Source organism: Pongo pygmaeus, chromosome 22 (assembly GCF_028885625.2).
Source record: "Pongo pygmaeus isolate AG05252 chromosome 22, NHGRI_mPonPyg2-v2.0_pri, whole genome shotgun sequence".
NCBI lineage: Eukaryota > Metazoa > Chordata > Mammalia > Primates > Hominidae > Pongo > Pongo pygmaeus.
The window spans coordinates 56,066,275-56,208,266 of record NC_072395.2 but is presented as its reverse complement, the minus strand read 5'-3'; the positions used below and the strand labels follow the sequence as shown (position 1 = coordinate 56,208,266).

General features: G+C 50.7%; 2 protein-coding genes and 1 pseudogene across 4 annotated transcripts; 2 read left to right on the top strand and 1 right to left on the bottom strand.

The window, feature by feature from the left end:
- Positions 1-63,767: 63,767 nt before the first annotated feature.
- On the bottom strand, positions 63,768-125,967 carry CRYAA (crystallin alpha A). Of its 2 annotated transcripts, XM_054468618.2 has the most exons (5): positions 125,398-125,967; positions 123,977-124,151; positions 67,292-68,192; positions 65,922-66,044; positions 63,768-64,503 (listed from the first exon to the last, which is right to left on the bottom strand). In XM_054468618.2, the coding sequence occupies exons 3-5, from the start codon at positions 67,478-67,480 to the stop codon at positions 64,294-64,296; spliced, it is 522 nt and encodes a 173-aa protein (XP_054324593.1). In that variant the 5' UTR covers positions 67,481-68,192; positions 123,977-124,151; positions 125,398-125,967; the 3' UTR covers positions 63,768-64,293. The 2 variants fall into 2 exon arrangements, with proteins under 2 accessions (XP_054324593.1, XP_054324594.1); XM_054468619.1 differs by lacking the exons at positions 67,292-68,192; positions 123,977-124,151; positions 125,398-125,967 and adding an exon at positions 66,152-66,325.
- LOC129022453 (large ribosomal subunit protein mL51-like) lies at positions 118,396-118,763 on the top strand (annotated as a pseudogene).
- On the top strand, positions 125,773-140,627 carry U2AF1 (U2 small nuclear RNA auxiliary factor 1). Of its 2 annotated transcripts, none has more exons than XM_054468615.1 (8): positions 125,773-126,041; positions 129,175-129,262; positions 133,062-133,128; positions 137,839-137,888; positions 138,046-138,144; positions 138,792-138,925; positions 139,017-139,109; positions 140,334-140,627. In XM_054468615.1, exons 1-8 carry the CDS (start codon positions 125,998-126,000, stop codon positions 140,479-140,481), a joined length of 723 nt encoding a protein of 240 aa, XP_054324590.1. In that variant the 5' UTR covers positions 125,773-125,997; the 3' UTR covers positions 140,482-140,627. The 2 variants fall into 2 exon arrangements, with proteins under 2 accessions (XP_054324590.1, XP_054324591.1); XM_054468616.1 differs by lacking the exon at positions 133,062-133,128 and adding an exon at positions 132,150-132,216 and having other exon boundaries at positions 125,883-126,041.
- The last annotated feature ends 1,365 nt before the right edge of the window (positions 140,628-141,992 follow it).

Sequence of the window (141,992 nt, the reverse complement as noted above, 5' to 3'; positions counted from 1 at the left end):
TCAGGGGGCTCCTGGGAACACGGGCAGACAGGCGGGCACCCCACATCGGCTCCCACTGGGTGAAGCCTCATCCTGCTGCTGGCTGGACCTCATAGGGACGGGGGCAGACTCTTCAGGTCCCCACAGAGCAGGCTGGCTGTGACATTGGGCTGGATGGTGGCCCCTCGGGGAGCTGAGCAGACCACCAGGACCACACGAGATGATCCAGTGGGGAGGGACAGGAAACACCCTGGCCAGCTCACCTGGGCGGGATCACAGAGGCTTGAGTTCTAAGCTAAGGACTTTGGGCTACTTGGTGGGCCCTGAGAAGACAAAGGCGAGACCCAGGGCCTGCCGGGGAGTGGCCGGGGCTTGTACAAGAGCTGGGCTCACCTTCACCCAGGACCGAAGGCGCACACAGCCTCTGGGTGCCACCGACTGGAGAAAGACAAGAGGCCCCTGATGCCTTTCAACTTGGCCCATTAGCCACATGAACCACAAAGTCACATTTGTAATAAATCCTATAATTCTGTTTTGAATAGCACAATTAGGCCGCTTTGTATTTTTATGAGCTAAACTTTAATTCGTTAACTATAAACATTGCATTCCACCATTTCCGAAACACTGTTTTGGATTTTTTTTTTTTTTTTTTACGGTACTAAAAAAAAAATGGGATGGGTCACCTCCAAGAAGCCCAGCTAGACCTAATCCCACAGGGCTTGTTTTCATCACAAAGGACGGCAGGGCCCCGGGAGGGTGGGGAGGACACAGCCTGAGCTGGTGAGGCAGCTGGTTTTTCACAGCAGGGGCAGGAGAGCGCCCCACCACCTTGGCTGCAGCACTCCTCCCACTACAGGGAATGGGACGGGGCAGGAACTGGCAGTTCCACAGTGAAATATCCCCAGAGCCAGGTAGAGAAATCCATGCTCTGCCCAGGCACCGGGTGCGTGATCGTGTGCGGAGGGCCCAGCTGTGACACGAGGACCCCAGCGGTGCCCGCGCCACTGGGCTTCCCCAGACAGGCCTGCCCCATGAGCCATCTGGCAGTTCCCTTGCTGGCCGAGGTGTCTCCTTTGGGGCCGTCTCTACCTGGCATGAATTCCGCCCTGAACTCACTCTTCCCAAAGCTTCACTGCTTCCTTCTTGACAAATGTCATGCCTGTGATTTGGAGGGGACTTTCAGGAACCTGCCCTCATCTGGGCAGGATGACAGGCCAGGCACAAACCCAGTAGACACATTCCTCTCCAAACAGCCCCACCGTCTCCCACCTGCTCTTGGGAATACATGGACTGTGAATGAAAGTTGACCAGGGAGGTCAGAAATTAAGTCAACTCAGAGAAATCACCTCCGCAAATTCGGCCACACCGGTGCAGAGCCCCTAACCTACCAAAGAGTATTTCCTGGCAAGGGCACCCATCAGCATTTGTGTGGAGACACCTCCTCACCTGCCGTCTCTGTGGTGGAGACACCTCCTCATTTGCCATCTCTGTGCTGGGGACACACCCTCACCTGGTGTCTGTGGTGGGGACACCCCTCACCTGCTGTCTCTCTGGTGGGGATACCCCCTCACCTGCTGTCACTGTGCTGGGGATACCCCCTCACCTGCTGTCACTGTGCTGGGGACACCCCCTCACCTGATGTCTCTGTGCTGGGGACACCCCCTCACCTGATGTCTCTGTGCTGGGGACACTCCCTCACCTGGTGTCTGTGGTGGGGACACCCCCTCACCTGCTGTCACTGTGCTGGGGACACTCCCTCACCTGGTGTCTCTGTGCTGGGGACACCCCCTCACCTGATGTCTCTCTGGTGGGGACACCTGGTCACCTGATGTCTGTGGTGGGGACACCTCCTCCCTTGGGCATGTGTACATGGTCAGGACACCTCCTCCCCTGGCCTGTCTGTGTGTGAGTCCCCGAGGGAAGGGAAGCCACTTGCTTGCTAGCCAGGAGATCATGTGCATGCTTCCCCTTCACACTTTGGGCCTTTATGAACTGCTTCCATATGCAGCAAAAACACCGAGCTCCCAGCTGCTCTGGCAAGCGCTCCAGGCTCCCATAGGCACCCCCACAAAGTCAGGTTTGTTTCCTTTGGCACATGAGGCATGGAGAATTGTAGGAAAGGAGGCTCCACCAAGCAGAGCAGATGGAGGGAGGAGGGCAGCTTCCTGCTTCCCAGGCGATGGGACCCTACAATCGTCTGACCCACTGCCATAGCTTCCTGGACATTACTGAAGGGCTCAGCTCGGGGTGGGGAGATGAGCACCTCTGCTGTGCCTACCTCGAGTGTGGAACTGGCAGGACTGTGTGGAAGGGCTGCCTTTCCTGCCTTGCCCATCTCTTGGTGCCTGGATGTCCCGGGCACATCCTGCTGTCCAGAGCTTCCCCCCGCCCACTTTGCTCCTGGAGCTCCAGCATCACCCCTCCCTTTGCTGGTGCCTGAAACCATCACTGCTGTAGGTCCCGGGTGAGGAATCAGCCTGCTCATGGAGCTCCTGGCCTGGCTGCTTCCTACTCTTCCTGCACATGCACCTATCAGCCCAGGCAGGGAGTGGGGGGAGAGGGGACCCCCTTGGAAGTGTACCTCACCTTCTCATCATGCCGCTTCCCCGCCTAGGAGGGAGAGTCTCAAAAAGACCCTTGCTTTGTCAAGGAAGAAGCTGGCCAGTGTCCCGTTGCCCCCACAAGGCTGCCCATCTAACCCTCTTCTCATGCAGGATGGAGGGAGGGCAGTCCCAAAGGCTCACTGGGCCCTGGGCCCTGCAGTGGATGGATGTGTGGGACTGGAGCCCTGAGGAACCAGGAGCTGAGAGTGTCCCAGCATCAGCAGCCCAGGCTCTTCAGGAAACTCCGCAAGCAGCGGCTCATCCCAGCCAGCTGCTAAACTCCAGCCACATGCAGAAACTCTCAGAGTGGACTTTTGCCCCCAGCCCTGCCTGGGCAGTCCCCCAGACCAGAGTCCAACTTACACAGGCCACACTGGCCAGGCCACGGTTCGCTGTGCTCTCTGGCACAGACCACGGTCCTTGGGGTCTGTGGTGCATTGAGCTATCACGGGCTTGCAATTCCCCAAACTGGAGGAAACCCTGGAGAGACCAGAGGCACACAAAGGAAACCCACTCCCCTTGTCTCTCATTTCCTTCTCCTTCCATTTCCAGTCTGGGGAGGGGAGGAGAGCCCGGGAGGATGTGCAAAGGGGAAGGACAGGGCGAGACCTGGCTTTCCAGCATCTACCACAAAACGCTGCATGCAGGGCAGGTCAGCAGGTCCTGACCCCTTCCACCCGGCTTTCCAGCATCTACCATGAAACACCGTGCACAGAGCAGGTCAGCAGGTCCCATCCCCTTTGACCCAGCTTTCCAGTATCTACCACAAAACTCCACGGGCAGGGCAGGTCAGCAGGTCCCGACCCCTTCCACCCGGCTTTCCAGCATCTACCACGAAATGTTGTGTGCAGGGTGGGTCAGCAGGTCCCATCCCCTTCGAGGCGTGTCCCACCAGGGCTTTCTTCTCATCTAAGGAGAGGGGAGGCGTCTGCCGGCGTTGGGTTTTACTCTGGGTGAAAGACAGCTGTAAATAAAACAGCGCTAGGCAAGCATGCCGAGGTGAGAGGGGCCAGAAACCAGGGAGGAAGCTCTCCAGATAACAGAGCTGAGCCTCATTGTGGCATCTCCAGGGTCTGTTCCTGCCACACAGGCACTCCAGGCCCACGTGGGAGAATGACAGCTCCTCCAGAGCCGGCCCTCAGGAAGTTCTCCAATACCCTGAGCTACTGTGAACCCTCGGAGCATGGTCGGTAGAGGTTGCTTTTCGAGGCTGTCAGGGTGAGCGTGAGCCCCCAGGCCCTGGTGGCATTTGTCATGGGTGGCATTGGTCTCTGTCCCTAAAGCCAGCCTCCTGGGGCCACCACCACCTTCCTGCTCCCTCCAGCCTGGCTACTTAGGGGCTACTGGTACCCAGGAGATCAGGGAAGCCTAGGCTGCCAGTGGCCGGGGTGGGGGCTGTGGCACCTGCCGGGCGCTATGGTCTGAGTGTTGGTGCCCCCAGAAACTCATCTGTTGAAATCCTCACCACATCACGATGGCATTGGGAGGCCACGGGGCCTTGAGGAGGTGGGGAGATCCTCAGGGTGGAGCTGTGTTCGTGGGATTCGCGCCCTGATAAAGGCCCCACAGAGCTCCCTCAGTCCTTCCACACGCGGGGACACAGACGAAGGATGTTGTCTGTAACCCAGCTGCAGGCCCTCACGGGAATCCGACCCTGCCCATGCCCTGAGCTCAGCCTTGCAGCCTACAAGGCTGTGAAAAATAAATGTCCATGCTTAGAAGCCACCAGTCTACGGTACATCATTACAGCATCCGGAACGGACTGAGACATGTGGTGATCTCGCTTCTGGGGACAGCGGTCTCTGTCCCCAGCTCTCAGCCCCATCATCAACCCTGACAGAGTTCACAGTGAACATCCAGGGAGCAGGGCCAGCTCCCAGGCCCCTGTTCCTGGGGTATGGCTGCTTGTGGCTCACAGCAACGCCCCCCACACCTTATAGAAAAGGGGGCGGGACTCATGAAGACTCCTGGGTCTTGGCTTCCAGCCTTGCCTGCTCAGAACCCAGCTGGGTTACCCCATGGCTGCCATCCCGCACCCAGTCCCGAGTCATCATTGTCCACTTGGCACCCCCAGCCCTCCCTGGCTCCCCTCAGTGTCCATCCCTTCCTGCCAGGTCCTGGCTGGGATTCTCTCTGCACGTGGGACTCCCCCATTTCCGGGGGGATCAACCCCAGTGCTGATGAAGGCAAACCCAACAGCAGTCACACCTGGGAGTCCCAGTGTCAGGGTCTGGGACCAAGAGGGAGCAGCAGGGCCAGGCGGCTTGCTGGGCCCTCTGGGATAATATGACAGATCCCGCCCACACACGAGGATGGCCAGTGGGGACGTTTGAGGTTCTCCCAGGCTTGATCACTCCCAGGCCAGGGCACACCCCACACCCCAGCTTCCACCCTGGGAGAAGTGGTGTCCCTGGCTACAGCGTCAATGAACACTCCCGGGTCTCCGTCCTGGCCCTGCCTCCCTCTGGGCTCACTGCAACCTTCACCTCCCGGGTTCAAGTGATTTTCCTGCCTCAGGCTCCCGAGTAGCTGCGACTACAGGTGTGCATCACCACGCCCAGCTACTCTTTGTATTTTAAGTAGAGACAGGGTTTCATCATGTTCACCAGGCTGGTCTTGAACTCCTGACCCCAGGTGACCTGCCTGTGTTGGCCTCCCTAAGTGCTGGGATTCCAGGCATGAACCACGGCACCCGGCCAAGAATTTGTTTCTTTATAAAAAGTCATGGCTAGAAGGTTTGGCTTTTTTTCTTACTACAAAAGCAATGAATGTTTATATAATATTGGACTTGTAATAAAATATATCCCAAGTCTGCAGGGAATCCCCATTTGGGTGTCAATGGGCACCTCAACTTAGTGGCCAGCTCTTAATTCACGGGTCCACCCCCTGCACCTCTTCCCCCTTGGTTGCCTCAACTTCAGTCAGGAGGACTGGAGCCCACCCGGCCACTCAGGCCACAAGCCTGGGATCTCCACGGAGTTGGGGGTCCCCTCCCACCTGCATCCAACCCATCAGCTAGCTCTGTTGACTGTGCCTTCAAAACACATCCCACATTGGGCCTTTCCTCACTGCTCGAGGCGTGTCCCTGTGGAAGGCCCTCAACTTCCCCATCAGCATCTGCAGCCAGCTGGGGGCCCAACCTGGGCAGATCCAGCCAGAAACTGGGAAGTGGCCACAATGGCGGGGCCATCTTGGCGGACGTGGGGAGAATTGGAATGGCAGGAGATGAGTGAGATGCGGAGATGGATGTGTCTCTGCACTTGCGCCAGGCTCCAAGTTTGGAAGCATCGCTGATGGCCAAATTCCAACGAGCCTGGAGTCCTGCTGTTGACTTTCTGATCCAACCCGGTGAGTGCGGGGTGGCCTGGCCCTCCCTGTGAAACCAGACTTGTCTGGGGTGGAGTTTGACTTTTCTCAGTGAGCTCCGAGGCCCACCATTCTCAGATCATCTGGGGGGTTTGTCAAAATGCAGATTCGTGGCTCCACTTCTGACCTATAGAATCAAAGCTGTGGGGATGGGGCCCGGGAGCCTGCATTTCAAACAGATCCTAGGTGGTCCTGGTGGAGGTTAAGAACTTCTGGCCTGGGGGTTGGGAGTGTGGACTCTGCAGCGGCTCATCTCAGGCTGGAGTCCTAGCTGGAGTTTGTAAGTTACACAACTGGCCACCCTCCACATCCTCCTCCACAAGACAGGCTCCTGCCGTGAGTGAGACGATGTCCAGCTCAGCTCGGCGCCTGGCACACTGGGGACTGCCCTCAGCTCTGCCACTCTTGTCATTGTGGTTATTGCTGTTGCCATTGTGATGCTCTGCCTTCCCTGTTGTTGAGCCTGCTGGCTGGTTGCACGTGACTTTGGACACCCATTTCCAGATGCCCGGCCCTGCACGCGTTCATGGGGTTGCCATGGAAACTGCACTGTGAGGATGGCAGAAGCTGCAGGGTGAACAGAGTCTGAGTTTCACAGGCACCGCGGCGGGCGCCAGCTGATTATCTGCAGTGGGCATCTCTGTGTTGCTCTGCGATGGTCTGGGGTCTCTGTTAAGCATCTTCACTGACACAGCACCGATACTCCCCCTTGTCCAAGGCCATCCCCGATGCCACCCTAAGGCAGCTTTTACTTTGGAAATCTTTATTATGACTTTATTTCCTATTTAATTTATTAGACTCCTTTGATGAGAAATAACACCTAAGTTTCTCCTACTCTCCTTTAAAACAAATTCCCCTCCATGGTTTCTGTGTCTCCTCCTTCGCTGTCTGAGTTTCTTGGCTTCTCTGTTTGAATCAGTGCCCAGCTCTGTGGAGGGTCTGCGGCTGCTGCCTCTGCCAGTGCTGGTTCCACCCCGTCGCAGAAAACACGTTCATGAGAAGGCGTGGGGCGGACGGAAGATGCCCCATCCTGGACTCCCTGCCCGGCCTGGGGGCAGTGGGGCCCTGAGGTGTTCTGGCTCTTGTTGAGAAAAGTATTAGTATTGGGCTGGAACCCCGAGAACGAACCAGAAATTTCAAGGGGCATTGCCCTTATCTAATTTTGTATCCTTTCTGTTTTTTAAACGTTAGAGACCTTTGGTCCGCCATGTTTGCTTTCACCTTTTAGCATTTTTGGCCCCAGGCTTAGTTTCATCAAATCCACTTTCTGCTCAGCAAGAGCCCGTTGTGAGCTCATCCTCCACTGGCACTTCCATTTCATGGGCATCTCTGCATATCGGAAGTAGCTTCCTGCGGTCTGGTGCATTGTGCCCGTTCCAAGAGCAAGAAGAGCAGAAAGAAGAAAAAGCACTCAGCCGCTCCAGGCCAAATCACATCTCAGTTTTGGAAGACTCCTGTTACCTTGGTGTTTTCTCTCCTGGTTTCATTGGCCTTCTGATCGCTGGGAGCAAAGGTTAAATATTTCAAGGGAGCAATCGAAATCCTTCTGTTCAGCCCCAGCCCTTGCCAGGGACTTGGGAGTTGCCTGGTCTAGGCACCAGCAGCTCAGCAAACACCCATCGCCTCTGGCCACCAATTTGCAATGTCAGTTTGTGCAGACAGGAGGCCCCCCTCCCTCTGCAGGAAGCAGGTGCTGGCCTCTCCTCAGCCTCCAGCCGTGCGGAGCCCCTCACCTGGGGCCCGTCGCTTCCACTCAAGGAGGCAGATGGAGGAAGGAAGCCCCGGAGGCTCCTGAGGACGCCTCCACCAGGGGGCACGGTCTCTGGAAGGGCCGAGTCTTGCACGGTGGGTCTGCACTGGAGGGCATGCCCCCTTGCAGCACTCTTTGGGCCAAAGGGACTTGGAAGGTGACCAGAGGGTTTAAAAAGCCATGTGCCCTTCTTTGCAAGCATGAGCTTTTCCCTTCATGGTTTCCTCTGGGGGGCTGGTAACGATGTGTGGACAGTAAGGGAAGTGCCAGCTTTAATGAGTCTAGCCCCTCAAGGCCCCTGTGAAAGGCAGCTTCGGGGACAATGATGGAAGAGGGGACAGGCTCCCAAAGACCCCAGAGGCCCAGGAGGCATCATGGTCAATGCAGCTGACCTGGAGCTGCCAGCAGACCCCTGGAACCCATCCTCGGGAAGTGTGGACAAAAGGCTGAAAGCTCTGATGGGTGGAGCATCCAAGCCAGAAATGAATGAATGAATGAATGAATGAAACCCCAGGCCGCTCCAACAGCCACCCAGGGACTCGCTGTCCTGACCACAGCCCCCCACCAGAGGCGTGCTGGGGGATCCCAGGGATGCACTTCACCAGCAGAGAGCACTGTGGCCCATCCGTGGCCAACGCCACGGCGGGTGTGTGCCCCCCTCACCTGGAGAGATGGGGCAGCCCGTGGCCACATCGGGCTTCTGAGGTCAGGAACGGTTACTCCAAGGGGCTGAGGGTGATGCCTGGGCAGGATGGAGGTGGATGGGGGTCAGTTGGCTCCTTGGCTCACCAGTGGGGGACCTGCCTGGTAGCTCCAAGCAGCAGCAGAGCCTCATGTCAGGCTGCCTGGAGCTGCCCCCCTCTTCCCTCTCCCCAACCCGGAGGGAAGCTCTGGCGTCTCAGCTGGAAATGGGAGGGCAGGATTGCTTATGCTGGGTGATGTCAAAAAGGCCCCCTGCCCCCATCTTCAAGATGTAGAGAGAAAGGAGGGCAGAAGCCTGGGGTGCCCCCTCCCTCCAGCAGCTCCCTGGTGATGTGTGTTGCTCTAGCCTGGAGAGTGTGTGTGTGTGTGTGTGTGTGTGCGTGCCTGTCACCCTCTGTCTCTCTTCTTCACTATTGGCAAGCATCCATTCGGTGCCTTCTGCACATCAGGACTGCCAGTGGGGTGGCCCCAGGGAGGAAGGGAGCTGCTCTCAGCTGGTTCAGGAGTTTCTGTTACTTTTGCTCATCAATGTCCTCTTCATATTTTGAAGCAGCAGATAGGAAGGAGCAGGAATGAATGTGAGAAGTCGTCCTGCCATGAGCTGGTGGAAGAAGGCCCCTCTTTGTTGGGACAGGAGCTGTGTGCCGCACCTTGCACCCTGCTTCCCTTCCCCACCAGCCAGGGTGAGGGTGGAGGCTGGTCCCCATGGTATCAGTGCTGTCGGGCTAAAGGACACATGTGGGTGCTGGCTGTTAAGGGGGCCATCACAGCCCATGCTATGTGGCTCTGGCTTCCTCAGGACCACCAAGGGAGAAGGGGCCCCTGTAGCAAAGAAACATGGTGTTCTAACTGACCCTGGAAGCCTGTTGGCTGGGGAGTGGACAATCTCAGTTAGACTGTTCTCCCAGATGCCCATCCCATTGCTTCCTCTGAGGCCCCTCAGGGAGCAGGGCCGCACTCAGTCCCCCAGCAAGCCCTTAGAGCCCAGAGCCAGGCCATGAGCAAAGCCCGCAGTGCCAGGCAGCTGGCGTGTGGTCCTTGGGACAGCTCCGGGAACCTCAAGTCCTCTGCAGGTACAGCTGCTAATGACAGATAATGACAGACCACAGCCTGGAAGTGGGGCCCACGGCATCTGACTGGCAGCAGCTGAAAAGAACTTAATGACGGTCTCCAAAAAGGCCCAGCGGAACCCCCACCTGGCACGTGGCAGGAACTCATGCTTTCCTTTTACTTAGGAGTTGAAGGATCAATTTAGAAAATTGAAGCCAACTACATCTCACCATCAAATCCCTAAAAGCTGCCTTCCCTCTGAGAAGCTTCCAGCCCCCAGGACCCAGTGCCGCCACCCCCAGCCCACAGCCTCCTGACACGGAAACTTGGCTGTGGCCAATGGAATTGTCTGCAGGTAGCAGGCTGGCCTTTTCAGCAGAGGAGCCTCCCATGTGGAAGGGAATAAAGCCTGTGGAAGCTTGGGGAAGGGAAGAAATACTGTTTCCTTCTCGTTTGCAGGACTGCAGGGCTTCTTGGAGGTGGGCGGCTGTGACTTTGGGAGCCCAGGGTGACCTTGAATGTCCCCAAGCTGCCGAAGATTTCTGAAATTGAGCAGCTTGGAGAGCAGGCCCCGTTTCAACGAGCAGAGCCTGGAAGGGGTGCCCTGAAACAGCACTGAGGGACACTGAGAAGCAAGGCCTGATGTCCCGGGGCCAGCAGGAGGCCAGGGCTGCAGCTGGGGATCCCAGGTGGCCCTGTTCAGAGAGCACCAGCCCATGTGCCCACCCCTGCAGGGAACTTCAGGGGGTTTCTGAAGGACCTGAGGCCGAGAGGAGGAGCTGAGCAGGGAGAGAGCTGGAAAGAAGAAAGACAGCCCTGCCTTGCCATTCACAGCTGCTGGCCTGTGTGCTCGCCAAAACTTGAACAAACCATTAAAAAACCTGAGAGCTGGGTACAGTGGCTCAGGCCTGTAATCCCAGCACTTTGGGAGGCCAAGGTGGGCAGATCACCTGAGGTCAGGAGTTCGAGACCAGCCTGGCCAACATGGGGAAACCCCATCTTTACTAATAGTACAAAAAGTTAGCCGGTCATGGTGGTGGGTGCCTGTAATCCCAGCTACTTGGAAGGCTGAGGCAGGAGAATCGCTTGAACCTGGGAGGAGGTTGCAGTGAGCTGAGATCACGCCATTGCACTCCAACCTGGGCAACAAGAGTGAAACTCCGTCTCAAAAAAAAAACAAAAAAAAACACAAAAAAACAAAAACAAAAAACAAGAAATGGGATCTGGGCTGGGCTTATGAGCACGAGAATAAGAAGGAGTATTTTTTTCATTGTGATCACAGTTTGCAAAGACTTTTCTTGCACAATTGGGGTACAAAGTAGGAGAAAGGTTGTGGACTGAGGTTCTAGGTTTGGATCCTGCTCCTCAGCCTTTCTTTCCTCATTGTAAAGTGGGTTTCAGTGGCTGCCTGGTAGGGCTGTTGAGAGAGCACCCAGAGCCCTGGCATCTCACATATAACAGGCACCCAGCAACTGGATCTTAGGGACTGTTTTGGGAAGGCAGCTGTAGTGGGTTGAATGGTGGCCCCCCAGGAAAGTAAATCCACATCCTAACCCCCAGAACTTGTGCATGTGACTTATTTGGAAAGGGCTTTTGCAGATGTTATTAAATTAAGGATCTGGAGATGAGGTCACCCTGGATTATCTGGATGGACCCTAAATCCAAGAGCAAGTGTTCTTATAAGAGAAAAGCAGACCAGGTGCGGTGGCTCACGCCTGTAATCCCAGCACTTTGGGAGGCCGAGGCAGGTGGATCACCTGAGGTCAGGAGTTCGAGACCAGCCTGGCCAACATGGTGAAACCCTGTCTCTACTGAAAATGCAAAAATTAACCGGGCTTGGTGGTGGGCACTTGTAGTCCCAGCTACTCGGGAGGCTGAGGCAGGAGAACCACTTGAACCCAGGAGGCAGAGGTTGCAGTGAGTGAGATCGTGCCATTGCACTCCAGCCTGGGTGACAGAGTGAGACTCTGTCCCCCTAAAAAAAGAAAAAAGCAGAAGAGGACCTGAGACAAACAGAAGAGAAGACACAGAGGCGCAGTCAGAGGAGAAAGCCACTGCAGACGGAGTGAGAGGAGGCTGGAGTGATGTGGTCCCAAGCCAAGGAACGACTGTAGCCCCCTGAAGCTGGAGGAGACAAGGAAGGACCCTCTTCTGGAATTTTCAGAGGGGCAGGGCCCCTCACACCTTGACTTTGTGCTTCTGGCCTTGAGAACATGAGAGTTAATTTCAGTTGCCCTCAGTTTCCAAGTCCCTGGTAATTAGTGTAGCAGCCCCAGGGCACTCACAAGGCCACAGCCAAAACTCCCAGGGATGACCATGTACCCATCCTCCACTTTAGCCCCTCAAATGCCCAACTAAAAGCCCTACATCCCCAGCCTCCTTTGCATCTAGGAGTGCACGTGACCGTGCAGAGAGAAGCACTGGGTTTGGGTTGAGGGGGCGTGGAGAAAGCTGCTTCAAAAGAAACGGACTCCGCTGGGACATGCCTTTCCCTTTGCCCTTTGCTGCCTGGAGAAAGGACTAAAGGCTGGGACAGAGCAGCCATCTTGCAACCGTGAAGCAGCCAAGCACCTCCACTAAAACCCCACTAGGAGTGGCTGGAAAAATAGACAGGTCCTGGGTCGCTGGTGGCGTGTGGAGCCTTGTATTCATGTTTTCTCTTTTCTTTTTTTTTTTTTTCTTTTGACGGAGTCTCACTCTGTCGCCCAGACCAGAGTGCAGTGGCGTGATCTCCGCTTACTGCAACCTCTGCCTCCCAGGTTCAAGCGAGTCTCCTTCCTCAGCCTCCCAAATAACTGAGATTACAGGCACCCGCCACCACACGTGGCTAATTTTTGTATCTTTAGTGGAGACAGGGTTTCACCATGTTGGCCAGGCTGGTCTCAAACTCCTCACCTTTAGTGATCTGCCTGCTTCAGCCTCCCAAAGTGCTGGGATTACAGGCATGAGCCACCATGCCCTGCCTGTTTTTTTATTTTCTATATCTTATGATGTCTGACATTTTTTTTTTTTTTTGATGGAATCTCACTCAGTTGCCAGCCTGAAGTGCAGTGGCGTGATCTTGGCTTACTGCAATCTCGGCCTCCCGGGTTCAAGCGATTCTCCGGCCTCAGCCTCCCAAGTAGCTGGGATGTTCAACTTCTTAAAAGTCTTGCTGGCCAGGGAGAGACTGGCCTTCCCAGGGCTACCCAACTCTGAGAGATACTGAAGGGCAGTCCTGGGCTTCTCATTTGCAAACCAACCAATCCCGAGTCTATGCACACAACCACCTCTGTTTAACTCTCATACACCAGGCCACTATTGCCGCTGCCCTAAATCATCCCAGGGCCAGGTGCCAGGCAACTAGAGACCTCCCCTAGAGCCCAAAGCCTGCAGGAATTATTCAGATTAGCAGATCCTGAGCTGTTCCCCTGCTCTGCCTTTCCCAAGGAAACCCCAATAAATACTCGGGCCTGTGCCCTCTCCTTGCCCATTTCTGCCTTCTGTCCAAACCTGCTGCTCCCCTTATGGCCCTGCGTGGCATGGCATGCCCCCATCTCAGGACCTGTGAGTAACAAATTCTTCTTTCAATGGGATTGGCTTCTCTGAGTTCTCATTTAGTTACCTCCATAAATTACAATCCCAAGGACACAAATGAGACAAGCCTCGACCTCCAGACTCGTCGGGTGAGAAAAATACTAGAGTGAGCCATTGATGCCAATGCCACCTGCAAACAAACGCAGTCTCCAAACCAGCCTATGTTGGCATGGCTTGGCCTGCATGGGGCTCTGCTCAGAGGGTGCAGCTTGAATTCCCACTAAAGGCTCAGCTTTCGTCCCTTGTCCTTGAAGGAAGTTCCTGGGCCAGTCCTCTCCCAGTGTGTCTTCCTTCCCCTCCTCAGGGGAAGGGGAGGGCTCTAGTCAACTGAGGGCTCCATGGATGTGGGCATGGAGACTGGCACATACATTTCTCTCAACCCACCACCAGAGGCCTCAGGGACCACACCTTCCTCTCTGATGGTACCCTGGCTGTGAAAACACCAGATGCCGTGTACCTGTGGGGGTAGCCTGGCCCAGCTGGCCAGGGCCCAAGTGCTCATCAGCATGAGGTCTCCACTCTCCAAGATCATAGCATCCCATGAGGGAGGCGACAACGGTGATAACAATGATGGCCATGGTGTGGCCACCTACTGCAGGATCCTCCTCTCTCTTTTACAGGTGTGACCATTGTCCCTTTGATCCTCACCACAGCCCTTGAGTAAGGATTGCAACTCTCATCCCATTTTACAGATGCAGAAGCTGAGATGCTAGAGATGTGATTGTGTCAGTTTCGGAAGACACGGGGGTGAAGGCACAGCTGGGATGAGAGCGTGAAGCACTGGAGAGGCAAGCCCGCTCACCTTCTGCTACATCTCCAAGTCACAGCAACATGAAGTGGGCCACGAATACCACCAGATTGTGTATTGCTGGGGTAGTAAAGAAGACAAGAGGGGCCCAGGGGGCGCCCCTGTGACAGCCTTGGCCGATGCTTTGCAATGGAACCTCCTGGCTGTGCAGGTTTGGCTCTAGGCCGAAGAGTCACAGCAGCAGTTTCCATCAACTGAGGTGCTTCAGTGTCCGATCAGGCACCCTGCAAACACACTCTGTTCCACTGCCCCCAGGCAGGTGCCAGTGTCCCCATTAGCCCATGGTGAAGCTGGGTCTCAGAGAGGTCAAGTAACCTTTCTAAGGTCAGACAGCTAATAATGGACAGAACCTAAATTTGACCTGCAGCGGAGCCCAAGTTCTTAACTTCTAGGCTAACCTGACTCATAAAAGGTACACTATTCTCTCTTTCTCTCTCTCTTTCCTTTTTCTTGCTGATTTTATGCAAAGGGCTGGCATTCTGATTGTTCTTTTTTCAGGTTTAATCCTTATTTTAATAAAGTTTTCAAGCATAAAAAAAAAATTTACACTAAAGGTTCACCTAGGGACTAGTTTCACCCAGGGTCATCACTCAGTTCAGCAGTGAGTGCTGAATGCATTTGCCCCAGCTCCCTCGATCCATCTCAGTTTGGCTTCTCACCATTCCCACCCCATCACCAATACTACCACCAATACAACCGTCACTATTCCCATCACCACCACCACCACCCTCACGATCACCACCATCACTACCATCACTACAACCACTACCATTACCATCACCACCATCACCATCACCATCCTCAACATCACCACAAACACCAGCACCACCACCACCATCATCGCCCTCATCATCACCACCAAAACTACCATCACTACAACCACCACCATCACCACTATCACCGTCACCACTATCACCACTACCATCACCACCATCACCATCACCATCCTCAACATCACCACAAACACCAGCACCACCACCACCATCATCGCCCTCATCATCACCACCAAAACTACCATCACTACAACCACCACCATCACCACTATCACCGTCACCACTATCACCACTACCATCACCACCATCACCATCACCATCCTCAACATCACCACAAACACCACCACCACCACCACCACTACCTTCACTCCCACCACCACCATCACCACCACCACCATCACCACCATCACCACTGTCCCCACCACCGCCACCACCACCATCACTGCAACCACCACTGTTACTATCACCACCCTCACCATCACAACTATCACTACCATCACTACCACCACCACCACCACCACCACCTCCACCACCACCATCACCACCACCTCCACCACCACCATCACCACCACCTCCACCACCACCATCACCATCACCACCACCACCACCATCACCACCACCACCACCATCACCATCACCACCACCACCACCATCACCACCACCACCATCACCACCACCACCACCTCCACCACCATCACCACTATCACCGTCACCACTATCACCACTACCATCACTACCATCACCATCACCATCCTCAACATCACCACAAACACCACCACCACCACCACCACTACCTTCACTCCCACCACCACCATCACCACCACCTCCACCACCACCATCACCACCACCACCACTATCATCACCACCACCACCATCACCACTGTCCCCACCACCGCCACCACCACCATCACTGCAACCACCACTGTTACTATCACCACCCTCACCATCACAACTATCACTACCATCACCACCACCACCACCACCACCACTATCATCACCACCACCACCACTACCTTCACTCCCACCACCACCACCACCACTGTCCCCACCACCACCATCACCACCACCACCACCACCACCATCACCACCACCAACACCATCACCACCACCACCACCATCACCACCATCACCACCACCACCACCATCACCATCACCACCACCACCATCATCACCACCACCACCATCACCACTATCATCACCATCCTCACCATCACCACTGTCCCCACCACCACCACCACCACCACCACCATCACCACCACCACCATCACCATCACCACCACCATCCTCACCATCACCACCACCACCATCACCACCACCACCACCACCACCATCACCACCACCACCACCATCCTCACCATCACCACCACCACCATCACCACCACCACCACCATCCTCACCATCACCACTGTCCCCACCACTGCCACCACCACCATTACTGCAACCACCACTGTTACTATCACCACCCTCACCATCACAACTATCACTACCATCACTACCACCACCGCCATCACCACCACCACTGCCATCACCACCCTCACCATTACCACCCTCACTATCATCACCATCACCGCCACCACCATCACCACCACAAAAACTACTGTTTTCATGATCACCACTATCACAATGAATATCAGATCCATTATCGCACCAGTGCCACCACCAACAACCCCTTGATACAGTTTTCCAGGAGTTTTTGAGAGACTTATTATGGCATCTCTGTTGGAGATCTCAACAGCTGAAAAGCAGAAACTAACATTTGCCAGCACCTCTCTGCCAGCCACCCTGCTGGGCACCGTCCCTCTTATTAGTTACTTCAATCCTCTGAACAACTCTGCAGTTTGGTCATTGCAGGTCCCATCAGAAGCTGGGGATGAGGGAGTAATTTTCTCAAGGCCACACAACTAGAGGTTGGGAGGAGTCGGGATTGAAGCCCAGGTGTGGTCCCTGCACACAGCCCTTCTTACTTCTGGAAGCCTAACAGCATGGGATGAGTGTGTCTGTGGTGAGAGGGGTTTAACTCCAGGGCCTAAAGCTTCAGGTGAGAGAGGGGCTTCCCTCAGCTCCCTGCAGTAACTGTCCCAAGCCAGATCAGGGCAAGGATGAGCAGCAGAACCAAGGAGAGGAGGCTACTCTAGCCTTGGCTAACACAGGCCACACGACAGAGCTGTGCTGTGGGCTTGGCTGCCCCCCGGGTAGACCAGCACATCCTCTCTGGACGAGGGCTCCACCAGCAGCCCAGGGCAGCACCAGCCCCTCCCCAGCTCCCCAAGGCCAGCTGACATTGGCAGGCTGCCCCTGGCACCAAGGTAGGAGGAGGGTGGCTGAAGGCAGCCCCGTCCGGGAGACCCGGCAGCCAGTCGGCTAAGGAGTGCCCCTCCCACAGCACTTAGGGGACTGGCCTTGCCTGCAGGGGCTTCTCTCCCCCTGAAATGCCCTTCTCTCCCGCGACTCCTCCCTCCCTCCTCTCCTCTCTCTCTCGCCTCTCTCCTTCCCTCCCTCTCTTTCTTCCTTCCTTTCTTTTTCCCTATGAAAAACAAATGAACAAAAAACACAAAAAGCCATGCAAACTGCCTGCCGCCAAGGGCTGCTCCGCAGGCTCCAGCACCCACTGGGAACTCCTGGCAGGTGACGCACGGCCGCCACCCTGCTCACGCCCTCCTCTTGCACATCCCAGGGAAGGTCACAAGTGGAGCTGGACAGAGGCCAGCGGCAGTGACCTCTGAACGCTGCACAGTGGCGGGTGGGGCTGTATTCTAAAGAGCTGGGCAGAAATGCTGTGCCTGCTCTTGGGAGCTCCACTCCACCTGGTGGCAGGAACATCCCATTCTAAGACCAAGGCAAGAAGGCTTGGAGGCCACATGTGACTTATCCAAGGTCACAGGGAGCCACACCTGCCACACCTCTACTCCTCCACTCCACCCAGCTGCCACACTCTGTGCTCCTGGAGCTGGATGAGGTGTGAGCTCTCGCCGGGTAGCGGCCAGTGGGAGACAGGCAGCACAGGCCATGAGACTGGGCCCTGGGCACTGCAAGCAAAGCCAAACCCTGCTTCCTGGAGTGAACGGAGGAAACCCACTGGGCAGTGGGCCACAATTTCACCATTAGAAATGCATTTCTTTTTAGTTACCACGCTGTTCTGTTGCACAAGTCACCAACACGTACGTTTCCTGGGAGGCCCACACCCCAGGCACAGCATCCCTGCCAACTCTCCAAGGTCAGAACAGCCTGGAGATGGGTGAATGCCTGGGCCCTCCAGTTCCATGGCCACAGAAAGCAGACCAGCCCAGACCCACCCTAGGTGTGTGACAACCCACAGCTCTCTTGGCTCGGGGAACAGGCTGGCATGGGGCAGGCTCCGAGATGGAAGAGTTCTCTCTCCCAGACCTGGCCAGGGGCAGGGCCAGAACTCAGAGGCCTTTGCCAAACCTTGATTCCAAGCAATGAATATCAAAAACAGTGAACAACGAATTAGCACCAGTTGTCCATATAGTAAAACCTCCTGTCTCCCCACAGCACCCCTCCTGTGACACCTGGGGAGGGCCCCTCCTATCCTGGGCCAGCTCTCTGCATGCACTGACCTGGTCCAGCCTGCCTTGCTCCTGTTCCTCAGGCCACCGCTGGCTTTCCATTTGTCCTGGGGCTGACACCTTGGGGACTGGGTGGGTGACTCAGATTTGCCTTGTGTGTGCCAAGACCAGGGAGCAAGGTCACTGGCTAGCCCCCCAGCACCAAGCAGCTCCGGACTCCCCAGGGGGAAGCAGCTCCGGACTCCCCAGGGGGAAGCAGCTCTGGACTCCCCAGGGGGAAGAGGTTCTGACAACGTTGTTCCCTTTGGCAGCCGCACAGGATGGCATCTTAAAGTAGGAGCCCGTGACGATAGAGGCTCGTATGCAGCCAGCTTTACCCAGGCACCCTCAATGATGGTACCGGGAGGCAGGCAGGCTGCGCGGGGCCGCGGCACAGGCTCTGGACTCAGACAGGCCACTGTGTCAATTTGGATGAGTGACTCAACCTCGTAGTGCTTCTGTCTCCTCCTCTGGAAGATGGAGCAGGACTGAGTCACTGGCCTGATACTAGGACGAAAAGCAATCCCAACAGAGAAGTTCTAGGTCAGTGTGTGCTCCACAGGAGGCGCAAACACTTCCCGGACGAAGTGCACTCCTTATCCCACTGACAGATTCAGATCTGCAGCCCAGACAGCCAGGTGCTGGCCCAGGGGCAGGAGCACGTGAGGCCAGAGCTGAGCCACAGCTGGGTCCCATGCCCACCGCCCTGACACCAGCCACGCTGCTGAGAGGGACAATCAGGCCTTTCCCATCTTCCTACAAAGGCGTGTGTTGTGCCACTGCTCCATGGGATGCAGCAGCAGCCCGGAACAAGCAGGCGAGGACACTCCCAGACACAGGGTATGACTCCAGGCCCCCTGGCAGGGGATTGAGAACTGAGACAGGGAAGTGGGGCCCCCAGCCGCCCTGTGTGGCCAAGCGGGCTGCCACAACGGGCACAGGGCCAATCCCTGCCAGGCAACACTGTTCCACACTGCAGCTACCCCACCGGCCGGAGGGCAACCACAGACGCTGAGCACTTTCCAGACGCTGGGACAAAATGACTTGGAGGCTGGCCGCGGTGGCCTGGCACAGAGGGAAGGTCCGAGGGGACATGGTGGGGGATGCTAACAGCCCCTGCCATTGTCCCTGTGGACAGTCTTAATGGATTTCTTCAGAAACACTGGGGAAGCTAGGAGACAGTTAGCCCCCATCTCTGGCTATGAATCAAGATCAATTTTTAAATATCAGATTCAGAGTGTTCCAGAGAAAATAAAATAAAATAAAATAAGCCTGTGGTCTGTGGTCCTGCCCCTTGCCAGCGTGCTAGGATGGGACGGGCCCCAGACTGGAGTTTGGAGCCCTGGGCCCTTGTCCTTGTTCTCCACCACCTGGATGCAGAGGTCTCTCCTTTCCCATCGGTTTCACAATCCTTGAAATGGGTCCAGTAATGTTTACCCAAAGACATCACAGGATTCGACTCTAAACATGGGACAAAATGTCGTTCAGGATGCTGGCTCGGGAACCTCTTGCACCTGGTCACAAGTGGAGCTGGACAGAGGCTGGTGGAAGTGGCCTCCCAACGCTACACAGTGGGATGCAGGGCTGCGATCAAAGAGCCACTGAGGAACACTGTGTCTGCGCTCAAGAGCTTCATCCCAGGTCTGGGGCAGAAAACGTCAACTCTGTCTCCCATGTTAACAGAAGATCACCAACAACACAAAAAGTCATTTCAAAACACCCCAGAGATTCACACGTCCCACACCCCCCAGACCTGGGGGCAGGTAGCTCTGCTGCTTTCCCTGCCCAGAGTCACCAGGCAGGCTGGGATGCCTGTCTCCTGGAGGGGAAATTGAGCTGTAGATGGGGAGGCCGCATGAAGCTGAGTCCACATAGCAAACAGCGGGGCCAGGATGGCCCCGGGTCATCTGAGACCTTGCCTGTGGGCCTCCCACTGTCCGCACTTCCTGCCGTCCGTCCAGGTGACGCATTTACTCCTAAGTTGCAGTCACAGCAGGGCCTACCCTTACTTCTCACCCCGTCTCTGTGTGACACTCAGGTCTGACTTTATGACACCAGACGGGTCAACATCCAAAGCCGTGGGCATGAGTGACAGTTCTCCAAGGGGTGACCCCCAGGTCCTGAAGGAGCAGCTCAGCTTCGATGGGAATCTTGTTTGTCGTTGGATGTCAAGGATAGAAGAGCAGAAAGTTTGAGACCCAGATGCTTATGGCAAGATGATAATTCTTGACTCTCTGGTTGAGAAAACAAGACACCTGTTTCTCAGAAGAGGTTTTCACCCATCTGGCAGGTGAAACATTCTTGGGACAAGAATCTCAAAGATTCTTAAATGTCATGAACCAGACCTCTCCTCCCCATCTTTCCCACCCACTGCATATCCCTGATCCAGGTCACTCAATTGCCCGCCACCCCAGCCCCTTCTCTGACCCCAGGCAGCCCCCCACACACATCCTCCATCCGGCGGGGCCAGTTTTCCTTTCCACTGCTGAGCTGGCACCCCCCTGGTCCTCCCAGGCAGAGGGAACCCCGAGCTTCTTTCCACTGCTGAACTGGGACCCCCTGGTCCTCCCAGGCAGAGGGAACCCCGAGCTTCTTTCCACTGCTGAACTGGGACCCCCTGGTCCTCCCAGGCAGAGGGAACCCCGAGCTTCTTTCCACTGCTGAGCTGGGACCCCCTGATCCTCCCAGGCAGAGGGAACCCCGAGCTTCTTTCCATTGCTGAGCTGGGACCCCCTGGTCCTCCCAGGCAGAGGGAACCCTGAGCTTTGAGCTGGGAGCACTCAGCAACAGGAGTCCTCCTGCTTCTCCCTGGACAGACACCATCAGGACCGTCTCTCCAGCACCCGCTCCCACTGCCCTCAAGCCCCACGGACTTGTCTCATCTGAACAGATTTGCTGGTCATGTCTCCGGGAAATGAATGACACCCAGAGCAGGGCCAGTGTTTCCAGAATCTTCCAACATCAGCCTTGAAAATAGCTTTGAAGCTTCAATCCTAGGGCTGCAGAGAGGTGTCTCCCTCATCTAATTAGACCATAAAATCAGTTTTGGCAATAGGGGAAGGGGAACATTTGGCCAAAAGAGTGGAAAAGCAGCTTCTGGAAGGACCCCAAATCCCGGCCACAGACCCAGCCCTTCTTGTTCATGGATCCACGTGGGAGCACGGGTCAGAGAGGAACCATTTAAGAGAAGGGGGTGGCCGAGCGCTGTGGCTCATGCCTGTAATCCCAGCACTTTGGGAGGCTGAGGCAGGTGGATCATGAGGTCAGGAGATCAAGACCATCCTGGCCAACATGGTGAAACCCTGTCTCTACTAAAAATACAAAAAATTAGCCGAGTGTGGTGGTGCGCATCTGTAGTCCCAGCTACTCGGGAGGCTGAGGCAGGAGAATTGCTCGAACCTGGGAGGTGGAGGTTGCAGTGAGTCGAGATTGCGCCACTGCACTCCAGCCTGGCAACAGAGCAAGACTCCGTCTCAGAAAAAAAAAAAGAGAGAGAGAGAGAGAGAAGGGGGTGACTGCTACTGCAGAAAAGAACAATAAACATATGATTAGCAGCGCTGCCTGGGCACCTGCTTGGCCAGAGGCTGCAGTGCCTGGCCTGGGTCATCCCGGCGGCTCACTGGGCAGGTGGCACCTTCCCGCTGAAAGGTGAGGGAAGAAGGGACTGGCCGTGTCCCACTAACTGGCTTAAAAAGCAGAAAAGAGAAACACAACACACCTTCGGAACTGCTCAGCTGCTTCCCTCCCCTCTCTTCACCTCCATCAATGCTCCCAGTGGCTGCGTCCACGTGTCTCCCCATCCCGATTTCACACCACGGGGGTCTGAGTGCCAATTCTGCTGCAGACCCTCCAAAGGCTTGATCGGCTTCTCCCCCACCTACCCCCGCCCTCGGCTAATAATAAAGACTGTCCTGTGATGCAACGGAGACGAAAGACACTTGACCTCCCCCAGCGAGCTCCGCTAGGTCGGCTTGTAGGAGAGGAAACGAAAACATCTGCGCCATGACAAACCTGTTGGCGAGAGTGACAGAGGCGCTGGAGAGCCGCGCCAGTAGAACAGAGAGCTCCAGCACCTGCAAGAGCAGCCACCAGCCCAAAATGGACGTGCCACTTACTCTGGCTTCCAGGCAGGGCTCCGGTCCCAGCAGGGCACCACCCTTTGTCTGCCCCATGGAAGGTGGGCACCAAAGTCCAAGGCTCAAGAAGGAGGAGGTGTAAAGGCCCTTAGCTCGGTCGCCTAAACTAGTCACCTGAGTGTCCACCCACAATCCACTTGAGCCGACCCAGTCTGCCTTGGGGGAGTCCCCTCAAACACCACAGAGGGGCATGTGTGGTCATTGCCTGTTGTCCACCCAATGGCCCTTCCTGCAGGCTGGATGATATGGTTTGGCTTTGTGTCCCCACCCAAATCTGATCTCGAGCTGTAATCCCTGTGTATCGAAGGAGGGACCTGGTGGAAGGGGATTGGATCACGTGAGCAGTTTCTCCATGCTCTTCTCAGGACAGTGAGGGAGTTCTCACAAGATCTGATGGTTTAAAAGTGATTGGCATTTCCCCCCTTGCTCTCTCTCTCTTCTGCCGCCATGTAAGACGTTACTTGCTTCCCCTTCGCCTTCCACCATGATTGAAAGTTTCCTGAGGCCTCCCCAGCCATGTGGAACTGGGAGTCAATTAAACCTCTTCTCTTTATAAATTACCCAGCCTCAGGCAGTTCTGTTTGTTTGTTTGCTTCTTTGTTTGTTTGAGACAGAGTCTCACTCTGTTGCCCAGGCTGGAGTGCAGTGCCGGGATCTCGGCTCACTGCAACCTCTGCCTCCCAGGTTCATGCCATTCTCCTGCCTCAGCCTCTTGAGTAGCTGGGATTACAGGCACCTGCTACCACGCCCAGCTAATGTTTATATTTTCAGTAGAGATGGGGTTTCACCATGTTGGCCAGGATGGTCTCGATCTCTTGACCTCATGATCCGCCCTCCTTGGCCTCCCAAAGTGCTGGGATTACAGGTGTGAGCCACTGCACCTGGCCTCAGGCAGTTCTTTATAGCAGTGTGAAAACGGGCTAACACACGGGGAGCCCACCTGGATCATGCACATGTGAAGTTTACATTGCCCAGAACCGGATGGTGGATGCAGAAGCCTATGCACGGTTGGATTCTGGGGGTAGCCCAGGAGGGCACAAATGGGTTCTGTCCCCAACAACAGGGTTCCTCCCCACCAGCAGCCCAGCTGGAGCCTGGAACTCCAGCATTAGAACTTTGATTTCTTTTGACTAAGATCTGGAAAGTTCTCATAGATAGCGTGTTGATGTGGCCTCTGGCATTGACCACTCAGTGGGAACAATTCTACCTGCGATTTTCCAGAGAGCTGGTGTGTAGGGGCTGGGGAGAGAGATGATGGCTGTGGGTCCCTGAAGGCCTGGCCTCCTCCACCATCTGCTTCAGCCACTTCCTTTGGGGGTCAGATCAGAGGCCGACAGAAAAGTCTGCAAGTTCCAGGGTAAGGAGGCCGTCTGAGAAAAGCAAAGCAAATTTAACTAAAATTAGGGGCCAGCACCCCACACAGAGAACTTGTAGGAAAATTTAGAAAACCCAAAGACAATTGGCTTTTTTTTATGTTTTACATTTTGTAAGATTGGGTTTTTATACATGTTTTAGACAACTGGCCATTTATATATATGAATCCAAGAGAAAAGCTTTCTCTTTATCGAGACAGAAAATTCAACTCACCTCTCAAAGCCTGGGAAGGCCACTGTCATCTCCCTGTCTAAATAGAGATTCTTCTACAAAAATACTTAGGTAAATTTTAAAATTGCTCTTCTTCAATCGAATCACTCATTTATAAAAGCCACTTCAGACTCTATAGTGTCCCCAGCCCTGGGCAGCCCTGCACTTGCTCTGTGGGGGGAGACACTGAGAAGGGGTGGGTGAGGGGGTGCCCACCACAGCCCTCCTTATGCCGCCCTCGTCACCCACTGGCAGGTCCTGATCAAACGTCTTCCACATCACCGCTGATTCGATTTCATATAAGCAAGGAAAGATTTTCCCCACTGTAAGGTGTCTTGAGTACAACTGACATTACCCTGTAGTGTAATATACCTATTTTGTAGTGATAATTGTTTTTCTTATAATTCATGGATACCAGGACCATGCTGAATGAATAATGAATTTTCTTCCTTCTAATTGCACATGGATCTTATGAACAAAGGGGCAGGCACTGTGCCCAAATAGATCCACGAATCAGGGTCCCAAGAAATGAGTGCCCTTTACTGAAATATTAACAGCAAAGGGGTTTGCATTGACGGGGAAGTCACTGGAGGCTGCATGGCATTTGATTTTCTCTGAGTGGATATTGACTTTCATTTTCGGCCTCTGCCTCTCACTGAGATGGCTCTTCTGTCAATACGTTAGTTCTTCAGATCTTTTTCCCCTTTCAGACACAAGCTGTTTCCCGGCCTGGTTGAGTCACAGGTGCAGACGGTTAAGACTCCCTCATTCATGACCATTCCTGTCCCACCCCTGCCTAAGGGTGATTCACTTCGTGGTGGGACTGAGGAGCTAGCACCGCAAAGGCGGGGCTGTCTGAGAGACCAAGCCTTCTAACGCTAATGATATAAACATGTGCCAAGCCCCAGAGACACCAGAACCCTGGAGCCCTGGAGAACCCTGGGTCTTCTTCCTGGCCACACGCACAGGAGCATGAGATGCAACCCGGGGCATTTCCAGCGGAGGACAGGAGATCCTACAGTGTGGCTCAGCATGGGAGACTTGCAGTAGGAATACCCAGGCCACCTAATCCCAGACACGGAGTTGGGAAGCCACAGAAGAAAAAGCCCAGGACTGGGAAAGCCCTGGAGCTGGAGTGGCCTGAACAGGGAGAAACTGAGCCTCACGGAGGAGTCAGGGTTTTATCCTGAGGTCCACTGAGAGCCCTCACATGCTCTTGAACAAGGGCTTGACCTCCTCACAATGCAAAGCATAGGCTGGCCAGGCACCCAGCTGCAGGCAGGCAGAGGAGGGCGATGCTCATTTAGACAAGAGGTAGTGGGACCCTATGTGAAAGCTGCACTGTTAGGGGTTGAGGGGAGAGGCCTGCTGTAAGAATATAAGCCAGGAGCCCCACTCCGAGCGTGAGGGACAACACGGCAGAACTGCTGGCCAAGTTCATGCTGGAGCCACCCCACGCCAACTCCTATCGACGGTGAATCTTTTTATGTTTAACAAGGCAGAGCTGAGCTCAAAAGCAAGTTAATGGAGCCTGAAAAAGAACAGAAACTCTCAACAGGAATCTGAAGTTGAAGTCATAGACTCAGGACTTCAGAAGGCAGAAGTAGCAGGAGATACTCTCTCCGCTGGCCTGGTCAATGGGCACTGATGGCTCTGCCTCTAGACTCAGGCTGAGGCCAAGCTTGCTGCATGGGCCAGGGAGCTGGCAGTGGCTAGGACTGGGCTGTGTAAGCCTTCTCTGCCTGTAACTGGGGGCCTAAAAGAAGCTGTTACCTTCAGGGGACAGAGATAGCCATACAACCAGCACCTGATCAGGTCAGCCACAGAGCTTCAGGTCCCCCGGGGAGGAAACCCCAGTCTGCTGAGGTAGGACTTGGCTCTAAGTTGTGAACCCATTGGTGGCTGCTAAAACTCACACACAGAGGGGCAAGCAGCGAGGAAGAGGCAAAAGCAAAATAAAAAAGGAAACACCTAATTAAGGTGAATTTACAAACTAAACTTTCAGAACACATGAGAAAAACCAATGTCAGGAAACCCAGCAGATAAACACAACAAATGGGAGAAATTAAAACAATAAATCAACCAAAAGAGTCACAACATTATATATGTTTAAAATCTTCAGAGAGTTGCGAACAAACCAAAAAGGATATCAGTAAAGGATAGAAGAATAGAGGCCAGGTGCAGTGGCTCACACCTGTAATCCCAGCACTTTGGGAGGCCAAGGCAGGAGGATCACTTCAGCCCAGGAGTTCAAGATCAGTCTGGGAAACATAGCAAGATCCTGTCTCTATTAAAAATTTTGAAAATTGGCTGGGCGTGGTGGCTCATGCCTGTAATCCCAGCGCTTTGGGAGGCCGAGGTGGGCGGATCACGAGGTCACGAGATCGAGACCATCCTGGCTAACATGGTGAAACCCCATCTCTACTTAAAATACAAAAAATTAGCCAGGCGCGGTGGTTGGCGCCTGTAGTCCCAGCTACTCAGCAGGCTGAGGCAGGAGAATGGCGTGAACCCGGGAGGCAGAGCTTGCAGTGAGCCGAGACAGCGCCACTGCAGTCCAGCCTGGGTGAAAGAGTGAGACTCCATCTCAAAAAAAAAAAAAAAAAATTTTTGAAAATTAGCTGGGCATGGTGGCATGTGCCTGCAGTCCCAGCTACTTAGGAGACTGAAGCAGCAGGATTGTTTGAGCACAGGAGTTCAAAGCTGCAGTGAGCTATAATTGCACCACAGCACTCCAACCTCCAATCTAAGCAACAGAGTGAGGCTGTGTCTCAAAAAAAATTAAAATAATAAAAAAAATCTTAAAGGACAGAAGAATATAGGAAAGAACCAATTTTAAAATGTTAGAAAAGAAAAATATGGTCATGAAATTATTTTAAATCTCAATGGGTGGGATAAATACTACACAAAGAAGAGGGAATTGGTAAATTGGAAGTTTTTAGCAAGAAACTGATGGAGACAATAATATAGAGATGTCAAGAGAAGAAAAATATGAGAGAAAAGTTAAAAGATGAAGCCAGATAGAGAAGATTTAACATTAGCTTATTAGGAATTTCAATTTTAGAAAATACAGGAAATATCAGTGTGGTACTGTAAGAAGAGGTTATGGCTAAGAATTTTTCAGAACTGAAGACATGAGTACTCAGGGCACACCAAATGCCAAACAGAATAAATAAAAACAAACATCCATGATAATAAAAAAAACAAAATTATTAAAAGCTACTAGGAGAAAGACAGATTTCCTAAAAAGGAGAAAAAACCTGCCAATGGACTCATTAAGAACAATATTCCAAGTCTTTCCAAAAGACTTGTAAGTGATGTAATAACATGCTGAAGAAAAATTACTACCAACCTGGAATTTTTATACCCAGCTAAACTGTTCTTCAGCAAGGAGGAACAAAAGTCATTTCAAAAAAACAAAGACAAGATGTGTTTGCCTTTCACAGACACTCAGTTTCTACTTCAGGAAATACTTCAGAATCCCAGAATGGCTCAGGATTCGATATATTGGGTATTATGGAAGATGGGGTGAAGGAGAGAGTTGAAAGTTGAAACAGGGGATTTGGTTGAAAATGGGGAGGTCTCCTTTGACAAAGACACCCTCCTTGACCAAACTTTAGTCTCCTTTGAGCCCCCTTCTGAACTAGGCCTCAACCTTAGCCCTCCACACCCTTGGGCTGATGAGCCCAGTTTTAGCAAGAAATGAGTTAGGTCAGCTTAGTGAGAATCCCTCCATCTTTGGTATCTGGTCAAATCCCTCATCCCCAGCCTTTGATATCTAGGTCTTTGCCCTGCCTTTAGCAAGAACCTTCCTACCCTTGATGTCTGTTATGGCTGAATTGTGTCTCCTCAAAATTTACATGTTAAATTCCTAACCTGTAGTACCTCAGAATGTGACTATATCTAAAGATAGATTCTTTAAATTATTTATTAAGGGCTGGGCATGGTGGCTCACAACTGTAACCTCAGCACATTGGGAGGCTGAGGTGGGTGGATTGCTTGAGCCCAGAAGACAGAGACCAGCCTGGGTAACACAGTAAAACCTCATCTCTACAAAAAAGTACAAAAATTAGCCAGGCATGGTGGCATGTGCCTGTAGTTCCTGAGGTGGGAGAATCACCTGAGCCCAGGGAGCCTGGTGAGCTATAATCACACCACTGCACTCTAGCCTGGGCAGCAGAGTGAGACCCTGTTTCAAAAATCAATAAATAAAAAACTAAAAAATAAAATAATTTATTAAAGTATAATGTGATATGAATGAGACCTAATCCAATATGACTGGTGTCTTTATAAGAAGAGGAAATTAGGAGACACAGACATGTGCACACACAAAGGGAAGATCATGTGAGGACATAGGGAGAAGACAGTTAAGGAGAGAGGGCTCAGAAGAAACCAAACCTGATGACACCTTGATCTTGGACTTCCAGCCTCCAAAACTGTGAGAAAATAAATTTCTGTTATTTAATGTCCATCCAGCCTGTGGATTTTATTTTGGTGACCCTAGCAAACTAATACAACATGGAATTAAGTTCCTGTTAGTACTTTTCCATCCACTGACCCCTTTGCTTTGCTCTTTGGCTATGAATTCCCAGCTGTCTTTGCTGTATTTAGAGCTGAGCTTAGTTCTGCGCTGAGGTTTCCCCCCTACTGCAACAGCTCCAAGATCTTATGATCACAAAGAATTACTATGACTTACAGTAAGTGTGACCATGGAATTGTGATCACTTGAGAAAATATCCAGTTTTTTACAGAGGCAAACTATAATATGTAGCAGTAAAATTGTATAATATTGGGGATCTGCTTCAAAATTTTTCAGCATAGAGAAAAAAACAACTGAATTGGTGGAGCAAATATCCTATATTCTTGATAATTGTGAAATTTGAGTGGTGGTATATGGATGGGTTTCTTTGAACTACTCTTTCAATTTTGAGTACATTTGCAAATTTCATAAAATATTAACATTATACCTATTTTACATTTAATTTTCTGAAGACATACTTATAAGGCATGTCTTATGCCTTATAAGAATTTTTTCAGCACCTCAATTCATTTTTTTGAACACTAATTATCACTGTTCCTTAAAGTAGATAGATGGGTAAATGGTATAGCTCTTAGCTTCTGAAATACTGTGGAAGTTTAATTCCCTGTGGTCAGAGAATATATTCTGCCTGATTTAAATCTTTTTAACTTTGAGAATTGTTTGATTGTCAAAATATTATCTACTTTGGTAAATTCTATATGCACCTGCAAACAATACGTATTTTGCTTTTGTTAGTTGGAATTCTACATAAATGTCAATTAGATCAAGTTGGTTGATAGCATGTTCAAGTCTTCCATATTCTTATGAATTTTCTGTCCACTATTAATAATTGAGAGAGAAGTTTTGAAATCTCTAAGTATAGATTTCTATTCTCTTTTCAGTTCTATTATTATTTTCTTTGTGTATTTTGAAGGTTTATTACTGGGAGTATACAAATTGAGGGTTGTTATTTCTTCTTGGTGAATTAATTTGCTTTTTCATCATCATGAAATGTCCCTCTTTATCTCTGGTAATATTATTCCTTTCCTAAAGTCTACTTTGTTAGTCACTCCAGCTCTCTTGTGATTACTGTTTGCATGGTGTATCATTTTCCTCCTTCCACTTTTATTTCTCTGTCTTTGTATTTAAAGCTAATTTCCTGTAGTTAGCATATAATTGGGTCTTGCTTTTTTAATCTAGCCTGACAGTTTCTGCATTTGAATTAGAATGTTTAAACCATTTACATTTGATATAATTATTAACATAGTTGGGTTCAAGTCTACCAACTTGATATTTGTTTTCTATTTGATTCATCTTCTTTGTTCTTTTATTTTTCCTTTCCTGGCTTATTTCAGATTGGGTTTTTCAGGATTCCATTTTATCCTTAAAATAAGTTCTTTTTATATTTATTGATGAATAGGCACACTAGTAAAAAAATTAATTTTTTGGGTGTATCTGAAAAAGTATTTTGCCCTCATTTTGGAAAGATATGTTTGCTAAATATAAAATTTTTGGTTATTAGATTATTTTTCTCTGAGTATTTTAAAGATGTCATTCCACTGCCTTCTAGCTTGCATTTTTCTAAAGAGAAGTTTGCAGTCATCTTATTGTTGTTCCCCTAAATGTAAGGATTCTCCTCCTCTAGACACTCTTAAAATTTTCTTTTTATCATAGGTTTTCAGCAACTTGATTATGATATGCCTTGATATACTTTTATTAGTGTTTACGCTGTTTGAGATTTGTTTTACTTCTTGGACCTGTGGGTTTACACTTTTTATCAAATTTGACAACTTTGGGGGCCATTATTTTTCGTAATGCATTTTCTCTGCTACTGTCTCTCACCCTTCTTTTATTCTTGAATTCCAATTACAAGCATGTTAGACAACATTCCCTGAGGCTCTGTTCATTTTTTCCAGTCTTTTTTCCTCTATATACTTCTGTTTTGACAGGTTTTATTGCCCTGTCTTCAAGCTTACTGATATTTTTTTCTGCAGTTTTTAATCTGCTGTTGATCCCCTCTAGTGAACTTTTCAGTTGCAAAATTATTTTTCATTTCTAGACATCCCATTTGTTTTTCAATGCCTTCCTTTTCTCTTCAGTTTGCATTCATGTTTTCTTTTACATGCTTGAGCATATTTATAATATTTATAATAGTCATTTAAAATTCTTTTATCTACTAATTCTATCATTCCTGTCATTTCTGGGCCTGATTTTATGGACTGATATCTCTCCTAGTTACGGATCACAATCTCTACTTCACATATCTCACCATATTTTATTGGGTGACAGGCATTTTGAATATAACATTGATAAACGTATAGATTTTTTTTTCCTTTATAAAGAGTGTTGACATTTGTTCTGGCAAGTAATAAAGTTACTTGCAGATGAGGTTGATCTTTTTGAGGCTTGCTTTTACATTTTCTTGGGGTATCTAGAGTCGCCTATACTCTAGAGTTAATTTATTCCTACTACTAAAGCTTGATCCTTTGTATTGTCTATTTTTTTTTTTTTTTTTTTGAGATGGAGTTTCACTCTTGTTGCCCAGGCTGGAGTGCAGTGGCACGATCTCACCTCACTGCAACCTCCGCTTCCCAGGTTCAAGTGATTCTCCTGCCTCAGTCTCCCGAGGAGCTGGGATTACAGGCATGCGCCACTACGCCCAGCTAATTTTTTGTATCTTTAGTAGAGACGGTGTTTCTCCATGTTGGTCAGGCTGGTATCGAACTCCTGACATCAGGTGATCCGCCCATCTCAGCCTCCCAAAGTGCTGGGATTACAGGTGTGAGCCGTATATTGTCTATTGATTGCCCCAAGTGCTCTATGAGGTCTCCAACTGAATAGATGGAGTTCAAATTTCTTGCAGCCTGGTGTGAGTTCTAGGAATTGTTCAGCTTAACACCTCACTGTTCTTTATTCACTTCCTGGAATTCCACCTACGCATGTACAGATTGGTATTAAGTGAAGGCTCAAAGGGACCTTATGCAGGTATTTGAGTTTCTTTATTTGAGTATCTTCCTCCTCTCTGCTACCCTGTCTCACCTCTGCCTCCCCACAGCCCACTCTCTTCTCAATTCAGCTAGATCGCCATGTTCTGCTTGGATTCCCCCTCCCTGCCTGACAGTATGAAAACTGCCTCCAGCCAGAAAACAGAGTTGATTGTACAACTCACTTCATTTTTTTCCTATCTCTTAGGGATGCCAGCCCTGCACAGCCTTTTGTCCTGATGTCCAAATCCAGTTGTTTTGTCTGCTTTGTCCTGCTTTCTAGTTCTTTTGGCAAAAAACAAAAACAGAAACAGATAGCATAAGTTCCATACTAGCTACTCTTTCATAGCTGGCTGCAGAAATTCTGAAAACCGTTTTCTGTGTTTTTAAAATCACTTTACTTCCTTGAGACTCCTTAGAATTGTAACTTGAGGAGGTTCAAACAGACAATTAAACCACCTGTGACAGATACGTGCTAAGTGCCTGCCAGTGCCGGATCCTGGGAGACTGACTGGGATATACAAGAGCCCCTGGGCCTGACGAAGAGGGAACAAATCTGGGTGTGGCCATCCAGGAATAGAGGCCAAGTCAGGTTGCAGAGCAGAACAATAAGGGATTCATGCAAAGCCCTTCTAACAATCATTGTTTTGTTACTTTATGTGACTGTATTTGCTCCTTCTTTCAAAAATACAAAAAGTAAAATGCAGAATGTACAAATGTGTGGCTCTCCCTGAAGTGGGATGAACTTGGGATTTCCCATGGATACAACTCCTGGAAAAGCCACAGTTGAGTAGAGTAACCTGGGTCTGTCCATCGCAGGGCTTCACAGTTCTGGGAGTAAAGCGCTTTCTTCTGAATTAGCAGATCTTTGTGAAGTCAAATTTCAGGAACATTTGATTAGACCTAAAGACAGCTGTAGGCCGTGCACCATGGCTCACGCCTGTAATCCCAGCACTTTGGGAAGCTGAAGCAGGAGGATCGCTTGAGTCCAGGAGTTTGAGACCAGCCTGCGCAATACGGCAAAACTCCATCTGTACCATAAATACAAATACTAGCCAGGCGTGGTAGCACACACCGGTAATCCCTGCTACTCGGGAGGCTGAGGTGGGAGAATCGCTTCAACCCAGGAGGCAGAGGTTGCAGTGAGCCAAGATAGCACCACTGCACTCCAGCCTTGGCGACAAAGCAAGACTCTGTCTCAAAAAAAAAAAAAAAAAAGAAAGAAGAAGAAAAAGATAATTGTGTTAGATATTTGCCTGTGCCCACAGCCCTCCCTAGAGAAAGATGCCCACAAACCCTGCCAAGTAGGCAGGCCTTCAGCTACCATGTTTTGTACTCCTCGACCCTAGCCCTTCTCCTCCAGTTCACTGGAGTGGACGCCTGACTCCAACAGTGAATCCACATGCCTGCTGGTGACTTGTAGAGCATCCAGCGAGGGAAAAATTCCTTTGCTTAAAAGGAAATGAACTAGTAAACACCAAATGAACAAAGACATTTCACAGTGACAACTGAAACTCAAAAGACACTTAAAGAGATAGCCAAGAGCTAGGAAGGGGCTTCCGTCCCACAGCCAACCCCTCTGTGAAAAGGAGGGCCTCAGGTCAGACCTTCTCTCCTCACAGCCCCTTCCCGCCCCTTCCTTTCCCACCTCCCACCGCACACTCTTTCTCCCTCTGTTCACTCTTCCCCAACCCTCAGGCACTCCCCGCTCTGAAGGTGGGCGTGCCCTCCCTGGTGCAACGGGCCGCACACTTTCTCGCAATATCCTTTCTAATACATTCCCCCGTGACTTACGTCCAGATTTGTTTTCTATTTGACACTGTCAAGGGCTTCTCCTGTCCCCAGGACCCCTATCCAAGGGGCTGTAGAACAACATCTGGCCATTTCCTGCCCTGCTAGGCCCCCTCCTCCCTGAAACGCTGCTCAGACCCCAGTCCAGACACCCACCTCCCCGGCCTTCCCCGCACACCTCCCGTCTGCCCTGACACAAGGGAACCTCCCCGCTGCCCCTTCGGAGATAACAGAGATTTGACAGCACGACTACAGTATTCCTGAGCTTCCAGTTAAAGTCAAGTCCGTTGTCGCCACTGCCCCCACGTCCGCAGCTGTTCCACCTGCTTTCCTTCCTTCATGCATGAAGGTGAAACCCAGGCTTGTCCCTGCGTGAACCCAGCAGAGAGGATTCCAGAGCTGTCTTCCCAGAGCCCTCCCCAACAGAGATCCTGACTCACCCCAGGACAGGAGGGCTGAGGCCAAGAGCTCCGCTTCCAGATGCTTCCTCCGCATTCAGCTTCCAATGTCCGTCCTGCCAAGGCACCCTTCGGGAGCAAGCAGGAGCCCATCCTGGGGGGACACGTCCCCGGCTCTCTGCTGAAACCACAGGGCTGCTGCTGTGAGGACGGAATGGAACACCACTAAGACACAGCAGCCACGAGCTGGGGATCAGACACAGAGGGAAAGCCACCTACAAATAGTCACCGGAGCCAAACCCTGGTCTCAGCCACGAGCAGTGCCCCACATGCGAATACACCCATGGGTGGAGAGTGTGATGAGCCCCCTCCGCAGAAAGCACCCGAGCAGCAGCTAAAACAGGCTGATCCCAGGCCCCAGACCTCAGACTCCAGCCTTCACCTGCGACCTGGCCCTCGGTTTGGCCTGACCCTGCCTCTGTTTGCAAAGGGCCGGTTGGGGCCCCTGGACGGGTTTCCATTCTCCTTTCATCCTCTCTGTGCTCCCCTGAAATTTCCCCACAGGCCATCAGCCTCAGGCTCTGAGACCAGAATGTCACCTTCCCGTCACATGCAATGTGACAATGTCTCTAGTTATTTCCCTCCCCACAGCGCAAAGGGTGGAGGGGGCCTGAGAAATGAGGAGGGGGTAGGTACATCGGGGTGCAGCAGAGTCACTCTCGCCTCCGGGGTCCGGCTGCCTGCGTGGAGGTCAAGTCCGCAAGAACGTCCTCTTTCCCCACTGCAGCAGGCAGGCCAGCATCACAGAACCATTCTGGGAAACAGCAGTTCCCGTCCCCTCCTCCTTGTTTCTAAATGCACGGGGCACACATCAGTCCCCCGACTCCTTCAAGTAGCCCAGGTGATCAAATTGGCCAGTTCCAGAGAAGGCTCAACTTTGACAGCCCTGGGTAGGTGACCCAGATGCCCTTTGACGGGTGTCAAATGAAACAAATCAGCACATAGGCGAGCGGGCTTTATCGGAAAGAACATTGAGAGGCAGGATGCTCCATCCGAGAGGCCCACAAGCCTCCGGAAGGCCAGGCGGGGACGGCTCCTCTCATGGGAGGGGGAAGGAGGGAGCAGGCTTGGCAGGGTTGTTGGCGGGGATGGATGGGCCCAGGCAACAGCAGTGTCCGGAGGTTCCTGGGGCTGAATCATTCTGAGGTTTGCTACCGGGAGGGAGGGAAGCTGATTCGATTCTGAGACATCTGGGGAAACCCAGAGGTCCCACGATCCACACCGGGAAGCAGCCAGAGGGGTGCAGAGCAGGGCCCAGAGGCCACAGCTGCAGGGCAGGTGGCTGTGTCACCAGAACCCTGCTGGCAGCCCTTCCTCCCCGGGGAGCTGTGTCTGGAGAGGGGGCTGTGGAGAAGCGCTAGGGTAAGACCCAATCATGCAGTGGTCCTGAGCCCACGGGGTGGGTGCCCTCCTAAGGTGAGGAAGGGACAGCAGAGCCAGCCCCCGCTCTGAGGACCCTGTGGGAGCCAGGAGGGGCCTCGCCAGGCCCAAGCCCCTGCCCCGGCTGTGGGATGCCCAGCCCCAGAGCAATGAGGAATCCAAGTTGCTGCTGAAGGCCTGGGCCATGGTGCTGAGTTCTGGCCGCCCCAGCTCACCAGCAGCGTGGTGGTGGTGGCCAGGAGGATGGAGCTCAGACACCTGGCCCCACACACTGCCACACAGCCCAGCCTCAGGAGGCCACCATCCTACAGGCAGGCCCCCAGACAGAGGGGCACGGGCACAGGCATAGGCCCCAGGTCCCCTGGCCATGGAGAAGGCATCAGGTGAGTGTGTGTGTGTTATGAGGTGTGTGCAGTGTGTGTGGTGTCTGTGTGATGTGTGCAGTGCGTGTGATGCACACAGTGTGTGTGATGTGTGCAGTGTGTATGTGTCTCTGGGTGTGTGATGTGTGCAGTGTGTGTGTGTGTGTGTGATGTGTGCAGTGCATGTGTGTCTGGGTGTGTCTGGGTGTGTGATGTGTGCAGTGTGTGTGATGTTTGCAGAGTGTGTGTGTGTCTGGGTGTGTGTGATGTGTCCTCTGTGTGTGTGTGTGTGCGCGCGTGCATGTGTGCATAGCCTCAGGCCCTGGTTTGTCTCCTCTTGCCCTCTGGAAAGTAAGCACAGCACAGCCTGGCCTTCCCCTCAGGGTCGCACCTGGAACGAATGCCGCCCACAGAGCAGATCCCCCCTTTCTGGAGACTGAGCTGCAAGCTGTGGGTTGGTGGAAGCTCGTGGTTGGTGGAAGCTCGTGGTTGGTGGAAGCTCTGGGTTGGTGGAAGCTTTGGGTTGGTAGAAGCTCTGGGTTGGTGCAAGCTCTGGGTTGGTGGAAGCTCTGGGTTGGTGCAAGCTCTGGGTTGGTGGAAGCTCTGGGCTGGTGGAAACTGAGTTGGCAGCAGCTCTGTGTTGGTGCAAGCTCTGGGTTGATGGAAGCTCTGGGTTGGTGGAAGCTCTAGGTTGGCAGAAGCTATAGGTTGGTGCAAGCTCTGGGTTGGTGGAAGCTCTGGGCTGGCAGAAGCTCTGGGCAGAAGCCCTGGGTTGGCAAAAGCTCTGGGTTGGTGGAAGCTCTGGTTTGACGGAAGCTCTGGGCAGAAGCTCTGAGTTGGCAGAAGCTCTAGATTGGCAGAAGCCCTGGGTTGGTGGAAGCTCTGGGTTGGCAGAAGCTCTGGGTTGGTGCACGCTCTGGGTTGGCAGAAGCTTGGGGCTGGTGGAAACTCTGGGTTGGCAGAAGCTCTGGGCTAGCAGAAGATCTGGATTGGTGGAAGCTCTGGGTTGGCAGAAGCTCTGGGTTGGCGGAAGCTCTGGGTTGGCGGAAGCTCTGGGCTGGCAGAGATCGGATTGGTGGAAGCTCTGGGTTGGTGGAAGCTCTGGGTTGGCGGAAGCCCTGGATTGGTGGAAGCTCTGGGTTGATGGAAACTCTGGGTTGGCAGAAACTCTGGGTTGGCAGAAGCTCTGGACTGGCGGAAGCTCTGGGTTGGCGGAAGCTCTGGGTTGGCAGAAGCTCTGGATGGAAGCTCTGGATTGGTGGAAGCTCTGGGTTGACGGAGGCTCTGGGTTGGTGGAAGCTCTGGGTTGGCGGAAGCTCTGGGTTGGTGCAAGTTCTGGGTTGATGGAAGCTCTGGCTTGGTGGAAGCTCTGGGTTGGTGGAAGCCCTGGGTTGGTGGAAGCTCTGGGTTGATGGAAACTCTGGGTTGGCGGAAACTCTGGATTGGCGGAAGCTCTGGGTTGGCGGAAGCTCTGGGTTGGCAGAAGCTCTGGATGGAAGCTCTGGATTGGTGGAAGCTCTGGATTGACGGAAGCTCTGGATTGATGGAAGCTCTGGGTTGGTGGAAGCTCTGGGTTGGTGGAAGCTCTGGGTTGGTGGAAGCTCCGGGTTTGCGGAAGCTCTGGATTGATGGAAGCTCTGGGTTGGTGGAAGCTCTGGGTTGGCGGAAGCTCCGGGTTGGCGGAAGCTCCAGATTAATGGAAGCTCTGGGTTGGCGGAAGCTCTAGATTGTTGCAAGTTCTAGCTTGGTGGAAGCCCTGGCTTGGTGTAAACGCTGGCTTAGTGGAAATTCTGGGTTGGTGCAAGCTCTGGGTTAATGGAGCTGCTGGAGTCCACTTAGGTCCAAAGCTCCTATACTGGTACACCTGAGTGTCTGGTGAGAGAAGTCTCCAGCAGGAGGACTCACTCCAGAAACAAAAGAGGAGGCTCAGAGTGAGCCTGTCTTGTTTGACTCATTTGTACCAAATCGCACTGGATGGCAGTTTTATCCCGTACAAAAATGAGCACATGCCACATTAGCACTAATTGTTGTGGGGAGGAAACAAATAGCTAATGACTAAAGGTGCGGGGAAAAATGCTCGAGGCACTGCTGCCATTTCACACCCGTACAGCGCACCGTGCCCTGGCCAGCTGCCTTTGCTGCTAATTATGGGATCGAGCCCAGGAGGTAGGGGGTCTCCTCTAATGGAAATGGGTCGCCTCCCTCCAGGCACTGGCAGTCGTCTCCTTCCTCTCCCCGTGCTGGCCACCCCCCCCTCCCTCCCACCTGACACCGTGTTCCTTCTGCCCCTGTCCCCTTCACACGTCACACCTCTCCTTGGAGTTGAAATCGTTGTTCCTGCCATGTATTCTCTCTCTCATCCTTCAGTGGCCCTGAGCAGTCCACTGTAAGCAAAATGACATCAGAAAACCCATGTGTTAAAGAAAAATCCTTCCATTTACCAGAAGGTCTGATGAGGATGCTGCTAAGTGCTGAGTCCCATGTCTTATTTCCAATAGGTTTGGATTGACAGGAATGGGTTGGGGCTGTGGCTTTCCAGGTGGCATCTCTAAATCAAGGCTTTGTGCACCCTGCCCTGGGGTCTGCGTAGCGACAGGAGTGCTGCTGTGTGTTTTCTGGGGCACCCACTATGTGCATGTGAGGGGTGTGTGTGCCAGCACAGTCAAAACTCACAGCCCCTCGGGAGTGGCCTTGGCAGCCCACAGGTGTGCCAGCATTCCCAGGAAGCCAACGTGACCTTTAGTCCAAGATGCTGCCAGTCCTCTTCCAGGAGGTGGGCACAGTGGGTCGAGGTGGCAGCAGCACTGGCTCCTGGTAGTGTGGCCTAGGTGGGCACTCACTGTCTTGAGGAAGGGAGGGAAAACGCTGCAGCTCCTAGACCCAAGCAGGCTGAGCTGTTGCAGGGTAGGGGGATGATACCAACAGTGGCAGTGACCCCAGAAACAAGCAATGAACCCCAGCCCCACCTTCTGCAGTTGTGGCTAAGAGCCCAGTGCACTTCCTGTATCAGGAAGGGACAAGGAGGAGGGTTCAGACTGTGGATGCCCAGGGTTAACAGCACAACGTGGACGTCCACAGGGAAGGGCTGGGGCTCACATGGCATCCGCACCTAGGGGACAATTGCTGGGCATGTGAGTGTTCACAGGGGCTGCAGCCTGAGAGCCCCGCCAGCAGGGGCTGGGAGGCAAAGTCATCCCAGCAGAGAACCATCGATATAAAAAATGCCTGCAAATTAAACAAAAAAAGCCAAAATATGAAAGTCACGGGCAAAAGACTTCATAAAAGAAGAAATACAAAAAGATACTAACCCATGAAAAGATGATCAGGTGTAGTGGTTCATGCCTGTAATCCCAGCACTTTGGAAGACCAAGCCAGGAGGATCAGTTGAAGCAAGGAGTTCAAGACTAGCCTGGGCAACAAGCAAGATTCCAACTCTACAAAAGAGAAAAAAGAAAAGATGTGTAGACTTATCAATAATCAGGCAAATGCAAATTAGTAGACAGTAACTCAGGCGGACTGCAATCGGAGCTCCTGTGGGAAAATCATTTGCCATGATCTGGTAGAGCTGAGCACAGGTACACCCCATGACACAGCGATTCCACCACTAGGACCCAGAGAGACTTGTGTAATAACACTTGCAGCAGCATTTTCTGTAATAGCCAAAAATCAGAAGCAACCCTGATGTTCACCAGCAACAGAATGGATAAACCGATAAACAATGGAATACTATATAGAGGCATGAAAACAAATGGCCCATGGAGAGAAGCAATCCCATCCGGGTCCACGCAGTATCATCTTGTTTACTTCAGGTTCCAAAACCACAAAATGAAGCATGATGTTTAGGGATGCATGCCTGCCCACATGGAAACCCTAAGACAAAGCAAAGGAATGAACATCACAAAAAGTCAAAATGTCTCTTACCTGCATGGTAAGATGCAGAGCCACACAGCCAGGGGTTTTGATCTGTTTTGTCTGTGGCTATATCCCAAATGCTTAGCACAAAGCCTAGCACATAGCAGGGACTCAATAAAGACTTGCTGCATACATGAACGAATGAATGAATGAATGAATGAATGAATGAGATGCGATCCCAGAGGGTGCACAGGCCACTTCTAAGGTTCTGGGTAAGGTTCTATTTCTTAATCTGGGAAGAAGTTCCCCATTCTTTTTTTTTTTTTTGAGATAGATAGGGTCTTGCTTTGTCGCCCAGGCTGGAGTACAATGGGACGATCATAGCTCACAGCTTCTGCCTCCTGGGCTCAAGCAATCCTTCCACCTCAGCCTCCCAAATAGTTAGGACCACAGGCATGCACCACCATGCCTGGCTAATTTTTGTATTTTTTGTAGAGACAGGGTTTTGCCATGTTGCCCAGGCTGGTCTCGAACTCCTGAGTTCAAGTGATCCTCCTGCCTCAGCCTCCCGAAGTGCTGGGATTATGGGCGTGAGCCACTGCACTCAGCAGGCTAACCATTCTTTAAAATGTGTATCTGTATTGTATGTACTCTACTGTATGTAGCATATATTTTACAATAAAAATAAAATTGTTCTAAATCACAAAAGTGTTTGAAAAAACAGTCTGGGGACAACTCGTATTTATACACGAAAGACGTCAAATAACGAAAGCCCTGTGATTTTAGAGCAAAAAATAGATAAGTAGAAGAAAATAATGAGTACAGAAAGTTCAGGGAAAGGATGTGGAGCCATTATTTTTTCTTTCCTGTATCCCCGAAGAGCCCAGCAAACTGATTTGGGTTTTGTTCCATTTCTTGGCAAATGCAGAGAAACACCACGAGCTTGCCAAGGGAGGTTGGCATGGGCACTCCGTAAAATGCAAGATCCTCCCAGACCCGGTGGGGGCCAGGAGGGAGCTCTGCCACGCCAAAGAGCTCCCGGCCGAGCCAAGCTTCCCACAGCGACGCAGAAGCAAGGCTGCCAACTGGTACAATTACCAAAGGGGCCGGCATAGCATCGGGCTAATGTTTCTGCACAGAGAAAAGAGAGAAGAGGAGTTAAGAAGGGGGGTTGTGGAGGGGGGGAAGAGGAAGAGAAGAGACGTTCTCAGCCCTCAAGTAGACGAATTAGAAAATCATATCAAATAAAAAAGGAACCAGGAGAGACCACATCTCAAACATCAGGAAATGAAAGTGACGTTCCTCACACCCGTAATCCCAGCACTTTGGGAGGCTGAGGCGGGCAGATCACCTGAGGTCAGGAGTTCGAGACCAGCCTGACCAATATGGCGAAACCCCATCTCTATTAAAAATACAAAAAGTTAGCTGGGCATGGTGGCAGGCCCCTGTAGTCCCAGCTACTCGGGGGACTGAGACAGGAGAATAGATTGAACCCGGAAGGTGGAGGTTGCAGTGAGCCGAGATCACGCTGCTGCTCTCCAGTCTGGGTGACAGAGTGAGACTCTGTCTCAAACAAAAAGAAAGTAACCTTCCTATGTGTTGGGTTTCCCACCTCAAGTTGTGGCGAGAGCCACCCCACATCCCACTGCTTAGGTCTGAGGGTGACGAGGAGCGAGGGTGACCAGCCAGCCACCCCATCGGGGGATGTCCTGGCTCTGTGTTTTCCAGACTCAATGACCAAGGGCTGCAGTAGGAAATAGATTTTCCACCATGATCCAGTGTGTATCGTATGTGTGTACCTGTGTGTGTAGCACTGAAGTAAAGGTTGTGAACCAATGTATACTTCCACTCCACTCTACTCTATTGCTTCTTTAAAAATGCTGGTGGAGACCCACTGAATTAATTTCACGGGCCACCCATGGGATGTGACCACAGCTGGGAAAAGATCTAAAGGTTTTGATCCTGGGATCTATGCATGAGCTGGCCCCAGCCCACACACTCCCTGAGTGTATGTGAATGTGCCTATGTGTACACGTGTGTGTGCATTGCATGTGTGCACATGTATGCATGTATGTGCATTAATGTATGTATCCATGTGTGCACATGTGCATGCATGTGTCATGTGTGCGTGTCTGTTGTGTGCATGTGTCTATTGCTCATGAATGTGTGCTCGTGTGTGCATTGTATGTGCATGTTGTTATGTGCATGTGTGTATGTGTTCGTGTGTGTACTCGTGTATGCACTGTGTGTGCATGTTTGTGTTGTGTGCATGTGTGTATTGCTCGTGCATGTGTGCTCACATGTGTGCACTGTGTGTGCGTGTGTATGTGTTCGTGTGTGTGCTCGTGTGTGCACTGTGTGTGCATGTGTATGTGTTCGTGTGTGTACTCGTGTATGCACTGTGTGTGCATGTTTGTGTTGTGTGCATGTGTGTATTGCTCGTGCATGTGTGCTCACATGTGTGCACTGTGTGTGCGTGTGTATGTGTTCGTGTGTGTGCTCGTGTGTGCACTGTGTGTGCATGTGTATGTATTCGTGTGTGTGCTCATGTGTGCATGTTTGTGTTGTGTGCATGTGTGTATTGCTCGTGCATGTGTGCTCACATGTGTACACTGTGTGTGCATGTGTATGTGTTCATGTATGTATGCCCATAGGCGTGCATGTGTGCATTGTGTATGCATGCTTGTGTTGTATGTATGTTCATGTGTGTGTGCCTAGAAATGAGTCCATGTCTTCTGATCATATTTTCAGAGGTGTCCTTGATCCTCCAAACCCACCCCAGTCCGTTATGTCACAGAAGAAGAAACCGAGGCCCAGGGAGGCCTCAGTGAGTCAGGGGCTAAGCAGAGGCAGAAATCCCACCTCTTGACTCCTGCTCCGAGCCGAGCACATGAGCCTGTGACTCAGGGCCCAGTCCCTGCTGAGGAGCTCCAGCTGCCGCCTCAGGCCTGTCTGGCCTCCCCAGGAGACCTGCACTGTATCTGCACACTGTCTTGCAGTAAAGGTTCCCAGGCACTGACCGCATCGGCACTGCCAGGAATCCTGGGCAGCAGCCCCAGCAGACCCCAGGGCTGGCCTGAGTGTCCTGTGGAGCCAAGCCCTGGGCCCAACGCCATCCATGGGGCTTCAGCTGCTCAGCTAGCTATGGTGCACGTGGCACAAGACCCATAACAGCAGGACCCACGGCAGCCGTCAGAGCGATGGCCAGGGGATGGGCGGGCAGGAAAATGGAGCCACGGATGGATGAGGCCAAGGACCAACCCAGTCAGTAAAACCAGAGACCTGCACAGAGCCAGCACCAGCTGCACCGGAGGCCACATGAAAAGAGTCCCCAGCACGGGGAGAATTCATGGAGCTCATGAATATTTTAACAGGGCTTCACAGAAAACAGCCCTGGGTACCTGATCCCCAGGTGTCTGATTGCTGGAGTGGCTGCGTAATGACCAGCAGGGTACAGAGGCCTGGGGCACACCCAGTCTTGAAAGAACGGTTGGCTCCTGCTTTGGAAACAGAAGCCTCTGCTGAATTCCACCCTGCCACTGGCCCAGGGGCCTCAGCCCCTGGAGCCCGTCTCCTGAGTGTGGAAGGGTGACAGTGACACCTGCCTCCTGCTGCTCCACACCTGGCCCCTGGGCCGCATTCAGGATCAGTAAGGGTCGGGCCCAGTCCCCTCTCCTCTTGCTCCACCTCCTCCTCATGGGACACCAATGAGTGGGGCCACAGGACCCTGCGGGGGATAGCGGAGGGTTCGGATGCTGAGCAGGGAATCACCTGCCACATGGCTGATCCAATGCAATCATTCTATCAGAATCACTGGGCTACACATGGCCAGGCCCTCAGCCAACCTGAGGGTAAGCCATCACAAGCACCTGCTGTTGGGTGACCTGCAACCGGTTATGTCACTCCAGTCCCACCAGGACCAAGTGAGACACATTCAGCTGTGGGTAACAGAAAGACCAACCCCAACTGGCTTTTGCAAAACCAGAAAAATCCAGAGATGGTTGGACGTGGTTCCCTTTCTCAGGGGTTTCCCCAGCTCTGCCCTCTTCCCTGCATAGGCTTTGCCTGGAGGCTGCCACAGCCCAGGTCTGTGCATGACCATGTCAGACCAGGAGGAAGAAAGGTCACCTTGCCCACGCTCTCCGCGAGGGGAAGCCTCTTCCCAGAGCTGCACTCACTGTTCCTGCAGCTCGGCGGTCTGGACGGATCGCCCAACCTGAGTCGGCCTCCATCTAGGGAAACACCAGGTGCTGACTGCGAGGAGCACCCATCCCTGAACCCACAGTCAGAACAGACTCAATCCCAAAGCAGTGCGGCTACCCCACAGTGGGCGAGATGCTGGAGACAGGAGGTCGGGGACATGATCACGAAGCCCACGTTGGAACAGCATGGACCAAACGATGGTTTCGGCCACATCCCAGTTCCCAGATGTTCCAGACAACCCTCGCATGCGAGACCATCTTGCCTTTGGTGTTCAGATCTCACACATCTGGGTCTGTGCATTTACAGATGCCCTCCCTGGCCCTTAGGAAAGGCTGGCTCAGCCCACAGCGTGCCCCTGGGGTGGTGGCCCCTCCATCCACCTGGCTTGGGCACTGCTGTCCTCTTTTGCAGGTGGCATCTCAGCCTCTCAAGGTCAGCCTCCTTCTCCTTGCCTTGCCTCTCTGCCCCATCCCAGGGCATGGAGCCCTCCCTCAGATCACTCCCAGGGATGTAACAGGCACCAGGCCTCCCTGAAAGTTTGGGGCCCTGGAAGGGAACTTGATGTGAGCAACCCCTGCTTTCCATGGGGGCTCAGCCTCCTCCTGCCCTAGGAGTGATCTCACCCACGGCAGTGAGAGAGTCCTGAGCATGGCTCTCCCACTCCAAGTCCAGGCTTCAACCACTCAAGAGACAGCCAACATCTGCCTCTAAGTCTTCATTCCCTGCCCAAAATATACCTCCTTGGAGCACGATTGGTTGGGCAAATATTCAAAGACATTTGCAAAACACTCTCATCCACAGCCAGGTGGGCTTTCCCTTTGACCCCCATTAAGAACACAGAATTATCCAGGCATGGTAGCACATGCCTGTAATCCCAGCTACTCGGGAGGCTGAGGCAGGAGAGTTGCTTGAACCTGAGAGGCAGAAGAGCTGAGATCACACCACTGCACTCCAGCTTGGGCGATAGAGCAAGACTCCATCTCAAAAACACAAACAAACAAAAAAAAAGAACACAGAACAAGAAAGGCCAGCATTCAGCATTCACACATTCCCCAAGGTCTGTCCCCTTTCTATGCCTTTATTCTCCTCTCCTATGTCGCTTTGCATTGATTAAAAGTTTTGTAAAATTCCTTTATTCCATCTATTTTGAAAAGTATCTTTTTAAATTTTAGCAGGCATTGCTAACTTAAAGTCTAAATATCTCTCCAGAATAGCACAAAATCCTGGTAATCTTTAAATCCCACCTGACCAATGTTTTAGATCATTTTAAAAGCCATCAAATAGAAGTCCTTTGGTATGTATCTTTTGTATGCTGTTGGTGAACTTCTGGTTTTTGTGTATCTGAAACATCTTTATTTTGCTATCATTCTGGAGTGATAGTTTAGCTGGGTATGTAGGGGACTGATTGTTCTCTCAGCAGTTTGAATATAGTATCCTTCTGTCTTCTGACTATATAATTAACAATGACTTTACTTCAGCACATAGAAAAACTCACTCTATCCCAGGGTTTCTGACGAAAAGCTCAAGGTGCTTGTCACTTCCCTCCTCTAACTTGGTGGGACATAAACTCCAAACTTGGTCTTTCTGGGACTAGCCAGATGCTGAAATGTCTGCCCAGCTCTCAGCCTTCAGCTGTTCCTGCTTTCTGGGCTTTCTGGAGTCTTGGCTTGCACATGCAAACTTTAGATATCAGCCAAGGGTTTCAGGGAAATTTGTGCTAGATTTAGGAGCTCCCCTCTCTGTGGCTCCCCTTTTTTTTTTTTTTTTTTTTTTTTTTTTTTGGCAGCCTTGAACTCTGGTCTCTGACCTCTCAGCCTAACAAAACTACTGTTCCACTTCAGCTCCATTCCATACGGGGCAGTCTGAAGAAGGACCTCAGAACAAAACCCAGATAAGCATGGCTCCCTTTTTTGCAAGGGTCATACCTCTTTAGCTTGGGCTTTTTGGGGTTTTTTTCATGCTTTATGTCACTTTCCAATGCCTTCAAATAATGGTTGTTTCTATTTTGTCCAGAGTTTATAATCAGCAGGAAGGTTAGCAAAACTAGCATTTTCCAAGAAACTGGAAGTCCTTGGTCAAGCTGGTTTAACCCGAAGTGGTAGCACATAGGGGGTTATAAATTCATCGGAGGGGAGACGGTACCCGCCATGGCACAGCTTCGAGACCAATGGCAGCTTCCCTCCATGTGTTCTCTCCCAGCCTTTTGTTGCTTCCTTCTCATTAACCCATGCTTGGAAAGAATGGGTACCTCTTCCAGGTAGTGAGGAAATAAACATCTGATGTAAAGAAAACATAACCCACGGAGACACAGATCTGCTAAAACCCATCCACAGTTTACACTACTAAAGGCTTCCAGCCGGGTGCAGTGGCTCACACCTGTAATCCCAGCACTTTGGGAGGCCGAGGCAGGTGGATCACCTGAGGTCAAGAGTTCGAAACCAGCCTGACCAATATGGTGAAACCCTGTCTCTAATAAAAACACAAAAAATTAGCCAGGCATGGTGGCGTGTGCCTGTAGTCCCAGCTACTCAAAAGTCTGAGACAAGAGAATCGCTTGAATCTGGGAGGTGCAGGTTGCAGTGAGCTGAGATTGCACCACTGTACTCCAGCCTGGGTGACAGAGTGAGACTCTGTCTGAAAAAAAATTCAAAAAAAAAATAAAACAATATAAATCTTCCAGGTCTTCCAAGAACAGAAACATGTCCCCCGGCTACACATGTGCAGAACCATGGAGGTCCCAGAGTGAGCAGACAGTCATCCCCAAATGCAAACATGAATCTGTTCTGTGCAGAAGCTGCCTCCAGCTTTGAAGTAGTGGTTTCTTGTGTCTCCTCATCAAGGATTTGCAGTGACTTGGGCTCCAGTCTCCCCCAGGTTCCCATATTTCCTGAGTTGTCTGTTTCAGCTGTGCTGATGACACATCGACCTCTCCAACCATGGCAGTGGCCTTGGAGGACAATTCAAAACCATCAGGCCCTTAAGGACAGGATGCAGATCTCAGCAGGCCCTGTATCATTTGTCATCGCTGTTGCCGTTGTTGTTTCAACCTCTATTTATGTGCTGCAGCATAGTAGACTTGGAAAACGACAGAGATTGTTTCATGTATTCTTGTTAATTAGCTACACTGATTTTTATGTGACTTTTTTTCCACTTTCAAATTCCATCCGCGGGGGAAAAAAGTTTCTTGGATCCAGTCCAGCCCTCCTCTGGTGAGATGGTTAACATCTCCACCCCCACAGCCGTGCTCGTGACAGGTGCACACAGGCACAGCCCAGCCCAGGAGTTCACTATCTGATGATACCTTCCCAAAGGTGCACACCTGTGGGGACTCGGAGACGAGCAGCTTGTTGGCATCTCTGGAAACAAGCGTGAACCATGGAGCTGAGTTCGGTTCTGAAATCAAAGGGCAAACAGATAATGACGTTGTCCCAGGGAGACCGGCCATGCTTCAGCCAGGCCTCCATGCACCAGGGGTACCTTCCTGCCACCCAGTCGTTCAGAGATAGCTTCCAATGACCCACCCAGGGACCCACCTGCACGGAATCAGGCGAGCTCATCCCTCCAGATGATGCTGTGTGCAAACAGCGACCTTGAGAGAAAGGGCAGAAGGGGAAGTCAAAACACAAGACAGCGGAAGACAAAATCCTCGCGGCTGATGGAGTGAAGAAGGATGCACCAAAAACTATGAGAATCGGCAACACGAGGGCCACATCCATGCGGTGAATGAAGTGCCCCGGGCGTGCAGAGGAAGGTGTGAGACTATAGAGGCCGCGGTGGTATGGGTTGGCTCCTGACCCACTGCAAATGACAAGCGCCGCGTCCACTGCTCCCACTGGGTACCCTAGACATGCCTTTGTCTCGGTCATCGCACTCAGCCTGGCCTCATGTGACCACTGGGTCTTCTCTGCTGGCTCATCCCTATGGTGTGGTCACTCACAATTGGTAACAACTGCAGCCCGTCCAGGTGGAACTTGTGCGTTTAAGACATCACCACGCACGCGCCATACACAAATGGAGGCCAACGATTGCTTCTTCAGCATGCATGACCCGGTTCAGGGCCTGACCACTCACCTCCAGCAGGTTTAGCTAAATCAACCCTCCCTCCCAGCTCAAAACATTTTTGGTTACTATATTCCAGTCTATGTTCATCAAAGACTGACCGAGGAGCGTCTGTGGACTCAGCACGAAAAAGCTGTCTGACTTTCACCTATTCGGCAGAGAAACCAGCAGGGAAGTATCTTCTCGTTTCTTTTTTAGGCAGCCTCAGAAAACTAGAAAACGTAGCTGAAATAATTCCCCCTTTAAAACCCGCCCTGGTGGCGAGCCCACTGTCTTAATTTGACTGCCTCAATAATTAGTCAAACGATATGGGTGCTCCCCCTCGCCGGCGAGCCTCATCTCCACCCGCTTGCATGCTAATTTGCCAAAAAGCTCCAACTACATTTGCATATTTTTACATCTAATTTAGCCTGATCACAATTTAGAGCAGGTGCAGCTCCAGCAGGCAGCTTGAGCAATCAGCCAGGCCCCGGTGGGCTGCGCGGGAACTCATTTAAAGGGCCCCTGCCTGTTGGGGCTGGCACAAACCATGCTGCAAGCCCATTCCACACACAGAGAGGCGAGCTCATGGCCTGTGTTGGTTGTCCCCATCAACATTGCCACTTAATGGGCACTACGCACTCAGGATCCCTGAAGAACTGCAAGGGTGCCAGGGAATGCCCTCTGCCCTTCATGAGCTCAGGCCTGGGACACCTGAGTGGCCACAAGGCCAGGGTACCCCTGTGCTGAGCCGTCTGGGGGCCCTGGGGCTACTGCCCAGCTGTGACCAGCAGCAGAGCCTTGATAGCAGCTGCCAGCCCACCCACATCCCCTCGGCGGCAGCCTGCACCTAGCAGGGCCCAAGGAGGCCCTGGAGTCAGCACAGGAGGAGAACCGGGTAAGTTGGAAGTTCAGCAAATGCCTCGAGGCCAGACGGAGACACAGTCGCACTCAGCACTGGCATCTGTGAGCCGCCTGTGTTCACATGTGTCTTGCATTTAGCCCTCACGGGCATCACCCAGCTGCCAGAAGAGCCTGCCTGCCGTGCCCCCACCCAGAACCCAGGCTGCCCACTGCTCTGCTCACCTGCGAAAGAAGACGGCCCCTGAGACCCCCTTCCCTGAGGGTATTCTGGACAGAACCCCTCACCCTGGCCACTGCGCACGTCCAGACCTGGGCTAACACGGGAGTGGATGCATATCAGGAGTCACAGCATGGAGTGGCAGCAGCTCCAGCAGACGCAAGGCCACCCCTGGGATGCCTCTGATGAGGACGGGGACCCGCCATGGGCAGCTCCAAAATACAAAGTCTCCTATCCAGCTCCAACCACGGCCTGCCCTGGCTGACACTGGACATTTGCCACCAGGGGCCCACAAACGTGGGTAAGTGCCCTGCAAAAACCAAGTACCTGGGCTCAGCCCACTCACAGGGACACACACACACACACACTCTCACACACACAGCCATTCACAGGGACATCACACTCATACACACACACATCTACACACAACCACTCACAGGGACACCACACTCATACACACACACCCCTACACACAAGCACTCACAGGGACACCCACACTCACACACTCACAGGGACAGCCACACTCCCACACACACACATAACCCCCTCACAGGGTCACACACACACCCCCACACACAAAACCACTCACAGAGACACCCGCAGTCACACACAACCACTCACAAGGACACACACACACACCCACTCACACACACCCATACACAAACACAGAGACCCCACACACACACACACAACCACTCATGAGGACACCCACACTCACACACTCACAGGGACAGCCACACTTACACACACACATACACAGGGACGGACACACACACAAACCACTCATGAGGACACCCACACTCACACCCAATCATACACTCTAACAGGGATACCCACACTCACATACAGGGACAGCCACACTTACACACATACACAGGGACAGACACACACACAACCACTCAGGGACACTCACACTCATACCCACTCTCACACGCTCACAGGGACACCCATACTCGTAATACACTCACACATGCACACATACACATTCACTCACACACAGGGACACACACACACATGCTCTTACACATAGGGACTCACACACACACATTCATTTACACAGGGACACACACATGCTTATACACATGCACAGGGACTCACACACACCCATTCACACAGGGACACACACATGCCTATACACATGCACAGGGACTCACACACACATGCTCACATACACCCATTCACAGGGGACTCACTCGGACACACTCACATATGTACGTGGACCCTCATACACACACACTCATACACTCACCCCCACTCACAGGGACACCCACAGTCACACATTCTCACACATACACGCCCACGGGGACACACATACGCAATGAATATCAAAAACAGTCCCACCAACCTCAGAGGCTTCCTGAGAGGAACGTGTACAATGGCGTATGTGAAGCGTCCCCAAATGCAAGGACACGGGAACTCAGGGATGTCATCCATACTTGTCATGGGTGGAACAGTGTCCCCCAAAACATGCATCTAAGTTCCAAACCCCAGAACCTGGGCATGTGAGCTTATTTGGAAACAGAATCTTTGCAGACGTAATTCAGTGAAGCATCAAGGTGAGATCGTTCTGGATGAGAGCGGGCCCTAAACCCAATGGCTGATGTCCTTTAAGGGGAAAGGACACAGACGGGAGGGGAAGGCAGAGGCAGAGACTGGAGCTCAGAGGCTTCCACCAACCGGGAATGCTGGAGGAGGTAAGGAAGATTCACCCCGGAGCCTCCAGAGGGAACACGGCCCTGCAGATACCTTGATTTTGGACTTCATGCCTCAGAGTGAATTTCTGTTGTTTTAAGCTGACCAGCTTGTGGTCATTTGTCACAGCAGCCGTGGGAAATTCCCCACAGCACTGCTGGATTCCAGCTGGTTCATTGCAGAAACACCCTTTCCGACAGCCGCAGGCAGGGGCAGGCAGGAAGAGTGAGCGAGGGGGCTCAGGGGGAGAGCCGGGGCTCCCCGCCTGGCTCCTGGCACAGGCCACACGGCTGCAGGCCACTTACTTAATTGGGTTTCCCATCACCGAGCAGGTAAGAGCACTGCGGCTGCCAGCAGGACCCCTGAGCCAGCTCCTGTGTGGAGTGCAGCCCGGCCCCGCACAATCAAAGGCCCAGCACTTGGCCATTACCGGCCATCAGAAATAAGTCAGCCGCCAGCTCCTCCAAGGGCAGCCGCTGCCTTTTATCACCATCAGAGAGCCACTGCCAGAGTCATCGTGGGGTCTCAGTGTTCCTGCGAACGGCAGATGGGATTTGGGGTGTCCTGCCCTCCCACCCCAGTCCTCTAGGTCTGACGTGTCTTCCCCAGGGGGCGCCCTGTCCCCTCAACAGCCAGCCATCTGCAGTTCTGCATCAGGGCTTTCGGGAGCCCTGCCTGGAGACCCACACTGCTCTGGAAAGCAAGGTTTTCCAGCCAGGATGCTTTTGAAATTGATTTCTCTCACTCCTGGCCAAGGTAAAGGCACAGCGCTCACAGGCTCCCGGGGCAGACAGCTCCGCAGAATAATGAGCCACCCCCTCTCTTCACTGCTCCTCCCTCCCGGTGCCCCTGGGGCGTCCTTGAGCTGCCGCACGGCCCCTCCCTCATACCCGTCCCTCCTTCATGCCGTCTCTGACGTCTCTACAGGTGGCACGAGGAATGCCAGGGCCCGGGGAAGCTCGATGTCAAAGAGGCTGCCGAGCAGCACACAGGAGGGGGCTCCCCTAAGCTGGAGGGTGGAAAGGGGTCTCTCATGGTCAAGTACAAATCAGACACAGAGGGCAGCTGCGCAATGAAGTAACAGCCCAGAGCTTGACCATGGCCGTGATAGTGGTGTGTGCATCTTCCTGTGGGCTGTGTGAGTGTATGTTTGTGTAGGTGTGCATGGGGGCATTTGTGCACGCGTAGGTTTATGTGCTTCTGTGTGTCCGTATGTGTCCACATGTATTGTGTGATGTGTGTACATGCGTGTTTGTATGTTGCATGTGTGTTTGTGTTGTGCATTTGTGTGCACATGTGTGAGGTGTGTGAGCATGTGTTTTGTGTGTTGTGCATGAGTGTGCATGTGTGTTGTGCATAGGTGCACACTATGCAAACATTGTGCTTCTATGTGCATGTGTGTTCTGTGCATATGGGCACACTGTGTGTGTGTGCATGGATGCAATGTGTATCTTTCCTTCTGTTCTGTTCTAATGGCAGCAGCCTGCACAGCAGGTTTGAGGCCCGCCCACCTTTCCTGCCCCTGCAAACTCAGTCCTTAGCCCAGGGTCTCAGAGGAAATCCCACAGAGCAGGGCCTTCTGGCCTCCCCAGCAGCCCGGGAGCTGACGCTGACGGAGCCTTCACCCAGCCCCTGCCACGGGTCCCTCCCCTGAAGGGAGACTCCTTTCCCAGCTCCCATCCTGGAGTCCAAGGGCAGAACGGGAGGCAGGCGCCTGCCCTGTAGAGAGAAAGCCGCCCTGCCCCCAGCAAGCAGCTCCTTGTCCCTCAACCCCTCGGCTCTCCTGTTGCCTCCCCCTTCCAAGCTGGCACTGTCTGGCACCTGTGCCTGCATCTCTGTCTCAGCCCCCTCTCAGACAGCCACACGCTGCCTTGGCTGGAAGGACCTCTGACCCCGTGACCCCAACACCGCGTCAGCTGGGGCTGCCTGCCAGGGACATTTCCCGCCCTGCGCCACTCACAGGCCTCTGCGGATGTGGGCGGGACGGGGTCTGCTCTTCACAAGAGGCTTCCTAGGAAGAACTGACCTGGGCCGGAAGCCGGAGACTGACGTCATTCTGCACGGAGGAGACCCCCCCAGAGCCCCCGGGGACCCCAGCACAGCCCTGGCCTTCCAGACAGTGACGTCTCCTTTTTCAAGTGATTTTACACGCAAGCAAATGAAACCCCAAAACTGCTTATGGTAAAGAAACACAGCCGGCTTCCAGCGCGGCTTTTGTGTCTTCCCATCTCAGTCTCCCCTGCTGGGCACTAGCTCCCCGGGGGTCAGGGTGGATCTCCCACAGCTTGGCAACACACAGCCCAGAAGCTCCCGGAGCCAGGCCCTTTGCGGATGTTTGCTGCGGCCGCTTCCCGCTGTCTGGAAGAGTGAAGGTGACCTTTAAGGCTGAGGTTCGGCAAGTCTCCTGCGGCCAAGGTCTCGGCGGCCAGGCAAGTCCTCTGCTGCCACCTGGTGGTAAGTGTGAGGCACGCTGGTGATGACTGAAAGGAACTGGGGGCTGGAGGCTCCCTGTGGGCACTCGGTCTCCCTGCTTCTGCCGACTGGCAAAGACGGACATCGAATACTCAGAGGGGTTGATAGATCTGCCCAAAGTCACCCAGCATATCACCAGAAGAAAGGGACCAGTGCCTCAGGCTTCCTCAGCGCCTCCCAGTTTTCACATTATGTGTGACACCGCCCAGCGGTGCTGAGTCCTGGCTTTGGGGTCAAACAGACAGGGCGCACGTTGCCCAAGCCTTCACCAGCTGGGGACACCAGGCAGGTGACTCCATTTCTAAGCCTGGGTGTCCTCAGCTAACAATAGAAACAGGCTACAGTCTGCTGTGCAGGCTGCGTGAGAATTGCCGTTACCAGCGCAGCCGGCACAAGGCCTGGCATACAGCAGGTGCTCCATTAATGCTTTTCCTGCTGCTGCTCATAATGATGATGACAATGATACTGATGACAATGATGCCCAAGGTGAAAATGGGAGCAGAGGAGAGCATGGGCCATTTTCACTCCACAGTCCAGCGTCCGGAGCAGTGGAATGAGGGAGAGCCTCCCTGGAGATCGAGAAGCTGAGCCCCCAAGACTGGAGAGGCAGCTTCCAGTGACACTTCTCTCCCCCACTGCCCCAACCTGAGGAGGCGCCGCTGTCCCGCAGCATCTCCCACTTGCACCTGATCTTAGGGCTCACCTGGAGGCACCAAAGCCCAGCTCCCTGGACTCTGCCCCTCCAGACTCTAAGTCAGTGGGTGTGAGTGGGGCCCAGGAGTCTGTATTTGCAATGCACTGCAGGTGGTTCTCCCTGCCTAGCAGGCTTGGGAAGTACTGGCCAATCCCATCTTTCCACGATGGCCGTGTGCCCTGGAGTGAATGGGGCTGGACACTGGCACGCAGAGCTCTCTGAATTCAACCTGAATGCATACCAGGGAGCAGCGGGGCAGTCAGACCACAGGGGCCTTGGACGCCAGGCCACACAATGGGAAGCGGGGGAGAGGTGATCAGAGCCTCGGCCCTCAGAAGGCCAAGCGAGGGGCAGGGAGGCCCAGAGGGCGGAGAGCTGGCAGCAGCACCCATGGAGAAGGCTGGTGTGAGTCCCAGGCCTAGCACTGGGTGGGCAGAGGCAAGCTTGGAAAGGAGGCAAGGGGAGCAGGCATCCTCCCGGCTTCAGAAGCTCTCCAACAGCAGCCCATGGGACCTGTGTGGGTAGGAGCAGCCACCAGGGAGCCTTGGCAGCTGCTCAGACTCCAGGAAAGTGGCTGGGCACCATGGCCAGAGCTGCGCCCTGCATTAAAGCTCACATCCATGTGGCCTCCTGCCCTGGGGGGGCGGGCGTGGTGGGGGTGGAATCTGGCGACTCACCTGTGACTCTGAAGGGGTCTTGGGTGCAAAGCAACCCCAGCCCCCAGCACAGGCAGCTCCTGAGCCTGGGCCCGTTGAGATGACTTCAGGGTGCGAGCCTAGGTCTCCAGGCCTTGCCATTGGCTGGCTGGGTCCTTGCACAAGTCCCCGCTGAGCCTCTGTCTCATCTGGACAAGGTGGTGATGAGGCTGCTGTCAGATGACCGTGAGCTAGGTGCCTGCGGGGAGTCCGTGTGACCTTGACCTCACAGTAGCCATGGTGACAGTGAAATCACCAAAATCACCTGGGCGGCCCTTGCAAGGAGGGCTGTTCCAGAATAGGCCCCAAGATGGGAGGAGAGGAGATAGGGGCTGCGGCCAGCCTGGGATGGAGCCAGGCTCTGGGCCCTGTATGGACAATCTCTCAGGCGTACCTAGCCTACCCCAGGCCAGAGGTGAAGCAGCCCCAGGCCCCTGAGTTTAAGAACCGCCCGGGTGGGATGTGATTGGAGAGCCGAGGAAGGATGGCATCAGGAGGCCCCAGGAGGGGAGATGGGAGGGGTCACGCTGCATGTCTTGGAGGCCAGATGAGATGAGAGCCCCTCCCCCCACCCCCTCCAAGTCCTTCCTGAGCCTGTGCTGCTGGAAGACCCAACTGGGGGAGCAGAGGAGATCAGACAGCCCACCAGCCAGGGGACGTTCTGCCTGGGCTGGCCCTGGTGCTCCGTGCAACTCTCCAAGGAGCCTGATCGAGGATCTGGTGAACCACCCACGGGTCTTGCAGACCCTGCCAAGGCCTAGCCAAAGGCTATGTCTTTGGGCCTGAATGCGTCGGTTCCTGCAGCTGCAACACCACAGCTGCCGCTCCAATGGCAGACATCGTTTCTGCTGCGTCCTGGAGGCCAGGAGTCCAGGGTCAAGGGGCGGGAGGGCCGGTTCCTCTGGGGCCTCTCTCCTTGGCTTGCAGACAGCGTCTCCTCCCTGTGCCCTCACGGGGTTGTCCCTCTGTATGTCTGTGTCCTCATCTCCTCTTCTTACAAGGACGCCGGCCAGATTGGGCCAGGGCCCACCCCAGTGATATCACTTCAATTTAATCAAAGCCCCCACCTCCAAAGACAGTCCCATTCTGAGGCTCTGCGGGTAGGACCCCATATAATTTTCAGGGAGTCACCTTCCAGCCCCTAACAAGGTCCAGGCAGGACCTGCAGTCAAGCAAGACTGCAGGTGTGAGTGACAGCTCCATTCACTGTGCAGCCGGTAGGATGGGACCCTGAGCTACCAGATGTTGGAGTGGGCCCACCTCCCTGCAATGGCTGCCAGGCTGTGCAGAGCTCAGCTGGTCCGGAACAGACCCAGGAGGAGCAGGGAGCCCCAGACACCCCGATTTTCAAAAACACCCAGCCCCAGCCCCAGCCCCAAAGCACAGTAGGTCATTGTTGTTGCCAACCACAGGGCACCCCCTTCTGTACAAATGGGGACTCAATGGCACAACAGCCGGGCAGGTGCTGCTGGAGGGAGGAGGAGCAGGGAGTCTAGGGGAGCCACTCCCGGGACTCAGAACCCTTCACACCACAGCCTGGCCAGACGAACACAAAGAGAGACAAAGGGCATGGCGTGTTGAGGGGTGTGTGTGTGTCTGTGGTGTGTGTGTTGTGTGTGGTGTGTGGAGTGTGTTGTGTATGTGGTGTGTGTGGAGTGTGTGGTATGTGTGGTGTGTGTGGAGTGTGTGGTGTGTGGTGTGTGTGTTGTGTGTTGAGTGTGTTGTGTGTGGAGTGTGTGGTGTGTGGAGTGTGTGGTGTGTGTGGATTGTGTGGAGTGTGTGGTGTGTGTGGATTGTATGGAGTGTGTGGAGTGTGTGGTGTGTGTGGAGTGTGGTGTGTGTGGAGTGTGTGGTGTGTGGAGTGTTGTGTGTGTGTGGTGTGTGTGGACTGTGTGGTGTGTGGAGTGTGTGTTGTGTGTGGAGTCTGTGGTGTGTGGAGTGTGTTGTGTGTGTGGAGTGTGTGGTGTGTGTGGTGTGTGTGGAGTGTGGGGTGTGTGGTGTGTGCAGAGTGTATGGTGTGTGGAGTGTGTGTTGTGTGTGGAGTGTGTGGTGTATGTGGTGTGTGTGTTGTGTGTGGAGTGTGTGGAGTGTGGGGTTTGTGTAGAGTGTGGGGTTTGTGTGGTGTGTGGTTTGTGTGGTGGGTGTGGTGGGTGTGGTTTGTGTGGTGTGTGTGGAGTGTGTGGTATGTGGTGTGTGTTGTGTGTGGAGTGTGTGGTGTGTGTGGAGTGTGTGGTATGGTGTGTGCGGAGTGTGTGGTGTGTGTGGAGTATGCGGCGTGTGTGCGTGTGGTATGTGAAGTGTGGGCTGTGTGGTGTGTGGAGTGTGTGGCATGTGTGAAGTGTATGGAGTGTGCTGTGTGAAGTGTGGAGCGTGTGGTGTGTGGGAATGTGTGGTGTGTCTGTGTGGAGTGCGTGGAATCTGTGGTGTGTGGTGTGTGTGTGGAGTGTGGAGCGTGTGGTGTGTGTGTGTGTGGAGTGTGTGGACTGTGTGGTGTGTGGAGTGTGTTGTATGTGTGGAATGTGTGAAGTGTGGAATGTGTGATGTGTGGAATGTGGAATGTGTGGAGTGCGTGGTGTGTGGTGTGTGTGGAGTGTGTGGAGTGTATGGTGTGTATGGAGTGTGTGATTGGTGTGTGTGGAGTTGTGGACTGCATCGAGTCTGTGGTGTGTGTGTGTGGTGTGTGGTGTTTGTGGAGTTGTGGATTGGGTGGAGTCTGTGGTGTGTGGTGTGTGTGTGGAGTGTGTGGTGTATGTGGATTGTGTGGAGTGTGTGGTGTGTGGTGAGTGTGTGGAGTGTGTGGTGTGTGTGGATTATGTGGAGTGTGGTGTGTGGTTGTGTGGGGTGTGTGGTGTGTGTGTGGAGTGTGTGGTGTGTGTGGAGTATGTGGTGTGTGTGGAGTGTGTGGAGTGTGTGGTGTGTGGTGTGTGTGTGGAGTGTGTGGTGTATGTGGATTGTGTGGAGTGTGTGGTGTGTGTGGATTGTGTGGAGTGTGTGGTGTGTGGTTGTGTGGGGTGTGTGGTGTGTGTGTGAAGTGTGTGGTGTGTGTGGAGTATGTGGTGTGTGTGGAGTGTGTGGTGTGTGGTGTGTGTGTGGAGTGTGTGGTGTGTGTGGAGTGTGGTGTGTGGTGTGTGTGTGGAGTGTGTGGTGTGTGTGGTGTGTGTGGAGTGTGGTGTGTGGTGTGTGTGTGGAGTGTGTGGTGTGTGTGGAGTGTGTGGTGTGTGTGGTGTGTATGGATTGTGTGGAGTGTGTGGTGTGTGTGGAGTGTGTGAAGTGTGTGGTGTGTGTGGATTGTGTGGAGTGTGTGGTGTGTGGTGAGTGTGTGGTATGTGGAGTGTGTGGAGTGTGTGGAGTGTGTGGTGTGTGTGGATTGTGTGGAGTGTGTGGTGTGTGGTGTGTGTGGAGTGTGTGGTGTGTGGTGTGTGTGGAGTGTGTGGTGTGTGTGGATTGTGTGGAGTGTGTGGTGTGTGGTGAGTGTGTGGTGTGTGTGGAGTGTGTGGAGTGTGTGGTGTGTGTGGAATGTGTGGAGTGTGTGGAGTGTGTGGTGTGTGGAGTATGTGGAGTGTGTGGTGTGTGGAGTATGTGGTGTATGTGGAGTGTGTGGTGTGTGGTTGTGTGGGGTGTGTGGTGTGTGTGGAGTGTGTGGTGTGTGTGGAGTGTGTGGAGTGTGTGGTGTGTGTGGAATGTGTGGAGTGTGTGGAGTGTGTGGTGTGTGGAATGTGTGGAGTGTGTGGAGTGTGTGGTGTGTGGAGTGTGTGGTATGTGTGGAGTGTGTGGTGTGTGTGTGCAGTGTGTGGGGTGTGTGGGGTGTGTGGGGTGTGTGGGGTGTGTGGAGTGTGTGGTGTGTGTGGAGTGTGTGGAGTGTGTGGTGTGTGGTGTGTGTGGAGTGTGTGGTGTGTGGAGTGTGTGGTGTGTGTGGAGTGTGTGGTGTGTGGTTGTGTGGGGTGTGTGGTGTGTGTGGGGTGTGTGGTGTATGTGGAGTATGCAGTGTGTGTGGAGTGTGTGGAGTGTGTGGAGTGGTGTGTGTGTGTGGTGTGTGCGGAGTGTGTGGTGTGTGGTGTGTGTGGGGTGTGTGGGGTGTGTGGGGAGTGTGGGGTGTGTGGGGTGTGTGGCGTGTGTGTGGTGTGTGTGGAGTGTGTGGAGTGTGTGGTGTGTGGTGTGTGTGGAGTGTGTGGTGTGTGGAGTGTGTGGTGTCTGTGGAGTGTGTGGTGTGTGTGGAGTGTGTGTGTGTGTGGTGTGTGTGGAGTGTGTGGTGTGTGTGGAGTGTGTGGAGTGTGTGGAGTGTGTGGAATGTGTGGAGTGTGTGGAGTGTGTGGTGTGTGTGGAATGTGTGGAATGTGTGGAGTGTGTGGTGTGTGTGGAGTGTGTGGAGTGTGTGGTGTGTTTGGAGTGTGTGTGTGTGTGGAGTGTGTGGTGTGTGGTGTGTGTGGAGTGTGGGGTGTGTGGAGTGTGTGGTGTGTGGAGTGTGTGGTGTGTGTGGAGTGTGTGGTGTGTGTGTGGAGTGTGTGGTGTGTGTGGTGTGTGTGTGGTGTGTGTGGAGTGTGTGGTGTGTGGTGTGTGTGGAGTGTGTGGAATGTGTGGTGTGTGTGGAATGTGTGGAGTGTGTGGAGTGTGTGGTGTGTGGAGTATGTGGTGTGTGTGGAGTGTGTGGTGTGTGTGTGGAGTGTGTGGTGTGTGTGGTGTGTGTGGAGTGTGTGGTGTGTGTGGAGTGTGTGGTGTGTGTGTGGAGTATGTGGTGTGTGTGGAGTGTGTGGAGTGTGTGTGGAGTGTGGAGTGTGTGTGGAGTATGTGGTGTGTGTGGAGTGTGTGGTGTGGTGTTGTGAAGTGTGTGGTGTGTGGTGTGTGTGGATTGTGTGGTGTGTGTGGTGTGTGTGTGGGGTGTGTGGAGTATGTGGTGTGTGTGGGGTGTGTGGAGTATGTGGTGTGTGTGGAGTGTGTGGTGTGTGTGGAGTGTGTGGTGTGGTGTGTGTGTGGAGTGTGTGGTGTGGTGTGTGTGTGGAGTGTGTGGTGTGTGGAGTGTGTGGTGTGGTGTGTGTGTGGAGTGTGTGGTGTGTGTGGAGTGTGCGGTGTGTGTGGAGTGTGTGGTGTGTGGAGTGTGTGCTGTGTGGAGTGTGTGGTGTGTGGTGTGTGTGGAGTGTGTGGTGTGTATGGAGTATGTGGTGTGTGTGAAGTGTGTGGAGTGTGTGGAGTGTGTGGTGTGGTGTGTGTGTGGAGTGTGTGGTGTGTGTGTGGAGTGTGGAGTGTGTGTGGAGTATGTGGTGTGTGTGGAGTGTGTGGTGTGTGTGTGTGGAGTGTGTGGTGTGTGGAGTGTGTGGTGTGTGGTGTGTGTGGATTGTGTGGTGTGTGTGGTGTGTGTGTGGGGTGTGTGGAGTATGTGATGTGTGTGGAGTGTGTGGTGTGTGGAGTGTGTGGTGTGTGTGGATTGTGTGGTGTGTTTGGTGTGTGGAGTATGTGGTGTGTGTGGAGTGTGTGGTGTGTGTGGGGTGTGTGGTGTGTGTGGATTGTGTGGTGTGTGTGGTGTGTGTGTGGTGTGTGTGGAGTGTGTGGAGTGTGTGGTGTGTGTGGAGTGTGTGGTGTGTGTGTGGAGTGTGTGGTGTGTGTGTGGAGTGTGGAGTGTGTGTGGAGTGTGTGGAGTGTGGAGTGTGTGTGGAGTATGTGGTGTGTGTGGAGTGTGTGGTGTGGTGTGTGTGTGGAGTGTGTGGTGTGTGTGGATTGTGTGGTGTGTGTGGTGTGTGTGTGGGGTGTGTGGAGTATGTGGTGTGTGTGGAGTGTGTGGTGTGTGGAGTGTGTGGTGTGGTGTGTGTGTGGAGTGTGTGGTGTGTGTGGATTGTGTGGTGTGTTTGGTGTGTGTGTGGGGTGTGTGGAGTATGTGGTGTGTGTGGAGTGTGTGGTGTGTGGAGTGTGTGGTGTGTGTGTGGGGTGTGTGGAGTATGTGGTGTGTGTGGTGTGTGGAGTGTGTAGTGTGGTGTGTGTGTGGAGTGTGTGGTGTGTGTGGATTGTGTGGTGTGTGTGGTGTGTGTGTGGGGTGTGTGGTGTGTGGTGTGTGTGGAGTGTGTGGTGTGTGTGGAGTGTGTGGTGTGTGGAGTGTGTGCTGTGTGGAGTGTGTGGTGTGTGGAGTGTGTGGTGTGTGTGTGGGGTGTGTGGAGTATGTGGTGTGTGTGGTGTGTGGAGTGTGTAGTGTGGTGTGTGTGTGGAGTGTGTGGTGTGTGGTGTGTGTGGATTGTGTGGTGTGTGTGGTGTGTGTGTGGGGTGTGTGGTGTGTGGTGTGTGTGGAGTGTGTGGTGTGTGGAGTGTGTGCTGTGTGGAGTGTGTGCTGTGTGGAGTGTGTGGTGTGTGTGGAGCGTGTGGGGTGTGTGGTGTGTGTGGATTGTGTGGTGTGTGTGGTGTGTGTGTGGTGTGTGTGGAGTGTGTGGAGTGTGTGGTGTGTGTGGAGTGTGTGGTGTGTGTGTGGAGTGTGGAGTGTGTGTGGAGTATGTGGTGTGTGTGGAGTGTGTGGTGTGGTGTGTGTGTGGAGTGTGTGGTGTGTGTGGATTGTGTGGTGTGTGTGGTGTGTGTGTGGGGTGTGTGGAGTATGTGGTGTGTGTGGAGTATGTGGTGTGTGTGGAGTGTGTGGTGTGTGGAGTGTGTAGTGTGGTGTGTGTGTGGAGTGTGTGGTGTGTGGTGTGTGTGGAGTGTGTGGTGTGTGGAGTGTGTGCTGTGTGGAGTGTGTGGTGTGTGGAGTGTGTGGTGTGTGTGGAGTGTGTGGTGTGTGTGGTGTGTGTGGAGTGTGTGGTGTGTGGAGTGTGTGCTGTGTGGTGTGTGTGGAGTGTGTGGTGTGTGTGGAGTGTGTGGTGTGTGTGGTGTGTGTGTGGGGTGTGTGGTGTGTGGGGTGTGTGGTGTGTGGTGTGTGTGGTGTGTGGAGTGTGTGGAGTGTGTGCTGTGTGGAGTGTGTGGTGTGTGGAGTGTGTGGTGTGTGGAGTGTGTGCTGTGTGGTGTGTGTGGAGTGTGTGGTGTGTGTGGAGTGTGTGGTGTGTGTGGAGTGTGTGGAGTATGTGGTGTGTGTGGGGTGTGTGGTGTGTGGGGTGTGTGGTGTGTGGTGTGTGTGGAGTGTGTGCTGTGTGGAGTGTGTGCTGTGTGGAGTGTGTGGTGTGTGGAGTGTGTGGAGTGTGTGCTGTGTGGAGTGTGTGGTGTGTGGTGTGTGTGGATTGTGTGGTGTGTGTGGTGTGTGTGGGGGGTGTGTGGTGTGTGGTGTGTGTGGAGTGTGTGGTGTGTGGAGTGTGTGCTGTGTGGAGTGTGTGCTGTGTGGAGTGTGTGGTGTGTGGTGTGTGTGGAGTGTGTGGTGTGTGTGGTGTGTGTGGGGGGTGTGTGGTGTGTGGTGTGTGTGGAGTGTGGTGTGTGTGGAGTGTGTGGTGTGTGGAGTGTGTGCTGTGTGGAGTGTGTGGTGTGTGGAGTGTGGTGTGTGTGGAGTGTGTGCTGTGTGGAGTGTGTGCTGTGTGGAGTGTGTGGTGTGTGGAGTGTGTGGTGTGTGTGGAGTGTGTGGTGTGTGTGGTGTGTGTGGAGTGTGTGGTGTGTGGAGTGTGTGCTGTGTGGTGTGTGTGGAGTGTGTGGTGTGTGTGGAGTGTGTGGTGTGTGTGGTGTGTGTGTGGGGTGTGTGGTGTGTGGTGTGTGTGGAGTGTGGTGTGTGTGGAGTGTGTGGTGTGTGGAGTGTGTGCTGTGTGGAGTGTGTGGTGTGTGGAGTGTGTGGTGTGTGTGGAGTGTGTGCTGTGTGGAGTGTGTGGTGTGTGGTGTGTGTGGAGTGTGTGGTGTGTGTAGTGTGTGTGTGGAGTGTGTGGTGTGTGGTGTGTGTGGATTGTGTGGAGTGTGTGGTGTGTGTGGGGTGTGTGGTGTGTGGGGTGTGTGGTGTGTGGTGTGTGTGGAGTGTGTGCTGTGTGGAGTGTGTGGTGTGTGTGGAGTGTGGTGTGTGGAGTGTGTGCTGTGTGGAGTGTGTGGTGTGTGGTGTGTGTGGAGTGTGTGCTGTGTGGAGTGTGTGCTGTGTGGAGTGTGTGGTGTGTGGAGTGTGTGGTGTGTGTGGAGTGTGTGCTGTGTGGAGTGTGTGCTGTGTGGAGTGTGTGGTGTGTGGAGTGTGTGGTGTGTGTGGAGTGTGTGCTGTGTGGAGTGTGTGCTGTGTGGAGTGTGTGGTGTGTGGAGTGTGTGGTGTGTGTGGTGTGTGTGGAGTGTGTGGTGTGTGGAGTGTGTGCTGTGTGGTGTGTGTGGAGTGTGTGGTGTGTGTGGAGTGTGTGGTGTGTGTGGTGTGTGTGTGGGGTGTGTGGTGTGTGGGGTGTGTGGTGTGTGGTGTGTGTGGTGTGTGGAGTGTGTGGAGTGTGTGCTGTGTGGAGTGTGTGCTGTGTGGTGTGTGTGGAGTGTGTGGTGTGTGTGGAGTGTGTGGTGTGTGTGGTGTGTGTGGTGTGTGGAGTGTGTGGAGTGTGTGCTGTGTGGAGTGTGTGGTGTGTGGAGTGTGTGGTGTGTGGAGTGTGTGCTGTGTGGAGTGTGTGGTGTGTGTGGTGTGTGTGTGGGGTGTGTGGTGTGTGGGGTGTGTGGTGTGTGGTGTGTGTGGAGTGTGTGCTGTGTGGAGTGTGTGCTGTGTGGAGTGTGTGGTGTGTGGAGTGTGTGGTGTGTGTGGAGTGTGTGGTGTGTGGAGTGTGTGCTGTGTGGAGTGTGTGGTGTGTGGTGTGTGTGGAGTGTGTGGTGTGTGTGCTGTTCAGTGGCCGTGGCACGTGCTGTCACTGGGCGTCACAATGGCCGCCCACGCTAATGCCTGTTGCTGACCTTTTGAAACCCCGGCGTCGGTGTCTGTGTTCTCCCGGGTGGAGGCTGCGCCCCCCGTGGTCGTCCTGCTGGTGCCGTCAGGGTCCCAGTGCTGTCAGGGTCCCGGTGCCTTCGGCCTCCGGGGTCGAGGGCGCTTTACTTGGCTGAGGGCGCTGGCAGGGCGCACCCGCCGTGGCGTCTGCTTCTCCTCGGGTGCCCTCTGGCCCCCGATCCCCCTCGGTGAGCGCAGCAGGCAGCCAGGGCCCTCCAGGCCGAGTCTCCCTCCCCGTGGCGGGGTCTGGCATGGCCGCCCAGTGTCTGGTCCCGGGAGGGGACAGAGCGAGCTTCCGCCTCCAGCTCGGGGCCATGATGGGTTGCCCAGGGGAAGCTGCCGAGTTCCAGCTCCTCAAAAGCACGAGTGCCCTTAAAGCCCAGCCCCGAAGGCAGCAGGACGGCCCCGCGGACCCCCGAGAGAACAGGACGGCCCCGCGGACCCCCGAGAGAACAAGACTGCCCGGCAGATCCCCGAGAGAGCAGGACGGCCCCGCAGAAGGAGGCCAGGGCTGGCGTCCCGCCCCGGTGCAGGCGCGGACAGAGAAAGGAGCCTGGCCTGCCTCCATTCCCTGCAGCGCCTTCCAGGTCCCTCCCCGCCCCCAGCTCTCGGAAGAGCTCCCCAGTCCCTTTCCCATCAGAGGCTCTGCCCCCAAAACCCTCTCCTTCCTGCCCAGTGTAGAGGGAGGCGCTTGAGCTCAGGAGAAGGAAGGGACGCAGGCGACCCCATCACTCCGAGGCCGCCGGGTCCAACACGAGCCGGAGACCCCGCTGTCCTCCCTCCCGGCGCCGCCCTCGTGCCCCTCGCGCCCCTGATGGAGACAGCACCAGCAGACGGCGGGTTGCTTGTATCACCTGCTCTTTATTGATTGCCGCGGGCTGCGCTCTCATGGGCGATCCATGTCCCCAAGAGCGGCACTACATAGAGGGGTTGGAGGAAGACGGTCTGAGAGAAGAGGCCGCGAGAGCCCAGGCGCACAGAAGCCCCGGCCCCACGGGCCTCACGCGCCCCGGGAGGTGTGGGCAGGGCCCGCCGCGGAGGGAGGCTGCAGGTGTGTCCGGAGGCACCTGGCCGGAGGTCACCCCCTCCTTCTGGACCCTCAGCAGAGTTGAGGCGCCTGCACCCCAGGGGAGCCAGGCTGCTATCTAAAGGAGTGTGAGGTGCGGTCACTTCCGCCACTGGCCGGTGTCGGGGTCTGGGACACCCTGAGACCCTGAGCTCTCCTGGCTGCTCTCTCAAAACCTCATTCCATGTGAGAAGGTGGAAAGGAAAAACAGGGAAGCAAAGGAAGACAAACACCCCGCCCTCAGGGTGCTCCCCCCATGATGGGCCGGGGCTGCAGGGGAGCCAGCAGAGGCGATGCCTGCTTAGGACGAGGGAGCCGAGGTGGGCTTCTCCTCCCGCGACACGGGGATGGCTCGCTCGCCGTGGGTGGCATCCAGGCCAGTCTGGATCTTGGGGCCACAGAAGGTCAGCATGCCATCGGCGGACAGGGAGCAAGAGAGGGCCGACTGGTCCACGTTGGACGGCAGGCGGTAGCGGCGGTGGAACTCACGGGAGATGTAGCCGTGGTCATCCTGGAGAGGGTGGGGGCGCACAGTCAGAGGGGCCACTGTGCAGGTGACTGCCTCGCCCCATGCCAGAGAGGCTGCCCTAGCCGCACCGACTGCAGAAGGTGGCCAGCCTGCAGGGGCTCTCACAGGGGCCGGGTGAAGCCAGCCCCTGTGAATTTATGGATTCCTGCCCCTGCTTCTCTGGACCTCAGCCTGGCCTCATGGCCACTTGCCGGGCTATTCCCTGCATGGGGTTGTCTCTTCCTGCTCCATGGCTTCACTCCAAAATCGCAGGATCATTCCATACCAGGCCCCGCACCTCATCCAGGCTTCCCCTTCCAGACCCCGCAGGACTGCTCCAGCCCAGGTCTCTGCAGCCCTACCTAACGTGGCCAGACAACCCACACGCTTCCACGTCCCCTGGACGCCCTAAACCACAGACTCAGCTCCCTGGGCTGACCTCCTCCTCTACTGGGTGCAAAGACCAAGAGCTGGGAGCTCAGGAAGCATTTTCCGGGCTGTGCTGGGGCTAAGTGGGGGCTTTACCAGGCCCAGGCAAGGGAGGGGCAGCACATGAGGAGGTCAGGGTTCACCCCCCAGCACCGCCTTCTCCAGCCACTGAAAGAGGACCCCGGCCAAAAGAAACCAAGACTTTGGCTAAGAGTTCCACCTTCCAGCCCCACTCTGCTCTCCAGTCCCCTCGGGACACTGTCCATCTGTGACAGTCCATGAGCTCTTCCCGGCTCCGCCAGGAGATGCAGGTCACCAGGACTCCAGTGCCCTGGCTCCCTCAACACCACGGAGACCCGAGGCCTCCACCCGAGCAAGAGCAGGGCATCAGGGTGACTGTAGGGAGAAGCTCCCGTCCCACCTGCCCGGTACTAGCTGTGGGACCCAGCAGGCTGAGGACCCCCTTGTTCCCAGCCGTGCCCTGGAATAATGAGGACACTGGTCCCAAAGGGCTGCTGTGAGACGAAGGTGTCAAAGTCTGTAAAGCATTCCAAGCGGATGCAGCTATGCCATCGGGGACTGGCTTCCTCAGGTAGGGTTCACGTGAAGATGTACATTGGCTAGGAGGCGGCCACCCGGGACACTCCCACTTCCTGGGGTTCTTTCTAAGACCACCCTGGCATCCAGGTGACAGGGATGGAGCTGGCGACGGCTGGGTGCAGCCCGGGAAGGGACCCTAACCTGGATCCCTGAGCCACATTAGCTTGGAATGGTGACCTCTCTCTGTCGCTGGGAGGGGCTGGCTGTGCTCAGGTGGGCATGGCCCCTCCCTTGGGGAAAAGCCAGGCCTGATTCGGGGGCCCCCGGACAGCGCCCCTCTCCCAGGGTAGAAGGCCTGGTGCAGGTGCGCAGGCCCAGTCGTGCCCGTCATGACCCCCTTGTCCTCGCGCCCACCTCGCTCCCCTCTCCCACCTCTCAGCGCCTGGGCTCACCTGGCGCTCGTTGTGCTTTCCGTGGATCTCCACAAAGTCGTCCTGCACCTTCACGGTGAGGTCCTCCGGGGAGAAGTGCTTCACATCGAGGAAGATGACGAACTTGTCCCGGTCGGATCGAACCTGAAACCCAAACGTGCCATGTGGAGCTACCCAGAGGGTGCCATCCCTGCTGGGGTTGGCAGAGACAGGGTGGGTCCCGGTTATCAGAACAGAGACGCTTCGGTCACCTGCCAGCCTCTTCTCCCACACACCAAGTGGGGCAGAGCTTTTGGGGGCCTGTGACTGTCTCCTGGACAGACAGGCATGACCCTCGACCTGTCTCCAAACCCTCAGGGCCAGCGGAGGGGCTGAATGCTACTGGTGGGCCGGCTGGTTGTTTGGCTATGGTCAGGGGGCTGGTTATAGATCGGTTGGCTGGTTATGGGCTGGCTGGCTACTGGTTATGGTAGGAGGGGTCGTTACGGGTTGGTTGGCCCGTTAGGGTCAATCATCTGGCTGGTGATGCTTGGCTGGCTGGCTGGACTCAGCCTGTGGAATGAGGTCACTGCCCTTGGTGTCTTGCTATCTATAGAAGCGGCCGGAGCCTGCTGACAGCCTGCGCAGCTGCCTCTCCAAAACGGACTTCCACATGCTCCCTCTCACTGCCCTGGCTCAGCCTCGGCTCCCTGAGGCATTTTGCGCCCTGGCGTTGATGCCTACTGCAGCAGCCCTGGGGAGGACCCTGTTTATTACGTGCTGGGTGGGACTCAGGCCCTCCAGAACAGCAGAACCCACACCGCTCACCCGTGGTTCAGAGAGGAGGCCTGTGGTCGGGGGGGCCCATTGCCCGTCCTTTTGGCCTTGGCAGGGCACCTAAGTAAACTTCCCAAGAGCTTTGCTGGCTGTGGGCAGGCCGAGCTCATCGGAGGAGGTGCTAGGAACCCCCTGCTCTCTGGCTTTCGGGACTGTGACCCCCACCTGCTCCCAGGTCTCCGGGACTCTGGAGACTGGCGGAACCCGGGAGCTGGCATTCGCCACCACGCATGCCTGGATGGGCTGCTCTTGGGGTTTCCAGTATGTGGCTGGTGCCTTACAAAGCACACATGAGCCATGAGCTGATGGAGGAAAACAAAGGTGGATTCAGGCTGCTCCCTTGTCCAATCTCTCCCCAGTGCCAGGGGAAGCTCTGCCGCGTGGCTGCAGTGGGGACACAGGCTCTCGCCCAGCCTCTGCAAGGGGATGAAGTGGGGCGAGGCCACCTGTCTGATGAAGGAACAGGTAGTTCCTGAGTAGGAACTAGTAGGAACCAGAGTCCATCGCTCTCCACCCACTGAGGCCACCACCCTCTGAGCAGCGAGGAGAGGCCAGCATCCTGGGCCACGTCTTACCTCAGAGATGCCGGAGTCCAGCACGGTGCGGAAGAGGGACTGGCGGTAGTAGGGGCTGATGGTGGAAGACAGGAAGGGCAGCAGGTCATACTCAAAAAGGCCCTCGCCGAAAAACTGGTCGAACAGCCGGCTGGGGTAGAAGGGCCCCAGAGTGCGCTTGAACCAGGGGTGCTGGATGGTCACGTCCATGTTCAGCTTTGGTACCACGGGGAGCTGGAGGCTGGCAGGAGTCAGTGGGGCCTCTGGGCAGCGCAGTGTGGAGCTAGGGCCAAGCCCTCCCTATATATGCCACCAGCAGAATGGAGGCATTAAGGGATTTCTCTGGAAAGGCATGAGCTCATGAAGAAGGCTGCTCAGTCAGCAGAAACGTGGCTGAGACAAGTGCCCGCCCCCAGCCCCAGGAGGGGCTGCACGGACTGTCCCCGAGGACTGGACTCAGCTGAGGCCTGCCTGGGCACCCTGGGGCTCCCGGGAGGGCAGACAACCCAAGGAGGAGCCTGTGCCCCACACTCGCCTGGGGCGACAATGGAGCTTCTCATCTCCCAGTTACTGGGCAGGGGCTATGTGCCAGGGACCATGCTAGTTCTCTGCACACTTTGTCCTGCCTGGGTGGTCCTCATGGTCACCAGAGGAAGGAGAGCCCACACCCCGTTAGACACAGGGGTTAGACACATCGTCCTCAGAGTCTCACCGCGTCTGGGCAAGAGTGCACTGGTTTCCAAAGCGGAATGCATCTGTGAACCTCCGTTACACTCACCACTTATAAAAAGTATGCATGCTTGTTAAAACTCCTGGAGAAGAAGCTGAAAGGTGCCATAATTCCAGCACCTGGGGGAGCCCCATGGCGTTTCATGCTTGTCCTCCAGGGGTCTGTGTGCCTCCAACAGGAAGACGGGCTGGGCTGTGCGCAGATGAGAGCGCCACGTGGTGAGCTTCCCTCTGCGGCCCACCCTGGACACCCAGCCCCATGGCCATCGTCCCCTCGATGTAACGCCTTGAGTGTTACGTCTTGTAATGATGTAACGCCTCGATGTAACGTCCCCACGTAACGCCTCGAGCCTCCATGGCATGACCTGCCGTGGCTGTTGAGTTGGGCTGCTCCTGTCAGGGTGGCGACATGTCCCCACATCCCCGTCGCCCATGCGGTCCCACCACCCACATGATCCTGTTATCCACAAGTCCTGGTGATTATTTTGCTCCTCGACCCATGGCCCCTGTCCAGTTCTCACTACGTGTCCAGGCACTCCCGGTTTTGTTTGGTTTTGAGATGGAGTCTTGCTCTGTCGCCCAGAGTGGCGCCCAGATCATACAGTGGCGCGATCTCAGCTCACTGCAACCTCTGCCTCCCAGGTTCAAACAATTCTCCCACCTCAGCCTCCTGAGTAGCTGGGACTACAGGTGACTGCCACCACACCTGGCTAATTTTTTTTTTTTTTTTTTTTTTTTTTGTATTTTTAGTAGAGACGGGGTTTCACCATGGTGGCCAGGCTGGTCTCGAACTCTTGACCTCAGGTGACCCACCTGCCTTGGCCTCTCAAAGTGTAGGATTACAGGCGTGAGCCACTGCACCCAGCTCACTCCTAGTTTTAAGTCTTTTGATATTTTGGGGTAAACTGGCCCTGGGGAGCACGGTCCTCCCCCACATCCCCCCTGCCAGCCTGGGAAGAGGCCGTGCCCCCTCTCCCAGGCTAGCTTTTCTAGGGTACGGTCCAGGCTGTGGGAAGTTGCTTGGTTCTCTTTGGGCCTCCCAGTTCCTACTCAGCCTCTAACAGATTCGTGCGTGTGGAGTAAACACACACCCAGGACACTCCCGGGCTTTGCAAATTCATCTCCAGCCCATGGGCTCAGAAGGCCACGAAAGGTCAGATGCCCCAGTGTATGCGGATCAGACCTGACACATCCCAGATGGGATCAGGGCTGAAAGGGGGAGCTCCGAGGCGTGCTCCATGGGGAACCTCCATCATGAGCAGCACCCAGCACCAGACCCTTCCTCCTGCATTTACAGCACTGTCCAGGGACACAGGATCCCAAAAAAATCTTGAAATGACAACTTTTGCCCTGCAAGGTTACAATTCCAGAAGAGCGATTCCCTGGGGTGCCAAATTAAGGTGCAGATAGGAAACTCTGGGAGAGTGATGGGTGCCTCCCCCGAAAGCCTACACCAGACCTCTGCCTGTGGGTCCTCAGAGCCACCCTGTGAAGCTGGTCCCAGCATCATTCCCACTTCATAGACCAGGAAGTGGGAGCTTAGAAGGTCAAGCCGCATGCCCAGGTCACTTGGGGTGGAAGAAGGGAAGGGGGCTTAAAGCCACCTGTCCAGTCTGGGGGTCAACATCCAAGCAGTGGCAAGGTCTAGGTGAGGCAGCAGGTGGTCCCACTGTGCTGGCTGCCTATTCCTGGGGCACAGGGAGGGGGAAGAAGAGGCCGTTGGGATGGAAGCCAGCACGCAGCTTGGCCCCGGGGAGGGTCGAGCCAGGCCAGGCGCACGGTCAGTGCTGGGCGGAGCCATGCTGGAGCTTGAAGCAAAAGGAGAAGGCCGTCGTCCTCATCCTGCCTTTATGTAAAATGTTGACAGTTTGTCCACCACAAACTTTTTGCATTCATTTTGATTTACTTATTTATTTATTTCATTTATTTATTTTTGAGATGGAGTCTTGCTCTGTCACCCAGGCTGGAGTACAGTGGCACAATCTCAGCTCACTGCAACCTCTGCCTCTCGGGTTCAAACGATTCTCCTGCCTCAGCCTCCCAAGTAGCTGGGATTACAGGCACACACCACTATGCCCAGCTAATTTTTATATTTTTAGTAGAGATGAGGTTTCGTCGTGTTGGCCAGGCTGGTCTCGAACTCCTGATCTCTGGTGATCCACTCACTTCGGCCTCCCAAAGTGATGGGATTACAGGCGTAAGCCACTGCGCCCGACCCATTTTGATTTTTTTAAACATTGCATCAAAACATGATTTAAACATCAGAACATTGATGGCGGTGTGTTTAGTGCCCCTGACACTTGGTAGGGAGGGAGCAGCTGTGCTGTCCTTCACAGCTGGCCCTGCACATGGTCAAACAGTGGAGACTGCAGGCTGAGGAGGCAGCTGAGGCACCAACCTGGGGCTGGGCACCAGCCCGGTCCTACAGACTGCGCAGCTCTGGGCGCCGAGGATGGGGCAAGGTCCTCAGACACGGGGCAGCGCAAGGTCCAGGCACTCACACCTCTTGCGCCCCTCACCACATGCTGTAGGACCTGGCGGCTCAGAGGCCGCCGTGGGATGTCAAACCTGCCACAGGGTTGGCCGGGCCTGCAGGGGCCCTTCTGAGTGAGCCAGCGCCTGTGCACAACAGAAGCAGAAAGGCCTGGACCAGGGAACAGGGAGGGATCTAGGGCCCTAGGGGCCTTTTCAAACCCTGAGTTTAGGTGTCGTATTAGTGTCTTGTGGCTGATGTACCAATCACAGACTTAGTGGCTTAAGTCAAATGTCTTCTCTCACAGTTCTGGAGGCCACAAGTCTGAAATGTATCTCATTCAACTTAAAGCAAGACACTGGCAGGGCTGGCTCCTCCCAGAGGCTCAGGGGAATCTGTTTCCTGCCTTCTCTGGCGTCTCAAGGCACCTGCCTTTCTTGGCTCGTGGCCCCTCCTCCACCTTCAAAGGCAGTGATGGGCGGTGAGGTCTCTCCCATCACATCCGCCTGGCAATTACGCTCTCAGCCCACCTGGATAATTCAGGATCACCCCCACCACATCTCAAAGCCACCTACTTTCAGGAGCCTTAACCCCCGCTTGCTGGCCCAGAGCCTGCCGTGCAAACATCCTCACTCAGTTGATCCACACTGGTCGAGTCCTGTCTCTCAACGCTGTGTTAAACAAAGTCCCTGCTTTTCTGGAGCTGATATTCTCTTGGGTAGAGACAAGCAACAAACAAATAAACAAGTAAATGCACGCTGAGGTCAGTGCATCCACCTGCCAGAGCCCTGCGCCATTCGCCTGGATTCTGGGGAAACAAGACTCTTTTGCTCTGGACCTGGGCTCCTCCTGAAATTTGTGTTGAAGATGCTGCCTCACAGCCACAGTGTGCAGGCAGCGGGCAGGGGGAGGCGACAGCCAGTGCACTGAGGGATATGATGTCTGTGGAAAATGAAAAACCAGAATGAAACCAAAGACAAGTCAGGGTTCTTTTCCTGATTCCCAGCCACTGTCCATGCAAATCATGTCAGCACAAAATCTGCCTCCCCTTTTGCTGGGCTAAGTTCTAGCAATTGCTGCATTCATAGCAGTTGATTCTCGAGGTAGGGATGTTCTATAAAGCTGCTGTGAGCACTGAATTAGTGATGCCTGGATTGCTGAACCATGGCTCCCAGGGGAGACACAGGGTTAGGGTCCTGTGAGCCTCTGGTCCCAATATTCTCGTCAGCTGAGCAATGCATCATTTGTCTTATGAGTGTTTCTGTGTAAAGATGCTTTACTGAGGCTGGGCGTGGTGGCTCACGCCTGTAATCCCAGCACTTTCGGAGGCCAAGGTGGGTGTATCACCTGAGGTCAGGAGTTCAAGATCAGCCTAGCCAAAATGGTAAAACCCCATTTCTACTAAAAATACTAACATTAGCCAGGCGTGATGGTGCGTGCCTGTAATCCCAGCTACTTGGGAGGCTGAGGCAGGAGAATCACTTGAACCCAGGAGGTGGAGGTTGCAGTGAGCTGAGATAGTGCCACTGCACTTCAGACTGGGCAACAGAATGAGACTCCGTTCCAAAAAAAGAAAAAAAAAGATGCTTTACTGAATCTATAAATGTTGATTCACTAACACTGAACTCAGTCAGCAACCCTGTAGCTCAGCCTGAAGGAAGCTTCTCTAACTCATGTTTCCTCTGTGAGATGCGCTGCAGCTTTCTTACCTTTTGCAGTTTTGTGTGTTCTGTTCGTGATTTTGCTGTTTAAAATGCCCCCAAGCACAAAGCTGAAGAGTAACCAAACAGTAACCAAAACTGTCTTTGGGTTTCCATTTGTATGGCATATTTTTAGAAATCTTTTACTTTCAAACTATTTGTGTCTTTGAATCTAAAGTGTCTCTTGTAGACAGCATATAATTAGATAATGTTTTTAATCTGTTTGGACAATTTCTGCATTTTAACTGAAGTGCTTAATCCACTTACTTAAAAATGCCTCCAAGCACACAGCTCTTCAGCATTGGGCTTGGGGATGTTTTAAAAAGCAAAATCACAAACAAAACACATGAAATGCAAAAATCATGGCACTAAATAGACCTCAAAACGACACTGGTTGACCGCCTGAGGCTGAAACAAGAGGGCATAGTGTTGCCTTGTTCAGCCTCAGCCAGGAATGTGTGTAAGGAGACAAATGTCTCGGCACTCTCTACACATCTGTGAATGACCAGGAAAACTCTGCAAGTATTGATTTGGGGTCACAAATAGATTTTTTTGGTAATTTTTTTGTAGGGACGGGGTCTTGCTTGCTATGTTGCCCAGGCTGGTCTTGAACTCCTAGGCTCAAGCGATCCTCCCACCTGGGCCTCCACAGGTGCTGAGATTACAGGCGTGAGCCACCGCACCCAGCCTACAAATATTTTTGACCAAGTAGGTGTCATGGACTGAACTGAGTTCCCCAAAAATTCCTGTGTTGAAGTACGAACCCCAGGACCTCAGAGTGTGACTGTATTTGGAGATAGGATCTCTCAGGAAATTAAGTTAAAAGGAGGTCGTTCGGGTGAGCCCTAATGCATGTGACTGGCATCCTTACAAGAAGAGGAAATCGGCCAGGTGCGGTGGCTCACGCCTGTAATCCCAACACTCTGGGAGGCCGAGGCGGGTGGATCACGAGGTCAGGAGTTCAAGACCAGCCCGAACAACATGGTGTAACCCCGTCTCTACTAAAATACAAAAAAATAGCCAGGCATGGTGGCATGTAACTGTAGTCCCAGCTACTCGGGAGGCTGAGGCAGGAGAATCACTTGAACCCGGGAAGCGGAGGCTGCAGTGAGCCGAGATCGCGCCACTGCACTCCAGCCTGGCAAAAGAGTCTCACTCTGTCTAAAAAAAAAAAAAAAAAAAAAAAAAAAAAAAGGAGGAAATCTGGACAAATTCCAAAAAGAGACACGAAGAACACATGCACACAGAGGAAAGACCACATGAGGGCACAACGAGAAGAGGCCCATCTGCAAGCACAGGAAGGAGCCGGCCCCGCCAAGCGCGATCTTGGACTCCCAGGCTCCAGGACTGTGAGGCAACAAATGTCTGTTGTTTAAGCCACCCGGTCTGTGGTCCCTGGCACACTGACATCACAGGGAATTCCCAAATCTGGAATGCATGAGTCATGAGGAGAGACTATATTTCTGTAATCTTCACATTAGCACAGTTTTATTTCTTGTTCTAAACATTTACTGAGTGGAAATTGTCCAGTCATGGGGCCACTCCCGACACTGCAGACACAGCCACCTGCTTTTGCTTGGAGCGGCTTTGAAGGCCGGGTGCAGGTGCAGGGCTGGAGGGGTTCTTATCTCCAGCCCCGTGGTTCAACGTATTTCTGTGCTTAAATGAGAAATTTCACATAACAAAAACAGCACTCACAAAGAAACTGAGCTGGAAGTATTTCAGTTCAGTTATTCTGCATGGCCTCTTGGTGTTTTTATTCTGTGTTTCAAATGTGAGACTGTGAAACCGGAGCACAAACGGAGGTGTAGTGCTGAAGCTGAGATGTTAGCTCATGCATGAAAGAAGTCACTGAATTTGAATATCTTTAACATTGAAATGCATTCTTTTTTCTGTTAATTGCTTTAAAGAATGAATCAAGAAAATCATGATTATCCGTGATTATTACATAACTATCCTGAAAATAATTTTGTGGTATGGAGGATGGAATATTCAAAACTGTGACTCACTCTGGTGTCAAATACCCTGGGGGCACCGCTGGCCTGGGGCTCCTCAAGCTTCTTGCTGGCGTCCAGTGGCCTCTGGCAGCCCTCCAAGTGTGAGCAGACCGAGACTGTTTGGGGAGGCCTGGAGCCCTTTGGCTCTGCCCTCAGTCTGCCTCTGAGCCAAAACCTGCAGCAGGCCTTGTCACCAGCAACGCTGGGACCCCAAAGTTGAGATGATATAGGAAACAACGGTTCCCCCCAGGATGTCTGAAGGGTGAGGTGAGCTTCTTCCTGCACCTCCCACACCACCGCCCAGTGGCACAGGGCCCCCCTGGGCCTGCCCGGGACAGCCTGCAGGAGCCCGGCCCCAGCACACAAGCCCCAGGCTGGCGTGAGCTGGATCAGGGGAAGGTCCGCCTGGGGACAGGAAGGGCTGTGGAGAGAGAGGTCTGCCCAGTAGGCCCCAAGGCCCCCTCCCGGAAGATGCTGGCCTCTCCAGGCAGCCTGGCACGGAAGTCAAGGGCTGCGAGTCAAGAGTCATGTGTGTGTGGTGTGTGGTGTACAGTGTACCGTGTATAGTGTGTGTGTGGTGTGTGTGTGTGTGATGTGTCTGGTATGTGCTGTGTGTGTTGTATATGTGATGCGTGTGGTGTGTGTGTGGTGTGTGGTGTATATGTGATGTGTGTGGTATATGTGGTGTGTGATGTGAGTGGTGTGTGTGTGGTGTTTATGTGATGTGTGGGGTGTGTGGAATGTGGTGTGTGTGGTATATGTGTGGTTTGTGATGTTTCTGTGGTGTGTGTGGTGTGTCTGTGATGTGTGTGATGTGTGTATGGTGTATGATGTGTGTGCAGTGTGATATATCTGTGGTGTGTGTCCGTGTGGTGTGTGTGATGTGTATGTTGTGTATCTGGTGTGTGATGTGTGTGGGGTGTGTGTGGTGTGTGTGTGGCACTTCTGTGGTATATGGTGTGTGTGATGTGTGTGGTGTGCGTCCGTGGTGCGTGTGCCTGGGGGTGTGTAAGCCACTGTCTCGGAGATCATTTTTCTCGAATATTTCTACAGATCGAGGCCTGTCGGGAGGTTTTTCGCGGCCTCCGCGATAGTCTCTCCGTGGCTCCCCGGCATTGTTTCCGTGGCCCAGCTTAAGCCTGTCCTCAGCGATTTGCCGCCCCACTGCACCCGAGCTCAATGCCAGCCCCTCACACAAAGGCGACATTCACTTCATCTACAGGATTCCCGTAACGCCAGCAGTCTGCCCCACAAAGGCTGGCGCTGCAGTTTTCCACTCCAGGGCCCCGCGGGGCTCGCACACAAATCCGCCTGTGTAGGGCGGATGGGGCATTGTTGTGGCTCAGCAGGGAATGTGCCTGAGCTAAGCCCTCGCCCTGCTTCTCCTCGAGGTCAGCAGGTTAGACAGGATGGTCCCCCGCAGACCCCCGAGCTGCCCTCAGAGTGGAACGTGGGGCCGGTCATGTCCCGCCAGCCCCTTCCAGAACAAAGCCGGCAGACAAAGTGTGCCATAGACCCCAGAGGCCCTCCGAGGCTGGAGTTAAGTTGGGGAGAGGATCCTCTTTCGGGGGTTTAGAGATAATTCTGTCCCACAGCACACACTGGGCACTCACCACTGCTAGGATGTGCAGGTCATGGGTGATGGGGACAGAGCCAGTGACGTCCCGCCCTCCCCCTGCGGGCCAGCACCTGGTGCGCCCATCACGGGGTATCACTTTTACGGTGGTGGCAAATGCTACTTCATTGAGTTTATTTTTATCACGAAAATGTTTACACAGTCTCAAAAGTAGAGACCGTGGAACGTGAGCCCTTCACATACTCGTCAGCCAGATCCAGCAATTAGGAGGATTTTGCCTGCTTCCCGCTTCTCTTGGTTTTTTTCTTTGCTGGAGTATTTTAAAGCAAGGCACAGACGCCACGTCATTTCACCCCAGCGCACTTCAGGTACCTCTCTTACAAATCGAACATTTCTTTATATAAGCGCAGATTCCCTCTCATGTTTGACAGGATTCCTAACAATTTCTTGATGTCATCTAAAACCTAGTCCCTCATCAGATAACCCTGATTGTCTCAAATATGGTCTTTTACAGTTGATGTGTTTGCAACATGACCCAAAAAGAATCTGCTCACTGCTCTGGTTGTGACGTAGGCATCATTTTTTCTGAAATTGCTTCTGCATTCCTGAAAAGGTCATATGTCTTCTCCTCTTTTGATATGTTAATACAAAGAACTTTATGAATCAGTTGTCTAATGCTAAACCAATCTCACATGATTGGAACCAACCCAGCTTAGTTACTGTCTTAGCCCAGCTTTCCAAGAAGAGGGAGCCTGGGGAGCGTCTAGGTGTGGATGTTTTGTTGGGAGGTACCACCCCAGGGAAGGGAAAGGGAGGTGAGGAAGGGAGGGAGGGTACTTTGCAGAACTGGCTCTTCTCATCTCCAGGTGGCCAAATCTGCTCCAAAGGATGATGGCCTCCCTCACCCCGTCCCCAACTTTCTGACGTGTTTTTCTGGGCCCTTCGAGGAACCATGGGGAAGCAGAACCCTTGGGATCGGGGCAGCTCAGCCTAAGGCTTTCACCAGGATGTGTGGGGGCACCCCAGCCCAGGCTTGCCTCCCAGGAGCGCTAGATGGGACAGTGGGTTCAGCTCTGTTATGTTTAGGATTTTCCACCTATGCTCTGAATGCAGCTGGCCTGTAGCTGTCTCTTGTGTTGTCCTTATCTGGTTTTGATACCGAGGTTATAACCACCTTATAAAACGGCGGGTGGGCTGGGCGCAGTGGCTCACCCCTGTAATCCCAGTGCTTTGGGAGGCTGAGGAGGGCGGATGGCTTGAGCTCAGAAGCTTGAGACCAGCCAAGGCAACATGGCAAAACCCTGCCCTTACAAAAAAATACAAAAATTAGACAGATGTGATGGTACACACCTGGAGGCTGAGGTGGGATGATGACTTGAGCCCAGGAGGCAGAGGTTCCAGAGAGCAGAGATTGCACCACTGCACTCCAGCCTGGGCAACAGAATCAGGCCCTGTCTCAAATAAAAATAAACAAATAAAATGGGAGGTGAGGGAACCATGTTTTCTAATTTTCTTTTCTTTGGAAGAGTTTCTATAAAATTCAAACTGTTCTTACTTGTTGGTAAAAACTCACCAGTTAACATCTAGGAATGTTATTTTCTATTTAGGGCTTTTTTTTTTTCTACTGATTCCATTTTTTAATGGCTATAGGACTTCTGGTTTTTAGAAAATCCTCCTTTGTGTGGGTATCACACTCACGGGCATGCAGCGTCCCCCTGGGTGCTCGGATTCCTTGGTGATCTCCTCCGGCCTCATGAGTGTGGTGGGCAGTTTGTTTTTTTTCTCCTCCCTCTCCTTGTTTATTTGTCTCCACCTTTTTCTTGATTAATTGGGGCGGTTTATCAATTTTATTAGATTTTGCCTTCGTTGATCCTCTCTACAGTATGTCGTTTTTTATTTCATTCATTTCTACTCATATCTTCTTTTCTTTTCTTCCTTTTTTTTTGACATGGAGTCTCCCTCTGTCACCCAGGCTGGAGTGCAGTGGTACAATCTCGGCTCACTGCAACCTCTACCTCCCGGGTTCAAGCAATTCCCCTGGCTCAGCCTCCTGAGTAGCTGGGATTACAGGTGCTCACCACCATGCCCGGCTAATTTTTGTATTTTTAGTACAGATGGGGTTTCACCCTGTTGGCCAAGTTGGTCTCGAATCTTTCTTTTGTTCTTTCCTCTGGATTTATTCCACTGTTAATGTTTGTAAATCTAACATGGTAACTTTGCTATGAGTTTTACCTTTTCTTCGCTCAGTGTCAGCGTGAAGATGGTCATTTCCTTTTCTCACCATGGCCGCATCCCACAGGTTTAGCTGGAGAGCTGGGGCTCTTCCCGCAGTGCCCTGGAGGGAGCCGGGGCTGGCCCTGCAGGAGCCGCCGTACAGCCCAGTGAGGGGCCTTCAGACATCCGGGAGCGAAGCCACACAGAGGCTTCTGCAGTCAGTCACCAGGCAAGACTCAACACTCACTGTGTGTTTGTTCTTAGCCCACCTGACCCAGAAATGATTGGAGGCAGGCAAGGGGGGCTCAAGCCCTGGGCATTCGCTGTGTTCAGAGGAATGAACAGTTCCTAGGCCAGTGCTGGAGGAGGGAGAGGAGCTGTTGACGCATCACCCGTGACAGTGACGCCGCTGCTGTCACCACACCGGGGGTGTCCTGAGTGCTTCACCTGAGTGGACCCCACACCCCCCACAGAAACCCTCTGCAGTCAGAACCACGGAGACCCGGGTGCCAGGGAAGCAGCTTCGGCACTGTCGGGAAAGTTACAGGAAGCTCCTGGACGCTTCGAGAGGCAGAGCACAGGCTAAGCTCACCGCAATGCTGCCCACTTCGTGTGGTCTGAGCGTGGAACATCTCCCTTTGCTTTTCTGCACAAAACACTGCTGCGCTGCCAGTCCTCAAGATCTAACCTGCGGTTCTAGCCCGCCCCGGGCACTTGTTTCCCCTTCAAAGACCCCTCAGCGGACAATTGTTTTTCACGCCCTCTGGAAGGGAACACTCAGGCCACCGGTGATGGGTGACGTGGCTGAAGGTGTGGGACACAGTGGGCGCTTAGTCTCTCCAGGAATCAACCCAGGCTCGCTGAGGAGGCTTGACACAGCTCTGGGCATGAGGACAAAGCTGGTTTGCCTTTGGTTCCTGAGCAGCACGGCCCACCTTTCCCCACCCAGAGGTTCCGCCCTGCCTCGAGGGGCAATGACACGGGTCGGCCAGGCCTGCAGTCAGAAGCAGGCGCTCTCAGAGCCAGGCTCCGGCTCCATGACTCCACGTGCCTGGTCAAGGCGAAGGTGCTAAGGAGCCCCCCCAGCCCCCTGCTGCCTGTGGACACCAGGAGAGCGGTGCTTCCAAGGGAAAGCAGGGAGGTGGGCTGCTGGGGGGGGGTGTTGGCTCCCCCACATCGGGGGATCGAGAGAAGGCAGGTGTGGGGCCTTTGGAAGGTGGTCTGGAAGCAGGAGTGAGTGAGGGGGCGGGAGGTGGGGTAAGGAGCAAAGCCACCGAAGGCTCCTCCATGAGAGGGTTGCTGGTGCAGGCAACTGGGGCCGATCCCACTGAGGATGTCGACTGTGGCACTCCTAGCTCTCACGCGGGCCAAATGGACCGAAGCCCCAAAAGCAGAGAGGCGGGGAATGCGGCCCCTCGGGAACGGCCCTCTTAGCTTCCGTGGGCGCAGAAGCAACTGCAGGGTTCTGGCCAGGGCAGCAACAGGGTCTAGCACCAGTGCCGGAGACCATGACACCCACCAAACCAGGGGCATCTGTCAGGGTTCCCAGGGAACAGAACCCACAGGACAGAGCCGATAGGATAGGTGGACAGAAGGATGAATGGATGGATGGAGGGAAAGAGATTTATTTGAAGAAATTGGCTCGGGCAATTGTGGGGGCTGTCACTTCCAAAATCTGCAGGGCAGGCAGCAGGCTGAAGACTCAGGCAAGAGCTGACTGAGGTCTCGAGTCCAAGTTCTGCAGGGCGGCATGCTGGAGACCCAGGCAGGGTTTCTGTATTGCAGTCTTGAGGGAGATGGCATTCCTTCTTCTTCAGGAAACCTTAGTCTTTGAACTTAAGGCCTCTGGCTGACCGGACAAGACCCACCCACACGACGGAAGGTCACCAGCTTTAAACAGAGTCTACTGACCTAAATATGAATCACATCTACACAGCTGTCCACAGCAACATCTAGATGGGCGTTTGACCAAACCGGGCACCATGGCCCAGCCAAGTTGATGCATGACACTAACCGTCGCACCGGGGGTGAACCCAGGAAGGTTAACTCATCACTAAACCAGGAAGGTGAGCCTTCCTGCTGCTCTCAGAGCCTTGAGGAAAGGGAGCGCATTAGGGTTGAGAAAAGAAAACCTCTTCTTAGATGATTGCTACTAAAATTACCATAACCCCCCAAGAAATGGCTGCACCATGGGTGTTATTTTGTTTGTTTTTTTTTTAATCTGTTATTTTTGTACAGACAGGGTATCCTTATGTTGCCCAGGCTGGCCTCGAACTCCTGGCCTCAAGCGATCTTCCTGCCTTGGCCTCCCAAAGGGCTGAGATTACAGGTGTGAGCCGCCACGCCCAGCCATAGGAGTTATTTTTCTCACGTGCAAAGATTTTGGTTTTCAGTCAGTGTGGGTCTGCACTAGCTGGGAAAACTGTCCAGAAACTCATTTGTGACGAGAAAGAACACAGCACAGCCCTGGCGTCCAGAACCACCCTGATGCTCAGGGCCAGGCTTTTGCTTTCCTCCTGGACGTAAACAACCTCCCGGAATGCCAGCTGAGACAGGGGCCACGAGACCATGGCAGAAGGAGACGAAGCAAGGCTACCCGTAATCGTGTCTAAGCACAAAAGCAAGGTCACCGCACAGCCCACGAAACGCTGGATGCCTCTCCTCTTGCTAAATGAGTGGCTGCTGCCCTGTTAGAGAATCCTACCGGGCCCCTGCGCCCTCACCACCCCAATCTAAAACAAACCCCGCCTTAGGCCCTTTCCAAGCCACCCAATCCGTGTCCCATAACACCCTGTTACTGAAATGCCCTCAGTTCCCCACGGGGCATGCAGTCCGGCCTGGTCGCCTGCAGGTGTGTGTGTTGCTGTGGCCTCTGGCTGGGGGGTGCCGCCGGTGGTCTGCCCAGGGTAACTGGATACCGAGTGACAGCCGGCCACACGGGGTCCTGGTCACACACGGTGAACGATGACTCAGCCCTGGTCCTGGAGTTTGCGGGAGCCAGGGGGCCCAGGCCCATCTGCAATTTCCCCTCCTGTTCTCACCAATCAGGCTGTGGCCCCATAACTCCACCAAAATGTCTCTCCACATTGCCACGCGCGGCCCTGGACTCCAGGCCTCCCCGGGCCTCCTGGGCGGCTGTCAGCGGGCCATGCCCCTTCCAGGCGCACTGGCTCCACCCGGCCTCCAGGATGCGCGGTCCCCTGCTTCTCCCGCACCGCGAGCTCCTCCACAGGCTCCTCCCCACCAGTGCTGGGGGCCCCAGGGCTCGGTGCTTGCATCCTCTACTTCCGTCCACACTTGGACCAGCCGGTTGACCTCATCACGTCCTATTTCCTGTGCGCTGGCTCGACCCTAGGCACTCACCTGGCTTCTCCACAGCTCCCTTTGGATGCAGAGCAGTGTCAGACGTAGCGTCCTAGACCCAGCGTGTCTGAAATCGGCTGTTCCCACGGCCTTTCTTATCCCAGCTATCGGAACTTCATTCTTGGTCAGGCGCAGTGGCTTACACTTGTAATCCCAGCACTTTGGAAGGCCGAGGCGGGTGGATCACATGAGGTCAGAAGTTTGAGACCAGCCCGACCAACATGGCGAAAGCCTGTCTCTACTAAAAACACAAAAATCAGCCGGGTGTGGTGGCCAGCACCTGTAATCCCAGCTACTCAGGAGGCTGAGGCAAGAGGATCGCTTGAACCCCAGGAGGCGGAAGTTGCAGTGAGCCGAGATTGAGAAACTGCACTCCAGCCTGGGCAACAGAGCAAGACTCCTTCCCCAAAAAACAAAAAACAAAAAAAACTTTTTTTTTTTTAGGAAACAGCCTCTCACTATGTTGCCCAGGCTAGACTTGAACTCCTGGGCTGAAGTGATCCTCGTGCCTGGGCCTCCCTAGTAGCTGGGATTACAGGCAAGAGTCACCACAGCCCTAACCCCAGTGTGACTGTATTTGGAGATAGGAGGAGGTAATCAACATTACATTAGGTCATAAACAGGGGGCTCTAATCCAATAGGACTGGCGTCCTTATAAGGAAAGAGAGAGAGACACCAGGGATGTATGTGCCCAGAGGAAAGGTTCTGTGAGGACACAGAGAAAAGGTGGCTGTCCGCAAACCACAGAGAGAGGCCTCAGGAAAAGCCAGCCCTTCTGACACTTTCATCTCAGACTTCCAGCCTCTAGAACTGAGATAATAAATTTCTGTTATTTAAATCACTCAGTCTGTGGTATCTTGTATGGCAGCCCAAGCAGACTGAGACACACCCCATCCCTGATTTATCAGAAAATTCTGTCACCTCTACCTGCAAAAACTGTCCAGACTTTACCCATTCCTCACCACCCCACCACCTCGATCCAAGACACCACTGTCCTCTGCCTGGATGGTTGCTGTTCGTGCCTCCCTGGGTTCCCATTTATGGCTTTCCCTCCAAGTCTATTCTCCACACAGCAGCTGGGGCAATTCCTAAAACCGGGATTGCATCAGGCCCCTGCTGGACTCCACATCTTGCCTGATTTCCCTTCTTACCCAGGGGAAAAGCCGAATTCTTTACAGGGACCCGCAGTGCCTTACAGACCTAGCCGCAGCCTCCCCTTGTTCCCAGTGCTCCTACCACACTGGCCCCTTGGGGTTCTCCGAGGCCCATGTGCCTTCCTACCTCAGGGCCTTTGCATGGCCTGTTCCTACCGCAGAGAGCTCTTCCTGCAGTTCTCTGCATGGCTGGTGCACTAATTTCCTTGAGGTCTGTACCGAAAACCTGCTGTCGTAATCCATTTTGTGCTGCTATAACAGAATACCACAGAGTACACACTTTATAAAGAACAGAACTTTATTTCCTCCTAGTTCTGGAGGCTGAGAAGTTGGCAGGTGGGACTTCCTGCTGTGTCATCCCGTAGCAGAAGGTGGAAGAGCAAAGAGAGGGCAAGACAGAGGGCGGACCCAATGCACCGTTTCGTAAGGAGCCCAGATTCATGATAACAAACCTATTCTAGCGATTATAGCATTCATCCATTCATGAGGGCCCCGCCTCTCACCTAGTCACCCCAGGGCCGAATCACCTCCCATTAGGCCCGCCTCCCAACACTGTGGCCTTGGGGAATAAGTTTCCAACACATGCTTCTTGAGAGAAGCATTCGAACCACAGCACCTACCTTGTGCGCGACTCTGCCATGGCTTGCTATGGGCAGAGTGTGTCCCCACCCTTCTGACTTGTTGCTTGACTTGTGACTTGCTTTGGGCAATGGAGTGTGAGCAGACATAACTTTGGCCATGTCCGGCTGAAGGCATTCAATGTGCGTGCACGGTTGAGCCCTGCGCCATGAGAAGGCTGTGCCCACATAGACGCTGTTCCCTCTGTCTGAACCTCAGAAGGGTAACACATGGAGTGGCCGTAACCCAACCCAATGCCTGAGGCAGAGCCACCCAAGCAAACCATAGACCCAAGAGAATGGGTGGAAGCCACTGGAACTTAGGGGTGTTTGTTATGTAGCATTACCATAACAACAGCTGACCAATGCATGAGGACTTCCACACATCTCACGCCCTCCTCTCCTCTGGCAGTTCCTTTCCTCCTGAACACACGATATTCTCTAACATTCAGTAGAGTCCCCTTATTTATCTTGTGTATGGTCTGCCTTCCCTACTAGAAGGTAAGCTCCATGAGGGCAGGAATTGTCATCTCTTTTGTTCGCCACTGTATCACCAGTGCTAAATGGGAAGAGGCACTGAACACAGATTGTTGAATGGATGGATGGATGGATGGATGGATGGATGGATGGATGGATGGATGAATGAATGAATGTGGTGGGTCTGAGACTAGAGCGAATTCCTAGGAGCAATGGGAACACTTAAGAGGAGCTGTCCAACCAAGGCTGGAGATCGGGGCGGATGTGTCAGGAACACATCCAAGCAGAAACCCTAGGTGGCCACATTGACTCAGCAAATGAAGGTTCCCAGAGAACTTACTCCCTTCACCAGAGTGAACGCAGCTGCCTAGAATAGGTAGGGCTGGGTGACATTAATAAGGAGAGGGCAAACGTAAGATACTGTATGAATTACCCGAGATGCACACCAGGCCATCAGGATGCCAGGAATAGCTCTCTCCCATGCGTCTACTGTTCAAGCCACTTCCGTGTGAGTGCCAGAGCAATTAGAAAGTAGCTGTGTTTTTATTAAGCACCTACTGTGTGCCACACTGGCTGACTGGATACAGCTATAAAAAAGACAATTCCTGACTTCAGGGGGCTACATTCCCATAGGAGAGACTGGCAAGCAGACAGACTCTGTGACAGGCAGGGAGGAATAGAGCCAATAAGAGATACAAATATAGATATTAAGAAATACATATAGATATCGATATCAATAGTGGTGGCTGGCAAATCCAACATTTATAGACGAGCCAGCAGGCTGAAAACTCAGGCAGGAGTTGAAGATGCAGTTTTGAGGCAGAATTTCTTCTTCTCAGGAAGCCTCATGTTTGCTCTTTAGGTCTTTGACTGACTGGACAAGGCCTACCCACGTCATTCAGGATCACCTCCTTTACTCAAGGTGGACGCACTGTAGATGTTAATCGCATGCACAGAACACCTTCACAGCAACGCTTCGCCTCACGTTTGAGCCCTGGGGACTGGCACCTAACCAAGATAACATAAACTGACAGTGACGTGGCGGTGATGGTCACATACAGTGTGAATGTACTTAATGCCACAGAACTGTACACTTAGAAACGGTTAAAATGGTAACCTTTATGTTACATATATTTAACCACCATTTTTTTTTTTTTTTGAGACAGAGTTTCACTCTGTTGCCCATGCTGGAGTGCAGTGGTGTGATCTCAGCTTACTGCAACCTCCGCCTCCCGGATTCCAGCAATTCTTCCACCTCAGCCTCCTGAGTAGCTGGGATTACAGATGCACACCACCATGCCCAGCTAATTTTTTTTTTTTTTTTTTTTTTTAAGATGGAGTTTCACTCTGTCACTCAGGCTGGAGTACAGTGGCACTATCTCGGCTCACTGCAACCTCTGCCTCCCAGGTTCAAGCAATTCTCCTGCCTCAGCCTCCCAAGTAGCTGGGACTATAAGCGTGTGCCAACACGCCCAGCTAATTTTTTTTTTTTTGAGATGGAGTTTCACTCTCACTCAGGCTAGAGTACAGTGGCACTATCTCGGCTCACTGCAACCTCTGCCTCCCAGGTTCAAGCAATTCTCCTGCCTCAGCCTCTCAAGTAGCTGGGACTACAGGCGTGTGCCAACACGCCCAGCTAATTTTTGTATTTTTAGTAGAGACAGGGTTTGCCATGTTGGCTAGGCTGGTCTCGAACTCCTGACCTCAGGTGATCCACTTGCCTTGGCTCCCCAAAGTGCTGGGATTACAGGCACGCGCCACCACACCCAGCTAATTTTTGTATTTTTGGTAGAGATGTAGTTTTGCCATGTTGCCCAGGCTGGTCTCAAACTCCTGACCTCAAGCGATCCACCCCCCTTAGCCTCCCAAAGTGCTGGCATTACAGGCATGAGCCTCTGCCCCCAGCCTAATCACGATTTTTTAAACCTTTGATGAGGGTGAACATTGATGCCTGAACACCCATGAGGTGTAACCAACTTCACCTGGAACCCAGAAACACCCCTCCCACCACCAAAACGCAGGTGACAGCTGTGGCCAAAATAGGCTCCAACTAGCAGGACTGTGTTTGGAAGCAGCGCTGATCCGTGGGAGCACCGTCATGTGTGGTGCGTTCCCACGCTCGGCCCCCGGCGTGCTCCTGGCTGGCTCTCAAGCCTGGCAGCAAGAGAATCATACAGGACCATTTCCAGTTCTCATCCCCACTGATTTTAATTGTTGGCTGTGGTGGGCAGAATAATGACCCCTACCCTAAGCTGTCCATGTCCCAGTCCCCAGCACCCATGAATGTGCACATTACTCTGCAAAAAAGCAGCTGGAGATGGGATTAAGTGAGGGATCATGAGCTGGGGAGATGCTTCTGGATACCCAGGTGGCCCTGACATCTGGATACCCAGGTGGCCCCTGACACAGGGGTCCTTACAGGAAAGCAGGGAAGGAGGGTGGCAGGAGGGACGGTGAAGGAGCTGTGGGCACGAACACAGTCACGCCTGTGCCATATGCAGGGCCTTGAGTTATGACAGAACAGGGCGGCCTCTAAAAGCTGGAAGAGGCAAGGAGGTGGATTCTCTCCTAGAGGCTTCAGAAGCAACGCAGGCCAGCTGGCACTTTCATTATTGCCCGGCGGGACCCACTTCAGGCTTCTGACTTCCACTGCAAGATGATCAAGTCGTTCTGTTCCTCGCGGCAGCCACAGGGACGTGCGCACAGCTGTAAACGGCACGGTGCTCGTTGAGACCCCTGCTGCTGCTCCATATATTTGTCCTGACGTCCTGGGAAAGGACCTTGGCCTCTTTTTTTTTTTTTTTTTTTTTTTTGAGACAGGGTCTCACTCTGTTGCCCAGGCTGGAGTGCAGTGGTGCTATCACAGTTCACTGCAGCCTTAACCGCCTGGGCCCAAGTGATCCTCCCATTTCAGCCTCTGGAGCAGCTAGATTACAGGCGCACTTGGCTAATTTTTATTTATTTTTTGTAGAGATGGGGTCTTGCTATATTACCCAGGCTGTTCTCAAACTCCTGGCCTCAAGCAGTCCTCTGGCCTCAGCCTCCCAAAGTGCTGGGACTACAGGTATGAACCACCTTGCTCAGCCAGACCTTGGCCACATAAAGAGCTCTGTCCCCAAAACTGCACACAGCACATAGTCAAGAGGAGTCTGCACCTGCCTCCCAGCGATATATCGGCCAGAAGGCAGACTAATCAGGAGAAGCACAGAATGAGGTGACACTGTTTAAACTGGTGCCAAAATCACAGGTGAAGCCAGTGCATCCTGGCATGGCCTGGTGGACACCTCATGGTTCTGTTCTGTTTAATTCCATGATCATCTCATTGTACCGGGCCCTGGGACACAGAGAGGGGGTCAGTGGCACAGTGCCTGCCCTAAAGGCCTTCCGAGTTTTACAGAGCTGGAAGGGCCGACCTGAGGCTGGCCCAGCAGGCAACAGGAGGATCCGCTGGGGAGCCAGGAGCTGCCTACAATGCCAGACATAGCACTGGCTGCTCACAGGCCTTCACCTGCCAAGGGGACTACAGTCACTGCCGCTGGCCCCACGTGCATTAGGATTTGTTGTTAAATCCCAGGGGCAAGAGGAAACCACTGGGAAGCAGAGGGACAAAGAGGGGTCGGTATCACTAATCCAAGGGACATGGTGCTTTTTTTAAAGTATTTTTTGTACTGTGGTAAAACATGTATAACTTAAAATTTACCATCATGGCCATTTTTAAGCGTACAGTTCAGTGGCATCAAGTACATTCCAGTCTTGTGCAACCACCCCTGACATCCAGCCACAGAACTCTTCATCGTGCAAAGCAAACTCTGTCCCCGTTCAACACTCCGCCCCCGTTCCCCATCCCCCAGCCCCAGTGCCACCATTCTGCTTTCTGTCTCTGTGAATCTGACTCCTCCAGGGCCTCATCAAAGGGGAGGTCACCTACTTGTGCGTCTGTGACTCAGCCTAATGTTCCTCATTCCTGTCTAGCCTGCATCAGAATTCCCTTCCTTTCGACGGCTGAATGATAGTCTCCCATGGGAACAGACCACATCTAGGGAACCCTTCTTGAGGGCCTGCTGGGAAGTGGAGGTAGCCCAGAACTGACAGGCCCAGGTTCGGCCCTCAAGGAGCTCACAGGACAGGGAAAGCGCCCTGGAGATGCGGCAAGGAAGCCACACCTGCACGGCCACACTCCTGCCTCACCCACAGCCAAGGTTGGTGTTTTTGCTCCAACCCTGGCCAGCCAAGTTCTTGCCCCACCAGGGCCTCTGGGTGAGCTGCAGCAGGAAGAACATGGATAAAACTAATCATTGGCTGGGCGAGGTGGCTCATGCCTGTAATCCCAGCAGTTTGGGAGGCTAAGGCAGGTGGATCACTTGAGGTCAGGAGTCTGAGACCAGCCTGGCCAACACAGCGAAACTCCGTCTCTACTAAAAATACAAAAATTAGCCAGGCATGGTGGTGCATGCCTGTAATCCCAGCTACTCAAGAGGCTGAGGCAGGAGACTCGCTTGAACCTGAGAGGTGGAGGTTGCAGTTGAGCCAAGATCGTGCCACTGCTCTCCAGCCTGGGTGACAGAGGGAGACTCCTTCTCAAAAAAAAAAAAAGACTCACCATCGATGCCTGGACCTGCCTCCCTCCTTCTAGGAGCTGAGCGAGACTGCACAGCTGGCGAGGGGTACAAACGGACCCAGGCAGCCGCCTCATGAGGGGCCCGGGACATCTCCACATGTGCTTGTTACAAACAACGTCATACGCGTCTCTGAGAGCATTTCCCTAAGTCAAGTTCCCAAAAGTGAAACTCCTGAATCAAATAATCAAACATCAGTCGCAATGAGAACTACAGCTCCTTCCTCACCCTCCCTATGAATTTGTAAAAGCAGATATGAAATGAACAAGTAGAACACTCACATCCTCTTGTTCCCCTTGGGGAAAATGTACACGTGAGTTTCCCTAAATGCAGTTAGATAAGCATGAAACTTGACACACAGAAACCGATGAGATGATCTACTACGCTTTTGTGGATTTATTCAAAATGTTGCTTCTCTATTAGAAAGAAAAAAGAAAAACCCAAGGTGCCCCACAGCACAGAACTGCTGCCTCCCTCCTGCTTCCACAGCTCCCCTGGCGACATGGCCAGGCTCCAGGCGCTGGCCAGCCCTTGTCTTTAACCCTCTCAGGACACAGATTCAGGAACAAACAAAGTCAAGATGGCGCCACTGCACTCCAACCTGGGTATATTAGTCCATTTTCATGCTTCTGATAAAGACATACCCGAGACTGGGAAGAAAAAGAGGTTTAATGGGCTCACAGTTCCACGCGGCTGGGGAGGCCTCACAATCATGACAGAAGGCACATCTTACATGGCGGCCGCAAGAGAGAATAAGGGCGAAGCAAAAGCGGAAAGCTCTTATAAAACCATCAGATCTCATGAGACTTATTCACTACCATGAGAACAGTATGGGGGAAACTGCCCCATGATTCAACTATCTCCCACTGGGTCCCTCCCACAACATGTGGGAATTATGGGAGTACAATTCAAGATGAGAGTTGAGGCTGGGCATGGCGGCTCACACCTATAATCCCAGCACTTTGGGAGGCTGAAGTGGGTGGATCACCTGAGGTCAGGAGTTCAAGACCAGCCTGGCCAACATGATGAAACCCCATCTCTACTAAAAATACAAAAAAAATTAGCCAGGCATGGTGGTCTGCACCCTTAATCCCAGCTACTCGGGAGGCTGAAGCAGGGGAATCGCTTGAACCCCGGAAGTGGAGGTTGTGGTGAGCCGAGATTGCACCACTGCACTCCAGCCTGGGCAACAAGAGCGAAACTCCGTCTCAAAGAAAAAAAAAAAAAAAAAGATGAGATTTGGGTGGGGACACAGCCAGACCATATCACTGGGTAACATAATGAGACCCTGCCTCTAAAAATAAAAATAAAAATAAATTTTTTAAAAACCACAAGGGCTGACTGCCAAGGTCGGGGAGCCCCAGAGGGCTGGCCGTGGTGGGGGAATTCACAAGAGAGGAGGGTCTTCACTGCTCCCGACCACCTTACAGCAGGTGTTCCCACATCAGTATCTGTGCATGCTGATGAGTTTGGACACAGAAATTCAACTGAGCGCCGCCTCATTCACATTTGCATCCCCAGGGACTGGTGCACAGAAGGGTTCAGGAAATCCATTTGTGCATGAGTGGGTGTTTTTTTGATTTCCTTGTTCCATGAGACCTGGACAAAAAGGAACAGAAAGTTCTAGCCAGGTGGACATCAGCAGGCCATCACCTGGAGTCCAATCCGGGAGTGTCAATCTGTTTTTCCCACCTGCCACCCCTTCTGCCCACACTTAGGGGTTGTTTGACCAGGGCCACCAGCACCTCACACCTAGCGGACACCCCAGGGGCTTCCAGAACCCTAAGCTCATGGCATCTTTGTGTTTCTAACTTGGAAGTCCACCAGCTCCTGCCATCCCAGAACAGGCTGTTTCCTTGGAGTTCATGCAGAGAATCTCAGAGCTGGGAGGAGGCGAGAGCCCCAGACCACACGTGACCAAGGTCCGACCGCAAGACTGTCAGGGACGGCGACTCTTTGTCCACCGCCCATGCTCTGCTCTTTCTGTTCTCCTACCCAGGCTTTTCATTCCTCTGAGCCTCAGTTTCCCCAACTATAAAATGGAGATGAAGGCAATGACCACTCACCTAAACAGCACCACAGCTGCCGGAGGCAGGATGGTCAGCTCCATGGCCTACAGAGGAGGAAGCTGAAGAAAGAGCGACCGAGGAACTGGACCTCTGAGGGCTCAAAGTCGCACATGGCCTGGGGTGGCTCTGGGAGCTGGAGGGAGGCAGCTGGCTCCATTCTGGCCCCTGATCCATGGGACATCCTCCCCTTGCTGAACGGGCATGCAGACCGGCCACCTCCACCTAGTCACCCCTGACACAAATGCCCACAGCTTCTTCCAGCCCCTACTGAGAACCTACGTAAACGGTCTCAGAGAAACCACGGCCCTGAAACTTCCACAAAGCTACCGGCATGGTGACTCTCTCAAGCCACTGTCCACACCACCAGCTCATTCTACCTGGCTCACCAAGGACCTGCACTGGGTGGAACTGTGTCCCCCAAAGCGATGTCTTCAAGTCCTAACCTCAAGACCTATGGATGTGATCTTATTTGGAAGTGGGGTCTTTGCAGATGTAATGAGGCTAAGATGGGGTCACACTGGAGAAGGTGGGCCCTCATCTAATGACTGGCGACCCTGTAAGAAGAGAGAAATTTGGACGCACACACACAGAGAGGTCCTGTAAACACAGAGGCAGAGGTAGGAGTGAGGCTGCCACAGATCAGAGTTCCAAGGCTTCCAGCACCCACCAGCAGCTGGCAGAAGCGAGGAAGGGAACTCTCCTAGAATCTCAGAGGGGGCGCGGCTCCGCCCACACCTGGAATTCAGACTTGTGGTCTCCAGAGCAATGACAGAGCACATGTCTATGGTTTAAGCCCCTCATTTTGTGGTACTTTGTTGGGCTGCCCCGAACACTGATGCAAGCCTGGATTCATCCATTTTCCCACTGCTATAAAGAACTTCAGGCCGGGCGCGGTGGCTCACGCCTGTAATCCCAGCACTTTGGGAGGCCGAGGTGGGTGGATCACCTGATGTCAGGAGTTTGAGACCAGCCTGGCCAACATGGTGAAACCCCATCTCTACCAAAAATACAAAAATTAGCTGGGAGTGGTGGCAGGCACCTGTAATCCCAGCTACTCGGGAGGCTGAGACACGAGAATCGCTTGAACCCAGGAGGCGGAGGTTGCAGTGAGCCAAGATCGTGCCACTGCACTCCAGCCTGGGTGACAGAGCAAGACTCTGTCTGAAAAACAAACAAACAAACAAAAACTTACTTGAGACTGGGTAATTTCTAAAGGAAAGAGTTTTCATTGACTCAGAGTTCCGCATGGCTGGGGAGGCCTCGGGAAACTTACAGTCATGGCTGAAGGGGAAGCAGGCACCTTGTTCACGTGGCGGCAGGAGAGAGACAGCAAGAGCGAGCGAAGGGGGAAGAGCCCCTCATAAAACCATCAGATCCCATGAGAACTCACTCGCTATCATGAGAACAGCATGGAGGGAACCGCCCCATGATCCAGTCGCCTCCCTCCTTCAACGCCTGGGGATTACAATTCCAGGTGAGATTTGGGTGGGAACACAGAGCCTCACCACATCATAGCCATTCTGCCCCTCCCTGCCCTGCCTCAAGACCTGGAGTGTTTCTGAGAGTGGGCCCAGCACAGGGAGGAGGTGGCTCAGGACACTCAAGTCCTGGTCCAGCTCCCACTCATAGCTGGGGTCCTGGCCGGTGACTCCATCTCCCTTTCTGCTGTCTCCCTGTCTGTAAGACAAGGGGCTGGGCCAGCCATCTCAAGGTCCCCTCCAGTTCCATGTTCCCAGGGCTGAGCAGGTCCTGGGCCTTGGTGTCGCAGAGCCCAGCATCACAGGCCCACCCGGGAGAGGTATCGGGATGTGTCTTTGCCACATCATAAGTTAGGCAGAAAGATGCGTGGGACGTGGCCCTGCCCCTGGTCAGGACGGTGGACACATGCAAATGCCGCACAGATGCACCCTGCCCCGACACCGCCCGGAGCACCTGGGTGGCTTCCTGAATGGCGAGGCACGGTGGGCACTCATGGGTCTGCTGTGCACCCCACCTGCAGGGCACGTGCCCAGCAGACAGCAAGGGCTGAATGACAGGTGACAGGATGGCCGCCAAGCAGGCCAAGGTGGGGCCAAAGGCAAGGGTGGCTGCTCGGCTGCAGGGAATGGACACTCAGCCTCTATTTCCTCCTGGGGTGGCGAGGGAGGGGTGAGGGAGGGTCAGACTGGATGTGACCGTGCTTCAGACCTCGCGGGAATCCTGGGAAGGAGTGGAGCCCGCTTCAGCTAAAGGGACAGAGGGGGAGGCAGGGGCCAGACAGCGCTGACCACCTGAGACCCAGGCAAGAGACAGTATGGTGGGTGGGGGTACTGCCCAGTAAAGGCTGGGGGAGAGGACTGAGGAAACCCACCCTCCATCAACGTGCCTGGGAGCCCTGCCAGGTGAGAGCCCTGTTGTTCCTGGATGACTGTGGACCGCTCACTCCGACCCCTCAGCCCCTACCCAGCCTGCTCCCAGGAGCAGCACGGCTCGGCACCAGCATCTCTCCAGCTGGCAGCTGCTCCACTGGGATCCCCCAAATGCCCTGCAAGCCAAGGTGTGCAAGCCCTGCACACCGAGGGCCGGAGGGCAGCCCCCGTGCTGTGTTCCAGATGGAGGGAGGGGTGGGGAGGGGGGAGCTACACTGGGGAGGGCTGTGCCGGTCATTGCCGGGGAGGGAAAGCCTCAACACCACCCCTCTTACCCCCCATCCCCCGCAGCCTCCCAGCAAGGTTGTGGCCCGCAGCGGACGCTCCCCACAAGGTAGAGCCCCGTTCCCACACCTGGATCAGCTGCACCTGGAGGTGGGGCTCATCTCCATACCTGGAGCAGCTGCCTACCCCAGGGCAGAAGCCACTGCCCGCAGCCAGGTGAGGCCATGTGGCCAGTCCTGGTCAATGGACTGAGCATGAGGGGATGTGTGCCCAGCAGCAGGGACTACTGTGCACTGAAGGCCAGGGCCGCTGGATTGGGACAAATAAATACAGCAGGTCCTCAAATCCCATTGTTTCATTATAGGGAGCATTGAGGAGGTCTCCCCAGGTCCACGTGGGTTTTCTCCAGGTCCTCCAGTTTCCTCCCACATCCCAAGTACACACCTCAGCCTCACGGCATGTCTACATGGGCCTAGTCTGAGTGAGTGTGGGTTCCCACGGAGGCCTGTCTTATCCAGGGCGGGTGCCCGCCTTGGCCCTGAGCTGCCAGGATGGGCCCTGGTCACCTGCCACCCGGAACTGGAGAAAGCAAGTTGGAAAATGAATGAATACATGAATATAAATTATCAAATAAAAATTATAAAGCCTACGGTAATCACACAAATGCATGACAACAAGCGCCGCGTGTGAGGGTGCTCAGGGTGCCGCCATACTCACGGTCGCTTGTCTTTCAGCTGTGCGGTGGGAGGAGGTGCTCCCAACAGCTTGTGCTTTGCAGACATTGATTCCTTGATTTCACCACCACCACTACCACCGCCGTCACTCGCGGACTTCCCAAACATTGGGTAGATAATGATCTCACTTGTTTGTATTAATCTTTCTTATGTAGGTATAGCTACCTCTACATGTAGGGATAGTTTACATTTATTTCAGTGTTTAACATTAGAAGTGTTTGGGTCTTTAGAAATTTGGTGGTGTTTTTTGTTTTCTTGTGGGGTTTTTTTGGAAATAGGGTTTCGTTCTGTCGCCCAGGCTGGAGTGTGGTGGTGTGATCACAGCTCACAGCAACCTTAGCCTCTAAGGCTCAAGCAATCCTCCTAAGTAGCTGGGACCATAGGCACGCACCACCTTTCCTGGCTCCTAAGTAGCTGGGACCATAGGCACACACCACCTTTCCTGGCTAATTTGGGGGGTATTTTTTGTAAAGATGGGGTTTCATCATGTCGCCCAGGCTGGTTTTGAACTCCTTGCCTCAAGAGATCTGCCACCTCAGCCTCCCGAAGTGCTGGGATTACAGGTGTGAGCCACCACGCCTGTTCTGGTGATGTTTTGAGAACAGAAATATGCCTTGTTTTTTTTTTTGTTTTTTTTTTTTGAGACAAGAGTTTCACACTTATTGCCCAGGCTGGAGTGCAATGGCACGATCTCGGCTCACTGCAACCTCCACCTCCCAGGTTCAAGCGATTCTCCTGCCTCAGCCTCCCGAGTAGCTGGGATTACAGGCATGTGCCACCACACCCAGCTACTTTTGTATTTTTAGTAGAGACGGTGTTTCTCCATGTTGGTCAGGCTGGTCTTGAACTCCCAACCTCAGGTGATCTGCCTGCTTTGGCCTCCCAAAGTGCTGGGATTACTGGTGTGAGCCACCGCGCCCAGCCTATGCCATAGGAATTTAACTCTTGTTTATATCAACTAGCCTATGGTAAGATTGGTTTCATTATATGTTGTCTTGCTTAAAATCACAGTTTCCAGGAAGCTGTGATGAAATTGAGGACTTACTGTATGCCACTATCTGTTTCAAAGAAATGATAAGTACCAACCCATGGCCCCTGTTTCCATGGGGCCTAAGATGAAATGCCCAAGGTAAAGGCGATGGCTTCCATCTCCCAGTCCCCCGAGCCTGTCTGAGCTCCAATACTGGTTCTCTGTCCTGTGCCGTACCCCTTGGGAAACACTGACTTTCTTCCCCCAATCCAGTGGTCCCAAATAATCTGTAGTTGCAGGGGTGGAGAAGCTGACTGAGCTGTCACATTCCTAAAAGACGGAGAACTCTGCCCTCTAGTGTCCGTCGCCACAGCAAGTGGGACATTTCCATTTCCAAAGTGGAAAGATGGTGCCTTTCAAGATGTAACCCCAACGGAGGTCAAGGTCTGAAAGGGGCAAATTCTTTCCATGACTCCAGCCGATAAAGACACCCACAACCCTCCCGCCACTTGCAAGATTTGATCTGAAACCAGCTTCTAACAGCTGCCAAACTAAGATGCCTTAGAGACAAGGGGTAACCAAATTACAAACGCACGTTCCATTTGATGCAGCCATTCCACCTCTAGAACTATATCCTACAAATACAGAGTCGCACATGTGCAGTCACCTGCGCACAAGATTACTGTTGCAGCTGTTGGTGTTAGTGAAAATGTGCACCGTAGAGAGTAGGTGTACCAGCCTGTGCTGTGTGGAACAGCCTGCAGTGGTTGAAAAATGAGGAAATCTGCACATTCATGTTCACAGCAGCATCAGTCACAACAGCGAAGAGGTGGAAACAACCCAGACGTCCACCAACAGGTCAACAGATAAACACAATGTGGTCTCTACATGCAGTGAAATATTATTCAACTTTAGAAAGGAAGGCGTTTTGACACATGCTACCACATGGATGAATCTTGAAGACAATATGCTCAGTAAAATAAAACAGTCACAGGCCGGGCGCAGTAGCTCATCCGAGTTTGGGACCAGCCTGACCAACATGGTGAAACCGTTTCTACTAAAAATACAAAAAAAAAAAAAAAAAAATCGCTGGGAGTGGTAGCATACACCTGTAATCCCAGCTACTTAGGAGGCTGAGGCAGGAGAATCACTTGAGCCCAGGAGGCGCAAGTTGCAGTGAGCTGAGATCGCGCCACTGCACTCCAGCCTGGGCGATAGAACAAGATTCTGTCTCAAAAAAAAAAAAAAAAAAGGAAAAGAAAAAAAGACAGTCACAAAAGGACAAATGATTGTACTTGTTTGAGTTTCTTAGAGGAGTCATATGCATAGAGACGGACAATAGAATGGTGGGTGTCAGGGGCTGAGGGAAGGAGAACAGGCAGTTAGTGTTTAACGGGGACAGAGTTTTGATTTTGCAAGACAAAAAAAAGTTCCGGAGGTTGGTGGCAGTGATGGTTGCACAACAATGCAAATGTGCTTAATATCACTGAAATGTACACTTCTTAGTAAAATGGTTAAAATGGTGAATTTTATGTTATGTGTATTTTACCATTCAAAAACGAAGAAATTTCTTTGCTATTGTGGCACACACACAAAAAGAAATTCTTTGTTTTCGTATCTCCTTCCTTCTAGAGATATGGAAATATCTCCAACTTATCACATAAAAATAACATGGAGAACAACGAATGTATGATGTGCTAACATTTATGCCAAAACAGGAAATACATATGCAATTGCTTGTAACTACATAAAATATCTCTAGAAGCCGCATGAAACTGGTCACACTGGCTGCTCCTGGTGAGGTTGTAGGAGGCTGAGCAGGGAGCCAGCAGGGGACTTTTTGGTTATTTTTATTTTGAACCATGAGAACGTATTAATCACACACAGTAAGCAAAATAAAAATGCCACTTTGGGAAAGAATAAAGCCATTTATGGAAAGCCATGAATATGGGTTGCCCGCATACAGGCAGGTGTAATGGTGGTACAGATCACCATTATTCTGCTGGAAATAAAACTGACCTATATGGACCCCAGGCGCAGACCTGTTATGAACTGAATATTTATCAAAATTAAAATGTTGAAACCCTAACCTCCTATGGTGTTAGGAGGTGAGGACTCAGAGGTAATAAGGTTATGAGGATGGGGCCCTATAATGAGGTTAGTGCCTTTATAAGAAGAGAGAAGAGAGCTTGCTCACTCTCTCTCTCTCCTCACCATCTGAGGATACAATGAGAAGGCAGCTGTCTGCAAATCAGGAAGAGAGATCTCACTAGGAACAGCACTGACCAGCAGCTTGATCTTGAACTTCCAGGCTCCAGAACTGTGAGAAATCAATTTCTGTTGTTTAATCTGCGCATCTGTGGCGTTTGTCACAGAAGTCCCAGCTGAGGGAGATAAGACCTTAAGTCTTCTTAGGGGTTTAACTACATGGTCTGATCAATTACAGATGCTAATAAAACACAAACACCTTCCTTTTAAAAACTGAGATTCACTTGCTAAATGATTTCCCTGTGAGATCTTGTGACAACCATTCATGTGTGATTACATGGAAATAACATGAAAGTGAGAGCCAAGCCGGGCATAGTGGCTACGCCTGTAATCCCAGCACTTTGGGAGGCTGAGGGGGGGCAGATCACCTGAGGTCAGGAGTTCGAGACCAGCCTGACCAATATGGTGAAACCCTGTCTCTACTAAAAACACAAAAATTAGCTGGGCGTGGTGGTGCATGCCTGTAATCCCAGCTACTCAAGAGGCTGAGACAGGAGAATTGCTTGAACCCAGGAAGCGGAGGTTGCAGTGAGCTGAGATCTCACCATTGTACTCCAGCCTGGATGACAGAGCGAGACTCTATCTTAAAAAAAAAAAGAAAGAAAAAGAAAAAGAAAGAAAGAGAGAAAGAAAGAGACATCAGAACATGAGACTCCCTGTGCTTTGGGCAGCCAGGGAGATGAGTGTCTGTCTCCCTGGGGAGGGAGAGTTGACAGCTTTCTGCAGACCATGGCAGGGGGTTTGTGTTTCATGTCATGGACTCACAAAGTTGGGGGTTTCAGAAGGGACCCCAGGAATCAACTAGTGCAACTCCCATTCCACAGATCAACAAACCAAGGCCCAGACTGAGAAAGTGACCATCTGAAGTGTCCTTAGGATGGTTTTAGGATGACATCATGCTCCATGCCACAGCCCACCTGATTTGGGCCAGGAGTCCCTCCCCAAACTCTGCCAGTCTCACCTGGCCCCAGACCCCCACCAAGTTCCGGGCACAGTGGTCTGCTCACTGCTCCTCCACATAGAGCTCATTCTCCATCCGCCACCCTGCCCCTGCCAACCCCAGGCCTTCACTCACTCTCAACTCTACATCTTTTCAGGGTCACACCCTCAACACCACAACCGCAGCTGCTTCACCATCTGGGCTGCTCAGGGCCTCCGAGTGCCACGCATTCTCTCCACAGCTCTAAGCACTGTCTGAAATTAGCTCACTTCTTTTCCTATTTTTTGTCTTCTCTTCCCCTCTGAACCTGGGGCCCCTGAGGGCAGGAGCCTGGTCTCATTTGCCCTGGTAACCCCAGTTTCTCAGGCAGCATCTGGTTCATAGGAGGTGCTCAAGAAATATGCAATGGATGAGTAACAAAAGACTGAGTGACTGGCAGCCCCAGAACCCGGGCCTGGCAGAGTGTCATTCCATAAAGCACCGGCCTTTACAAAAGCCTGGCTGTTCATGGACTGCCATGTCTGGTGCGTCTGGGTGGGGCTTCACTGGCCTGGTTGGTGGGCTGATACTGATTTTGGGGTTTTCTCCAATATCATCAGAGCACATCTCCCCTCTCACAGAGGAAGACAAATTCTTCCTTGGGTCTGTAAGACTTTTAAGACTTTTTTTTCTTTTTTTGAAACAGAGTCTCACTCTGTCACTCAGGCTGGAGTGCAGTGGTGTGATCTCAGCTCACTGCAACCTCAGCCTCCCGGGTTCAAGCGATTCTCCTGCCTCAGCCTCCCGAGTAGCTGGAATTACAGGCGGGTGCAGCCATACCTGGCTAATTTTTGTATTTTTATTAGAGACGGGGTTTCACTGTGTTGGCTAGACTGGTCTCAAATTGCTGACCTCAGGTGATCTGCCCACCTCAGCCTCCCAAAATACTGGGATTATAGGCGTGAGCCACTGTGCCCTGCCTGTAAGACTGTGTAATACTTAATACTAAGTTATGTGTGCCACCAGCATGTACACATAATCATTTTCTTCTCCTTTAAATAAAAAATGAGAAAGAACAGACCATGGTACAGGGTCTGAGACAGAAAACCACTCTGGCCAGCAGCAGCATCGAAGGCACAAAGCAGCCTTTGGTTCTGCCAGGAGGCTGTTCCTCTGCCACTGAGAGAGCCCATACCCGCATCCCAGTGGCTCCAGATGCCAGCTTCTGCCAGCTCTCAGGAATGTTTTGCTCCTGATCCACTTCTGCATCTACTTCCTGATGCACTGGCTCCAGCCTAGCCGACATGCACGGCAGCAGAGAGATGGCTGTCACATCGGCTGCTCAAGCAGTCAGAGGCCAAGTGGAATCCTGGCACTGGGGAGAACGTTCACCACAGCGATGGAGCTAGTCTGTGATTCCGCTTGAAAAGCCACCTGCTAGGCAGTTTGTCTGCTCTCAGCCGGGCACCCTCACGCACCTGCAGTGGCGACAGGTGGGTCTTGTTGCAATGGGCTATCCCGATGCAATGGGCTGTAGCTGTCCCAATGCACTGAGCTCTGTGCTCCAGCGGGCTGGCCCAGACACATTGCAGCAGTTGGCAGAGCTGAGAGAGGAAGTGTGCAGTCCCCTGGCAGCCTCAGCTCAGGGCTGGCCTACAGTCACGTCTGCCACACCACTGCTCAAAGCCATTCTCCTAGATGTGCCACACTCAAACAGGGGAAACAGATGCCACCTCTTCAGATGAAGAGCTGCAAAGTCATCGATTTAAAGAGCAGCAAACTCATATCGTCATTTCTTTCTTTCTTTTTGAGACAGGGTCTTGCTCTGTTGCCCAGGCTGGACTAGAACTCCTGAGCTCAAGTAATCCTCCTGTTCACAGACCAAACTGAAGGTAGACCACCTACGCTCATGTCCCAGTAACAAGATGCAGATGAACTAGGAGAGAAGGGAGTTTTTATTTCTGTAACCAGTTACAGAGAGAAGGCCTGAAAATTATCACCAGACCAACTCAAAATTACAGCGTTTTCCAGAGCTTGTATACTTTCTCAGCTCTATGTCTACGTGTAAGTGTGCATTCATCTAAAGATGTAAGTGATTAACTTATTTTAATCTATAACTAAGATCTGAGTCCTGAAGACCTTCCTCTGGAGCCTCAGTGAATTTAATTAATCTAGCTGGGTCCAGGTGCTGGGGTGAAAACCCGGATCTGGCCTCCTGCTAAGTCATGGAGGCTTGGGGAGTTCCTTTAGTCTTCAATAAAGCTTGTTTGTGGAGGCCTGGGGAGTTTCTTCAGACCCCCAATAAAATTTGTTTAATCCTAAATGAGTCCTGTTAAGAATTCCTTTGTTATCTCCTCATGCTTTAAAGCCCAGGAAAGGCCTGGGCAAAACTCTTGGTAGGCTTTTGTTACATTCCAGCCTTCGTATAAGGGCGCTGGCTCTTTCAGCTTTTAATATTTAACTTAACCACTTGGTCAGTACTGAAACAGTTGTTATGGAGGCCTGTGTTAGTGAGACCTGGCCTGCCACACCTCCACCTCAGCCTTGCAAGTAGCTGGGACTATAGGTGTGTATGACCACAACCAGCTACGAAGTCCTATTTCTAAGGTGCATGGAAACAGTGAAGGGAAAATCAAGGCTATTTTCGCAAACAAAACATTCAAACAAACCATTTACAGCAGAATAAACAAATAAAAGCAAGTACTATAGATTGCATAGCCCCCATCAGGGGTCTGAGGCAGGACTCCAAAGGCAAATATACTGATATTTCTGCAGCCAAATTCATCATGCTAAGTGGAACAAATATCCCATAAGCAGGATTACAGCTTTTGCTTCCAGCTGATTTATATAGTAATGCAGTAGTTCATGGAACAGCACGGTAACCACATACCATAAATTTTCCAGTACTTCTTACTCCCAAGGACAATGTTCACTAAAGCTTCCAACACAGGTTCAAGTGAAGCTAAATGTCTGTGAAAGAAAAAAAAGTCGTTTAAAAGCAAATAAAATTTCAGGACCCTCTAAATTTATTATGCCAAAGGGGATGTTAAGCCCTGGAGACTGAGTCAGTAGCATATTTGCAAATTCTGCTTCTTAGATTACAGCTTAACTCTCTTCCCCAGGGTCCTTGTTCTGGATATGACTAGGAGAAACATGAAGAGCTGCAAAGTTATTGATGTTCTGAAAAGCTGCAAAGTCATATTGTCATATTTCTTTCTTTTTGAGACAGGGTCTTGCTGTGTTGTTCAGGCTGGATTGGAACTCCTGAGCTCGACCGGGCATAGTGGCTCACACCTGTAATCCCAGCACTTTGGGAGGCTGAGGCGGGTGGATCACTTGAGGTCAGGAGGTCGAGACCAGCCTGACCAACATGGTGAAACCCCATCTCTACTAAAAGTACAAAAATCAGCCAGGCGTGGTGGCAAGTACCTGTAATCCCAGCTCCTCAGGAGGCTGAGGCAAGAGAATCGCTTGAACCTGGGAAGTGGAGGTTGCATTGAGCCAAGATCGCGCCATTGCACTCCAGTCGGGGTGACAGAGCGAGACTCGTCTCAAAAAAAAAGAACTCCTGAGCTCAAGTAATCCTCCCGCCTCAGTCTCCCAGAGACCAAATCTCCTCCTTCCCATCACTGATCTCTGTTACAGATTAGCTGCCTCCTTTATTGTCCTGTACCCAACTCAGATCAGATGGTGCAAAGACCTCATGACTGTTGCATCTTCAGTGTGGAAGATTAAATACACCTTTCTTCTTCTGCTGCTTTTTTTTTTTTTTTTTTTTTTTGAGACAGAGTCTGGCTCTGTTGTCCAGGCTGGAGTGCAGTGGTGTGATGTTGGCTCACTGCAACCTCCGTCTCCCGGGTTCAAGCAATTCTCCTGCCTCAGCCTCCCGAGTAGCTGGGGTTATAGGTGCCTGCCACCACGCCCAGCTAATTTTTGCATTTTTAGTAGAGACAGGGTTTCACCATGTTAGCCACGCTGGTCTTGAACTCCTGACCTCAGGTGATCTGCTCACCTTGGCCTCCCAAAGTGCTAGGATTACAGGCATGAGCTACTGTGCCTGGCCAAATACACCTTTCTTGAAAGAAAAAGACCACCTCGACTAATCAGACCACTGTAACTATGCATTAAAGTCTAAAGATGTTGAAATTCTGGTAAGCTTCCATAAACTTTATCTATATACATGGTCCCAAACTTCTACACTTGAGAACACTGACTTCCATTCTTTGGAATCTGTGCTTCCTGGATGGCTGGACTTAAACTTTGCACTTGAATAAACTCTCCTTAAACTAGATTCTGGCCCTTTTGATTATTTTAGGTTGACACCTGTATGCATACATGTAATGAATCAGGCTACATCTGGCTGCTTGGGGGTCTTGGCAAAGGGGGCACAGCAGTGATGCATTGCTGAGGTCATGGGGCTGGAGGCAGCATGGAGGATGGGTTAAAGAAGAGTCTCTGAAGTCCTGGGGCAGCACCGTGTCAATGGGCTTCTCGGCACTTCCTCCCACATCACCGGTGCCACACCTAAGCATCTCTCTAATTCAGGGGTCCTCCTGCTCACTGATAAATGTCCTTGAAGCCAGCAATTAGCAGGCCATAGATATTGCCAGATAGTCTGTGGGGACTCCCCAGGGTCCACATCTCCCCCACCTTTCCCCTCCCATTCTCACTGGTATTCAGCCGATTCCAGCAATTTCTCCTTCACGCGAGGCAGACACAACAGGTGCCCCATTTCTAGGTTCAGCATCTCTTCTCTGTGACTTTCTCCTGACTCCACTTTTGGTTGATAAACTTTGAGGGTCAATAATGCAGTTTGCTATCACCTTCTTCTGCCATAGACGGGCTTTATCTCCAGGTTTGGTTTCAAGAATTGTTTTAGGTCAAAGTGCTCATGCAGTTGTGAAAGGAAAATCTCTTGGGCCCCCAAAATCACGAAGCTAAAGGGAAAAGTCAAACTGGGAGCTGCTTATGGCAAACCTGCCTCCCTTTCTACTGCAAACCACCCCACTGCTCACTGAGATAAATGCATATCTGATTGCCTCCTTTGGAGGGGCTCATCAGAAGCTCAAAAGAATGCGACCACTTGTCTCTTATCTATCCATGACCTGGAAGTCCCCTCCCGGCTTTGAGTTCCGCTTTTGCTTCAAGTTGTCCCACCTTTCCGGACCAAACCAATGTTTATCTTACATGTGTTAACTGATGTCTCAGGTCTCCCCAAAGTGTCTAAAACCAAGCTGTGCTCTGACCACCTTAGGCACGTGTTGTCAGGACCTCCTGAGGCCGCGTCACGGGTACGCGTCCTCAACCTTGGCAAAAGAAACTTTCTAAATTAACTGAGGCCTGTCTCAAATGTTTGGGGTTCACGCAGTCAACCAAGCGCACATTAGTGGAGCTGTCCATCCTGTCCGAGCATTTGTGACTGTGCGAATGGCAGCTTTGTGAGTGAACTCAGTCAGGAAGCCCTGCTTTCTGTTAATGGCAGGACTCCCCCTTCCCCCCAAAAAAAGCATTTATATTCACTCTTATTGGAGTGTAAAACTCCCTTCACAAATTGTGGAAAGTAAATGTCAGAAACATTGCTTTTCAAAAGACATTCAGGAAAGGAATGTGTGGAGCAGCTGTGCAGAAATAACAAAATGTTCGTTTTTCTTCCAGACCAGCTTATCTGCAGTGAATTCCTGGCACTGATACAAAGGATTATTAAACCATGCAGAAAACATGGCTCGGGTTCCCAGTATATGTTCCCTTGCATACTAGCATACGCCATTCACACCAGTGGCTTTTTCCAACCACAACTAGCTTTGGCCAGCATCATCCCGTGCCTTTCCTCCTGGATGCCTGTTGTGACTCTCCGCAACCATCCTGCCTGTCTAGAAAGGAGCACAGGTGAAGCTGCCTGACTCATCAGCTCCACAAACTTGTTCTAAGGTTTTGTTGTTTTTTGGTTTTCAGACAGGATCTCTCTCTGTCACCCAGGCTGAAGTGCAGTGGCACCATCTGGGCTCACTGCAGCCTCAACCTCCCTGGGCTCAGTGATCCTCCTACTTCAGCCTCCAGAGTAGCTGGGACTACAGGCATGCACCACCATGCTTGGCTAATTTCTGTATTTTTTGCAGAGATGGGGTTTTGCCATGTTGGCCAGACTGGTCTCAAACTCCTGGGCTCAAGCAATCCACTTGCCTTGGCCTCCCAAAGTGCCGGGATTGCAGGCGTGAGCCACCGCGCCTGGTTGAGACTAAGGTTTTCAGAGGATACAAATCTATCAATGTAATTTTCAGCTGTTTCCTGATCAGAAAAGAAGCCTTTCCACCACAGCTATGCAGATTGTTTTACACCACACTTCTTGAATATTCATGCTCACCTTTAAAGTTCACTTCTTCCTGCTGTATTCCAGCTTCTTTCATAACCAACAAACCACTCCTTGGCATACGGTGACTTCTTCAATGCCAACTCCATTCCATCCGTTCCTGGTCAAGATCCCCCTCCCTGCACCACACCCCACTGGCCCTGTGTTTTCCATATTTCAATGGCTCTTGCTAATCACAATTATTGTAAATTTTCAACTGTTTGTATTTTTTTTTAATAGAGAGGGAATCTTGCTATGTTGGCCAGGTTGGTCTTGAACTCTCAACCTCAAGCAATCCTCCCACCTCAGCCTCCCAAAGTGCTAGGATTATAAGCATGAGCCACCATGCACAGCCCAACTGCTTGTCTTTTGATGGCTTCCCAACATCACTGATGGTTTCTGCACTATTGACAAAGAGAGTGTTTCCATGTGTCCTTCCCACAGTGAGCACTCAGTACATGTTACCCTTTTTGTATGAATTCACAGTGCAATGAAACCCATGGTCACAAAAAGACAAATGAATTTTAAAAATTAAAGCATACACATTGTCAGCAACCAGAAGAGGTGCCTGTAACAGAGGGAGTGTTGGGATGCTGCCAACACCTCGGGTCAGGTCAGCTTTTGCAAATTTTGGCACAAAGTTTACAGATAAAAAAAAAAAAGCCCTTTTCATTTTCACAGCTTTTTGCTTTTTGGAATGCTGACAAGGGTCGATGGGTCTGTTCCATCATGGAATCAGGATGAAAACACAGAATTGGAGTCCTCAAAGCAACCCCAGTCTAGTAGGACAGAGATGTCAACACTGCATTAGAGCATCATTCAACGAGGGCAGTTTCTGATGCCTCATGGGCACCTACAAGTGCCAAGCTTCCTCCACTCCTCAAAGGCAGGTTGGCTGATCCTATTAGCCAATGGAAACCCTGAGTCTAGAGAACTTCATAATGCAGGTCATGCAGCAGGAAGTGGCAAAGCAGGATATCAGATCCAGGTCTGTTCAACCTTTGCAGGTAAGGAGGGGAAGCTGTGAGAACCCAAAATGCATTGCACATCTGGGAGGGAGATGACTCCGAGGAGGCCTCAAGGGCCAAACTGGAATGCTGGGAAGGAGGGAGTGGGTATGGGCCCTGGAAGAACACACTGTGCACAGGTGGGAGGCTCCCAGGACCAAGAGCTGAAAGTTGCCCGGCACATTCCAGGGACTGGGCGCCATGGAGGGCTCCCAGGAAGAAACAGCAGGATCGAATCTGTATTTCCCATAGAGCCCTCTGGCAGAAGGACAAATGGTCACCTAGAAAAGGAGGAAACAGCACAGATACTGCTGTAGTGATCCAGGTACACTCAGGAATGGCCAAGAGGAGGAAAAGGAGCAGACATGGTTGAGAGAAGCCAAGGAACTAGAATGGATGTGAATCAGACAACTTAGGGCAACCCAGGTGGGCTCAGGCTGTAGATGACTGGCATTTACTAAATGCTTGAACAGAACATCAAGAGATGGGAGGAGGAGGATAAAATGAAGTCAGCTGGAGACCTGTTGCGCTGAGGTGCCTGACAGACTTCTAAGAGGAGATCTGCCTTCTGAATTTGTGTCTGTGCACCTGCCACAGTATCTGACACATCAGACATGCCCCCAAAAATATAAGATGGACGGACGGACAGATGGATGGATGGATAGATGGATGGATGACTCAGTGGGATGGATGGATGGATGGATGGATGGATGAATAAATGGGTGGGTGAAAGGACAGACGGATGGATGGATGGATGTCTGGGTGAGTGGATGGATGGATGGATGGACTAACAGACAAATGGGTGGATGGCTAGATGAGCGGATAGATGGATGAAAGGACAGACATATGAATGAACAGATGAAGGGAGGAATGAATTCTCAACTTTAAATAATGAGATTTAGAAAATATGATTAAGTACAAAGTTTATTCAAGCCCAAAGCTTAAGGATGGCCACCTGGGAGCCTAGATTCAAGTTCCCCTGAATAGCTGCTCCAATTAGCAGCAGTGGGTTCTTTTTTTTTTTTGAGACAGGGTCTCACTCTGTCACCCAGTCTGGAGTGCAGTGGTGTGATCACGGCTTACTGCAGCCTCAACCTCCCAGATTCAAGCAATCCCCTCTCCTCAGCCTGCCTCAGTAGCTGGGACCACAGGCACATGCCACTATGCTTGGATAATTTTTTCAAATTTTTTATAAAGACAGGCTCTCACTATGTTGTCTCAAACAAAAACAAAACAAAAAGTCCCACACTCCTGTCTCTCTGGGCCTGATAACTTTGGCACACCTCACATAGCTCAGACTGCTCTGTGCTATTTTTTTTCCCATTTCTCCCCTTTTCATCAAGACCTTTCAAAGAAGGCCTCATAGAAAAATGCAAATTGCTTTGGCTCCCTTTATGTTCAGGAGTTTAGTTCTGAGTTGCTAGGAAGGTTAATTATCAGATGGCCTTGTCCCACGTAGGGGAGGGGAGATGTATTAAGCCATTATTACATTGCTATAAAGAAATAACCAGCTGGCTGCACTGGCTCGCGCCTGTAATCCCAACACTTTGGGAGGCCGAGGTGGGCAGATGGCTTGAGCCCAGGAGTTTGAGACCAGCCTGGGCAACATGGCAAAACCTCATCTTTACAAAAAATTCAAAAAAAATTAGCCAGGCATGGTGGTACATGCCTGTAGTCTCAGCCACTCGGGAGGCTGAGGTGGGAGAATCACCTGAGCCTCGGGAGGACAAGGCTGCCGTGAGCCATGATCGTGCCACTGTACGCCAGCCTGGGTGACAGAGTAAGAACCTATCTTGCATGAAAATAAATAAATAAATAAATAAAAATAAGAAATACCTGAGATTGGGTAATGTATAACAAAAGAGGTGTAATTGGTACATGGTTTCTGCAGGCTGTACAGGAAGCATGGTGCTGGCATCTGTTCAGCTTCTAGGAAGGCCTCAGGAAGCTGACAATCAGGGCATAAGGTAAAGGGGGAGTGGGCACGTCACAAAAGGAAAGCAGGAGCAAGAGAGAGAGAGGGAGAGAGTGGCAGGTGAGGTGCCACCCACTTTTAAAAGACCAGATCTCATGAGAACTCACTGTCGTGAGGACAGCACCAAAGGGAGGGTGCTGAGCCATTCGAGAGAAATCCACCACTGTAAGCCAACCACCTCCCACCAGGCCCCACCTCCAATGCTGGGGATTATATTTCAATATCAGATTTGGGTGAGGACAAATATCCAAATTACATCAGGGAAGGACACCTCTCAGTGAGGAATCTGAAGAAAGCCAAAAGCCAAATTGGGATGGCATCGCAGGGTGGCAAAAATGAGACCTCAGTCAAGTCATCAATTTATGTAACCGCTGTTGCCTGTTGAATCATCTCTAGTCTTCAGAATACCATGAATTTGGTTTTCTTAGGAGAAGTAAAACAATGAGAGATACAGCCGGGCGTGGTGGCTCACGCCTGCAATCCCAGCACTTTAGGAGGCTGAGGCGGGTGGATCACTTGAGGTCAGGAGTTTGAGACCAGCCTGGCCAACATGGTGAAACCCCGTCTCTACTAAAAGTGCAAAAAATTAGCCAGGCATGGTGGCGAGCACCTGTAATCCCAGCTACTCTGGAGGCTGAGGCAGGAGAATTACTTGAACCTGGGAGGTAGAGGTTGCAGTGAGCCAAGATCAAGCCATTGCACTCCAGCCTGGGCAACAAGAGTGAAACTCCATCTCAAAAAAAAAAAAAAGAGAGAGAGAGATACATAGTAGAAATATAATGCACATAAGAATTATCATCAAAAAGAAATGTGTATGCCAGAACAGAAAAAAACCATTCAATTTATGAGTGAACTAAAAACATCATAAAATTAAAACCCAGCCCTTCTTTAAAGACTTCTTGTAGCCAGGAAATAATTAAGGATTGCAGGAAAATAATAAAAACTCAGAAGCAATCATCAGGGCTGGAATCTATTAATACGTATAAAATCGTTTCCTGCTGAAACATAATTTTTCTCTCTCGGATTCCCCATTTCTACCAAAGATAAATCTCAGTGGGACCAAGTTACTTGTAAAATAAGTTTTAGCATGGTACTCAGCTTCATTATTTGCATAAAGTGGAACAAGAATCATGACTGATCATAAAGGTTCTCTTCAAGTTGGCTTTGAAGGAATTTTCATAGAGAATTTCAGATTAGACTTTTTAATCTGAGGCTTTAAAAAGCCAAAGATTCATCTTCAGATTGTGCCTGTAACACCTGCATGAACTGGGTGAGTCCCTCTTTTCTCAAGGCCCCAAAATATTTGAGGTTCCTGGGCCTGTCAGAAAGGGACATTATTTACTTACCTCATGATCAGGAACCTTGTAAGGGAACTGTATAGATAAGGTACATGGACACTCTTTCCAAGTAGCTTTTTATTGGCTCTATAAAGCCAACCTGAATTCCTCAGAGCAGTTTGGTCGTATCTGAAAATATGCCATTCCAGTCAAAGCCTTGCTAGAATAACCAGTGTCTTCAATTGTGTTCTGTTAACAAAGGAAAAAAAAAATTTACTAAAATTATGCAAATAATTATATTACAATAAAATAAGAATACTCATTCACAGTTTCTGAATTCTGGAGAAATCAGGTAGAAAGAAAGATAAATGCTTCAATTTTGCCCACAAAAATATATTTTACCCAATTGCTATAAGCTCTAAACAGATTTTTTTTTTTTTTTTTTTAAGTTTTCGGCCAGGGGCTATGGCTCACGCCTGTAATCCCAGCACTTTGGGAGGCCAAGGCGGGTGGATCACCTGAGGTCAGGAGTTCGAGACCAGCCTGGCCAACATGGTGAAACCCCATCTCTACTAAAAGCATGGTGGCGCACACCTGTAATCCCAGCTACTCAGGAGGCTGAGGCAGGAGAATTACTTGAACCTGGGAGGCGGAGGTTGCAGTGAGCCAAGATTGCACCACTGTACTACAGCCTGGGCAACAAGAGTGAAACTCCGTTTCAAAAAAAAAAAAGTTTTCTTAACTCTTGAAAACAAAACAAAAAGAGTTAGCAATGTTTCAACAAAAAAGTCATAAAAATAATTTCAGTCCATCAGTTCAGTCCAGTGTAATTAATTATTGTAATGCCTGATGCTGGGTTAGCAATCTTCATGAATGCATCAGTTTTTCATTAGCATTCTGGAAGTTTTTACCTAGTCCAATGGTATGATCTCTAAGTTTATTAGAAACCTGTATTCAAGAGTACTTCTCAGTGTCCTTTCCATGAATTTCCTTGAAGAAAAGATAAACTTTGGACTGTAACTGATTGTAAACGACTTTTTGTCTTTTTTCTTTCTTTTTTTTTTTTTTTTTTTGAGATAGAGTCTCCCTCTGTTTCCCAGGCTGGAGTGCAGCAGTGCGATCTCAGCTCACTGCAATCTCCACCTCTGGGGTTCAAGCGATTCTCCTGCCTCGGCCTCCTGAGTAGCTGGGACTACAGCTGTGAATCCATCTGGTCCTGGACTTTTTTTGGTTGGTAGGCTATTAATTATTGCCTCAATTTCAGAGCCTGTTATTGGTCTATTCAGGGATTCAACTTCTTCCTGGTTTAGTCTTGGACGGGTGTATGTGTCCAGGAATTTATCTATTTATTCTAGATTTTCTAGTTTTATTTGTAGAGGTGTTTATAGTATTCTCTGATGGTAGTTTGTATTTCTGTGGGATCAGTGGTGATATCCCCTTTATCATCTTTTATTGTGTCTATCTGATTCTTCTCTCTTTTCTTCTTTATTAGTCTTGCTAGCGGTTTATCAATTTTGTTGATCTTTTCAAAAAACCAGCTCCTGGATTCATTGATTTTTTGAAGGGTTTTTTGTGTCTCTTATCTTCTTCAGTTCTGCTCTGATCTTAGTTATTTCTTGCCTTCTGCTAGCTTTTAAATGTGTTTGCTCTTGCTTCTCTAGTTCTTTTAGTTGTGATGTTAGGGTGTCAATTTTAGAACTTTCCTGCTTTCTCTTGTGGGCATTTAGTGCTGTCCAGCGCTGTTCCATTGCTGGTGAGGAGCTGCATTCCTTTGGAAGGGGAGAGGCGCTCTGATTTTTAGAATTTTCAGCTTTTCTGCTCTGTTTTTTCCCCATCTTTGTGGTTTTATCTACCTTTGGTCTTTGATGATGATGATGTACAGATGGGGTTTTGGTGTGGATGTCCTTTCTGTTTGTTAGTTTTCCTTCTAACAATCAGTACCCTCAGCTGCAAGTTTGTTGGAGTTTGCTGGAGGTCCACTTCAGACCCTGTTTGCCTGGGTATCGGCAGCGGAAGCTGCAGAACAGTGAATATTGCTGAACAGCAAATGTTGCTGCCTGATCGTTCCTCTGGAAGCTTCGTCTCAGAAGGGTACCTGGCCGTGTGAGGTGTCAGTCTGCCGTAACTGGGAGGGTGCCTCCCAGTTAGGCTACTTGGGGGTCAGGGACCCACTTGAGGAGGCAGTCTGCCCGTTCTCAGATATCTCAGACTCCGTGCTGGGAGAACCACTGCTCTCTCCCATTCTGGCTAAATGAATGACTTATTTTACACAGACCTGTGATCCTATTTTGATATCAATTTTTTTTCCTTCTTTTTTTTTTTTTTTTTTTTTTTTTTTGAGACGGAGTCTTGCTCTGCCGCCCAGGTTGGAGTGCAGTGGCGCGATCTCAGCTCACTGCAAGCCCCGCCTCCCAGGTTCATGCCATTCTCCTGCCTCAGCCTCCGGAGTAGCTGGGACTACAAGTGCCCGCCACCATGCCTAGCTAATTTTTTGTATTTTTAGTAGAGACGGGGTTTCACTGTGTTAGGCAGGATGGTCTCGATCTCCTGACCTCATGATCCGCCCGCCTCGGCGTCCCAAAGTGCTGGGATTACAAGCGTGAGCCGCTGCACCTGGCCTCTTTTTTCTTTTTAGATGGACTCTCGCTCTGTCACCCAGTCTGGAGTGTAGTGGTGCATCTCAGCTCACTACAACCTCCGCCTCCTGGATTCAAATGATTCTCCTGCCTCAACCACCCAAGTAGCTGGGATTACAGGTGTGCACCACCACACTGGGGTAATTTTTGTATTTTTAGTAGAGATAGGGTTTTGCCATGTTAGTCAGGCTGGTGTCGAACTCATGACCTCAGGTGATCCACCCACCTTGGCCTCCCAAAGTGCTGTGATTATAGGCGTGAGCCACTGTGTCCGGCCATATTTTGATATCAAATGTTTTAAACCTTTGATATTTGACATACTTCCCAAAATCAATTTTTTTTTTTTTGAGATAGGGTCTCACTCTTTTACTCAGGCTGGAGTGCAGTGGCACAGTCATGGCTCACTGTAACCTCTCCCTCCTGGGCTCAAGCAGTACTCCCACCTCAGCCTCTAGAGCAGCTGAGACTACAGATGCACGCCACCACACTCGGCTTAATTTTTAAATTCTTTTTTTAGAGATGAGGCTTGATCATATTGTCCAGGCTGGTCTTGGGCTCCTGGGCTCAAGCGATCTGCCTTCCTTGGCTTCCCAATGTGCTGGGATTACCAGTGTGAGCCACTGTACCCAGCCAAAAATCAAATTTCAAATTCTAAAATTAAGTCTTTTTGACCTGAACTAATGTGGACATAACCTGGACATAACAAATAGAAACCCCTGGAAATCCAAATAGTAGGCTTACTTGGTATGTTAGAATCATACAGGAAGCACTGTCAAATAAAAAATAGCGTTTAACTTTCTTTGAGTTATATGTGTATCACATAAGTATAAATGTGTGATTAATATTTGTTCCAAAATTATATGAGATTTCTAAAATTTTGATATGTCCTGGTATATGTTATCATATACCATATGATAATTATGATTATAATGTTACATTGTTAGATGCCACAGAAATAACCAATTTTCCTTGTCACAGGCATCTTTAACTATGGCTACTATAAAGCTTTTGTCATCCATAGACAATTACTGTTTTACTTTGATTCTTTTCGAAAAGTGGTTTACGGCCTGGCATGGTGGCTCACACCTGTAATCCCAGCACTTTGGGAGGTCGAGGCTGGTAGATCACCTGAGGTCAGGAGTTTGAGGCCAGCCTGGCCAACATGGTGAAACCCCGTCTCTACTAAAAATACAAAAATTAGCCGGATGTGGTGGTGGGCACCTGTAGTCCCAGCTGAATGCTACCTGAGGTACAAGGAGGAGCTGGTACCATTCCTTCTGAAACTATTCCAATCAATAGAAAAAGAGGGAGTCCTCCCTAACTCATTTTATGAGGCCAGCATCATCCTGATACCAAAGGCTGGCAGAGACACAACAAAAAAAGAGAATGTTAGACTAATATCCCTGATGAACATTGATGCAAAAATCCTCAGTAAAATACTGCCAAACCAAATCCAGCAGCACATCAAAAAGGTTATCCACCATGATCAAGTGGGCTTCATCCCTGGGATGCAAGGCTGGTTCAACATACGCAAATCAATAAATATATAATCTTTATTGATTTAACATTATATGTTAAGTCAGCATATAAACAGAACCAAAGACAAAAACTACATGATTATCTCAATAGATGCAGAAAAGGCCTTTGACAAAATTCAACAGCCCTTCATGCTAAAAACTCTCAATAAATTAGGTATTGATGGGACGTATCTCAAAATAATAAGAGCTATTTATGACAGACCCACAGCCAATACCATACCGAATGGGCAAAAACTGGAAGCATTCCCTTTGAAAACTGGCACAAGACAGGGATGCCCTCTCTCACCACTTCTATTCAACATAGTGTTGGAAGTTCTGGCCAGGGCAATCAGGCAGGAGAAAGAAATAAAGGGTATTCAATTAGGAAAAGAGGAAGTCAAATTGTCCCTGTTTGCAGATGACATGATTGCATATTTAGAAAACCCCATTGTCTCAGCCCAAAATCTCCTTAAGCTGATAAGCAACTTCAGCAAAGTCTCAGGATACAAAATCAATGTGCAAAAATCACAAGCATTCTTGTAAACCAATAACAGACAGAGAGCCAAATCATGAGTGAACTCCCATTCACAGTTGCTTCAAAGAGAATAAAATACCTAGGAATCCAACTTACAAGGGATGTGAAGGACCTCTTCAAGGAGAACTACAAACCACTGCTCAACGAAGTAAAAGAGGACACAAATAAATGGAAGAACATTCCATGCTCATGGATAGGAAAAATCAATATCGTGAAAATGGCCATACTGCCCAAGGTAATTTATAGATTCAATGCCATCCCCATCAAGCTACCAATGACTTTCTTCACAGAATTGGAAGAAACTACTTTAAAGTTCATATGGAACCAAAAAAGAGCCCGCATTGCCAAGACAATCCTAAGCCAAAAGAACAAAGCTGGAGGTATCACGCTACCTGACTTCAAACTATACTACAAGGCTACAGTAACCAAAACAGCATGGTGCTGGTACCAAAACAGAGATACAGACCAATGGAACAGAACAGAGCCCTCAAAAACAATACCACACATCTACAACCATTTGATCTTTGACAAACCTGACAAAAACAAGAAATGGGGAAAGGATTCCCTATTTAATAAACGGTGCTGGGAAAACTGGCCAGCCATATGTAGAAAGCTGAAACTGGATCCCTTCCTTACACCTTATACAAAAATTAATTCAAGATGGATTAAAGACTTAAATGTTAGACCTAAAACCATAAAAACCCTAGAAGAAAACCTAGGCAATACCATTCAGGACATAGGCATGGGCAAGGACTTCATGTCTAAAACACCAAAAGCAATGGCAACAAAAGCCAAAATTGACAAATGGGATCTAATTAAACTAAAGAGCTTCTGCACAGCAAAAGAAACTACCATCAGAGTGAACAGGCAACCTACAGAATGGGAGAAAATTTTTGCAATCTACTCATCTGACAAAGGGCTAATATCCAGAATCTACAAAGAGCTCAAACAAACTTACAAGAAAAAAACAAACAACCCCATCAAAAAGTGGGCAAAAGATATGAACAGACACTTCTTAAAAGAGGACATTTATGCAGCCAACAGACACATGAAAAAATGCTCACCATCACTGGCCATCAGAGAAACGCAAATCAAAACCACAATGAGAGACCATCTCACACCAGTTAGAATGGTGATCATTAAAAAGTCAGGAAACAACAGGTGCTGGAGAGGACGTGGAGAAACAGGAACACTTTTACACTGTTGGTGGGACTGTAAACTAGTTCAACCATTGTGGAAGACAGTGTGGGGATTCCTCAAGGACCTAGAACTAGAAATACCATTTGACCCAGCCATCTCATTACTGGGTATATACCCAAAGGATTATAAGTCAGGCTTCTATAAAGACACATGCACACATATGTTTATTGCAGCACTATTCACAATAGCAAAGACTTGGAACCAAGCCAAATGTCTATCAATGATAGACTGGATTAAGAAGATGTGGCACATATACACCATGGAATACTATGCAGCCATAAAAAGGATGAGTTCATGTCCTTTGTAGGGACATGGATGAAGCTGGAAACCATCATTCTCAGCAAACTATCGCAAGGACAAAAAACCAAACACCGCATGTTCTCACTCATAAGTGGGAATTGAACAATGAGAACACTTGGACACAGGAAGGGGAACATCACACACCGGGGCCTGTTGTAGGGTGGGGGGAGTGGGGAGGGATAGTATTAGGAGATATACCTAATGTAAATGACGAGTTAATGGGTGCAGCACACCAACATGGCACATGTATACATATATAACTAACCTGCACATTGTGCACATGTACCCTAGAACTTAAAGTATAATAAAAAAAAAAAAAAGATTTCAAAGAGCAAATTCTTTTACTCTAAAATAGAGCAGAGACTCAGTTCCCAATCAAGAGACATAATAAAGATAGCATGAGGCAAATTCTCCCAGCCCCATTTTTTTTTGCAATTTATTCAAAAGGTAAACAAATCTTTTACTTTTTTTTTTTTTAAATGGAGTCTCGCTCTGTGGCCCAGACTGGAGTGCAGTGGCACAATCTCAGCTCACTGCAACCTCCACCTCCCAAGTTCAAGCGATTTTCTTGCCTCAGCCTCCCAAGTAGCTGAGATTACAGGCATGTACCACCATGCCTGGCTAATTTTTGTATTTTTAGTAGAGACAGGGTTTCACCATGTTGGTCAGGCTGGTCTTGAATTCTTGACCTCAAGTGATCCACCCACCTTGGCTTCCCAGTGTGCTGGGATTACAGGCATAAACCACCACACCCAGCTTACTATCTCTTATTAATACAACATGAAATTCTTATTCAACGGAGAAAACAAAATTTAACTTTTATATTAGTGTATTATCAATCATCCATTCTCAGTCAGCTTTGACCACACAAAGTAAGATTCCCGAAAACCTTTTACAAACTCTTACAATTTTCTTTTTCCTAATTTTTAAAATAGCAGTGATAGGGTCTCACTATCCTACCCAGGCTGGTCTCAATCTCATGGCCTCAAAGTGCTAGAATTACAAGGATGAACAACCATGCCCGGCCCAACTCTTACAACTTTCTATTAAAGAGCACATCAATACTCCAAGAAAACCTACTGTTCAGACACAGGGGCCCAGACTCTGGCCTAGCATCACTGTGCTTTTTTTTTTTTTAGACTCAGTCTCCCTCTGTCACCCAGGCTGGAGTGCAGTAGCACGATCTTGGCTCACTGCAAGCTCCACCTCCCGGGTTCACACCATTCTCCTGCCTCAGTCTCCTGAGTAGCTGGGACTACAGGAGCCCGCCACCACGCCTGGCTAATTTTTCTTTGTATTTTTAGTAGAGACGGGGTTTCGCCGTGTTAGCCAGGATGGTCTCGATCTCTTGACCTCATGATCTGCCCACCTTGGCCTCCCAAAGTGCTGGGATTACAGGCGTGAGCCACCGCGCCCAGCCAAGCAGTCCCTTCTTTAAGCCAATTAATTATAGCTTTTTCATATATTTTGGTAGTGAAATATCACATACACATGACACATATAAACATATAGACATACAGACAGAAGCAGATCTTATAGTTTTTATAAAGAATCTTCTCTCCAATTCCCCATTTCTACCAAAGATAAATCTTAGCAAGACCAACTAACTTGTAAAGTAAGTTTTAGCATTATACTTAACCTGATTATGCTCTCAAATAGTTTTTATTTCCCCCTTTTACATGATCCCTAAGCAACTGTTAGCTAGGCAACACTAAATTGGCACTTCTAAAGGGATGACTGAGGTGAAACAAAGTAGAAAAAATTCACATCTCAAAAGCACAGAGCTGAATTCAAACCAAGGAAGAAGGGTGTAGGTAAAAGCCTAGTTGTGGGTGGCAAACCACCTACATGCCGAGGCAACAGACCGAGGGCACGAGCTGTTCCAGTATAATAAAATATATAAAACAACAAGAGTTATACTAGATCTAGATCATAGACATGATTATATATGAAGATCATTAATCATTCGTTTGTAGCAATTACTCTTTATTCCAATATTATAATAATCCTCGATTTATAATCATAACCTAGGAAAAACCAGGCCATACAGACATAGGAGCTGAGGGGACACAGTAAGAAGTGACCAGAAGACAAGCGTGCGAGCCCTCAGTTATGCCCGGACAGGGCCACCAGAAGGGCTCCTTGGTCTAGAGGTAACGCCAGCGTCTGGGAAGACGCCCGTTGCCAAGCGGACCATGGTCTAGCAGTGGCGTCAGTGTCAAGGAAAAACACCTGCTACTTAGCAGACCCGGAAAGGGAGTCTCCCTTTCCCCATGGGAGTTCAGAGAAGACTCTGCTCCTCCACCTCTTGTGGAGGGCCTGACATCAGTCAGGCCTACCCGCAGTTATTTGGAGGACTAACCGTCTCCCTGTGATGCTGTGCTTCAGTGGTCACGCTCCTAGTCTGCCTTCATGTTCCATCCTGTACACCTGGCTCTGCCTTTTAGATAGCAGTAGCAAATTAGTGAAAGTACTAGAAGTCTCTGATATGCAGAAATAATGGCGCAAGCTCTCTCTCTTTCTCTCTCTCTGCCTTGGCTGCCAGGCAGGGAAGGGCCCCCTGTCCAGTGGACACGTGACCCACATGACCTTACCTATCATTGGAGATGACTCACACTCTTTACCCTGCCCCTTTTGCTTTGTATCCAATAAATAACAACGCACCCAGACATTCGGGGCCATTACCGGTCTCCGCGTCTTGGTGGTAGTGGTCCCCCAGGCCCACCTGTCTTTTCTTTTATCTCTTTGTCTTGTGTCTTTATTTTTACAATCTCTCATCTCTGCACATGGGGAGAAAAACCCACCGACCCTGTGGGGCTGGTCCCTGCGCCTAGTGAAGACGAGGTTGCCAGGAAAAGTATCTCCACCCAAGGTAAGGTCTGTGATGTAAACTGTAAGACAGTGTCTTCAGCCAATGTCTTCCCCATCTTCAGTTTCTAGCAGTTTGGGTGCAGGGAGGGAGACGCCCTTACAAATGGAGATTTCCTTCATATATATAAATTTTTTTACAAAGAGTTTCAAAATAGCCAGCTAAATGCTAGAAAGCCATATTTTGGAGATCAAAGTTACACAAGGGTCTGCATTAGTCAGGGTTCTCCAGAGGGGCAGAACTAATAGAATAGAGGTATATATGAAAGGGAGTATATTAGGGAGAACTGGCTCACACCATCACGGGGTGGAGTCCCATGAGACACAGTCTGCAAGCTGCAGAAGAAGGAAGCCAGGAGTGGCTCAGTCGGAGTCCAAAAGCCTCAAAAGTAGGGAAGCCAACAGTGCAGCCTTCAATCTGTGGCCGAAGGCCCGTGAGTCCCAAGCAAACCACTGGTGTAAGTCCAAGAGTCCAAAGGCCGAAGATCCTGGAGTCTGATGTCCAAGGGCAGGGGGAACGGAGGAGGCATCCAGCACGGGAGAAGGATGAAAGTGAAACTGCCCCTGCAAAAATTACAACTGAGGAAATGACGACAGTGAAAGAGATCAGATCTACCCGACTCCATCTTGCTTCTAATCTTTAGGCTGTCTTTGTTCATTCCTGGGCACAGGCCAACTAACCTTGGGAAGGAATTTAGCTTATAGTTTGACTCTGAAACAAAATTGATAACAGCCATTTCCCAGAAAGATCCGCTTCTTGCCTACGAACCACTCTGCCTTTGTAGGACTAACAAATTAGCTACAAGATTAGAAATTTTAAGGCCCAAGATGGCTGCCTTCACGTTAGTACCCGTGTGAAGTCGGCAGGGACGGTTCCTGTTGTCTTCTTGAGGGCCACATCTGGTCCTCATTCTTGGGCTTACTTGGTGTGCCGTTGAAAGGAGACACTAGAGAAATGGCAGGGAGCCTCTTATGTGGGGCAGGTAGGCGCCTGTGGGACTGGGTGTGGCACGCAGAAGCTTCTCTCTTGGTGTTCCTAGATTGATCGGTATACCCCCTAAAGTAGTTGATCCTTGGAACGAGAGGAGGCCCATGTTCAGAGTGTATGACAACATCAGGATCCTGGAAAACTTTGAAAAACACCCCAAAGAACTGATCAGGGACCCCATATGGCTTCGAGGTTGGAAGGGGAATGAATTGCAATGCTGTATGCGAAAGAAGAAAATGGTTGGAAATAGAATGTTCGCTGATGAGCTGCACAACCTTAATAAACGCATCAGCTATCTCTACAAACACTTTAACTGACATAGGAAATATCGATAGAAGAGAAAGCTGAGAACTTCGGAAAAGGCTCATCTGTCACCCTGGAGAAGGGAAGCTGTACTCTTCCTTATGAGAAAACGGCTTTGTATGCTCTCTGTAATAAAATGGGGCTTCTTTGAAAAAAAAAAATTTTTGATTTAAAGGTCATCCAGCCTCTGGCTGTGAGTCCAAACCTCCCGAAATTGCTCCTGGGGATAACATCACCATTGTAATCCGAAGATCAGTGCTTGAGGTATTCTGCAAGACCCTGTACTCGATGAATCAGCTGATACCACACAGATCGGCTATCTGGCTCAGCCAGTTCTGCCATCACACCCAGGAACAGAAGACGGCAAGGAAACCTCACTTTGACTTCCCTATGATTCCATCTCCAGCCGGATCAATCAGCACTCCCACTTCCTGAGCCCCTACCCCCCAAATTATCTTTAAAAACTCCAATCCACAAATTCTTGGGAAGTCTAATTTGAGTAATAATAAAACTCCAGTCGCCCGCACAGCTAGCTCTGTGTAAATTACTCTTTCTGCATTGCAATTCCCCTGTCCCGATAAATCCGCTCCATCTAGGCAGCCGGCAAGGTGAACTCATTGGGTGGCTACAAAAGCCAGAAGACTCAGCAAGCCAGCTTCTCCCACCCTCCTGTCTGTACTAAAAATACAAAAAATTAGCTGGGCATGGTGGTACGCACCTATAATCCCAGCTACTCGGGAGGCTGAGGCAGGAGAATCGCTGGAACCTGGGAGGCGGAGGTTGCAGTGAGCCAAGATCGTGCCATTGCACTCCAGCCTGGGCAACAAGAATGAAATTCCATCTCAAAAAAAAAGAAAGAAAGAAAAAGAAAAAGAAAAGAAAGAAATCTTGCTGGCTGTACATGGAGTACAATCCACATTTCTGTCCAGCCATATGTTCTAGGACCTCAGCTTCTCAGCTGAGCACCTATACATAAAGGTCCAAAAGCCCTGTATGCCCCCACAGACAGGAAACTACAAGAATCAAAAGCTGTTCACGGAAGGAAAAAGGATGAATAAAAAATGTGTTCCCCAAAAGGTCCAGAGTTACAAGAATAATTTAAAACAAACATGGCCAGGTGCAATGGCTCGAACCTATAATCCCAGCACTTTATAAGGTGGAGGCAGAAGGATTACTTGAGGCTGTGAGTTCGAGACCAGCCTGGCCAACATAGCAAAATCCCATATTTACAAAAATTAAAATTAAAAAATTAGCCAGACATGGTGATGCCCACCTGTAGTCCTAGCTACCTGGGAGGCTGAGGCAGAAGGATCACTTGAGCCCAGAAGTTCAAGGTTACTTTGAGCTATGATAGTACCACTGTACTCCAGCCTGGGTGACAGAGCAAGACTGTCTCTAAAAATAAAAATGAAAAAGAAACAAGACTGGCTGGGCGCAGTGGCTCACACCTGCAATCCTAGCACTTTGGGAGGCTGAGGCGGGCAGATCACCTGAGGTCAGGAGTTTGAGACCAGTCTGGCCAATATGGTGAAACCCCGTCTCTATCAAAAAACACAAAATTTAGCCAGGTGTGGTGGTGCATGCCTGTAATCCCAGCTACTCAGGAGGCTGAGGCAGGAGAATTGCTGAAACCTGAGAGGCGGAGGCTGCACTGAGCCGAGATCGTGCCACTGCACTCCAGCATGGGCAACGCAGCAAGACTCTGTCTCAAAAAAACAAATAAAAAAAAAAACAAACAAAAAAAAACAAGACTGGAAATTGAACCCAGGCTGCAAACACGAAAGCAGAGACTCATAGCCTCTGGCCCACAGGCTGGAGCACTCACAAACCCTGCAGGGGCTCCAGAGCAGGCAGTTTGAGCATTTAAAGGGTTTTAACTTGTTTCAGATCTGATCTCAGCTGAACTAATTCCCTGGATGTTAGCATTTTATTTTTTTAATTTCCCTCCCTCCCTCCCTCCCTTTCTCTTTTTGGCAGCATCTCGCTCTGTCACCCAGGCTGGAGTGCAGTGGCACCATCTCAGCTTACTGCAACCTCCACCTACTGGGTTCAAGCAATTCTCCTGCCTCAGCCTCCCGAGTAGCTGGGAATACAGGCACATGCCACCACATGTGTTTTTAGTAGAGATGGGGTTTCACCATGTTGGCTAGACTGGTCTCAAACTCCTGACCTCATGTGATCCACCAGCCTTGGCCTCCCAAAGTGTTGGGATTACAGGCTTGAGCTAACATTTCTTTTCTGGCCTATTTCTTTTATTTTTTATTTTTTATTTTTGTTGTTGTTGTTGTTGTTGTTTTGGGTTTTTTTGAGACGCAGTTTCCTTCTTGTCGCCCAGGCTGGAGTGCGATAGCGCCGTCTCGGATCACTGCAACCTCTGCCTCCCGGGTTCAAGTGATTCTCCTGCCTCAGTCTCCCAAGTAGCTGGGATTACAGGAGCCCGCCACCACTCCCCGCTAATCTTTTTTTATTTTTAGTAGGGACGGGTTTTCACCCTGTTGGCCAGGCTGGTCTCGAACTCCTGACCTCAGGTGATCTGCCCAACTTGGCCTCCCAAAGTGCTGGGATTACAGGTGTGAGCCACCGTGCCCAGCGTCTGTTCCAAATTTAAATATACTTTCCCCTTTTTGAGAGAAGGAAATGTGTGCATTGTGGAATTCCAAAAACACCGCTTAAGAGATGTATGGGAGCTGAGGGAACAGGCAGAAAGAGATGAGTTTAGATCATCCCAGAGGCAGAAGGAGAAGCAGCAGCTGGAAACAAACAGGAGAAAGCCTCCACGGTCTTTTTGTTTGTTTGTTTGTTTTTGTTTTTGTTTTGAGACGGAGTCTCACTCTGTCGCCTAGGCTGGAGTGCGGTGGCGCGATCTCGGCTCACTGCAACCTCCGCTTCCTGGGTTTCATGCGATTCTCTGCCTCAGCCTCCCGAGTAGCTGGGATTACAGGCACCCGCCACCATGCCTGGCTAATTTTTGTATTTTTAATAGAGATGGGGTTTCACCATCTTGGCCAGGCTGTTCTTGAACTCCTGAACTCGTGATCCACCCGCCTTGGCCTCCCAAAGTGCTGGGATTACAGGTGTGAGCCACCTCACCCAGCCTGAAACTACTTCTAAATTTTAAAAAGAACTGTGGATGGCTGGGCGTGGTGGCTCACACCTGTAATCCCAGCACTTTGGGAGGCCAAGGCTGGTGGATCATCTGAGATCAGAAGTTCGAGACCAGCCTGGCCTATATGGTGAAACCCTGTCTCTACTAAAAACACAAAGCATTAGCCAGGCATGGTGGTGCGTGTCTGTAATCCCAGCTACTGGGAGGCTGAGGCAGAAGAATCACTTGAACCCGGGAGGCGGAGGTTGCAACAAGCTGAGATTGTGCCATTGCACTCTAGCCTAGGCAACAAGAATGAAACTCTGTCTCAAAAAAAAAAAAAAATTGCCAGGCAAGGTGGGGGGCGCCTGTAATCCCAGCTCAGAAGGATCGTTTGAACCCGGGAGGTGGAGGTTGCTGTGAGCCAAGATCACGCCAATGCACTCCAGCCTGGGTAACAGAGAAAGACTCTGTCTCAAAACAAACAAAAAAAAGAAATAGTTTCAGATAATCTTTTGTTTTCTTCTTGCAAAGAAATGACTTCATCAGAACTTCTTTTAGAAGCTTCTAAGTATCATTGAAAAATAGCTCTCTCAGTTTTTAAATTTTAGACACAGCTTTTTCCTATTGAGTGTATAAACCAATTTAGGTATTTTAAAGGCACCCCATTTTAGCTATTATAGTCTGGGGTCTTCATGGGTTAAGTGAGACCGTGTTTCTAGATATTGACAGAAGGTGGCACCATAAGCATTGTCCATGAATCCAGCTGCCATTTTTGCAGATGGATGTCTCCTCTAGAAGCACAAGTGCCCATAATTTAGATTTTCCTTCTGAATGACCAAAAATGCCTAAGGGGAGGAATTTTGGTCACTAAAGAAGAAAGTGGCCAAGCGCGGTGGCTCACGCCTGTAATCCCAGCACTTTGGGAGGCCGAGGCCCGGGGATCACGAGGTCAGGAGTTCAAGAGCAGCTTGGCCAAGATGGTGAAACCCCAACTCTACTAAAAATACAAAAAATTAGCAGGGCATGGTGGCAGGCGCCTCTAATCCCAGCTACTTAGGAGGCTGAGGCAGAGAATTGCCTGAACTCAGGAGGCAGAGGTTGCAGTGAGCCGAGATCATGCCACTGCACTCCAACCTGGGTGACAGAGCGAGACTCTGTCTCAAAAAAAAAAAAAGAAGAAGAATGTTTAGATTTGTCAGTTGAACCAAGTTTCAGAATATGGCCAGTTTTAAAGATGACACTTGCTCCTTGACCAAATTTCGAATGAAAGAAAAGGCTGCAAACTCTAAAAAGACAAGCAAAACCTCAGAGAGAAGTGAAAATCACAAGCCTGCAGTCAGCAAAATCTCTAGAGAATAAAAATAGAAACTCCTACCTTTCAGTGGAGCTTCAGTTCTAACCCTATCAAATTATTAGTGCGTAAGTCTCAATCTTCAACTAAGCTGGGAGGATTCAGATCCCAAGACTGGCCTTACCAGAGACCCCTGCCAGCCCCAGTGAGGTCGAGTAAATAATAGTCGTTTGTGCTGGTACCAAGGCTCCAACTATTGATGAAGTAGTGGCAATCCCTGAAGGCCTGCTTCAGGTCCTATCTGGGTTGCCAAGATGTCAACCTCAAATAATGAAATTCAGGAAATATGATTAAGTATAGAGTTTATTTGAGCCCAAAGCTTGAGGATGGCTACCTGGGCACATGCCCCTAGGTTGCCCTGAACATATGTCCCCATTAGCAGCAGTTACAGTGGGTTTTTAAGGAAAAGGAAGAGGCAGTCCCTAAGTTGTTAGCAAGAATTTGCATTAAAATAACAGAAGGTGCTGATTGGCTATGCATCGTTCTTAGTATCACTAATTCCATGTGAACAAGAAGATAATGGGTGAGGCAGCCTGTCAGGAGCAAAAATTCCATCAAACAATTGCCCTGGACAGTTGCTTCTATGGTGGAAGAGGCGCTGAATGAAGTCCCACACTCCTGTCTTTCTGGGCCTGATCATTCTGCACACCTCACAGAGCTCAGACTGCCCTATTTTCCTTTTCTCAGGAAAAATGGTGGATGGTACTGGGGCCCTGGTCTGATCATCTACCCTGGTTCTAGTAACCAGATTAATTCCTTGTAATAGAGCTGTGGATTTCAGTTCAGTTCCCACGCATAGACCTTACCTCTGCTTTCTCCGACCACTTCTCCCCCACCCCAGGGACTTCACAGCTGAGACCCTCTTGCCAGCTTCCAACTCTCCAGCAGTCTTTGTTCCCAGACCGTGACCTGAGGCTGCACTTTCTGGACATGACCACCTGCTGGACTGGCATCTGTCTTGTCACTTCTCTGGCCTCACCTCTGCGAAAGGAACACAAAACTCAGGACCCCAGTTCACTCTGTCAAAAGGAAAAGAATGAGCTGAAAGCTGAGTCATGTAAGCAGCTGCCTTTCCTTTCGTTCCTAAGCAGACGGCTACAGATAAAAGGTTCAACATCCGCTTCTCTTATGTAAAGTGCTGATTTGCTTAGGAGTGAGCTGTACACAGTCGACTGTTCCCGACCTGCTTCTTTTCTCTTGCAACGTGTGGATTACCACACTGTTCCGCTTTCCCCTCCAGCCCACTTTTCCCCTTTACTGAAGCCCTCAAAGTCATCTTTGGAGAAAGACACAGACCACAGACTGTTTCTGTGATACCGTGTTTTTTTTCCTCCCAGGCATTTTCCTTAACCTTGGCAAAATAAACTTCTAAATTGATTGAGCCCTGTCTCAACATACTTTTTGGTTTACACCTCCGAGGCCCTACTGTTTCTAATACAGGTTTCCAGTTTGCTCATCTTTCCCAGGTAGGAAGATGCTCTGTTGCCAAGAGAAATGCAATTCTAACACGTAAATCCGCCCAAACACTAGAGCTCAGCATTCAGCTCTAGCCGAGCTAAGAGGATCCCATGGTCCTGCCCCACAGTCTGGGGCTCATCTTGTGGAGGAGGTAAGTAAAATAGGCGCTGTCTCTCTGACTTCTACCTAACCAGAGTTGATAGTTGCGTTGGAAATTAGGTAAATCGCAGGTGAGTTGATGAATGTGGGAAACCAGATGAAAATGGCTGCTTGATGGGGTTAGAACGCAGGAGAGAGGAACAGAAGCCTTCCAACGGAATGGTTCCAGCCTTGTGACATGAGGAGACTGAAAGGGTATCCCAGAGGCAGGTCACTGGCCTTCCAGCTCCACCTGTGGGTGGCCTTGGCCAGGCAACTGCAAGAGTGCAGGGCCCCGGGGAGGTCGCACCTGGCAAGCGCTCAGGGAGGGTGAAGCGGAGCGGGGTGTGAGAAAAGAAAAACAACACAGAGCGTCCGAGCTATGTGAGGCGTGCGATGTTGATCCGGCCCGGAGAGACAGGTCTATGGGGCTTCAGCGGTCCCCACCCATGCCTGGCAATTGTTTAAAGGCACTATTGCTCCGGACCCGCTGCCTTCACCTATGAACAACCTTTCCTGGAATTCTGATATAAAGAACAACGTACAGCCAATTAATACTTTCTGTTATTTTCATGTAAATTCTTGGTAAGCTATTTAAGAACTGCCCCCCTCTTAAGTTTTATAAACCCACTTGTCACTGTTGCAAATCCTATGTTCAGGGCAACTTGAAGCTATGCTCCCGGGTTGCAATCTTCAAACTTGGCCCAAATAACCTCTCTACTTATATCAAGTTTGCCTCAGCTTTTTTTGCTTTTAGGTCGACGGTTCCCGCCCCGCAACGGTGCAGGGAAGGGGACGCCCGCACTTCCTAGAGCTCCCTTAGCAGGGGTCGAGCTGAGCGCCCCCCACCGAGCCCCAGGCGGCTCTGTGGATAAGCCCCTCGTCCCCGGGTTCGGTCTGCACTGCCAGCCCCCAGTCCCCGGCGCGCAGGATCCACCAGGGCCAGCGCCGGGCGGGCGAGAAGGCAAGAGAGATAGGGCCGGGAGGAGAGGGCACCGGCAGGGGGCGCGGGTTCCCAAGACCGAAAAGGCGGAGCCCCCCACGCGCACTACGTGCTCCCTACGCGCATGCGTCCCGCCCACGCGCAGGCAGCACCTCGCCTGATTGGGTAGCGCTGCCACGTCGGGGTGGGGAAGAGCGTCGTCGCGTCCGGGTGACGTCTCCCGCGGGCGTCGGCAGGGTCGGCGGCGTCGGCAGCAGTGTCGACGGCAGCGGCGGCGGCGGGTGGGAAATGGCGGAGTATCTGGCCTCCATCTTCGGCACCGAGAAAGACAAGTGAGTGGGAGCCCCCCGCCGGGGGTTGGGCGCGATCGGGGCGCAGGGTGGCTGAGGCGGCTGGAGGGCGACCGGGGAGGCCCAGGCGGGCCGGCGCGGCGGCGGCGGCGGGGGAGGGGCCCGCGGCGGGAAGGAGCGGTGGCCCTTCCGGCCCCTTGCGCGCCCTCCGGGGCCGCGCGCCGCCGCCGCCGCCTCGTGGGCCGCGCGGCGGAAAAATGGAGCGGGGAGAATGAATGGGGCCTCTTTTCGGGGCGCCGCGGCCGAGCTTTCTCTGGCCTTGGGGTCTGGACTGGCTGATCGCCCGACTTCCGGGCCTCGGAGTCGCCGGCTCCCGGAAGCCGCCTCGAGCCGCGCCGAAAGTTGCCTAGAGCATTCGGGCCTTTTCGATGTGGACACGTTTGTTCCAACTTTCAGCTGTGAATGTCCTGTCGAGCAAGTTCTTGTACCAGCCTCGCCAGTATTCAGTCGCTTATCTAATTTAGGGTCCTAAGCGTTGGTGTTTTATCCACTGAGCCAGCCTCTTGCCTGTTTAAGCGACCACTGGGCCGGGAATAAGGAGATATGACAAGGAAAAGTATGGTGGAGACTACTGGATTAACTATCTAACCACAAGAGACGTGATCCGCTCTTAAAATACAGGTGCTCCTCGATTTACGATGGGCTTGCGTTCCGATAAACCCATCATGAATCGAAAATGCCTTTAATACCCCAATAAACCCATCATCTAAGTTGAAAATTTGTAAGTCGGTGACTGTTCTTGAAGACACAATTCTGATATAAGGAAAAAGATGTTTTGATTTTTTCCTTAAGGTTGCATGCCTTCCCTAATCAATCGTTAGGTTAAAAGCAAAACATTTAATTTCAGCTTTAATTGCCACCTTAGCACGTACTAATTTCCAGTGAGTTGGCTGTAGTTTAGACTAAATGGAACGTTTTCAGACGTTTGAAGGGTAATTCTTACTTTGAAAACCTAAAGACTCAGCATCTGGCTTAATCTACTGTTTAGTTATCTTGGCATTCTTCAGTGCCATACAAAGTTAACATGACTTTATGTTTTCAATGATAAACCCCTAAATTTGTCATAGATGTTTTTAATGCCACTTTTTTCAAACGCTATTTAAAATGTTTCTCTTTTCCAGGATGGAGTCTATCTTGTAAAATGTCCTCTTCACACATGGTAGAATCTCCTGTGTTGTTTGGATGAAGAGGCTATATTTCTAGCAAAATTTTAAGCCAAAATCTACCAGTTATAGTCACTCCAGAAACATTTAGTGGGGGTCAACTATAGGTCAGTTTCTGGAGACTTAAACATGGGTAGAATTTGGATATTATCCCTAAGGAACTCACGGTATCATCTTGGCGAATGAATAGACCAGCTGTACTGGAACAAGAGGCTCTTCTGAGTTTAGGGTGAAGAACTAACACATGTAGGATTGGGGCATCATTAATTTCGCCTTTTCATATTTGCATGTGGCATGACTTCTGTCTTGTAAAAGTCTGTCTCCCTATATTTCTGCTATAAGAAACCACATTTCAATCTATTGGGCTATACTATAAAGGTCATGGTTTTAATTCAGAAAAGTTGATTATTTAATCTAGGTTACTTGTGTTTTCTTTTCAGGGAGACGTGGGGTTTTAGCTTCCAGGAAACAGGATCAACTCCTAAAAAATGAAGCTGATGGTTCATATTAACTTTAATTATTATTTAAGCTAAGAATAAAATATAGATCTCTACCAATTAAAAAATATTTAGCTTATTATATGTTTGAAGTTATAGATGTTTTCTAGATTCAGGGATATCCTAATAGCTTGTCTGTGGTTTAATTGTGTGGAATAATTGGATATTAATTGTTGAGGCCCAGGGCCTGCCCATTCTGAGGTAGTTTTTAAATAAGCTTTCTTTATTTTTAGATGACTTCCTAAAGATATGCTATTGTCTAATCAAGTTAAATAATCTCAAGACGTGTAAGTTTGCAAATATATATAATCACTTTCCTCTCCTGATAAATTTGGACTTTCCTATCTTTATTGCTACCTGATAATAAATCAGTAGCTAGTCAGTCTTCATGGTCCATGAGATTTCACTGAGGCTGAGGCCCTTCAGTCTTAACTCTGGATTGACTGTTTAAAACATAATGGCACTTGGTAAAAACTGAGGTTGAGGCCCTTCAGTCTTAACTCCGGATTGACTGTTTAAAACATAATGGCACTTGGTAAAAAAAAAAATTGAATTTTGAACAGAGTCTGTCTGGTAAGATGTCCTAATTCATCAGAGATCAGCTTCCCTCCCTGGCATTGCTGGTACACAGGCATGATTGCTGGTTCCATTGGATGTGGATCTGGATTGTCAGCGTATTTGAACAGTATTAAGGGAGGGTTTTGCAGTAGAGACAGAGGTGACGTAAGGTGGTTCCTAAGGTGGGTTCGGTCAGTCCCCTAATAGTTGGTTTTCCGTGTGTTGAGACCAGGAGAATTGATTTACTTCAGACCTATTTTTTGAAACTCCCTGTTGGTCTGCTGTCATGGGTTTAGAGAGACTCTGAACTTCGTTTTCTGTTTTCCTTAGATAATGATAGCACTTCATGAGCACCATATGTGAAGCACACATACGTTCTGTCTGACTCTCAGAACAGTGCCACATTGGCATTGTCATCATTTACAGATGACATCTGAGAGCTAGGGTGACTTGCCCAAGCCCAAGCAGCTGGTAGCAGAGTTGGGATCTTAACCCTCACCACACTGGTGTTTTCAAGAGAGAACTTCATCGTGGAGAACTGGAGAACAGATACTGCTTAAGTTACATTTAGTTTTAGACTAATTTAATACTCCATTTAAGAAAAAAACAGAACAGCTGTGCAGTTAGGAAAGTGGAGGGGGTTTGAATGAGGAAGAGGCAGGTTAGAGTTAGAACCGTCTTTGCTGAACAAGTAGTGTGTTTGAAGAAAGGGAAGTTGAAGTTACGTTGTCCTAAAATACAGCAAGGAAGAGGAGGTGCTTAATACCACGGAAAAAAGTCTGTGTCATGTTTCTGTGAGGTTAAAAGTAATTTGATAGTGTATGTCATGCTGCTGACATATTTCCATGTGTTTGATATCTTCCCAGCAAAATAATCAGCTCTCATTTTCCCTTACAGAGTCAACTGTTCATTTTATTTCAAAATTGGAGCATGTCGTCATGGAGACAGGTGCTCTCGGTTGCACAATAAACCGACGTTTAGCCAGGTTTGTTTGCCTTTTTTTTTTTTCATGTAAATTATAAAAACTTCATGTTCTTTTCAAAGACAGTTAATTTCTACATATTAAGCAAGTCATTTTTTCTCTAGTAGTTGTATTTTCCATTTGTGTTCATAAGTGTGTTCTTTTATTTAAATAAGAGTGAGGCAGGTGAACCACTTTCAGTGGAAGGTCTGAGACCACCACTCCTTGTTTTTATCATTAGAGAAACTTTAAAAATCAGTTTTTGATGTTTGTGTGTTGGCTGTGCCTGATATTTGCTGCCCTGCCATCTTCCCTACCCCCTCTGATAGACATGGGTCCAGAGGGGGTGGCCGTGCCAGCCTTGGGTTAGCCTCTTCCAGGCACCAGTGGACACGGAGTGGGCTTTCTGCTCTTTGCTGTCTCCAGACAGTAGAGGTGATGGAGCCACCTTACAAGCTAGCATGATTGTCACCAGGCCCATCATGCTGCTCGAGCTTCTCTGGCTGCGTCCTCACTTTCACATCCCTAGTTGAGGAAACAGCGAGTTGCATCACGTCATGGAAACATGAAAAATAAAGCTGAAAGGTAGAAAATGGGCCGTAAATTGCTCTTAGCGGGTCTGTTTGGTTAATTGAGGAGTGCCTGTTATCTTGGGCTTAGATCCGCTCTGAGTTCAGTTCACTCAAAAGTTGTGATTTTTGATAGTTTTATTTTTGGTTAATTGAAGAAAAGGCAAAGGTTGGTACACTATAAAGGATCACTTATGGATTAAAGGGAGAAGGCACCTTTAATCGAAGCAGAAAACTTGTGCCCAGGTTGATGAGAACATTTGAAATTTGAAAATCAATGCCCAAGTCTTTCCAGATGGAGGGCTGGGGAAATCCTTCCAACCCACCCTTGAAGTCTAAATGTGCAGCCTCTGAGCTGTTGAGTAGCTATTATGCGTGGCCCCTGGGAGCTGCCAGGCTCTGCCTTTGAGCTCGCATCTGTCTGTTAAGTTTTCCTGTAAGCATTTAAGAAAATCTACCACTTGGTATAAGTGAGCTGGGAGAAGGAAACATGGGTTTTTTTCCGGTTGAAGCCCATGGACGACCCCACAGCACACGGTGTTTTTAGAAGGGAAGAGGATGATGGCTTTTCCCTCCATTATGCTAATTACCAAGTGGTTAGTATAATAGCAGTCTGTCTTTTGATAGCTCTGAACATGTGTTTCTTTTTACAAATTTCAAAATCTTGGAGAACTAGCTTTAAATTTTCTGTGTATTGTAATTGTTTTTTCTTTAATGTTTTGATTTATGAACCGAATCTCCCCTAACTAAACCAGTGGCCATGGATTGTGCTATAAGCAAGCATCTTAAGTGACCACCCAGTTCTTTGATTTTGGGGGGTGTCCCAAGTGTTGGGCTGAGAGAAATCAGCTGTTCCCTATTCTAAAAGTTTTCTTTAATCTGGCCGGAGGCACTTTCTTTATGTTTTTCTGGATCATAGATTACCTGAGAATGTGAAATGTGAAGTTAATTTAGGCACTCCGGATCAGTGCTGGGGAGAGCCCATTGGAGCTCGATGGGGTCAGTAGTATGTGTCAGCTTAAGCATCCTAGTTTGATGTGTGGGTTTGTTTTGGTTGGTTTTAGGCAATCCTAGCCACCCTTGACTTTCCCATTAGACTGCATTGCCTCTTTACGTTAAGCTTCCTTCATTAAATAGCCACTGCCAGAATACCTGAGTGAGACCAACTGAATTTTACTGTTGAATAATTGGGCTCAGTTTAGCTTTTCATCAGGGTTGTCATGCTACGGTCATTTCAGTTCAAAGCTGAGTCAAGTCAGCTTTGGGAAGCCTCCCAAGGCCTGAGTTCAGTTGACTCAGGGCAGTACTTGACAGCTTATGGAAGAGACGGGGCCCTGATGCAGGTTTGAGTGGTTCAGTGTGGACAGTTTGTCAGACCTCCCTCTTAGGTGGGGTGGGCTTCCCACCTGCACACCTTTGACTGAGGGACTCTTCATACAACCACTCCCCTTTAAACAGAGCTAGAAATGGAGCTGGCTGGTTTTGTAAAACCACCACTTACAAAACTACTTCACATGGATATTGTTGAGACTAAACATTTATTTTTCTAAATCATGTGAGTGATTGCTTTAGCTTGTAAATCTCTAGCATAATTCAGGGTGGGTTTCTTTATAAGCTGCTTACAGTGATATGGACATTAAGATTCATGTAATATATTAGCCTACTAACTTAAACATGGTTTGTTTTTTCAGACAACTTGATTTTAAGAAGAACGGTACAGTGTAAGGTTTCAAGTCTGCCTGATCCAGTTTAAAGCACAAGGGCTAAAAGGATTTTTTTCCTTAAAAGAAGGATCGGAAAAGAGCAAATGTTTTAAGCTATTGTATTATGTAAACAGAGATCCCACCAAGAAAGTGTAAATCAGAGCCGGGTGTCCATGACAGTTGACAGACCTGTTTGGTGTGCCTGTTTTGCTAGGAGACCAGAGAACTTGATGTACTGCAGACAGCTGAGTTACGCATTTGGTTTTGAAAAATTATCTTGTGTGAGGAATATGATTATAACGTGAATTTTTCCACATCTTGGTGTCTGCTAGCTTGAAGTACAAGAAAATGTTAGTATTCTACTATTTATCTTGCATTAAAACCCTTTAACATTGAAAACGTGGGACTACTCACAACAATACAGTTTCTTCTTGGTTGCTGGCTGACTTGACCCAAGTCACTGCTCAAACTCTGTTTTCATAATATGATGGTTTTGGTGTACTCTTCAGAAGACAAATGTCTGACTTGCGGGAAAAAAACAAACGTTTAGCCATTTGCAAACAAATTGTCTCTTTGCAATTGTCTAATATATGCACAGCAGCCAGTAGAATTCCCCTTTTTATTTTTTTTTCCCCGCAGACCATCTTGATTCAAAACATCTATCGTAATCCCCAAAACAGTGCACAGACGGCTGACGGCTCACACTGTAAGTCCCACAGTTGGAGAAATTTTTTTAAAACAATGGTGTTAAAGAGCCCACTCTTAATTGAGACAAATAATGTTGGCTTCTGAGCTGCTGACATAGAGCTGTTGCAAACAGGACAAGGTGCTGGAACTCCTTGGCGCACACAGCAAGAACTTGATACTTGGCCACGTTCAGCAGGCTTTTCCCTTCTAGGGAGGGTTACTGGCCCGGCCACCTCCATTGATTGACATTTGTCATGAGAGCAGGTCCGTCCATGTGAAACGAATTTCAACATTTTGAGCTGTTCACTGGTCTTTACAGTGACTGAACCCCTGGCCTTTATGAAGTTCTTTGTGTAAAATTAAAACTCTTAGGAATGTTAAGGAATCAATAAGGTAAGTTGCCCAGTAAGTGTGGGTTTTATTTCACCATTATAATTTTTCCTCCAGGAAGTGGAGATTTCATGATATGTAACAATTGTATTTCTCTAATACAGTCATTTTTTCCATCAGTTTATGTAAGCATTATTCTTTCTGAGTTCATTAAAAATTTTCTGCCACATCTAAGAACATTTTGGTGCTAGCCTGGCAAACTATTTGTGCTTTTACCTGAATTGGAATTTTGAAAAGGAGAGTTTTCACGTTCCGCAAGCAGAAGTACAAGATGGGCATATCATGAGACCTCCGTTACGCCACAGTGTTAGGGTTCAAGGCGGCCGCCAACTGAGAAAACGCCTCTGCTTCTCCAGAAAATAACTTGCTCTCTTTTCAGCACTGAATCTCAACTGAAGCACTTGCCAGAGGCAGCCGGTTAAGTGTTTACCTTTAATTTTCCATAATATAAAGTTGTTGCGTTTTGTATTTCAGACCATTGCCCTCTTGAACATTTACCGTAACCCTCAAAACTCTTCCCAGTCTGCTGACGGTTTGCGCTGTAAGTTCATACAAGTTCCTTCCCCGGTTCCCTGGGCTTGCGTGTCAGAGCTCAGTGTCCACTCCATCTGGTCTGCCGTGCTAGTGTCAAGGACCACGTTTCACTAGAGGTGGCAAGGAGCTTTCGTCCCACTGACCCCACGGAAACCTCTGTTGGAGATTTGAACTCCCACCGTGTGTTAAAAAGGGAAAAAAGTAACTGGAAAGGGTGCCCTTTAAAACAGTCTGGAGCTGGGCCGGGCGCGGTGGCTCACGCCTGTAATCCCAGCACTTTGGGAGGCCGAGGCGGGTGGATCATGAGGTCAGGAGTTGAAGACCAATCTGGCCAACATGGTGAAACCCCATCTCTACTAAAAATACAAAAATTAGCTGGGCGTGGTGGCGGATGCCTGTAATCCTAGCTTCTAGGGAGGCTGAGGCAGAGAATCGCTTGAACCCGGGAGGTGGAGGTTGCAGTGAACCGAGATCGTGCCGCTGCACTCCAGCCTGGGCGACAAGAGTGAGACTCCGTCTCCAAAAAAAAAAAGAAAACCAGTCTGGAGCTGCTGCTGCCCCTTCTTCCTTTACTTTGGCCGTCATCCTAGAGGGAATGTACTGGAATTAAACGTCAAGTCATATTCTTCCCTCTTAGAGCAACAATATTTGAATGTTTCTCTCACTTTCTGGAATTTTAAAAAGCAAACTTTAAGTTATTTTTTCAGATTTTATTTCTCATTAGCCTTTTTTCCTTGAACTCCATTTTGGAGTGCACCCTGTAGTTGTGAGAACATTGTTCTGAGAGCATTCCCCAAATGAGGGTCTGCAGCTTGCACTGACCCCTGAGTTCCTCACCCACCAGCCCCGTGCCGACCCGTCTAACCCGTGTGGGGGTGCTCCACTCAAATAGGCCCTTGGCAGAAAAGATTGTCCTTTCTGTCCACACATTGCCTGGGTACAGTCTCCAGCTCTAGGAGATGGAATTGGTTTGCTCCATTTAGAAATAGATCGAAACTGGGCATTCAGTAGATGCTACCAGTATCTTCCTGTACTGGGAAATACTAAATTTAGGTTGTGAATATTTACTTAATGATAATTTTTAGAAAAAGAGATATCATAGATGAGTATGATTGGAAAGTTCAGAAAACTAAAATTTGATTTTTACAGCCATCCAACTATAGAATCATTGGAATTTAGTCATTTATGGATAAATTAAAATGAATACCTGGACTCTTGTTAAAATCAAAAAGTCCAAACCAAAGATAGGCACTTCCCATTCACCATTCTGTTTTAAAGCAGTAAAAATTGAGGTGCCCTTGGATATCCACAAGCCTAAATTGTGTATACCCTTGAACCAGAGCCCCTCAGTTAATGGGGTGACCGACATGGGGTAGATGATCCCAGGGGGCATTCCCTTCTCGAGCTGGCCCCGCACTCGGAGGCCTGGGGATTGTGCTTCCTTGCACACAGTGGTGCGCATTTCTATGTGTGGATGAGATTTTCTTGTCAACTTTTCCTGCCAGACACTAAATGCTTTTCAGTGCTAATACTGACCTGATAGTAGAGATTTCTTTCCCTGAGTCGGATGGTAGCAGGATTTACTTGGTAACCCTTGGTTTAAAATACCTGTTTTTTTGTTTGTTTGTTTTCTTTTGTTTTTTAAGGAAATAAGATCAATAGGCGGAGGGAAATGTTTCTATATGCACTTATTAAATAATTTTTGTTAACAACCCTGCCCTGGGATAAAAGTGAATGGAAGTACATGACTGAGTAACAGTAATTAATTTTTTGCCCTGATCGTTTATTTGGGGACTGTGTATGCTTTATTGACTGACAATAGAATGTTGTATTAGTTTTCATTGTGTCTTTATTTGCAGTTCACAGCACTTTTGTTTTGCATATGCTACAAACTAAAAGTTTAGCAATTACGTTATATTCCAATTCTGGGGTCCAGATTGTACAAATTAGATGAAATTCTAATTCGTCATTTAGGAAGAAATCAATTACCTAAAATTACTGGCTCTTTTTAACATACCCTTTAGTATGTAGAAAAATAAGCTTCAAATGCGTGGGTTAAAGTTAACTATCAATCCCAGTTTAAGAGTGATATTTCTGTAAGAAAACTGCTTTATTTTCCAAGTTGTAGTATTTAACATAGGCTGAGTCACAAATAAGTTTTTAATTGTATCTTAATGCAATTGTCTCTGCCTTTCAAGTCACTTTTGATTGAAACATTTTAAGCAGAATAAATATAGCCAATAATTTAAAATAATCACCCCAAAACCATTTCTCAAAGCTACTAAAACTTTGAGCATGTGAATAATTTTCTCCTCTTCACATTCTTCTGATGTGGGAAGGAAGTGAATTTGAAATATTAAAATCTGCCCTTTGGAATAGGCTTCTTTGGCCCGTTTTATAACTTGATTTCTACTCGGGGAGGAAGGTACATTCCCAATAGCTTTTCAATTGGGATATCCTGTGATATGATTGGCAGGCTGTCTGAGTAGTTACACTTAATAAAATTTGGGTTTGAAAGCAGATTCCTGGAAGTTCAAAAATAACTAAAACAGCCCCAGATAGGTTAGAAAGTGAACTTAAATCATTCTCAGAATTAGAAAATAAGAAGTTATTTTTTATCCTTAAAGATAAAAAGGGGGCCGGGCACAGTGGCTCACGCCTGTAATCCCAGCACTTTGGGAAGCTGAGGCAAGTGGATCACGAGGTCGAGAGATTGAGACCATCCTGGCCAACATGGTGAAACCCCGTCTCTACTAAAACTACAAAAATTAGCCAAGATCACGCCACTGCACTCCAGCCTGGAGACAGTGAGACTCTGTCTCAAAAAAAAACACGATGATAAGAGTTTTGAGCAAGCTCAAAGACCTGTGTGCCAGCAGTCAGATGCCCACGTTGGGTGCACAGGCTAAGGCAGCCAGCCCAATCTGGAAACCAGTCAGGCTTTTGCCAGCCCCTAATCTAGCTGATTTGAACATGTTTGTTGATACACCAGCTCTGTGATTTCTCAGGTTTAGAGAACTCTAGAATTTGATAGATTGGGCCGGGCACAGTGGCTCATGCCTGTAATCCCAGCACTTTGGGAGGCTGAGGTGAGCAGATCATGTGAGGTCAGGAGTTTGAGACCAGCCTGGCCAACATGGTGAAACCCCGTCTCTACTAAAAATACAAAAATTAGCCAGGCATGGTGGTGCGCGCCTGCAGTCCCACCTCCTTGGGAGGCTGAGGAAGGAGAATTGCTTGAACCTAGCAAGTGGAGGTTGCAGTGAGCCAAGATCGCACCACTGCACTCCAGCCTGGAGTGGACAGAGACTCCATCTCAAAAGAAAAAAAAATTTAATTAAATTTGATAGAATGATGATGGGGATAGAGTGTAAATTTGCCAAATCTACCCACACAACAGACATGATTTTACCTAATACATGTGAATTATGAAGAATAAACTGATGAAAATAGTTTGGGAATATAAAACTTAAGAATGCTTGCACCGGGCACAGCGGCTCACGCCTGTAATCCCAGCACTTTGGGAGGCCGAGGCAGGTGGATCACGAGGTCAGGAGTTCAAGACTAGCCTGGCCAAGATGGTGAAACCCCATCTCTATTAAAAATACAAAAATTAGCCGGGCGTGGTTGTGGGCGCCTGTAATCCCAGCTACTCGGGAGGCTGAGGCAGAGAATCGCATGAACCCAGGAAGCGGAGGTTGCAGTGAGCCGAGATCGTGCCACCGCACTCCAGCCTGGGCAACAGAGTGAGACTCCATCTCAAAAAAAAAGAAAAAAAAAAGAATGCTTTCATCAGCAAAACATTGTAACATTCCCTTTACTTGAGGGCGTCCACAATACTGTAACGTTGCATGGGAACTGTCCTACTGAATCTTCATGGTTGCTTGGATTTTAATCACATCAGAAGAATTTGAGAGCATACCATGGCTGCCAGTCCATAAAAGACTAGTTAGGAACGTCAGCTTTTAATCGTTGACCCTACTTTCAGATTTCATTTTAAACTTACGGAAGAGGGGAAGACATCAGTGTGCTTAGTTGGCCTTTACTCTAAATCTTAAAAGGAAGAAAATTTTAATATTTCTTAGTTTGAGCCCAGGTGTGGTGTCTCACGCCTGTAATCACAGCACTTTGGGAGGCCAAGGCAGGCGGATCACTTGAGGTCAGGAGTTCAAGACCAGCCTGCCAACATGGTGAAACCCTGTCTGTACTAAAAATTAAAAAAAAAAAAAAAAAATTAGCCGGGCATGGTGGTGGTCGCCTGTAGTCCCAGCAACTCCGGAGGCTGAGACAGGAGAATCGCTTGAACCCCGGAGGTGGAGGTTGCAGTGAGCTGAGATGGTGCCATTGCACTCCAGCCTGGTCGACAGAGCAAGACTGCATCTTGTGGGTGTAAAAAAAAATTCGTAGTTTTGAGAGTCAACTTTTTCCTCACAGTTTCTGAAAATGTGGCCCTTTTGATGCTGATTAAAGCTGGTTGTGATTTTAACACGTTAGTAGCCAGAATCGAGACTGTCATGGGGGCATTTAAAACCTCACCACACTTGACACCATTCACAAGTAGCCATGTGGCTCAGTCTCCTGAGTGCTCCTGCAGAGTGCAGCTCTGCCAGGCTTTTCTCTAGATAATCTCTTGTGTGTTACTGTAGCAGTTTGAGTTTAAGCACAAGAGTTCACTCAGTTAACACGTTCTAACCAGCAAGATTTCTGTTGTTTCCAGGTGCCGTGAGCGATGTTGAGATGCAGGAACACTATGATGAATTTTTTGAGGTGAGAGAATTGACCTCTGTAACTAATAGACCTGTTGATCTTCTGTATCTGTTTGGAAGGATTTAAAATGTTTCTCTGCTAATAAACATACATGAGTTATATCTAATGACACTTTGTAATGTATAACGAGTCTTAAACCACTGTGGTCTCCCTTCAGGAGGTTTTTACAGAAATGGAGGAGAAGTATGGGGAAGTAGAGGAGATGAACGTCTGTGACAACCTGGGAGACCACCTGGTGGGGAACGTGTATGTCAAGGTAGGAGCCAGGGCGAGATGGCGGCGTGGCCGCTTAGTGTGCCCGGGCCAAGGCCGACAGGCGAGAGCGAGACAGTGGTGCAGCCGCTTAGTGTGCCCGGGCCAAGGCCGACAGAGGATGGGGTGCCTGCCGCTGTGCACCTTGAGGTCCTGGATGCTCAGGCGCACAGCAGGGCTCGGGTGCACTGGCTCGGCGCCTACCAGCTGCATCATGTGTGGCGGTGGCCAGCCTGCACATGCGCCCAGCCAGCAGAACTGAAGGACGGACCGTACGCCACAGCCATCGTTATTTCAGTGTAGAATATTTAGTACCTGTTGATTAGAAGCTGTGTGGACTAAGGAAAAGTTAGATTTACTCACATGTTTGGTTTCTTTTTCTTTTTTAGTGAATAAAACTGTATTTGCCTACACAGCCATATTTGCTCCCTTAACCAGTTGAATTTGAAAATGAAAGCAACATTTGGCAAAATCTTGGACTATCTTGAAGTTAATCTCATTGAAAATAAAGGATTTTTCAATTATCCTGTAATACTATTCCACCTTATTATTACCTGAGTGTGTATATCTCTCTCTGACATACTTGGATTGGTAATTGAGAAAGTCTTATTAAAGCGTGGATGGCAAGCACCTCTGTTTTTGTCTTTTCAGTTTCGCCGTGAGGAAGATGCGGAAAAGGCTGTGATTGACTTGAATAACCGTTGGTTTAATGGACAGCCGATCCACGCCGAGCTGTCACCTGTGACGGACTTCAGAGAAGCCTGCTGCCGTCAGTATGAGATGGGGTGAGTGAGGAGTGGCCAGTGACGTGACTGAGCACGGTTCGGGGCCGTGTGCACACGAGGTAGTAAATGTCTCCTTCCAACCCACCCACAGAGAATGCACACGAGGCGGCTTCTGCAACTTCATGCATTTGAAGCCCATTTCTAGAGAGCTGCGGCGGGAGCTGTATGGGCGCCGTCGCAAGAAGTGAGTATTCCTGTGCCTGTTGTTAAGCTCAGTGGCTTCTTTCTCCCCTCACAACCCCCCCTTCCAAAAAAAATTTTTTGGCATAGGTGTCGTTTCTGTTTTTTAAAAGGCAGTGCTTAGAACATAGTACATATTTTTAAATATTCAAATGTCCTCTTTGGAGAAGAATATTCACGTGCACACAGGTAACTTCATTATCCAGCTTCTCAAGTAGAGATCAGATCTTAGTAATCAAGCAAGAGGGTGGTTAGCTGGGCAGCCGCGGACATGAGGCTCGTGGAGAAAGTGGGCATGCAGTTTATTCTCGCAGATATTACAAAGAAGAAGAATAGATGTTGTCACCTCCTTTAGATCAGGGAGGGCTTCCCTGGGACACATTGGAAGAAGAATTGTCTTGGGCCACACATAAAAATACGCTAATGGTAGCTGATAACTTCTTTTTTAATTGCAAAAAAAATCTCATAATGTTTTAAGCAAGTCGATGAATTTGTGTTGGGCCGCAGGTTGGACAAGCTTTTGCTTTACATATTTCACATGTCCACTGGGGTTTCTTTTGGTTTTGTTTGTTGGTTTTAGGGCATTTCATTATGTCTTGGGATCGGTGGCATCCTCCCTTCGGGACACTGGCAGAATCAGGCCCAGCGGTCACATCTCTCTGATCCTACATTTAAATGTCCGACAGTCAGGTCACAGAGCAGAGAAAATCAAGATGTCAGAATTGAACCGATTGAGTTCTGAGTCTGGAGAGGTTCTCATCCCTCTTCTGTTAAACACGGACTAGTAAATAAATGGGTGGTGATTGTTTTATTGTCAGCATTAAAGAAGCATAAAAGAAAAACAGGCCTGCTCTCCTCAGCCCAAAAACCTGATGGACACAGTAGCTATGAGCGCCTGAAGCGTGGGGTCAGTGAGGGTTGAAAATGGTATGTGTCCAGCTCATTTTGATTATGATTTCCTGTGATCATTTGAGTTGGTTCTAGAAGAAGACAGAAGATGGAAGGTATTACACCTGTTCACTTTTAAGTTGCACACTTTTTTCTCCTGAAACTTTTAACACCTGAAATCAGGGTGCCTGTCAGTCACGGCGTGCAGTCTCTTCAGCAGTGTTTTTCTTTATCAGTGCCGTTGGCTTGGGGAGATGCGCGTGTTTAGAGTGTGGGTGTGGTTCTGTGCTGCCTGCTCTGGTTTGGATGGCACGGTTTTGTTTCTTTTCCTTGGTTGCAGGCATAGATCAAGATCCCGATCCCGGGAGCGTCGTTCTCGGTCTAGAGACCGTGGTCGTGGCGGTGGCGGTGGCGGTGGTGGAGGCGGCGGCGGACGGGAGCGTGACAGGAGGCGGTCGAGAGATCGTGAAAGATCTGGGCGATTCTGAGCCATGCCATTTTTACCTTATGTCTGCTAGAAAGTGTTGTAGTTGATTGACCAAACCAGTTCATAAGGGGAATTTTTTTTAAAAAACAACAAAAAAAAAAACATACAAAGATGGGTTTCTGAATAAAATTTGTAGTGATAACAGTATTCTTGGTGTAATTTATTTCTTGTGGAAGTTCTTTAAATTTCTTTTTTCTTTATAAATCTGCTAGTCATCTTGGAGGTAAAGATTAATAATATCCATCTGCCACTTTGAGTATAAATGAAATCATATTTTTTATCTTAGGGCATGAAATAAAACACATACCAGGTGAGATCTACATGTTAAATAATCCAGAATTTCTCGAGGCTGTCGTGGAAAACCTTTTGGGGTTTCTTTTGTAACTGGTTAGTGAAGAAATGCTTAGCTGTGATCAGTAGACATGCTGTAGACTGCACTGATGTTGGGAAGAAGGCTGATCCTGTGGTGAGACACAGTGGGTGGGCCCGACCCATGTTACCTTCTCGTTCCTGCGAGTTTGTGTCAAGAACCCAATGCGTCCCTGGGAGGCGTGCTTGGGAGGGAGCGTGGATGCTCGCACGGCACACTGAGGGCCAGTAGTCTGTGTCCGTGTTTCCTTATGCCAATGGCTGTGGGAGACACAGAAGCCTGCGGTGCAGATCTGCCTTTAGTCTTTAGACACTCTGGTGTTACTCTCCCCAAGCTACTCGGGTGGCGCGTGCTGGTGGTGTGACTATGGTGACAGCCAGCTGACCGGTGTGGGGCTCCTGTCACAAGTCAGTGCTGGGGGCTGAGCATTTCATTCCTAAGACCAAAATGTTCCAAGTGAGGCCATCCCAAACCATGCCCAGGTGTCCAGATACCTCATCCTCAAAAACCTCCCAGCTCTGGGCGGGACTCGCCCAGGCTCTCCTGCCCTGCTCTGCTCCTTGTGGGGGCTCAGTGACAGATCCCACTGGTGGAGTAGGGGAGTGGCTGGGCCCTAACTACACACCCAGCAAAGATTGGCAGGACATACTACTTGACCATCTCATGAAAGCCCATTTGTGTGTGATGAACTTCAAAAAGGTGATGCTGTCGATTTACCTGGGAGGCTGAAGTGAGCTATGATCATGCCACTGCACTCCAGCCTGGGCAACACAGTGAGACCTTGTCTCTTAGAAAAAAGTAGGTTTGTATATTATAGTAGTGGGCAGATAATTTTAGATGGGTTGGTGGCAGCGTTTGGTGATGTGGGCAGATAATTTTAGATGGGTTAGTGGCAGTGTTTGGTGATGTGGGCAGATAATTTTAGATGGGTTAGTGGCAGTGTTTGGCGATGTGGGCAGATTTTAGATGGGTTAGGGGCAGTGTTTGGTGATGTGGGTAGTGGGCGGATAATTTTAGATGGATTAGTGGCAGTGTTTGGTGATGTGGGCAGATAATTTTAGATGGGTTAGTGGAAGTGTTTGGTGATGTGGGCAGATAATTTTAGATGGGTTAGTGGAAGTGTTTGGTGATGTGGGTTGTTT

Bases quoted from the DNA above. Each gene is read 5' to 3' on its own strand.
- CRYAA (XM_054468618.2), bottom strand. From the start codon at position 67,480: ATGGACGTGACCATCCAGCACCCCTGGTTCAAGCGCACTCTGGGGCCC. The intron at 66,045-67,291 runs GTAAGACGTGGC...TTTGGGTTTCAG, and splicing joins TGGACTCCGGCATCTCTGAG to GTTCGATCCGACCGGGACAA. The intron at 64,504-65,921 runs GTGAGCCCAGGC...CACCCTCTCCAG, and splicing joins GAAAGCACAACGAGCGCCAG to GATGACCACGGCTACATCTC.
- U2AF1 (XM_054468615.1), top strand. From the start codon at position 125,998: ATGGCGGAGTATCTGGCCTCCATCTTCGGCACCGAGAAAGACAA. The intron at 133,129-137,838 runs GTAAGTTCATAC...TGTTGTTTCCAG, and splicing joins GTCTGCTGACGGTTTGCGCT to GTGCCGTGAGCGATGTTGAG. The intron at 138,926-139,016 runs GTGAGTGAGGAG...ACCCACCCACAG, and splicing joins TGCCGTCAGTATGAGATGGG to AGAATGCACACGAGGCGGCT.